A 124,171-nucleotide genomic window follows, 5' to 3' on the forward strand; every position below is an offset into this window, starting at 1 on the left:
AAAGAAACGCAAAAACAATTCTAAAAAGGAATAGAATGTTTTGTTTACGTGATGCCTTGAGAAGAGTGAAAGCTAAATACCAAGGCAGCGCATGCCTGCTTTGCTTCCGGATGCTCTGTCTGCAATCCTGGGTGTCGCAATTCTGTGTGCATGTGAGTGCAGAGCTCAGAAGGTCCACAGGAGGAGTTAGATCCCCTGGAACTGGAGTGGGGACACGAGCTGCACTGTCGGTGTTGGAAACTGATCCTGCAACAGGAGCCCCAAGGAATGAATTCTGAAGCCGTGCCTTGAGCCACGGCCTCCCCTGCCCCTTGGCCACGGGATCCTGAGACAAGCGGGATTGGGTGTATTTTCCATTGTTACTTTCCATTTAGGACAGGTCTATCAGAACAAGACCCCCACTGTAAGCCAGAGGACATCTGTTGTGTTAGCTTTTTGTCAACTTGACACAAGCTAGTCCTTTGGACAGAGGAACCTTGGTTAAGAAAATGCCTCGATCTGATTGGGCAGTAAGCATACCCATGGGCATTTTTTTAAAAAAAAGATTTATTTATTTATTTATTTATTTATTGTATATATATGCGTATCTTCAGACACACACAAAGACGGCATCAGATCCGATTACAGATGGTTAGGAGCCACCATACAGTTGCTGGGATTTGAACTCAGGACCTCTGGAAGAGAAATCAGTGCTCTTAACCACTGAGCCATCTCTCCAGCCCAGGCATTTTTTTAATTAGTGATTGATGGGGGAGGACACAGCCCACTATGGGTGGTGCCATCCCTGGGTGGGTGGTCCTGTGTTCTATAAGAAAGCAGGCTGAGGGGCTGGAGAGATGGCTCAGTGGTTAAGAGCATGAATTGCTCTTCCAGAGGTCCTGAGTTCAAATCCCAGCAACCACATGGTGGCTCATAACCACCTGTAATGGGATCTGATGTTCTCTTCTGGTGTGTCTGAAGATAGCTACAGTGTACTTATATATAATAAATAAAAAAGTCTTTAAAAAAAAAAAGAAAGCAGGCTGAGCAAGCCATGGGGAACAAGCCAGTAAGCAGCACCCCTCCATGGCCTCTGCATCAGCTCCTGCCTCAGGTTCCTGTTCTGAGCCCTTTAGTAATGAACCCTGAGCTGAAAGCCAAAGAAACCTTTTCCTCCTCAGATTGCTTTTGGTCATGATGTTTATCACAGCCAAAGAAGGAATAGTATAGAGTATACATAAAGGACTCCTGTGCCATACACAAGAGCTCAGGTGCCCACACCCAAGGGATCTAGGTGGGAACGCAGCAGCCACAGAAGAGATCGCCAACTTCATTCAGCATCCAGCCATGTGACTGACAAAATCAGCACTCTGAGGCATGTCCCAGGCATCCACTCAGGATGTGCACATGGTGGGGGACAGAGTGCAAGGGATGAATTGGGGACTTCAGAAACCCACAACCCCTTGAGTCCCCAGAGAGAAATGTTCAAGGGTCAGGAGCACATACCCCCCTCTTCATGCCTGAGGACCTGCAAAGCCCAGCCACAGGGTGGCTGTGACCTGGGGTGGGAGGGGAGCTGAGATCATAGCCCTATTGGCTTAGGTCACTGGGGCCTCTGGCCAAGGTTGACAAGGGAGGGTCTAGAGTTCCAGTCCAGCTTGGGCTACATAGTGGGTTGGTTCCAGGTCAGCCTGGGTGATGTGGGACAGCAGTGCGCAGGGACCCCAGCTGAGCACCTGGAGTGAGGACTTCTGCTTGGTCCCAGGTCCCGGCCCTGTGGAACACCTGCCCCTGTCCCTGCGCCATGGCCCAGTGCCCTGTTTCTTCCAGTACATGATGACAGAGCCAACCTCCCCCGGCTGCCCCAGGCGGTGTGATCTGGTGTGCCATCTGCAAATCGATACCAGCCTCCAGCCACCTGTGAAACCGGCTGCTACTGTTTCTGCCCATGAGAAAGTCCCCGGGCAGGCTGTATGGGGGAGTGGCAGATGTCACCACAGGAATAGCTCAGCTCTGTGCCTCAGTTTCTCCACCTGTGAACTCTCTGAAGCCCACACAAGTCCTCCCTGCTGCTCTCAGGGAGGCGACCCCACCTCACACACCTGCCTTGTGGTCATGCCTACAGGTCTCCCCAACACAGGGCACAGTCTCCTACCCTCCAGGGCCTCCCGCTCATCCAGCCTTCACCCAAAGTTGCCTCCTCCAGGAAGCCTTTGGCTCCTGACCCTCAGAACCCCTCACTGACTGATTGTGATGACACCAAATCATAGCTTGTTCTTCAGGCGCTCACTACTTAAATCCTAACTGTGTGCAGTCGCCAAATATGTCATAGGTGGAACGGCTTCCAATTCCGTATATTGGGGACGTGTGACTGAGAGGAGATTAGACCCAGAATGGGTAGGGGGCAGGGAGACACGAGACTGTTACAGAAATGAAAGATCCCAGGCAGAAACAAGACCCATGAGAAAGTCCTGAGGCAGGAGCATGCCTGAGTTGTTTGGGGAGTGTTAGCAGGCTGAGGAAGATGGGGGTGTGGAGCAAGACAGGCTCTGCACCTGATTGGTGTGACTCAGGTGGCTCAGGCCATCAGCCCTCCTCGAAGTGTGAAGGAGAAGCAGTAAGCTGGTGTGAACCGGGATCAGTTATCAGAGCTGGAAGGGAGCACAGTTTTGTGGTTCGATGGTGTGTAAGAAGCAACCAGGCCAAGGCTGAGAGAATCCGTCAACTGGCCTAGGCCCTCTCTGAGTTGTGTGTTGACTGACTGTGTGACCTCTTCCTTGAGGCTGCAGCTGGAAAGCGCTTGACACTGAGGAGGGAAGCCACTGTTTTGCTCTCACCAGAAGGGTTCAGCGCTGGGCCAGCCCAGGGCAGGGACAATGGCCAGAGCAGCCAAGACAGGGCTGAGCAGTGATCTCCATGGAAACCTAGGTGGGGAGCAGGCCAGCTGGCCTCCTCCCTCACTCCCTGTTTTATTCATTGCCTGGGCCACTACACACGGTGCTGGGGACAGTAGCTCTGGGAGACTGTGGGCCAGGTGAGGTTTCCTGAAGCTGTCATGGGTCAACTTTGATGATTCTGGGATGCTCTGAGGGCAGAGAGGCAAGCAAGGGTGGCCCAGAGAGCTACCTGTGTAGAGTTTGTCATCTCAGCTCCTGCCTAGAATCCCCCAGTGAGGGGCTGGGTGCTGTGACTCACGGGTGACTCCCTGTTTCAGGTGAAGCAAGTTCCAGCAAGAAAAGAAGGGAGAGAAGGGTTGGGGATTTAGCTTAGTGGTAGAGCGCTTGCCTAGCAAGCGCAAGGCCCTGGGTTTAGTCCCCAGCTCCGAAAAAAAAAAAAAAAAAAAAAAAAAGAAGAAGAAAAAGAAAAGAAAGAAAGAAAAAAAAAGAAGGGAGAGGAAAGAAAAGCAAATGCTGAAAGGAAAGGGCCACAGAAAGAGGAGCACAAAGGAGAGGAGGGAGGAGAGAGCAGAAACTTTCTTCCTACAACTGCAGCTCCCAGGCCGGTGCAGCAGGATCCACAGCACCAGGAATGCAGAGCCACCAGAACCCTCATTAGCACAGGAGCAGAGAAACAAAGTGTGTATCAGGCACACAGTGGAATAATACTCAGCTGTGAAAAGGAAAGAGGCCTTAACACGTGTTGAAAAATTCCAAAATACAATGCATGTGATTGACTCGGGCGAGTAATCCTTATGACCTGGTATCCTGATCAGGCTCAGGGGCTGTGGAAGTGTGCACAGGGGTTCAGAAGCAGCTCATGCAGAAAGACACTTTAGCGCTTGGCATGGAATGTTCTGGAATTAAAAGTGCATACTGAGTGAATCCAAATGACACCGAATTGTGCTTTTTAGATGGGCAAGGTAAAGAAAAATGAGGTTGGGAGGGGGCAACTCCTGTGGTGTGTGAGCACAGTGAGATTTAAAGTCAAACGGGCAGAGCCAGGTGGGCATTGCTGGCAGAGCGCTGGGCGCCTGCTTCAGGCGGTGATCCCAGGGGCTGCTCTGCTCGGTTCACCGACCGCACGCAGGACATGTTCCCTAGAACCCGTGACAATCCTCCCACCCTGGCTGGAGGCCACTGGAAACATATAGCATGCAGGTGCCTGGGGAAGGAAACTGAGGCAGTTCGTGTCCCTGATCCACACAAGTCCAATGACAGACAGAATCCAGTAAGCTGGATGAGAGGAGGGGCCAGGGACTGGGCCAGTTGGCCCTCAACAGTCATACCTGCACTCTGGAGGTTGAGGAAGGGGGATAGTGAACTCTGATTTAGCATGGGCTGCAGCTGGAGGTCCCTGAGCAGCTCCCAGGAAAGTCACAAGCTCTTTGGTCCAGGCCACCAAGCTAAACTAAAAGGTCCTGGCCCGCTGGCAGCAGTCCTGTCACTCAGAACCTTTTTTTTTTTTTTTTTCCGGAGCTGTGGACTGAACCCAGGGCCTTGCGCTTTCTAGGCAAGTGCTCTACCACTGAGCTAAATCCCCAACCCCCACTCAGAACTTTTATCTGGTCTCGTCAGGGCCTTTGAGTTGCCGGTTCTTGGCTGTCCTCACCATTTCGGCATATTGTAGCCTTCTCCAGGATCCCTCCGCCCTTCAGCCCTGTGTGCCTTTCAACCCCCTCACCATGGTTCGGTTTGTTAAAAGTGTGGGTGTGATGGTGGCTGGATCCCTGTTTGCCTGTCGCAGCCTGTGAGATGTCCCATGCCACGCAGGGTAAGCACGCGGGATATCTGGAACACAGTAAGGACTTTGTTTTGCACTGGTGATGGTCAAACCCAAGGCTTTTAGCATTTTGATGATCATCCGGCCCTCGAGCCAGGACACCAGTCCCTCAAGGGAATCCTAGGCTGTCACTCTGCCCCCTAGCCACGCCCCCAGCCCCTTATGGGGATCCTAAGCATCCTCTCTGACCCTGAGCCAAGGCCCCAGCTCCTCAGTGGGGGATCCTAGACTGTCACTGGGACCCTGAGCCACGCCTCCAGCTCCTCAAGGGGGATCCGAGACTGTCACTCAGACCCTGAGCCACGCCCCCAGCCACGGGGGAGGGGGAGGATCCTAGGCTGTCACACTCTGCCCCCCACCCATCCAGCTTTCCCTTGGCCAGAAGCCAAATGGAGACTGTTAGATACAAATATATTCCATGAAAAAAGGAGCTGAACGAAAAGTTTTGTCCATCACACCTGGCTGGATGCAGGTGACTGACTCTCCACCCCCAAGTCTGGTATTTCCTTCTCCCCCGAGTCCAGGCACTCTAGGGGTGTTGGCAAATTCTCCCAAGCGTAGCAGCGTCCTCTGCTTCAGCCTCTCGGGGTCCCCGGAGGAGCCCCAACATACCCCGGCACTGGAGACCAGGGCTACCATAACCGAGCTATCTGTGTAACCACTGTGTGGCTGAACTCGGAGACCACGGCTCCTTCCCCAGCTAGAAGCTTTCAGGGTAAAACAGGTCCTAGGTCTGGGAGGCCTGGCCCTACTAGTTTCGCATACTCTTGTTATTAAAGGGTTCTCAAACCTTGGTGGTTCAAACTGGAAAAGTCCGATTTGAGGCCCCTGTGCAGGGCGGACGGAAGCGACACGCGCCACTGCTGCCTTCTAGTGGCCAAAGTGAGACGTACGTTTAAGGCGCTGGGGCAGCAAAGAGGGGACCCAGGGTGATCCATGTGACCCAGGGCACATGGGAAGAGGGCTGGGGCCATTCAAGGACGCCGGGGCCTCTCGTCTCAACTATCTCTACTATACAGGTCTTATCTCGGAGTTCTGAGTGACTGTCCACACTGTCCTCCAGACCCGGTCTCATTTAGCCCAGGCTACCCTTGGATTTGCTGTGCAGTCCAAGCTCATCTTTATGCAGGTGCCTCCTGGGTGCTAGGACAACGACAAATGTGCACCACGACGGCCAGCTTGTTTGTCAGTCACTGGGAAGACCCATTTATTCAGTGCCCAGTGCTACAACAGGGAGACTGAGTCCAGATGTATAACCTCCCTGTGCATGTCTAGGCCCTGCTGTTTAGGTCACCTAAGTTATTACAATCTAGATTCATCCTGTCTGTTACTCCTGGAGTTGAACTCCAGCCCAGGACACTGGAGGCAAACTGAGCCTTTGACCATGTCCCTTCAGAATGGAAGGATGCCCCCCAACCCCAAACAGACCAGTGATAGGGACCAGCCTTGCCCTGAGGATACCAAGCAGGGCTGCATGAAGCACTTTCCCCTTCTTGGTGGTTTCTGTATTCTCCTCACAGACTGTGTGGCTATAGGCACGGGAGGGAGGGAGTGGGTGGGAGGGGACCTGGGTCTGTGTCCTGCTAATGCTGTGTGACCTCAGGTCAGACATTCATCTTCTCTGGGCCTCAAGAGTCACATCTATAAAATAGGACAGTCATTGTGACCAGCTGTTGCAGGTCAGGGGCTCCTAAGGAGGGAACAGGCTGGGAATGCAGCAGTCAGGCCTCTTGACCCAAAGTGGGTGGTCCTGGCTCCACGGTCTTATGGATCCACCAAAGATCACCAAGTACCGAGGCTCCCTGGGTCACATCTCCCAGGAGCAGCGGGAGTGTCACGTGGGCCAGGTCACCACGGGGACAGTCCTCTCTAGCCAGGTCCGGGAGCCTGGCCTCTGAGAGTCCTTGCACCTGCCCCTCAGTTCCCAAGGGCCACCTTGTGTCCAGGGCGCGCTCAGGGGTGGCCTGGGGCGACTCTGTCTCATCATCTCTGTCCCTGGGCATCTCCACCACCAGCGCGTCTCGTGGGTACAACACCTCGGGGAAGTCCTCAGGGTTGCGCCATTGCCAAGCCTATAAAGAGGGGGGACAGAGCCAGTGTATGCGAGGGGTCAGGGCTGAGTGAACTGCGAGCGGGGCAGGGCCAGGACTGAGTGAAGGGGCAGGATGGAGGCGGGGCCAGGACTGATTAAGGAAGGTTAGGGTTAGGGATGGAAGGAATGGTAGGACAAAGTAGGGGTGGGCGGGCCAGAACTGAGCGAAGGGGAAGGGCAGGACCAGGATTGACTGACGGGGCTGGACCAGGACCGAGTAAAGGGACGAGGGCAGGGCTAGGGCTGTGGGGAGGAGCTATGTAATTAGATGACTCCAGGACTGGGGAGGTGCCAGAATAATTGGAAGAGCGGTGTCATTGGATAGGACTAAGGCTGGGTGGGCGTGGCCAGGATACAGAGTAAACCCCTAAAATACCCCGCCAGTGGCCTGGAGGAACGCATTCATTCTCAGGAGGCCCTCTTCCAAGTCATCCACCGAAACAGCCAGAGGTGAGTCACACTGACCCCCTCTCCCCACCAGGAGAGCTACAGCACAGAAACGGATCCGGTGCCTTGCATCCAGCCATGCTGGAAGTCCTCAGCTTTGAGTTGTTTTTTAGGTTTTTTTTTCCACGTTCTCCTTCAGTTGAAGCCACGTTAAGTTCTGATTCTATGTTGACTTCCAGAATTCTCTGGCCTATTGGATCTTCCAGTCGCCCTTCAGTTTGGGCAAGCTGTGGAACATAGCCATTGCCCACAGCACATACCCAACAACAGTGGGAAGCCGAGAAGGAACATTTACCTGCTTGTCCTGGCTGCCAGGGAACTCCACAGCAGTGCTGCCACAGGGCGTAGGCAGAGGTGGGCACAAGTGCCAGGCAGCCCTGAGGAACAAAAGGTGGCAGATCACAGAGGGTGTTCCTGAGGCTTCCTGTTCCCGCTGTGTTGTGGAGAGTGTGATGTGAACCAGAGGAGAGTACCACACACTCAAGATCAGCAGCAGCTCTGCCCACAGCGCACATCCAGTTCCGGGCCTTCTGTGCCGCGGTTTCCTCGTCTAGACCAGGACAGATCTATACTTTGGGGTCGTGAGTGTTCTCTTTTTTTTTTTTTTTTTTTTTTTTTTTTTTGTTCTTTTTTTTCGGAGCTGGGGACCGAACCCAGGGCCATGCGCTTGCTAGGCAAGCGCTCTACCACTGAGCTAAATCCCCAACCCCGTGAGTGTTCTCAATACTGTTCTAGCAGGCAAAGCAGGAGGGGTAAGGCAGGAGTCACCTGTTTAAGCCAATGTATCCGAGACTGCCCACGAGGAGGACGCTGGCGAAGCTTCCCAGAGACGCGAAAACGATGGATAAACGGGAAATCTGCACCTCTGGGGACCGGACAATTCGGGTTGAAGGATGTGTGCCCTGATCCTACCCTGAGTGGGGAAGATGCAACTTGACCCACATTCAGCAACCCAAGGAGTCAAGAGACAGCAGAGGGGTGGGATGGTTACTCGTCACCGTGGGTCAGAGACAGCTGAGGACTGCTTCCTAGAGCCGGGGACTTTATAACTGGCCTTTGAAGGATAAATAGGAGTCTGGAAAATGGGGAGGAGTCAAATATTGCAGGTAGGGAGGTAAGCAAGAGAAGAGAAAATCTGACTGGTGCTTTTCCCAGAGACCTGTGAAAAGCCACAAAGGAAAAGTCGGCCAGTCGGGTGCTGTGGTGCCAGGTCTTACATGATCATGGGAGGGAGGTGGGACACAGTTCCTGCCCCTGAAACAGAGCCCAGAGGGTGTTGACTTTGCAGGAGTTGCTGGGTTTGAGGGGTGTGTGTGTGTGTGTGTGTGTGTGTGTGTGTGTGTGTAATGTTCCTCCTTTAGGAAATATTCTCCCTGCCAAGGTTAATGACTCCATAATAATTAGAAGCAGCATGAGTCCATGAAGCCAGATTTTGGCTAATGCTTCAACAAAATAGTAAGTGCTGAGACCTTCAGGACAGCCCTTAAGGCTGTGGGAAAGAACTCTGAAAACATGAGTTCGAGAATATATAATTTCTCAACTATGCAAAGATATAAGGATGCAATATAAATCAGGGCCTTCACAGATTTAAAAAAACAGGAGCAGCTAAACTATGAGCCAGCTTGTCAGAAAGATAGTGAAGAAAGAGATAAAAATATCTAGGGAATGGTAATCTCAGGACAGGATCCCACCCAGCTAAACGTATTCTCTGTGCTTACAAAGGCAGACAGATCTCTGAATTCATTTACAATGCTAAGAAAACGGGAAAAGGGGGGCTAAAGAGATGGCTCCGCAGTTAAGAGCACTGATTGCTCTTCCAGAGGTCCTGAGTTCAATTCCCAACAACCATATGGTGGCTCACAACCATCTGTAATGGGATCCAATGCCCTCTTCAGGTGTGTCTGAAGACAGCTACAGTGTACTCAAATACATAAAATAAATGAATCTTTTTTAAAAAAAACTTTTTTTATAAAAAGGAAAAAGAAAAAGAAAAGAACATACTTCTGCCCTTTTCAAAGGCTGGAGTCAGGGGATGGTGATTTGTGGAATGATGGGGGGGGGGGACCAGGGATGGATGAATGGATTGATATGTAAATAAAAGACTAGGCTTTGGCACTGGAAAGAGGGGAAAAAGGAAGGGGGGCAGAAAGAGAGAGTGGGGGAGGGAGACAGAGAGAGACACACAGAGAGAAAGATAGTGCCCAACCCAGAGAAGAAACTCAGAGAGCTAACATAGCTATTTAGAAATTTTTCTGGCTTTCAGATTTTGATCGGAAAACCCGATTTACTTTTAGAATTTGAATAACAGGATTTCTGACTTGATGGGAAAATCTAAGAATTTTTTCTGACTTTGGTCAGCAAGCCCATGAACTATCCAGAGAGCTTTTAGAATTTTTTTCTAGCAGAGAGCTGTCTCAAGCAGAGATCTATGTGGACAGTAAACTTGACCAAAGCCCAGAGATGTCATCTTGTACCCCACAATTGACTTCAAGCTGTTCTCTCACCGCTCCCTTACACCCCTTCCTTAGGACCCCCTTTCCAAGCCAAGGTTGGTACTTGGCACTGTGGGGTCATTAAGGAAAGAAAGAGCAGTCAGCTGTCCTTGATGTCTCCACTCACCAACGCTGAAGCGCTGGGGACGGCTCCAGGAGCCTGGGAGCATCGCAGTGTCAGCTCGCACCTGAACCTTGTACACCACGCGGCTGCGCAGACTGTTTAGTGTCACTTGGGTCTTCGTGGGTGGCACGAGCAACTCTGCTGGGGAAGGCAGCAGTGGGTTAGGGATCCCTTCATGACCCGTGGTATGAGCCTGTCACTCAGAGCAGCCCTGTGGGGTCCACACTCGCTGCGGGGTCACCGTGTCTTGTCTCAGGACACAGTAACAGGGCTCGCACCACCCCTACACCTCTCCGCACCTGACTCCCACGTGCCATCTTCAGCCTCGCAGCGCACGACGTATTGCGTCAGGACCCCTGGGCAGGTGCTCAGCTGTGACGCTGTCCACTCCACGGACACTGAGTCCTCGGTGTGGTTCCTCACCGACACGTGGCGTGGAGTTCCGACCCTTGAGACTGTGCAATGCCCCAGTTAGCAGCAGGGCAGCCAAAGTGAAGGCCCCGCCCGCCGCGACCCCGCCCGCGCAGACCACACCCCGTACCACGCCTCCGCCACGGTGGCCACGCCTACAATGCCTGCGGGCTCCACCCACAGCCCTAGATCCGCCCAGCGCCCTAACTCCACAGCTTAGGGCTCGATGTATAGCCTTGGCCACACCCACCAACATGTCTCCATCAATAGAAATAGCATCTGGAGAGCTCACATCCCTGGTTCTACCCACAGCCACCCCAAGGTGACCAATGGGCAGCAATGCACACCAAGTGATCGATCCACTCACCGTTACCCCCAAAGTAGTAACTGGACAGGACCGTGGCCCACATCATGGGATTCTTGGGGTTCTTGGAGGCGAAGACAGTGATGCGGTAACATTCCTCCTGGTCCAGGGTAGGCTTGGAGCTCCAGGTGTGCGTCACTAGAAGGGCCAGCGCAGCGAGCAGTCACTGATGGACTGTTCTGTAGCTGCTGGCTGGCTGTGCTGCCTTGTGTGGGAATGCCTAGAAAACTCTTACTCGTGCTTCAAAGCCTTTCTACCTCTTCCCCGGGATCCCTCATTCAACTACTTCATCCTTTACAGCATGCAGGGGAGACTGTTCAGCTCCACAGCCTTTGCTGGGGTTCTCTGAGAACTCCAAAAGTGTGTCTACCAGGACTCCGGCCCAAACCCAGAGCAGGACACCTTAAAACAAGACACCATAGGCACCACCCTGCTGCCTGGTTTTCTCCAGACCTCATTACTTTGCCAACAGCAACTGTGAACTGCCACCTTCCAAGGTGCGGGAAATGTTTAAAACACCATAATATGTGGGACTCATTAACTGTCACAGTGTGACCTGCCCAGGGCAAGACACGGGAGCCCTGAAAGGCTGCAGATGCAGGCCACAGCATTCTACTTCTGCCTGTGCCCTATGCTGTGTGACTCTGAGTAAGTGAAGAGAACTCTCTGGGCCTCAGACACCCTGTCTGTACAGGCTGGAGCCCGCCATGTGTTATCACAAAGGACATTTATGTGACAGTGTTACCCATCTTGGCTGGGTCCTCTTCTTCTGGTGCAATCAGAGTACAGTCCGTGTGGTTCCTGTCCTGGCCCCATGGCTGCCACTCAAGGCAGTAGGCAGTGCCTGGAGGCTGGGCTGCCCACTGCATGGATGTCACGTTGCCTTCCACGATGACATTCAGGGTTCTTGTCTCTAGAAGGAGACCGAGTGTCACATGGGAACAAGGGGTTACTAGCATGTCAGTGATAACCGCACAGACTCAGCTTCCCACTCCGACATCAACTCAGCATTTATTGAGCACCACCTGGATGTCAGGCTGACAGTGAACACTTTACAGGCACCATCTGGCTACCAAGTGGGACTCTGGCCTTTCGTTTTTTTGTTTTTTTGATTTTTCAAGACAGGATTTTTCCGTGTAGCCCTGGCTGTCCTGGAACTCACCCTGTAGAGTGAGCTAGCCTTGAACTCACAGAGATCCTTCTGGTTCTGCCTCTCGAGTGCTGGGATTAAAGGCATGTCTCACTAGGCCTGGCTGTCTGCCCTAATTTGCACAAAGAAAACCAGAGGCACAGAGAGGGAGAACCACCAGACTGAGTCTGCCCAGCAAAACCTTGAATCAACCAAGCCAGAGTCCATTGCTGTGCCTGTGAGGTGCATGGGCATAGGTTTAATGAGGGGCCAAGAGCTAGGAGGTGACAAGGGTCTTCTGTTGTAGTTTTCAGACAAGGTGTCAATGTGAGGTCTGGAATTTGGAATCCTCCTGTCTCAGCCCCTTGAGTGCCTCCCACCCAGCTGCTGTTCGAATGTGTCAAAGTCCTGCATCAGACTTTGTATGTCTAGGAAATTGCATTTTTGACCTTAACTTAATCTCGGTCTTCCGTGAGTGAGGCGTGGACCAGACCTCGCGCATGCTCAGCACAGAGTGGAACTAGCCTTCCCTCGTGCTCCTGTCCCGGAGATCCAGGCACCTGTGAGCTCTTGGGCAGGAAGGGGCCACTTCTGGATGATGCTGCGGCCGAAGCGAGTCTGGGCGAGTACATCCAGGTCGTAGGCGGCACCGGAGAGGTCCAGCGTCTTGCCCAGGGGCACGGTCTTCCAGGTCCGAGCCTGGCACCTGCAGGCCAGCATGTGCACCAGCACCAAGTGCTTCTTCACCTGCGCCCCAGGCCGGTCCCTGCAGCCCTCCGGGACTGCCAGCTGTGGTGTCTGCAGAGAGGAGACAGGGATACAGGACAGCCCTGCACTGCCGGGACACTGTGCTCCCCTGCCCCCATGTGCCCTAGCTCCCCATTAACAACAGAGATAGGGTCTAAACTCCTCATCTTACTTTGTCTACTCCCCTGTGCTGTATGATGGTTGCAAGCCATCGTGCCCAGCCAGTCAACTCTCAAAGTTCACCCCAGGATCTGTGACCCCTGCCTCCCCTGCCTCCCCAGCCTCCCCTGCCTCCCCAGCCTCCCCTGCCTCCCCCAACTCCGCTGCCTCCCCTGCCTCCCCTGTCTCCCCTGTCTCCCCAGCCTCCCCAGCCTCCCCTGCCTCCCCCAACTCCGCTGCCTCCCCTGCCTCCCCTGCCTCCCCAGCCTCCCCTGCCTCCCCTGCCTCCCGCACCTCCTGTGCCACCCCCAGCCCTGGCTAGCACAGTCACCTGCCCTTCCATAGTCAGACGCCTCCTTCCATCTTGGTTCAGGGGCTCCACCAGGAACTTAATCTCAGCCTGGGGGAGGAATTCTGTAAGAAGAGAAGAGCTGGTCCCAGATCTAAAGGACTGAGTGGCTGAGACAAATCCCTCCTGGTCTTGAAGCCTGATGTCTAACCCTCCCCAGCCTGATATCTAATCCCCCAACCTGATGTCTAACCCCCTAGCCTAATGTCCTACCCCCAGCCTGATGTCTAATCTCTCAGCCTGATGTCTGAAATTTGCTGCCATATCTTTTATTATTTTCTTTTGAGACAGGGTCTGGCTATGGAGATCAGGCTGACCTCAAAAACAGAATCCTCCTGCCTCAGCTTTCTCAGTGCTGGATGATTGGCATGCACTTCCACTGGTGACTTTGTTAACTCTTTCCTAGTACGTGTAACCCAGGCCCCTCTCACCAGGCGGGACACACACAGACATGCTCCAATTACTCCAGGGACCTCCAGGAGCTCCTGAGGAGAGGCGCCGCCGTCTCCGTATCTGGATTTCCTGGGCCATGTTCTCAGAAGGGCAGAGGCAGGACTCTGGGTAGAACATGGATCACCGTGTCAGTGTGCTGGGGCTGCCCAGGTGTAGATCCAGATCGTCCGACCAGCTCTTCGGGAACCCTGACTGCCCCTGGGTCCTTTGCCTGCTTCTGCTATTTTGCTGGACTGCAGCTCTGTTCCCTCCCTTGACAGTGACCTTGGCTGTGGCACACATCGCTCTGCCCCTTGCAGAATAGGAATAAACCAATCCTGACCAACAGGGCAAGGCCACAGTCCCTGCACAGTACAGAGGACTTCATTAATGCTTACCAGAACTGCTACCGTGAATGTCACCAATCACACCTAAGCCAGAGCTAACCTGAGGTCCGCAGTCACCCTAAAACAGAAGGTTGAGTGTGTGGCTGGTTTGCACTTCAGGCTCAGAAAGGAGCAGGTGGACTGTTTCTGTTTGCCAACCCCATACCCCAGCCACAACCTGGGTCTCATTGTGCAGCTGAGTCCTGAAACCTAAGAGCCTCCTTCCCTCCTCACCATCCCCCACAGCCTCCCTCCTGCAACTCCCAAGGTGGGTGCTGTCAGGTCAGGTTCCTCTGACTCACTGCCCGTTTATCTGAGAGGAAAATTGAGGCCTGGGTAGGATCATAGAATCAGGGAAAACCGGCAGACTCCAGTGGCTGGGGAGTGATTGGGTGAGGAAGGGTGAGGACGGATCTAAGAGTAAGAGGTGGCCCTCACACTGGGGGTGGGGTCGTGGAGATGATTGGGCTAGCCCTCACACAGAGTATAGAAGCCCCCAGAGGCTGGACCACAGAGACCCAGCAGAGAAAGACAGCCCAGAGCTTGTCAAAAAAGCAAGTTGCCGACAAGACATCCAGGGAAGGTAACCAACAAATATTAGGACTGTGGATTAAGCCACGGAGCAGAAAGGACAGCTCTGGGGATGAAGATTCCAGCGGAGGGTTATTGACGGTGCTATGGTGACCTTTGACCTGTAAAACAGACTCACCAAGGTCCAATTCGTTGTGGGCATCCGGCGCCTCAGTTGTACCTCAGCACCGGCCCCATCCGACACATTCCAGTCCATTCGCAACTCCCCGCGTGATCGTGACACTCTGATGTGTCCCAGAGGAGGGGTGAGCTTGGCTGTTGGGGGCGGGTGGATACACAATGTCCTGGGAGTCTGCCCAGCCCCACCTATGGGTCGCTGACTAGAAGCACCCCCCACACACACTCCTTGTGCGCATTCTGCACCAAGCGTTGGGGCAGGGGATTTGTATCCGCGGTTTTGTTTGTTTGTTTCTTCAGACAGGGTCTCTTGGTAAATTCCTGGTCCTCCTACCTCCCAGGAGGGGGGATGGTAGGCATGCACCCCCACATCTGATTTATTCTGTGCCAGGGATGAAACCTGGGGGCTCATTGTGTGCTAGGCTCATGTCTATCTACTGATCGTGTCCTCAATTCAATGATTTGGAGAAAAAAAAATAAAGACTGTATTAAGTCGCTGGAGAGATGCTCATGGGTTAGTAGTTAGGAGCATGGGTCAGAGGACCTGGCTTCAGTTCTCATCAACCACATGGCCTCCGTTCCAGGGGATCCGGCGCCCACTTTGGGCCTCCGTGGGCACCAGACATATTTGTAATGGCCAGACACACATAAGCCAAACAAAAATACCCATAAAATAAAAATAAACCTTAAAGAACAAAATGCTGGGGGCGTGGCTCGGGGCAGAGCCCTTGCCCAGAATCCCCCAGTCAGGGGGTTTGGGGCGTGGCTCTGGGCAGAGTGAAGAAAATCCTGGGCAGGATCCGTTCTTCTAAAACAACCCTTCTGCTCAAGAGTTTCCCACTGAGAAGTGAACTTTTCTCTGCAGTGGTTAATTTCCTGCCTCAGTGGAAGGGTGGGCACCCGCTTCACTAGCCTGCCCACATCCGTTCCTGAATCTTCCCACAATCCACATCCTCATGCACACTAAGGACAGCACTCTGTCAAGACGCGCTGAGTCATGAAAACACGGCTCCCCAGAGGATCAGGCTGAAGCCAGAAGAAACCTAAGAGCCCAGTGACAGGGGGTTCTGTGTGATAGGTCTGCTTTGTCGCACAGCAATGCCCAGCCCCTCACCCTGGACTTGGGATGTTCTCAGGCCAAGGACTGGGGGCAGCTGCGGTGACAGAGGGACAGGTAAAACGGACAACTCACTCCAGTTGTACAGGTACTGCGATATCTCCTGAGACTTCAAGGTCCTGTTCCCAAGCCGAGACTCGACCCAGAAGTTGACCTTGGACAACGTAGAGATACCATCCTGTTCCCAGAACTGCACAGTCCGAGACCGGCCCGAAGAGAAGTAGCAGCAGCATTCTTGGCCAAAGCTGGTGTGGGTAGGGTTTGGATGAGCAAAGCTACAGGGAGGAGAGGATTAGCAATGAGTTCTTGGTGGGCAGGGGAGGGGGATGGGGAGGGGGCAGGGAAGAATCATGAAGGTCAGTTTGAGAGTAAAGACTAGAAAGAGAGTCAGCCACTCAGATCAGGTAAGACACCCAGATCTTGGCTGTGAGGGATTATGGGGACAAGTGAGGTTGTGGGAATGGGTCCTCACCAGCACCACAGGAAGTGAGCAACATTGTCCTCAGGGCCATCATACTGCCAGGAGCACTCATAGTCTGTCCCGGAAACCCTGTAGCAGCTCAAGTCCCTGGGTCCTAAGGAGGGGCCTGTGGGAGATTGTGTTGGTCTGAGAAGTGGGACTCCACGGTGTACCATCCCCCCATCCCTGTGTCCCCATGCCCTTCCCTCCAAGCATGCCTTCCCCTCCACTGCCAGCACCCTTTTTGGACCTTATGGGTACAGGGCCAACTTCCCCTAGGTGTATTTGCCTGGGCCTGGGAGAGCAAGGCCACAACCCCCTGCGCAAGAAGATTTTTTTGTTTTCAACACTGGGGACCTTCGGCTTCCTACCTGCTCAGGAGGTTGCATCCCAGCACCTTGCAGATTTTGTTTTGTTTTTGAGTTTCATGTAGGACAGGCTGATGACCTTAATCACATTAGCTAAGGATGACTATGAACCCCTGATGCCCCCACCCCTACCCATCACTCCTACTCCCACCCCTGAGTCTTCCAAGGCTTGGGATAACAGTGAATTGGGAGCCTGTTTCTTTTTTCTTTTTTTTTTTTTCCGGAGCCGGGGACTGAACCCAGGGCCTTGCGCTTGTTAGGCAAGCGCTCTACCACTGAGCTAAATCCCCAACCCCTGGGGGCCTGTTTCTAGAAGTTCTTTTGTGATATTTGTTAATAAATATAACTATTCCCCTTAGGGACAGAGTGCAAATATGTTGCTGGTGATTGCCCCAAACACTGGTCTGCTTAAACCCTGAGGCTAGGCTGCAAAGGAGGAGCCCAGGGGACCCATGCTCAGGAGTGCCTGAAAGGGACAGGCAGGGTCCAGTGTGCAGCGGCTGGGAAGGAGGAACAAGGAACACACATGGAGGTGACATGAGGCAGAGCCTGGGAGGGCCTGTGCCAAACCTGAGGCTTCATCTGGGTATGATATCTTCTCAACGCAGCAGCTGTCACCTCGGCTGGAGGCTGAAAGACAAGAGAAAGCGACGGTACAGTGAGTCCTGTGAGCCAGGGAGAGCTCAGGAACAAGCGTTAGCTTGTCCAACCCCATTTCTGTCTGGGTCTGTTTGCCATCAACATGGCTGCCCGCACCCATTGTCCACCAGTCTGTCCTCTCTCAGCCGTCATCCCTCTCCCTACCCTACATCGTAAGCTCCCCCAGGTGGCTTAGTGGGTCCCTCTATGACTGCCAAGAGCACAGGAAGGGCAGTGGGAGAGGTAGAGAAGCAGAGCCCAGCACATTCGCCCTAGAAGAACATGCTTCTTGGGGAGGATGCTGGGGGGCGGGGAGGGTAACAGGCCCATGAGTGCATGTGGCTGGCAGTGAGGGCTAGTGACAGTCCCCAGAAGATGGTGATATCCTGTGGGCAGATTCCACTGTGGTGTTCCAGGCACCAGGGTCTCCCCAGAAGCCTATGTGAGAGTGTAGAGCACCCCAGTCACAGGGTTAACCTAACTGGGAGCATATCAGGGTGAAATTGGCCTTTTGGATTCTGAGGTGAGGGTTTTCCTTTCTTCCTCTGGTGACCCCAGCCCTGCAGCCTGCCACCATTGGGTTCTCAGATGAGAGCCCTCTGTAAGAATCTGGGTCCTTGGGGTTGGGGATTTGGCTCAGTGGTAGAGCGCTTGCCTAGCAAGCACAAGGCCCTGGGTTCGATCCCCAGCTCCGAAAAAAAAAAAAAAAAGGAAAGAATCTGGGTCCTTGCCACTCACTGTGAATTTTTTAGCACATGGCATCTCCCAAAGGCCTGCAACCCTTTGCTGTGTGCCAACCTGAAGCCAACAAGCTACAGATCCCTGGCTTACAGAAGAATATAGAGGCACAGAGAGGCATAGAATTTGCCCAGAGTCACACAGCAACCATGACTGAGGTGGATCCACGGGGGCCCAGCCCTTCTTAGCCTGGTCCATGCGGTGTCCTGAGAACCTGCCTGTGCATATCCTGTGTGTGGGAGTCTGTGGTAAGCTGTGTGCATGCGATCTTTGATGTCCCAGCCATCCTCTGAGCTTTTCTTGCTTAAGAAGATGGGAGATGGGAAGGGTTCAAATTCCTCTCAGAGGGGAAAATCAAACCTGGAGTTAAGTCAGATCTGTGGCCACGGGGGTCCCATGTAACAAAGAGCAAGACAACCTCAGAGACCACTGGGACCTGGAGCCTGCAGCCTGCCATGGACCCCTCCCGACTCAGGAGATGTGGGGACTCACCGCTTAGCTGGCAAAGCAGGAGGAAGATGATGTGCTTGCTGGTCCCTGGCAGCCCCGTCATGTCCATGAGGAGCCTTGAGGCCCCAGGAACTTCAGCACGGCTGAAGGGGCCCTGCCACCTTGTCAGCACTCGGAAACACACTGACACTGAAAGAGAAAGAAAGTGAAGAGAGGGGAAAGAAAAGAAAGAAAAATTCATTGCCTCCCAGGGCCAGTCAAAGTGAAAGCAAAAGCCAGCCGGAAAGTTAGCCCAGAGCTGAGGCCTCTGCACCTCTTATAAACCCACCTGGGTAAGTAAGCCTGGAAATCTTTTTTTTTTTTTTTTTTTTCCGGAGCTGGGGACTGAACCAAGGGCCTTGGGCTTGCTAGGCAAGCGCTCTACCTCTGAGCTAAATCTCTAACCTAAGCCTGGAAATCTTTTGGGGGACGACTTCTTCTTCTTCTTCTTCTTCTTCTTCTTCTTCTTCTTCTTCTTCTTCTTCTTCTTCTTCTTCTTCTTCTTCCTCTCCTCCTCCTCTTCCTCCTCCTCCTCCTCCCCCTCCTCTTCCTCCCCCTCCTCCTCCCCCTCCTTCTTCTGAACAAGGTTTCATGTAGCTCAGGATGGACTTTAATTTATGTAGCCAAGGCTGACCATGAACTCCTGCCTCCACCTCCCCAGTGCTGAGATGACAGGTGTGCACCACACCTCTCCTGATTCACCGGGGACTAGGGATGGAGTCCAGGGCTTTCCTCATGCTGAGCAGTTGCTCTAGAAACTGAACCCCAGCCTGTAGGTTACATTTTAAAGTCCTTTTTCCAGTATTGGGAGGTTGAGATAGGGGATGGCCATGATTTTGTGAGCAGTCTGTACTATATAGACTCAAGAAAGAAAGAAAGAAAGAAAGAAAGAAAGAAAGAAAGAGAAAGAGGGCTGAAGAGATGGCTCAGCGGTTAAGAGCACTGACCGCTCTTCCAGAGGTCCTGAGTTCAATTCCCAGCAACCACACGGTGGCTCACAACCATCTGTATTGAGATCTGATGCCTTCTTCTGGTGTGTCTGAAGATAGCTACAGTGTGCTTATATTAAATAAATAAATAAATAAATAAATAAATAAATCTTTAAAAAAAGAAGGAAGGAAAGGAAAGAAGGAAAGAAAGAGAAAGAGAAAGAAAAAATTTAAGTGGTATGACTGTCCTTTAAAGATGTTATCAGAGTGAGGTGGTGGCACACACCTTTAATCCCAGCAGCACTCAGGAGGCAGAGGCAGGCAGATCTCTGAGTTCGAAGCCAGCCTTGCCTACAAAGTGAGTTCCAGAACAGCTGGGGCTACACAGAGAAACCCTGTCTCAAATTAAAAGTTCCAGGGCTCACACAAGGGAAACAGATGGTAGTGTTTTGTGGGGCAGGCATAAGGCGAAACTGAGACCCATATGGATGGGTTCATGGTGCTTTGAGAGTGCACTTGGAGCAGGAGCCAAGTCCCCAGGACAGCTGGCTTGGCCTGGCCCAGGGTCAAGCGTCCTGAGGGCTATGAGATCAGCAGCTCTAGGACAATGAGGCTGTGTCTCTGCCCTGGCACACTCTACCCGTGACCCACACAGACTGACTCCCATGGTGCTCCCAGGGAGGGACTGGGGGCTGGGGGAGGGGCAGAGTCAGGGTGATGGAACAAACATACAGGGAAGGCCTGGGCAATAATGCAAATGCCATCCAAGCACTTACCTGGGAGGCTGAGGCGGGGCAATTGCCATGAATTCTAGGTTATCTAAAGAAAGGGGGAGGTCGTGGAAGACTGTAGCATGAGTTTAACGTGCACCCTCCCCGTGGTCTTAAAATGGCCTTGCTCTCAGAAAGGCCACTATGGCCTACCATATCACAGATGAAGAAACAGTCCAGAGGCCCCAGCTGGAGGCAAAGAGATGGCGTCATGCAGCTCCACTGGGGCAAAACCTGCTTCTCTGGGAGCTGTCCCCTGTCCTGCCAATGTTGCCTTCAACAAACACATATATCAGGCTCTGTTTCCCCCAACAAGCTGCATGTGAATGAGGCCTGGCTGGGTGAATGGCAGTCAGGCATCTAGAGTCAGTGCTTGGTGGTGGCAAGCCCACAGCCTCAAGCTTCTTCAAATGCCAGGCTGAGAGACCTGCCTGGCTGGAAGGGAACTAGGGAGCCATAGAGGATGTGTGAGGAGAGGAGATCCCACACACACTGCAGTGCTGGGTCTCCCCTTATTGAGGTCACAGTGTGGGGGCACCCACATGTGTCTTCCTCCCCTCCCATTGGCCCCTCTGAAGGCTCATTGTAGCTAAGTGCCCAGGGTGCCCCACTTTCAGGAACATTACACACATGGGGGCAGGAAGCAGGAAGAAATAGGTCACAAGGGCCCCAGAAACCATAGCAGAAGAAACCACTGAATGTCCTTACAGCCTCGGCTTCTGCTGCCTGCACGTGCCAGTCAAGGGAGTGACTTTTTTTTTCCTGTGCTCAAGAAACCCTGAAGTCCTGAAGGAGCATTCAGAGAGGGTGTTGAAGAATGAATAGGAATTTGCAAGGAACAAACTTTGTTCATTAACAAGTACATGGGCCATGTGGGCGCTGGGTCCCCTTTAAGAGCTGTGGATGCTCTAACTACTGAGCCATCTCTCCAACACCCATCAAAAGGTTTAGAAAATTGCTCCGCTACAGTGTTCAAAGGCGTTTATGTCTTTATTTTTAGGTTGTTGAGATAGGGTCTCATGTACCTCAGGCAGACCTTGAACACCTGATCCTGCTGCCTGGCCATAGCATGAGAATTGCTCATAAGAGGACAGGAGCCCTGGTCCTCGGAGCTGGCAGGACCCAGCTGACTGGCTCTGTTTCCTGGGGAGAGCAAATTACATGCAGTTTGAGTAGACTTTGCACATTCATTTTCAGTCAGACTCCAGCCTGCTGGTCCCGCAGAATTAGTCACTTTGTTGACTTTTTTTTGGCAGGCAGGTGCTTTGGGAAACCAACTGGCACTTCCTTGCCCTTGAAAACACATAGCTACCATATGGCTCTGGGAAGTCCACCTGCAGGTATACATCCAAGAAGATGGAAAACATATGCCAAGAAAGACATTCCTTTCTCTGGAACAGTCATTGCAGCCACCCCAGGGTAGCTACAAAATGAAGTGGCCAGTGGCCACCCGTGGGTAAGCCAGTGGGCAGAATACTACTCAGCCATTAAAAAGGAAGGCTCACCTGGCAACCCATAAGGTGTTTTGAGTTTGAAAAACTGAAAACCAACTATTCCAGAGACCCCTCCCCTCACAGAAATAGCTCAGTCAAATCCAAGGAGAAAAGAGCATGTCGGGACTGCCAGGGGTTGGAGCTGGGGCACAGGAGAGCTTGCTAGTGAGGATGGGGCTCTTAGGGTTAGGTGGTAGTGACAATGTACTAAAACCCCTTGTCTTGAGACAAGGTCTCACGGAGCCCAGGCTTGCCTGCAATTCTCTATGTAGCCAAGGATGACCTAAGGAGATCTGCTGCCGCCTCCTCTGGGATGAAGGGTGAATGCCAGCATGGCCAGCTCCACACATGGGATAGTTGGATTGGAGAGGGGCCTCAGTGGTAAGGGGTGACCTAGTGTGTATGAAGTGCTTTGTCCAGCAATTCAGGGACCATGACTTAGAGCTGCCAAGCCACTGGCCTGGCATGCATGGAGCCCTGCACCAGTTCGAGCCCAGCACCAGGTAAATTCGGTCGTGCAGCACTTGTCACTGCAGCACTTGGGAGGTGGAAGCAGGAAGATCAGAAGTTCAGAGTCATCTGCAGCTGGATCAGGGAGCTACATGAAATATTCCAAAAAATATTCTAAACATTAATGAAAGGTTTTAAAACCTAACTTTTTCTTAAAGATGGAGTCGGGGAATTTCTTCAGTTTTTTATGGAGATGAGCACCGCGACCGTCCTGCTGTGTGACCTCGCTCAGAACCTCTCCGCGGTCCACTAGCAGCCCCGCAAAAACGCTCCGCGCCTGCGGGGCGGGGCCGGCCGGGCGTCAGCTGACCGGCAGGACCAATGGTGCCCGGGGGCGGGGCCGAGGAAACTGGGGCGGGGCCGGGGGCGGGGCCGGTTGCGGGGGACACTCAGCGATGGACGAGCCGAGTCTCCTGCGGCGTCGCGGGCTCCAGGTGAGAAGGGGTGCGGGTGGGGGCGCGGACAGAACCTTCCGGGCCGGGAAACTGAGGCAGGGAGTGAGGAAGGCAGGAAGCGTCAGATTGCGCCCTCTGCCCACATGCTGTCCAGCCAGAACGGTTTGCGCACGATGGGAAGGGAGGTGATCTCTGTAAGACAGATGGGAAAACTGGAAACTGAGGCTGAGCTCTGGCATGGGGAGAAGTAACTCGAGGGTTCCCGTACCACACCGGCCAGAGGGCGCGAAGCTCCAATGTGTGCAGCCGCTGAGGTGGATACAACCCAGCCACCTGACAGGGTCGCCTTAGCAGCTAGTCCCCTGTCTCCGGTCCCGTCCAAAAAAAAAAGAAAGAAAAAGAAAGAAAACAGCCTAAGGAAACCACCACGGAGACTGTCAGGCTAAGATTCCATCTCTGCAGGAACACAGACCTGTGTGACCGCGAAAGACCTGCAGGGTGTGTGATAGTGGTGACTTCTCCGAGCCTCAGTTTCTGGATTTAGCGTTGAGCCTCAGAGAAGCAAGAAAGTGGGTGTAGGAAGATCAAAATGCAAGTCCAGGGCACTCCTGGGTTGTGGGACTCTGGAGGCTTCGCCTCTGGCTTCTCTGGATTTTAGTTTCCCCATCTGTAACATCTGCAAAACTCATATAGGTTTGCCTGCTTCGTTCCGAGAGTGGGACCGCACACCTAAGCGTCCAACAGCTTTGCTGTGGGGATTCTCATAGCTACCGTCTGCCCTGCATCTACAGTGTGCGAAACCTCAGCGGGCTTAGAGCTGACCGCGCAGGGTGGCACCGACTGCGGGAGGCCGGCACTGGGCAGAGGAAATTGGGGAAGTAAAGATTGAGTAAAGCTGTTTAGACAGGGGCAGTGGGGCGAGTCCCCCCTCCCCGAGGAAGCCGCGGATCGGAGACCCTGGCGGGAAGGCGGGAGTGGGGGCGGAGCTGGCGCGCGGCGGGTGTCGCCGGGGGCCCCAGTTAGATTCGAGCCCGCCCTCGGCCTCTTAAAATAGAGACACCGCCTCCGGGTGAGTGAATGGGGGCGCGGCTGACGTCAACAAGCGGGACCTGCTCCACATGGGTGGTAAATATTTTCAGATGACAGAGCCCACGTTACACACGGGGAAACTGAGTCCCGGAGAAGTATAGCGACCGTCGGTTGGCTGCAGGGAGTTGGACCGGTGCGCAGGGAGGACCGCAGGAGTGAGCTTAGTAGGCGCAAAGGCCCCGAGGCCATATCTGGGTGTCATTTGAAAGGGGAACTAAAGCCTGTAGCCGGAGGTGGAAGGAAGCACGCCTTTAATCCCAGCTGTCAGCGGCAGAGGCAGGAAGGTCTAGGAGTTCTATGGGAGTTCTAGGTTGGAGACTCGTCTTGAAAAACCTAAACAATAAAACCATCCAGAAAAAAAAACATTTCTCAGTTACCGCTGAGCGTGAAAGATAGTGGTGAGCTTTTGAAGAAGCTAAATGTTGGGAACTAGTGAGAAGGCTCCAAGGGTAAAGGCGGTCGCAGCTAAGTCTCACAACCCCAGTTTAATTTCCCCTCACCATGGTGGAGGAAGAGAGTTGATTTCCACAATTTGTCCTTTGAGATCCACACATGCGCTGAGGCACGTTGGCACACACATATAGTAAATAAACACACAAGTAAAGGAAAAAAGAAAAATAAGGTGGGTGGTGGTGGCGGCGGTGGTGGTGGTGGTGGTGGTGGTGGTGGTGGTGGCACACGCTCTCAATCTCGGCACTCGGAGGCAGAGACAAGTGAATCTCTTGAGTTCGAGGTCAGCCTGATCTGTAGAGTGAGTTCCAGGACAGTCTGGCCTATATAGAGAAACCCTGTCTCCTGGGGGGCAGGGTACGACAAAACAAAACAAATAAACAAACAAAACAAAGGAAAAAAAAAGAAAGCTAAACTTGGATGCCACGGTAATCAGTAATCCGGAGCCATGGTAGGTGCTGGGGCAGGGGGAGTCCTGTTAACAGGAGGCAAGAGGGCTTAGAGGACACTAGAATACAGGCCAGGGTAGGGTTACTTTAAAGTCCTAGTCTAGAGCCCTTGTCCATGTCTGTAACGGCATGTTCCTGCCTGGCCTACATACACAGCTCTGTGCTGGCTTGGACTGCAAGGCGACACCTTCTGTAAATAAATAAATAAACGTAAGAAAACAAGATGGCGGTGTCAGAGGTTCGGGGCCCCTTTCTGTTCTTAAAAGTTCACCCAAGTCATGTTATTTGAGCTATCTCTGACTCCCTTAATAGGTTAGAGGCTCAGCCAATCAAAGGCCAGGCTACCTGTGACAGCCAATTGGAGTGCTCAGAGGCTGATGATGGAGGTCTAGACTCCGAGACTCCTCAGTGCTGGAGGAAGCACCTCTGGTAGCCTATGTTGGCCTCGAACTCCTAGTCATCTTGTCTCCTCCTCCTGAGCAACATCAGGCCGGGATAATGGCTCAAGGGATGGGGCCCCAAGCTGTGTGCACCCACAGCTGCTACCAACTTGACATGGGACTCATGGTGTAGTCCAGGCTCCCCCGATTCAGCCTCTAGGATAGCTGGTAGGCAGACAATGCTCTCCCACGCAGCAGAATGGTCCATTTGGAAATGAGTGCCCCCCCCCACCTACGTCTATTTAGCCACGTCTTCCACGAAACCCTCCAGTTGGATTTTTGTTAATGGCGATGGTGCCTACCTATCATTACCGGAGTTGGGAAGCTGAGGCAGGAGGATTGTTTTAAGTTCTGAGGCCTGTTGGTGCTGCAGAGTGAGATTGTGTTTAGAAAACAAAAGCCAGATCCCTATTTGGCAGATAACTTCTGAGGGTGGACTCTGGGGTTCCTGTGGGCCCCAAGCCTTGCTCACAGCACAGCCGATGTCAGAACCATCCAGTCTTCTGCTATAAAATGGACGGCCCACCCCTGCCCTGGCATGCCACCCTGTACAGCTCCTGCCTCTGCACCTCAGGAGCCCTGGATCCTGTGCCTGGGTGCCATGAGTCCCTCCAGAGTGAGGCTCCACCATGATGTCCAGTTCCAACTAATTGGGTGATCTATAGGCTGGTGATGAATCCTGGGGGACAGTACCCAAGTCACAAAGAATCCCTAAACACAACATTTAAAGGGCAGCTGCAGTTGGCTCAGTGGGCAGAACACATGTGGCTCAATAGAGTACGTGTAGTTTAGTGCTTGCCTCGCATGCATGGAGCCCTTGGGCTCCATCCCCAGCACCGCATAAGCCTCCATCAATCTGGCATTCAGGAAGTGGAGACAGGAGGAGGATCAGGAGTCAGGAGTTCAAGGCTGGCCTAGGCGGGGGTGGGGGTGGCGTGGGGTGTGGGGGGGGGTGGCACAAATTCTGTTTCGACAACGACAATAATAAAATAGCAGTCTCAGAGGGGTCAAGGCCTATGATCCCAGCACTATGCAAGCTGAGACAGGAGGATGCTGAGGCCACCAGCTTGCGCTGCAGAGAGAAGCCCTAAGGAAAATAAATAACAGCCAGTAGCTGGGCGTCTGTGTGGGAGTTGCCACAGGAGCAGCTGTAGAGGAGGCCGCGGAAGCAGATGGCGCGGGGATGTCGCGGGCCCACTTCCGGGAGCTTTCCGGGCCTGGCATCCCACCCCCTACCCCACCCCCTACTCCTGCCGCCTGGAGTCCTTTTGTATCTAGGGAACGTGTTTAAACTTCTCGTTGTCGGCGCCAACGATGCCGGTGCTGGGCCCTATGGAATCTGCTGTTTGTTAACTCAGGCACAGAGAGGTTGGGCCAGTTGGCGGATGCCACACAGCGGCACTGCCAGATCCCAAGTAATCGGCCAGGATGGTGGGATCTCAGGCTAAACCCTCAAGTTCAAATTCTGTTTCTTTCTGGCATGGTAGTTGGGGAAGCTGGTGTAAAGACACCCCGTCATTCCTGAGTAGACGCGGGTGAGAGGAGACCCTAGGGGATCCGAGCAGAGCAGGGGTCCATCTCTCCCCCTTTGCCAGCCAAGTGGTCTGGTACCTGGCACTTCCGCCCCCCTCCAATTGGCTGCGGGGACGGATGACGCCACTGGTTTCCATGGCAAACACCCGCCTAAGGAACGTGGGTAGTCTGAAACCCACCATCATAAAAATAGTCCGTGTCCCCAAAGTGGCCGCCCCAATGAGTGTGTTTGTTGGGCTGGGAGAGTCGTGAGAGTCCATTTCCTAATTCTCCCTCTCTGTCTCTGTGCCTCAGTTTCCAAGCCTGTACAGTAGACGCTGAGTGGTCCCTTTCTGTTTAATTTGTTGCTGGGCTGAACAGTAGCTGGAGCCAAAGCAGCCAAAAGTAATGTGCCCTGGTCATTAACACAGCTTTCCTGATGCTAAATCCACATCGCAGGTGGGGAAACTGAGGCAGGGCATTTCTTTTGTTTTTAAGGTTTATTTATTATGTATACAGTGTTCTGCCTCTGTGTATGCCTGATCTTATTGTAGGTGGTTGTGAAGCGCCACGTGGTTACTGGGAATTGAACTGAGGACCTCTGGGAGAGCAATCAGTGCTCTTAACCACTGAGCCATCTCTCCAGCCCTCGAGGCAGGGGTTTTCCAAAGCAAGTGCAAAGCCTTCCCACGTCCCCTGGGAGTTAGATTCTCTCTCTCTCTCTCTCTCTCTCTCTCTCTCTCTCTCTCTCTCTCTCTCTCTCTTTTTCCGGAGCTGGGGACCGAACCCAGGGCCTTGTGCTTGCTAGGCAAGCGCTCTACCACTGAGCTAAATCCCCAACCCAGGAGTTAGATTCTAACACAGCTTTCTTTCTTTCTTTCTTTCTTTCTTTCTTTCTTTCTTTCTTTCTTTCTTTCTTTCTTTTTTTCTAAGATTTATTTATTTATTATATATAAGTCTCTGTCTTCAGACACATCAGAAGAGGACATCAGATCTCATCACAGATGGTTGTGAGCCACCATGAGGCTGCTGGGATTTGAACTCAGGACCTCTGGAAGGGCAGTCGGTACTCTTAACCACTGAGACAACTCTCCAGCCCCTAACACAGCTTTCTTAAAATTAAGGAAAAAAAAATCTCCCTGAAGCAGGTGGTGGTGCAAGCCTGTCATTAACAGCTGAGAAGCCGAGGCAGGAGAATCACCATGAGTTGCAAGCTGCCCAGGGGTATATAGAGAAAGCCTGTCTCTCTTCTTAGGGACATGGCCCAGCCAGTCAAGCTGCCTGCCAGGAAGCTGGTGCTGAGTCTCTTCCTGGGATCCACACCAATGCAGGTTGTCACATGTGCCATGACACAATGTGTGTGTGCACACAGGCAGAAACAACATGAGTTTTCCATAACCGCCGGCTCAGAGGGAAAGTGGCAGTGGAACCCAAGGAAAGGGCTTCTTTCTCCTTATATATAGGACAGGCAGTCAGAGTTGGTACAGACCAATTTTTCTTTTGAGTTTTCAAAGGGTAAATCTAAGAGTGTCCCCCACCCTAGACCAGAACCCACAACTTTATAGGCTCCAGGGATCTGGAAACTAAATTGGAGTATTAAGGTGACAGGTGTGTCCCACTAGTCCTAGCACAGAATGTATGTGTTTGCCGTATATTATTATTGCGACAAGTCTCCATCTATAGCCCAGGCTAGAATGAAGAGGACAGGTCTGAGCCACTGTACCTGCCTTCATTTCTTTTCCTTTCACTGTTTTTATTATATTTAGTCACTAATCTTGTGTGTGAGCATACACCCTCAAACACTTGCAGGAGTGGGTTCCCACCTTCCATCATGTGGGTCCCAGGGATAGAACTCAGGTGGTCAGGTTTAGCTGCAAGCCCCCTTTTTCACTGAGCCCCAATTATGTATGTATTCATACCCCCTCCCCACTAGCAGGCAGCTTGGGAGCTGGGTGGGAACACTGCAGGTGTGAGTATGGATTAAGCTACTGATCATCATGGAAGGCCACATGTGGTATGAGGGTAAGCAGGAAAGAGGCACTGACCGGGTCATGGGAGTCTGATGTTGGGGCGCAGTGGTTGGAACATTTTCAGGGTTGACCCTACTCTCTTTGTCTTGTTACAGAAGGAGCTGAGTCTTCCACGACGGGGTCGAGGGTGAGTAATTCATTCAATGATTAATATGACAACATTGCCTTTTCCTGTTTGTGCCATCCTTTGAGGCAGGGTATATCAATCAAACCCAGAACTCAGCAGCTTGCTCTGGAGATTCCCGTCTCTGCCTTCCGAGGCTTGTGTTACAGGTGGGCCGCTGTCATGGGTTCTATGAACCTGAACTCTGGTCCTCATCGTGAGCAGCAATCGCTTTAACCACTGAGCCTCACCCTAAATCTCCCTTCTTTCCCTCCCAGTCAAAGAATACTTCCCAGGGCTGCAGAAATGGCTCAGTGGCTAAGAGCACTGGCTGCTCTTCCAGAGGTTCTGAGTTCAACCCAGCAGCCACATGGTGGCTCACAACCATCTGTAATGGATCCGATGCCCTCTTCTGGTGTGTCTGAAGACAGCTACAGTGTACTCACATACATAAAATAAATAAACCTTTTTTTTTTTTAAGCCACTTCCCAGCTTGGGATCCAGGCAAAGCATAGTTTGGTATCTCATGCCTGTGTTTCCGGGAGCACCCAGGAAGCTGAGATAGGAAGATTGACAGTTCCAAGTCAGCCTGGGCTACATAAAGTCCTGCCTTTTTTTTTTTTTTTTTTTTTTTAAGGCTAATATCTAGGGGTGTGACTCCAGTGTAGAAGCCAGAGGTGGCTCACTGGGTAAAGGCAATTGCTCCGGATACACAGGCAGCCCCAAAAGTTGTCTTCAGACCTCCGGGTGTGTGCAGACACGGACCTCTTCCACTAAATAAATAAATGTAGAAAAAGATTTGATTCTCAGCACTGGGGCTGGGGGTTATAAAATATCAACTTCTAACCCAAGTACGTTGGAATGGGTTTGCATGACAGAGACTCGCTTCCTTTTGGCGTCCGCCAACAGAATCCGTGAGGCTGCCATCATCCGGACAGCTCTGGAGCTCAAAGAACATTTTGTTCGGTGCGTCCTGGGTATACAGATGGATAAACAAAGACTGGGGGAGGGGTTCACCTCCTGTTCGCTCCAGAGAGCAAACAACCTTGGACGCCCCATCTTTGAAAGTTGCGCATGCCTCAACTGGAGGCTGATAAGCTCTGTATTTTTTGAGCACCTACGAAGTGCTGGGCCCTGCCGGTTGGAGAAACAGGGGAAAGGGATGGTTCAAACCCTCTGGCGCCCCGGTTCTTAATGGGGACCCAAAACGTGAAGACTGTGTGCTCAGGGGAAATTAAACAGAAAGAGACAGGCGCCGGGGGAGTCATTTGGAGGTGAGGTTTGGTCTTGGAGAAGACTAGATGCCGGCAGGGCAGGAGGAGGCCTGCGAGGCGGTCAATGTAGGGACAATTCCAAACAGAGGGACCAGGAGTGGGACCGGCCTTGACTTTGGGGGGGGGGGCTGGGCGAGGTAGGAGAAAAAACGCAGGTGCTGAGAACGGGGTCTCAATCGCCCCAAAGTCGTGCACTGCGGCTGGGGCGGGACCGGACATTGTCCTGAGTGCGCTCTGAGGGACCTGGGGCGGGAGGAGCGCAGTGCACCGACCTCTAGGGTAAAGTCAGGATCAGAGTCCCCAGGGAGCTGCCAGCTCTGCCACCCTTGCTGTCCGTAACTCGATCCAGGGCTGTCAGGGACCAGATCTCTGGGGCACGACGTTGAGAGGGGACACAACAATGCGATTTCGGGTTGGAGGTCCCAGTCCACAGAGCCCAGGTCTCATTCCCTTCCGGCCCGTGATCGGGCGGCTGAGTGTCTCAAAAACTAGTCAAGGAAGGCCAGACTGCAGACCCCTAGGATTGCGTGCAGCTCTCTATTCCCAGCGCGCACGCTCTCCAGAGGTGGGTGGTCAGCCCCGCCCCATCGCGCGAGGCTCCGCCTCTGTCCCCGCCCTCCTCCGTAGTTCTTAAGTGGTGCCGCCCACAGACAAGCCCAAGAGCCAGTCCAGAAGCCACACACACACACACACACACACACACACACACACACACACACACACACACACACACACACACACACACACACACACACACACAGGCCCCGCCCACCACCCCACCCCCGCGCGACTGGGGGTCCTGCAAATTGCTTCCAAGAGCAAAGCCCGTGGTATACTTTGTGAGGCCCCACTCCACCAGCCACGTCGGGCTCTGTTGTATTAGGCCCGCCCTCTTCATAGTCTCTTTCCTCCCTCCCCCCACAAGCCTCGCCCTACCTCCCATAGCTCCGCCCCGCATTCTATAACCTAGTCTACACACCGGAATCCACGCCTACTTTCTTACTTAGGACCTCCCCAGAAGCCCGGCTCCTCACCTATAGCGCCTCTTGTAACTCCGCCCACACCTCATAGCTCCATCCCGCACCTTGTAGCCCCGCCCGGTTATCCTTTGGTCCTGCCCCGTATCATATAGTCCTGCCCCCTCCGTCCACCTTCTTGTCCCGCTCCTGGTCACGCCCCGTGACCCGTAGTCCCGCCCTGAGGCCACGCCCCCGCCTGCCGCCGGTGCGCGCGTCCCTCAGTCCATAGTCCCAGCGCGTCTGCTCGTGCCGGGTGCCACCGGGCGTCGGTTCCCGCGGTGCCGCCATGAAGTCCCGCAGGGAGAAATTACTGATCCCCGCGCTGACACTCGAGTGAGTACTGAGGCCCAAGCACCGCGGTTCGACCCCTGGGAACCCGCGGGGGTCACGCCGGGTCGCCGCGGGGTCACCGCCCGCCTCTGTCTTGCAGTCTGTCGCCGAGCAGCCAGAGCCCATGCCTGTTGAGCCCCGGCAGCCCGTGCAGCCCGTGCAGCCCATCGCTGGGCCTGCAGCAGCCCTGGAGGTGAGTGGCGCCGCCCTGCACGCGCACCCTCACCCGGGCCTTTCACACTCCTTAGACGCCCCAGGCCTCAGTGTCACCCCTTCCTTGGCTCTGCAATACTCGGGAACACCCAGCTGCAGGCTGGAGCTGGACAGGTGTCCCAGGCCAAGTCAGAACTTGAGCCCAAGGACTTCTTGAGACAGGTGCTGGATTCCCAGGGCCCTGCTGGGTGGTGACCTCCGGGACCTTCCAGAAACTCTCCCTGTGGTCACACACAAACTGAGTGGGCTTTACCAAACCGAAAATAGCTATTTCTGCTCTGATTTTATTTCTTACTGAGCGAACTGAGGCCCAGAGACAGGCCTGTTGCGATTCTCTTAAGTCTTGGGCCAGCTTGGCCGCCACACCCTACTGAGAGCCAGCATCACCCTCTGTGACTCTGGGGCAGGTTTCAGAGGCTTACTCATGTGAAAGTCGAGAGTCTTGACTTACCTGGGAGCCGTTTATACCTTAGTATGAATGAGATGCTTGGTATATTCCATGGGCTTTGAATGGGGAAGACAAAATACTGTGGAGTCCACACTGAATTCCAACTGGGTTACCTTCATTCGCTCAGCGAACGCTTACTAGGCACCTAACCAGTGTGCCAAGTAAAAAGTCCAAAGTTGTGAACAAGAATGACAGACATCTCCCTCCGAGGGTTCTCGGTTGACTGGAGGTGGCCAGTGAGCAAATGAGTGACTATGTTCAATGCTGACCCCTTGGGGAAGTTGATTGGAGCCATGGACAGAGCTTGGAACAGGTTGGCACCAAGCAGCTGGGACCTAGTGTGCAAAGGTCCTGAGGCAACCTTTTGAGGGGAATAAGGTCTTGTGGGACTAGGCCATCTGGAGGAAAGCTGGTCTATCTGGAACTGGTTGCCCAGTGGGAGGTAGGCACTGCTGTTGCCACATTTCCTCAGGAATGGGTGGAGGAGACCCAGGGGCACCCTAGGAGATAGTGTGAGGTCGGCTAGATTTCTGAGTCCTTGGTTACAACCCAGGGGAGGGCAGGCGAGGGGAAAGGGAGGGACCCAAAATCGGGGTTGCATGTGACTGAACGGGTTACACTTGGAGGAAATGGAGGCACTGTTGGAGACTGGAGCCCAGCCCACCAGGCAGCCACAGTCACCACCAGAGGGCGGCAGAGCAACCTCGCCTGCAGCCACCTCGCCTCACATTTACTCCCCAGCGCTGGAACAGTGACTGTGATTTGTCCAGCAACCATTTACACCTCAGTATGAAAAAGCCCCTCTGATCCGCATACTTTAGAAAAAGGTCCTTGTGTGTCCCATAATCCTTATGGCCCCAGGATCTTGTGCAATCCATCTTTGCCCGCACACATCCCTCCAAGGTGCATCCCAGAGAGGGCAAGAAAGAGTATGCCCCGTGGAGTAAGACCATCCTTCTGCACCATTGTGGACTTCTCATTTCCTTCACAACTTTGAGAGGCCCTAAAAAGCTTCGCCTGAATCTCTCTGTTCACAGTGTATGCTCAGGGCAGGGTCCAGTATGCAGCAGGTGCTTACTTGATGTTCTGGTGTGGATGGATAGAAAGCAGGTGAAGGGGTTCTGTTGTCCTTTAGGGTCAAAGGCCATCTTGACTTGGCCTTACAGGCCACAGACTGCCCAGGGCCGTGGAGGCCAGGCACAGAGGGAATGTCGATTTACCTGGGACGCGCAGGGTATGGGGCCTGGGGGCAGTGGTCCAGCAGCCATTTGGAATCTGGAAAAAGGTGACGGGATGAGTTGGCCAGATTAAGACACACTTAGGGCTTTGCCATTTAAGCAGCAGCAGAGAGGCAAAGCCAAGTCCCCAGAGCCAGTCGCAGGTGACTTTATGACCCCTGTCCCAGGACGGTTTCGCCCAGAACCCCTCAGCAAAGAGCCTGTGAGCCCCATGTACTCAGCCTTGCTGGCCGGGCATTCTGGATACTTAGCATAGCCCAGTTCTTTAGAGTGGGAAACAGTTCAGCTGGGCTTCCAGGGCATTGTTGGGGATAAGGGAACAGCTGTGTTGTGGAGGTGTGTTCCCAGGCACAATGGCGGCGGGTAGCTCTTCTGTAGGTGTATGAAGCCCAGTGCTCCATCACCATTTGGGTCACCAGAGTTAGGAGGCTTTGAGCCTTTATGTCAGTACTCAGACCTGAACAAGTAGCCATCATGGTCCTCTGTGTCACAGGTGGGCACTGCAGGGCCTGTCCTTGGGACTCAGAACATGGGCTCTAGCCCACGTTCTTTCTCAGGGTCTTACCATGATGTGGCCTTCACCTTTTGTTCCCGCATGCCACCAGCTCCTCGCTGGAGATTTAAACACCTACCCCAACTTCTCAAAGGTCTTTCTTTGCTTTCCAGGACAGTCATGGGGCTCGCTCTAACACCACTCATGGTTCCCCGTTTTACCATCCCAATCCTTACCGCAGCCTGTGTGGTTAGCTCTGAAGCACCCTCCTCTCCATCTGTGACACTCTTTCCCCATGCCCTGACTGGTTCTTTTTTCTCAGGGTCAAAGTCATGTTGCCTGCCTTCCTGCACTTTCCCATTTCTTGAGGGAGAAATAGTGTCCAGGCTGGCCTTAAGTTCCTAGCTGCCCTCCTCAAGTCCTGTGACAACAGGTGTGTCCAAGTGTGGTGAGGGCTAGGGTGAAGCCCTCCACGGTAGGCAAACATTCTGCCAGCTGAGCTGCGTCCCTTTCTTTGAGATTACTCTTTGAAATTCTTCATCTGTCTCCTTAACTGAGATCAAGGACTACTGCCCTTGAAGTCACCCCTAGATGTCCCAGAGGCAGGCAAACTGTAAGTGTTCAATAAATGTTTATCAAGTGAACAAATGACTGGATATGGGTTTGTGCTCCAGCCAGAAGCGTGGAGATGCCTGATGTGGCAAAGAGCATGGAGGAAACGTGTTAGAGTCTTGGGGTGACTTACGAAGGATGGGTTGGGGAAACCCTGGGTGCCTATGCCTTAGTTTTCTCGGCTGCCTTTTCGTACCAAATATGGGATCTGAGCTTCACATCCGAGCAAGGCTCATATCAAAGTGTCTAAAGGTCGTGGGAGTCAGGTGCTGTCAGAATGACTCCCACTGGCTACCTAGGACCTGGGGGAGAAGGACGTATTCCTTTGGTTTGTAGTGTATGTGACTTATATCGCCTTTGGTAATGGCTTTCGTGGCCATGCACGCCGCGTTCATCGCAGGCATTATACAGATGGGAAGGAAAGGGGCAACGCCAGGCAAGGCTGACACCTTAAGAGTCGAGTCCGTCACCGCCTGCACTAGCACCGCCGAAGCCCCACCTAGCTGCCTCGGCCCTAGCAACGCCCCGCCTCCGCTGATAAGGCCAAAGCAACTCCCTACCCACTTGACGTAGTCCTAGCGACGCCCCGCCCTCACCGCGCAGAGCCCTAGCAACGGCCAGGTAACCCGGCACCCCAAGGCTCAGAACCCTAGCGAAGCCCTGCCTGGTCGGCTGAGGTCCATAGCAACGCCCCGCCTTCGTCCCAGGGTGCCTCTCCCTGTGCTTAGAGCTCTAGCAACGTCCTGCCTGTATTGCTGAGGTCTATAGCAACGTCCCTCCCTCGCTACCCAGAGCCTTAGCAACGGCCAGGTAACTCCGCCCCCTATGAGCAGAACCTTCGCAAAGCCCTGTCTGTACTGCTAAGGGGCATAGCAACGCTCATGTTCGTCCCAGAGCCCTAGCAACGTTCATTAAGCCTCGTCCTGCTGCTCCGGGCCCTAGCAACGCCCCGCGCTGTCCCTCAAGGTCCTGGCAACACTGGTCACGGACAGGCAGGTTCTAACTGCGCTGCATCCCAGCGCTTCCGGCAGAGCGGTAGCAACAAAAGCTCCTTAGTTGGGGGCCCTAGCAACGCCCCGCCTAGCGCTGTAGCAACGCCTCGCCCCCCTCCTCCCTCACGACGCCACGCCCCCTCGGGCTCCGCCCAACGATTGGGCGGGGCTCCCAGCCGGGCTTCCTCCTTGCTACCCGCGCGCTCTTGTAGCCCGCGGCCCCTGGGCCGCTCCACCGGGCTCAGGCCGAATCCGGCCGATCTGGCCGTGGCCGGGCCAGGCGGAGGGCCACAGCATGTCGGACCCCAGCTACTGGACCGCGGTGGCGGCCCCCGGACACCGCAGCCGCCTGGCCAAGGGTGCGCTGCTACAACGTTCCAAAAGGTAGGGGTGGCTCCGGGCACAGGGTCTAGCTATAGACGCCCGGTATTCGAACTCGGGACTCAGGCCGCGCAAAGCGAGGAATTTGGGAAGAATAAAGCAGTCTGTCCTGGACACTCAGCGGAAACGTTGGCGCAGATGCAAATACTCATGGCCCAGGCTGATGAGTGGGTGGCAGGTCTACAGCCAAGGCATTGCCTGGCTTCTCCTCAGCCCAGGTCCTCCTCTTCAATGCACAGAGGCCAAGAGAGGTGGTTCCTCAACTGTCGACCCAGGTTCTAATTGGAATGTAGCTTTTACCGTGCTGTGTGACCCCGGGCAGTTCCTCAACCACTCTGTGCTTGGGTTATCTCTGTATTTAGGTTTGCATAGTTAGGCAAAGTCTGGGTTGCAAGGACCCTGAGTGCTCAGTCCAAAGCTTCGATTGGGCCTGATATAGTGCGGTGCGGGTCATGGCTTACCAGCCTTTTAGAGCAAGGAACTGTGTAAGCAGTAGGCATTTAATGTGTGCTCAAGTAGGATGATTCAGGTTCTCCGAGGTGGTTGTTTTCAAGGTTTTGCCTGTAAGCATAAAGGAGAGGAACCAACCAATTCATTGGCCACCGTTGCAGGATGATGGGGCAGCCCAGGCAGGGAGAGGATGTGGCTGCCAGTGTGTGTCATGTGCAGAGGGGGGCGACAGGAAGTCCTGCAAGGCCCTTTGGGTTCCGCTTCTGCACCCACACCTCAGCCTAAGGGGCAATTCTTCCCACTCTTGGTAGCTGCGCCCCCGATTTCCCTGCGTGGAGAGCCAGCACAATTGGTGGGTCCCCCAGGTCAAGGTTGGTTTGTACTGTGTCCACACCTGTCACTTACCTGACCCTGGGGGCGTGGCCTCCTGTAGGCAGGCTCTGAGAGCATAGGTTCCCCCCATGGACGGCTTCACAGAGGCACCTTCTGGGTGTCCTGATAGGGGAAAGGAGGCTCCTGCACCAGAAAACAGGCTGGGCCCAACTCCCTACCACCTTCTTGCCTATGCTTTTTGCTACCTGCGACGTCTCCTGTCTTGGCCTACAAACTGTGCCTCTGTGGCCCCAAACCCTCCCTGCCTCCTTAGGGCCCCGCCTGTCGCTCCCTCCCTGACACTTCTGCAGAGCTGCGTTGGTGGAGGGCTGTGTGGGCTGTTCTCCTTGTCTTCAGTCAGAGCTGCCGTTGCTGGGTGACTGTAGGGGGCTGGGGAGGAGGGCAGGATCCCAGTGACTTCAACTCTGCCAAGGTGGGGACGAAGCTCAGGGTCTGGTGGGCAGAAGGGGCCAGAGACCTTGCCTGGGGGCTTCAGGGCAAGTGGCCAAAAGAGACATGGGTTTGTATGTAGCCTGCGTTGGCCCCAATTCAGAGACTTTGGACTAAAGGGGTGTTACAGCACAGGCTGAAGCATTAGTTCTTTGGCAGGATCTTGGGAAGCTGGGGACTGCAGTTTCAGGGACAGGGAGGGAGAGTGGCTGGCTTCCCCCATGGCCTCTGGGCATCTCCTGTCTTCTCCACTGGACATCCGGGTGTGCCTGGCTGGCATCATGGTGTAAGAGCCAGGGGCTGGGAAGGAAGAAGTCAGTATGTCCTAGTCATCTGCCAGTGTCCCCATGAGGCTGGATGGTTTTTCTCCCACCATGTCATATGGCGGCAATGAGGATGGAAAGGGAACTTTGAAACAGGCTGTGTCCCATGTGTCATCCTAGGAGATCGGGCATTGAGAGTCACCTCTGAGCCTGTCCCAAGACCAGCCTGTGCAATATGAGACTCTGCCTCAAGAATAAGAAGATATGGGGTTGGGGATTTAGCTCAGTGGTAGAGCGCTTGCCTAGCAAGCGGAAGGCCCTGGGTTCGGTCCCCAGCTCCGGAAAAAAAAAAAAAGAATAAGAAGATATATTTGAGCTGAGTGTGGTGGCACAAACCTTCAATTCCAGCACTTGCAAGTCAGAGGCAGAGTCTGTGAATTCAAGGCTGGCCTGGTCTACAGAATGATTCCCAGGACAGCCAGAACTCCACAGAGAAACCCTGTCTCAAAAAAACAAAACAAAACAAAACAAAAAAGAAGGGATGTTTGCCCAGGGGTGACTCCCAGTGGGTCTCGGAAACTCCTAACAGGTCCCACCGCAGGGACATCGTGGTTGGTCTGGGCCAACTTACAACCATTCATAGCATGCTCCCAACTGGGCGCATGCGTCCCTGTTCCTCAGGTTTACCTTCTAACCCTGCTGTCCCCTCCACAGCTGCCGCAGTGGCAACCGTAAGAGCCTAGTCGTGGGGACGCCTTCACCCACTCTCTCCAGACCTTTGTCACCACTCTCTGTCCCAACTGGTGAGCAGGGGCAGATCCGGGTGGGGGGGCTGGGTCCCGCTGCCACCCGGATGTGACAGTTTTCTCATCTCCCCTCAGCAGGTAACAGCCCCTTGGACAGTCCTCGGAACTTCTCTGCCGCAGCGGCCATCAATTTCCCCTTTGCCCGGAGGTGAGTGTCCTGGCCATGGCACAGGGCTAGTGAACCTCACAGAGCTGGGCCTACCCCTCATTGATTTTTGTCCCCCTCCCTGGCCCCTTCCTTCCTGGGTGTCTGGTGGTGGTCTCTCCTGTGGCTTCTGTTCTCCACAGACAGCTCTCTCACAGTGACAGGTAATTCAGAGTTCTGGGAAGGAGGAGGGGGCCGCAGCCTGACTAAATTATTAACTGCTAACAGCTGCACTAGATCACTAACCAAGAACTGACACAGTGTGTCCAGGGCCTTCAGTTCCACCAAGCTAAGGCTGTGCAGTGGGGACGTAGCTGAACCGGCCCCCTTGGAGTATGCCTGGGTTGTTTGTGAGCTGGGATCTGGCCAAAGCTTGGGCTGCACCTTATCAGGGAGGGCTTCCAGGAAGAAATGCCCCCGGCTGCCTGGAGGGTCCTTGTTCCAGAGTAGGTATCAGCCAACACAGCTTGCTGCCAGTCCCCATCAGCACAGTGCCAAGCTGTCTTTTCATCTGTTCCTGTCCTTCTCCAGGGCTGACGGCAGAAGATGGTCACTTGCTTCCCTCCCGTCATCAGGCTATGGGACCAACACTCCCAGCTCCACTGTGTCGGTACTGACAGCTGCCTCGGCAGGTGGAATGGGGTGGGGTGGACTGGAGCAGACACACGCCCGGCTGTGGTTTCTGGGACTCCCACTCTAGGCTGGGAAGGCTTGCAGTGGGCCTCAGCAGGCCTGTAGGATGCTGGGGTGCTGGGTCCGCGACGTGACCCGGACCTTCTCCTTGCCCCAGTCAAGCTCATCCTCCCGGGAGCGTCTACACCAGCTCCCTTTCCAACCCACTGCGGACGAACTGCGCTTCCTGTCCAAGCACTTCCGCAGCTCAGAGAGTGTGGTGGATGAGGATGGAGGCCGTTCTCCGCGCCTGCGCCCACGCTCACGAAGCCTCAGGTAGACTTGGGCTGGGACCTCTCCACCCAACCAAGGCCTCCTCTGTGACCCTCACCCTCCTCTGTCACCCTTTCAGCCCTGGACGAACATCAGGAACCTTCGACAACGAGATAGTGATGATGAATCATGTATACCGGGAGCGCTTCCCCAAGGTGTGCTCCAGATCCCTCCGCCCTGCAGTGGCCACTCTCTTCTAGCGTGGTCGACTACCCAGGCCCTGCCCCCCTGTCACTCACGGAACCCCGCCCACCAATAACGCTCTGTTCCCTGCCAGTCACCAGAATCAGACCCTCGCTGAGGTCCCCCAGCCCTTATCACTACTGTCAATCATTTTGAACCGGTCCCTGATCAGCTCCACCTCTGTGTCAGTTACCCCTGTCCCTTTCTCACCCCCTCTGCCTGTCTGACCATAACCCCGACTCCAACTGAACAGCTTTCTCTCAGACTCCTGGCCTGTCCTCTGATCCACTTCTGTCATTACTCCCCCCCCCCCTCCCGCCTTCCCGCAGGCCACAGCGCAGATGGAGGGCCGGCTGCAGGACTTCCTGGCAGCATTTGCTCCTGGAGACCGCCTGGCACTGGCAGACGGTGTCCTGGGCTTCATCCACCACCAGATCGTGGAGTTGGCGAGGGACTGCCTGGCCAAGTCGGGCGAGGCTCTAGTCACCTCCCGCTATTTCCTGGAGATGCAAGACAAGCTGGAGCGACTACTGCAGGATGTATGTGGGGGGAGCCTGCCAAATGGTCACGCCCAGGGGGGTGGAGTGTGTTAGGGAACACCTTTTTGGGGTGGGATCTGCAGAGCCCTGGAGGTCTCTATCAGGGTGTGGGCGGGGCCTCTTCTGTGGGCGGTCCTCGTCAGATTCACCTGCCTATAGGCTCATGAGAGGTCAGATAGCGCCGAAGTGGGCTTCATCGTGCAGTTGGTCCGCAAGCTGCTCATCATCATCTCCAGGCCAGCGCGGCTGCTCGAGTGCTTGGTAAGCTGCAGACAGGGACTTCTGGGGACCAGGCGAGGGCTCCGGGCTCACAGCCTCTCCTGTGCAGGAGTTCGACCCCGAAGAATTCTACCATCTGCTGGAGGCTGCAGAGGGCCAGGCCCGCGAGGACCAGGGCGTGAAGACTGATCTGCCCCGCTACATCATCCGCCAGCTGGGCCTTGCCAAGGACCCTCTAGAAGGTGAGAGGCACCCAGAACAGGGAAGATCTGGATTGGAACCCAGGGCTCCCTCTACCTCTTAGTCCCAACCTCATTCTGACGCTTTAAGACAGTGACCCTTACCATCATGAGTAATGCTCAGAGACTCACTGCAGTCTGTGGTCTGCCAATCCCTGGGGCAGAACACTTGGAGAGCTAGGGCTCTGAGGCATGGCTTTCCTAGAAGATTCTGTAGTCCTTGCTGCTGGGCCACATAGTGAATCCTGTCCAAAAGAAAAGAACCAAAAACAACTACAAAAATCTCAACTTACTTTCTTTGACAGAGATTCAGCCCCTGAATGACCTTGATGAAGGCCAGCCACCAGCTCCTGGATCCCCTGAGGTAAGTTGCAAGCTGAGGTAGTCCTATGTTGCCCTTTCCTGGGTGGCTGGATTAGGGAGTGAGTTTGCTGAAGTATATGCTTAATAAACACGCGTGGTTTTGAATTGTGGCTGCATTGGGATTGCCGCATTATAGAAATAGCTCAGGTCTGGACTGGGCTGTAATGGGCACTGAAAAGGTGGGCCTTGAAGGATGTGTTGAAGTTTTCTGGGAAGCAGACTCTGCATACTGGTTTAACAAGTTCGGGCCCAGAGGAAGTAAGTAGCAGCACCAGTGAGGCAGAAGCTTAGACATAGGGACAGTTTTGCAGTGGACGAGAACCTGAGCTGTCCCCTTGCAGAGCCGAGGCCTGGGCGGTCCGTCTCGGAGGCAGCCATGTGAGAGCGACTTTGAGACCATCAAGCTTATTAGCAATGGAGCCTATGGGTGAGTCCTGGGTCCCTGCTGGGTCCCACTTTGGGCTTGGACCAATGACTGCTCAGCGGCCCCCTTCTTGTGTGCAGGGCTGTCTACCTGGTGCGCCACAGGGACACACGACAGCGCTTCGCCATCAAGAAGATCAACAAGCAGAATTTGATTCTGCGCAACCAGATCCAACAGGTGTTTGTGGAGCGAGACATCCTCACCTTCGCCGAGAACCCCTTTGTGGTCGGCATGTTCTGCTCTTTTGAAACCCGTCGCCACCTCTGCATGGTGATGGAGTATGTGGAAGGTGCGGCCCCTGGGCTGCCATGCCCTCCCCTCCCACCCCTGGGCACAGCTGGGGAGGTCCAGAGAGGGATAGGTGTGGGCCCCGAAGGCTTGGGATATCGGTGAGGCTTCAGCAGGTAAGATGGCACCCGTCGCCTTGCAAGGGAAAGACCGTGCACTGAGGCAGTAGCTGTGTGCAGAGCTCCGACTTAGAACTGGACCCTGCTGGGCAGAACCTGAGACTCTTGCTGACCTCAGCAACACGAGCAGGACCCAGACCTGACCCATGTCCCGGTGTAGGGGGTGACTGCGCCACGCTGCTGAAAAACATGGGCCCACTGCCTGTGGACATGGCCCGCATGTACTTCGCGGAGACGGTACTGGCTCTGGAGTATCTGCACAACTATGGCATCGTGCACCGAGACCTCAAACCTGACAAGTGAGCAGCCAGGGTGTGGCTGGGACGCGGGGCCGGGGCTGTGGGCGGGGTCAAGGCAGAGCTCTGGTGTTAGGGGTCGGGTAGGATCTTATCTGATTGGCAGGACAGCATCCGCAGAGCTCGCACACCACAAGTGCACCTACTCTGCATAAATAGGTGGAACTCATCTAGTCCCACCTGTCTCCGAAGCAGGGTTCGCTGGTTTCCTAGCCATGTGCCTTTGGAGATGTGAGCGCAAGTGTTCAGAGCTGGTGCTGTTTGCACTCTGCATTTCACTTCCGTGTAGATGAAATGGCTACACACAGTAGTCACAAACATGTGCTTCTTTGTGTAGTCCAGGCATAAAATAGGAGGGGCCAATGGGTGAATAACAGTGGATACAGAAAGTGAGCTTGGGGGCTGGAGAGATGGCTCAGCGGTTAAGAGCACCGACTGCTCTTCCTGAGGTTCTGAGTTCAATTCCCAGGAACCACATGGTGGCTCACAACCATCTGTAATGGGGTTGGGTGTGTCTGAAGACAGCTACAGTATACTTATATACATTAAGTAAATAAATCTTTAAAAAAAAAAAAAGAAAGTGAGCTTGGGGGATGTATTTGCAAGGTGCATGAAAAAGGTCACAGCGGGACACGATGGAGCACACCTGTCATCCTAGGATTCAAGAGACTGAGGCAGGGATCCAGGAGTTCAAGGCCAGCCTGGGGGGTTACTTAGAGAGTGTGAGGCCACCCTGGGCCACATGAGCAAAAAGGTTTTTTTGTTTTGTTTTGTTTTTGTTTTTGTTTTTGTTTTTTTAAAAAAGCATGCACATACTGACATGGGTTACCTAGGGAGGCTGGGTCTCAAAACAAAATCAGTATATACAGGGGGCCTTGAGCCAATCCTGGCAACTCTGCTGGCCCTGGCCTTCCCACCCAGCCTGAGGGTCCTGGCCTCACCCACAGCCTGCTCATCACCTCCCTCGGCCACATCAAGCTGACGGACTTCGGCCTGTCCAAGATCGGCCTCATGAGCATGGCCACCAACCTGTATGAAGGTCACATCGAGAAGGATGCTCGAGAGTTTGTGGACAAGCAGGTGTGACCCAACCCAAGGGCAAGACTGGGCCACCCACTCTCACTCCATGCAGACCGGGCCAGCCTCACCTCCCCACTTGCTATAACCTTTGTGCAGGTGTGCGGGACGCCTGAATACATCGCGCCAGAGGTGATCTTCCGCCAGGGCTATGGGAAGCCAGTAGACTGGTGGGCCATGGGCGTCATCCTGTATGAGTTCCTGGTGGGCTGCGTGCCTTTCTTTGGGGACACACCTGAGGAGCTGTTCGGACAGGTTGTCAGTGGTGCGTCTAACAGGGTCTGAGACTGGGAGGTGGGCTGACCACAATGCTACCAGGTGGTGGGTGTGAGGGAAGGTGCTAGAAAGGGCATCCTGTCTCCTCCCACCTTGAACTTCAGATGAGATCATGTGGCCAGAGGGAGATGAGGCCCTTCCCCCCGACGCCCAGGATCTCATTACTAGGCTTCTGCGTCAGAGCCCAATGGACAGGCTGGGGACTGGTAAGTCTATGGGGCAGCTTCTCGCAGGATCCTGTTTACCAGGGTGTGTGAAGGAGGGGGCTGGGAGCTGGGGTCTTGGAGGGCCTGTAGGAGCTAATGTGCATAACCTTGAAGGAAGTAGTTGAGTCTGGTGCTCTCCAGTTTTTGACCACATTTCTGGGTCTCTCCTGGCACCATTCAGTGGGAAGGGAGGCTTGCGGGGTGTGGTGTGTCGTGCAGAGCTGAGCCAGACTGTCTGTAGGAGGCACCCACGAGGTGAAACAGCACCCCTTCTTCCTGGCCCTGGACTGGGCAGGGCTCCTGAGACACAAGGCAGAGTTTGTCCCACAGCTTGAAGCTGAGGACGACACCAGCTACTTTGACAGTAAGTGGCACTCCTGCATGTTCGGGGTCCTCCCTGTCTGTTCCGCACGGATGTAAAGCGGGAGAGTAGCTCAGCCTTGAGATACCTCCTTGTAGGTACGTCAATTCCTGCTATGACTGACCACACAGTTTTTGGGCACACTGGGGACCAGAGTTTGGGTCTGCAGTGCAAGAGTCTGTACCCAGATGCCCAGCAGATTCCAGCTCAGGTTCCTGTGCTGGCTGGGCCACTCTCCTGTACCTGAGCAGCACAGCCCTGGGCCTCTTGGTGTCCCTGGCTGCCCCAGCCTCCCCTTCCCTCCCACAGCTCGCTCTGAGCGGTACCGCCACTTGGGCTCCGAGGGTGACGAGACGAATGACGAGGAATCCTCCACAGAGATCCCCCAGTTCTCTTCCTGTTCCCACCGCTTCAGCAAGGTGGGCTGGCCAGCGGCTCCCGAGTCTGCCTGCCTGTGCTTTGTTTACCCTTGTGTTCTGAGACAGGGTCTCCTGTTGCAGCCTCCTAGGTGCTGGGGTGACCTTCGTCACCATTCCCCCATTACTGACATTAAACCAAAAAATCTCACAGGTCTACAGCAGTTCCGAGTTCCTGGCTGTCCAGCCCAACCCCACCTTTGCTGAAAGAAGCTTCAGTGAGGACCGAGAGGAAGGTTGGGAGCAAAGCGGTGAAGGGGACGGTGGCCGCCGGCTGAGCACTGACCTCCGGTAGGTGGGCTGAGGAGTTAAGGAAAACCAGATAACAAAATCTGATGTAGAAGGAGCTTCCTAGTGGCCCAGTAGAGAAGAGTGAAAGGTAGGAGGTCTCTGAGAGTCTTGCTCCTGTGTATGGCTTTGTACTCCTAAAACAATGACTGCTGTGATCCATAACAGTGCTTGACTTTGGCTCCTTGGTCCTTTTCTACACAAAATGCACTTGGCTGGTAAACTCCAGTCCTGCTCCGAGTTCCAGACTCCATAGAAACAATGTTGACTAGAGAGTGAGAGCTGGAAACTGGGCTTTTAGGGTTGAATAGTAAATGTAACTTTTATTCACTAGATGTAGTTGTTGTGTCTGAGGCTTTTGCCTCCCTCTACTAAGCTGGGCGTAGTCCTAGAAGCTTCTAGCCTCGGTACAATCTAATCTAGGCCTGGAATGTTTTCAGTCTCTGAGGCTTACTGCTGAATAAGCTCACCCTTTCTAGTTCTTTCTGAACTCTGGCTGGCTGGTTCAACTCAGCTGTTCCTACTCTAATTCCTCTCCAAGCTGACTGATTCAAACTACCCCGCCCCCCACCCCTCCCCTTTCTCCTGATTTGCTCTGCTTGGCCTCATACGAATTCTGGCAATCTGTTCTAATCTTCTGACTCGTTCTGTCTTCACCTGTGTCTAGTTGCTCTCTCTCTACAACCTGCCTCTGTTCAACTGTCCCAGTAAAACTGCCTCCTTCCCTCTGCTCTGCCCCTCAAGTAGCTTCCCTTTCCTCTTTGCCTGAGAGTTGGGCATGTGCTAGTCTGTCAAATCTTTCTCTGATTCGTCACTTTGTCTGCCACTCAATTTGGTATCACTTTCAAACAATGGGTGCTTCCTTCTACAAACCAACTTTACCTTCACTGTTTGGGATTAAAGCTATGTACTAAGGGTGCGGCGTCTGTATTCCAGCCAGAGGGAGTATAGGGGCTTCTAAGGCATGTTGGTATTCCAGTGAAAGTAGCTAGATTAAAATCTCTCTCCACTGAATAGTTCTGCAAGCCCGTGTGGCTGAGTAACAGTCTCCTCCCTCAAACAGGCTGAGGTCCTGGACACCTGCTTCCTCCTGTCAGCCGTCTTCCTGTCAGAGCGACCGGGGTCCCAGCCCGTCTCTCCTAAGCACCATCAGCTTGGACATGCCTAAATTTGCCTTCTCCTCTGAAGATGAGGGAGCAGGCTCAGGGCCTGCTGACACCAGAAAGCCCGTCTTCATCTTGGGGGAGCCTGACCCCCCACCCCCGACCACCCCAGTGACACCTAAGCCCTGCAACCTTTCTGGTAAGTGGGCCTCAAGGTGAGTGTGGGGTGCTGAGACAGGAATAGACGTTTCTCACCAATTGAGAGCAGACCAGCCTTACCTGCCCTGAACACAGCTTCATACAGCTGGGGTCCAGGGGCGTGGCTGGCATGAAATAGACAGGTGTCAAGCTCACCCCGCTTGTCCCCTCAGCCGACACAGCTGTTCTCAGCCATGCCCGCCTTCGAAGTAACAGTACAGGCGCCCGGCACTCAACTCCTCGGCCCCTGGATGCCGGCAGAGGCCGCCGCCTAGGAAGCTCAAGAGACCCCGGCCCAGAGAAGCCCAGGGCCTCCCCTGGTGGCAGCGGGGGTCGAGTGCCCAAGTCAGCCTCTGTGTCTGCCCTGTCCCTCATCATCACGGCAGGTGATGTGTTGCTTCTCCCTGTGGTGGGTGGTGGGGTGTTCTAGACTGGTTATGAGAGGGAACTCCAGGGTGGGCGCCATGTGGCCACGTGGGAGAAGGATATGGACCCACATTCAGTGTCCCACCACCCTCCACAGACGACGGCAGTGGGGGCCCCCTCATGAGTCCCTTGTCGCCCCGCTCGCTGTCCTCCAACCCCTCCTCCCGAGACTCCTCACCTAGCCGGGACCCATCACCAGTGTGTGGTAGCCTGCGGCCCCCCATCGTCATCCACAGCTCGGGCAAGAAGTACGGCTTCAGCCTTCGCGCCATTCGTGTCTACATGGGAGACAGCGACGTGTACACGGTGCACCATGTGGTCTGGGTGAGTCCCTGTGGTACCTGGCTGTGGGAATCAGTGTGCTCTCCATCCTTGAGTGGGCCCTACCTTGCTCCATAGCTGAGGAAACTGATGCAGTGGCTTGCTTGGATTACACACCGGCCTGTGGGGGTGTGGCCTGCCCCACCTGACAGCTGTGTTGCGCCTGCCCGCAGAGCGTGGAGGAGGGGAGCCCTGCGCAGGAGGCGGGACTGCGTGCTGGGGACCTCATCACACACATCAACGGGGAATCTGTCCTGGGCCTGGTGCACATGGATGTGGTGGAGCTGCTGCTGAAGGTGCGACCTGCGGACCCCTGGCCTGAACATGTCCCCACTGCCTATCCTAGGCAGCTGTCCCTGACACCATGAGGCTTTTACAGCTGCACCCCCCCCCACCCTAGGATCCAGGGCTGAGGGGAGCCGAGTGTCAGGTTCTGGACAGGTGTCTTGTCCCCCAGAAAGCTCTCAGGTGACTGGTTTCCCTTCTGCAGAGTGGCAACAAGATCTCCCTGCGCACCACGGCCCTGGAGAACACCTCCATCAAGGTGGGGCCTGCCCGGAAGAACGTGGCCAAGGGCCGCATGGCCCGAAGAAGCAAGCGCAGCCGCCGGCGCGAGACCCAGGACCGGTGAGCAGGGAGGCAGTGAGGCCCCAGCACCCCTAGCCTTCCCAGCATTCCTCACTGTTACCATGCCTATCCCTAGGCGGAAGTCCTTGTTTAAGAGGATCTCGAAGCCATCTTCTGTGCTCCACACCAGCCGTAGTTTCTCCTCGGGCCTCCAGCACTCTCTGTCCTCCAGCGAGAGCCTCCCTGGATCACCCACTCACAGCCTGTCCCCTAGCCCCACCACGCCCTGCCGCAGCCCTGCCCCCGACGTCCCCACAGGTGGGTGGGTTCTCAGTCTGGGCCACAGGTTAGAGGACAGAGGAAACTGCTGCCGGGTAGTCAGTGCCCTTCATCCCGGCACTTAAGAGATGAGGCAGAAAAACAAGGGTTCATGGAACTCCACCTCGAATATGAATATATATGCATATCTGTGACAATAATCAGTAAGGAGCCTTAGTGTGTGCTTGAGCTGAGTGGATGACTTGGTAGCCTTGTGTGTTCATTTAGTATGTAAGGGTCAGACACAGGTGTGGGGAAGGGTCAGTCTAGGCAAGGAGGCAGAGGTTTCTGGGAGGAGCGGTAAATGAGGCCTGGCTTTGATGGATAAGTAAGAATTCACTAAAGCAAGGCCAAGGGGACTCCCTATGTGGGTGGGTGGCAACACTGGATGGCATGGGTTCTGCCAGTTTGGTCAGTCCAGGCCCTACCTCTAGAAGGGGGGGTCACTGACCAGTTTCTGTTGCCCACAGACACAGCATCCCCACCCAGTGTATCCCCAAGTTCCAGCAGTCCCGCTTCTCCAGCAACTGGCCACACCCGTCCCAGCTCACTTCATGGCCTGGCAGCCAAGCTCGGGCCACCTCGACACAAGAGCGGCCGCCGCAAGTCCACAAGCAGTATCCCTCCGTCACCACTGGCTTGCCCGCCAGTGCCCACACCCCCACCACGCTCGCCGTCTCCCCTTCCTGGGCACATTCCCATACCAGCACGGTCCCCTAGGCTGCGTAGGGGCCAGTCTGCCGATAAGCTGGGCCTAGGCACCAGTGAGAGGCTGGATGGGGACGGAGGCCGGCGTGGCAGAGGGGCCGAGACTGAGCTGGTCGTCATGAGGAGGCTGCATCTGTCAGAGCGCCGGGACTCCTTCAAGAAGCAGGAGGCCGTGCAGGAAGTGAGCTTCGATGAGGAGCCTGGGCCGACTGGTGCGGTGCCGAAGATCGCTGTGCAGGGTGCAGAGGCCACGCCTGGAAGCCCAGGACCAGCCAGGGAAGACTGAGCCCCGTCTCTGGCCACTTCCTCACGGAGCTCTCATCTTTACCAAGTCACACCTAGATGGGGTGCAGCCATCGGCTTGGGACTTGGCTGGAGGGTGCCCCCTCCCAGGAAGGGCTGGGGTGGGGTGCCAGTGACTTGTAAATAGCAAGCCCTCGCGACTAATTTATTACTTTTTATAAGCAATAGCCAGGCTGATCCCCCTGGTGGACTTAGCTGTCTGTCTTGTCCTCGGCCCCGGAATGCAGCCTACAGACCCTATTCTCTGGGCCAAGGCGAAGCACTTTGGGCAACTTCTGTGTTTCCTAGTTTGTCCCATGTCCTTTCCAAGTGTATGTGTGCTGTGTGTGTGTTTGTCCATCCCATTCCCAACCCAAGACCCACCTCAAGGCACACAAAAGCTGGTCCCTGCTAAGTTTGGACAGGATTTGGAAGCTGTGCCCTGAAGCAGGAGGATCACCAGTTCAGTGGTGGGCTGCACCCTGAAGACTACCTTCTGTGTCTGAATAGCTCTCTTCAGACTGTCTTTACTCCACTCTGCCTGTGATCCTGCATGTTTCAGTTTAGGGGAAGTGTGGGAACACGGGGCTTGGGGGATAAGGAATGCTCTGGTTTAAGGCAGAATAGCCCATACACCTTGCAGGAAGTAACTGACAAACCTAAGGGCCATCAAGGTAGGGAAGGTATCCACTGCAGGGATAGGACAAAGACTTGTCTAGCCAAGTGAGGACCATGCCTGACCACCAACCCCCACACTACAAAATCAATGCACACGTGCAGAGTCCCATGTGTGTGAGGCCCAGCATGGTGAGCCTGGGACCATAATGTGATCTCCCTTGAGTGCTAGAGGACCGAGTGGACCCCAGCTATGCTGTGTAATTCTGGAGGCGTGTCTTTCCCATTCTGTGCCTGTGTTGCTGTGTTTACAGGACTAACCCCAGTGACTTGCACACTTCATGTGCACTGAGCACGCCTGAAGTCCCCCAGCTTTGTGTGATCCAAGCAGCTGAGGTCCCCCAAGGCCAGAGGCTTGTCCCACAATGCCCCAGTAAGATTCCTGGCTCAGGACAGGATCTCCCGGCCCTACTGTGAGCATGGCCATGGGGGAGCCCAGGCTGTCCCCATAATGCTGTGTGATCCAGCAGCCATCTAGAAGGTTGTCAGTGATGGCGGCTCTCCACACTTCATGAGGGGAATTTGCAGGCACTCAAACCCTCTCTGCACCCTCCCTGACGCCCAGCCAGTATCGTCTGCTGGAAGAGACCAAGGCTGTGCATGAGTAGCCCTCCACTCATCTTGGAGCTGGCATCAAATAAAGTCCCATGACGACATCTGATCCTGGTTGTGCATTTATGAGTGGCTAGGGGTAGGGAACAACTGTTGGCTCAGTATCATCTGAGGTGAGTTTTGTAGGTTGTATAGGGGTTTGCTTAAACACTTCATCTAGGCCAGGCTGCACCCCAGCTACCTAGCAGGCTGGGATCCTGACTAGACAGCAATGGGGCAAAAAGTGTTTCCAGGCATGGCAGTGTACACCTGTAATACTAACACTGGGGTGGGGGGTGGGGAACTGACGCAGAAGGATCATGAGTTCAAATCCAGCCTGGGCTCATAACAAGACCCTGTCTCAAAAAATAAAGCCAAGGGATGAATCGATTAAAAGCACTGGCTGCTCTTCTAGAAGACTCAGGTTCTAGTGCCAGTACCCACATGGCAGCTAACAGTCATCTGTAATTCAAATTCCAGTGCATCCGGTGTCTCCTCTAACTTCTACAGACACTAGGTACACACAAGACACACGGAAGAAAAACAAACAAAAATAAACCTTAAAAAGCCCCCAAACCCATAAGGCTGGGAGTTGTAGCACTTGCTTTTAATTCCAGCACAGAGCCTTTGCCTCAAAAAAAAATTAATCCTTCAATTAGCCCATCTTTTTATGTTTTCCCTTAAAGAATATTTAATGTGTATGTTTACCACTTGCCTGCAAGTCCCAGAGACACCAGAAGAGGGCGTCGGGTTAAAAGCGGCTGTAATTTACTGAACCTGTACAAAAGCGGCGAGCACTCTTACCTGCCGAACTCTAGCTGCAACCCCTCTGTCCCAATTTTCTACCCCGGTCTTTGCGCTGAGCTAAAATAAATCCCTCCGAAATCAGCCGAACAGGCTCGGTTACTTCCGGTTCTCAAACTCTCTCTCTGGTTCTTTCTGTCTCTGCCGCCCCACGGCTCCAATTGCCAGCGTCGGTCGATATTTCCGGAAACAATCTCGCTTCCGGACTCAGATGAGCAGCATTCTCGCGCGTGTTGGGCCGGAGACACTTCGGCTGTTTCCGGACGCCTAGGGTTGCCATGGCAGCGCCTTCGCCTTCCATTCCTTGCACGAGCAGCTCTCTACTGAGAGTGCAGTTGCCAAACTGGACGTGCTTCGGCTATTTCCGGAAGCCGTCGGCGGCCTCCGAGTCAACTGCCAAGAGCTATATTTGAGGTCGTTAGGTTCCTTCCAGACACGCTCCGCGGTCTTGCAGGTTCACGACTTCGTTAAGAAAACAAAACACACACAAAAAAAACCAACCCTGCTGTAGCACGTTCAGCTATTTCCGGAATGGCTCAGGTATCTCAGAGTCCCGAGTCCTACCGAGTCCAGCCTCGGACCGAATGCGTTTCCGACCTTTCCCTTTCCAGTGTTTTCGTAAACCATCAACCGCCTCTTAGCCTGGCCAGCAGCCCCACGAGCGCTCTCTCGAATCGGTTATGCTCGGCTGTTTCCGGCCAGCCTCGGCTGTCTCGTGGCAAACAACAGCCCACCATTCCCGCGGGAGTACATTCGGCAGTTTCCGGAAGCGTACCCGCGTGCCTCATTCTTCGGGCTCCGCCTCGTATGGGGTGAAAGGACCGCCCTCCCGACCCGAGTACGCTCGGCTATTTCCGCCTGGGGGCGGGCCCGAAGGCTTGGAACCGCGGCGACGGCGGCTGACGCAGGGATCCCGCGGCTGCGGCGACGGTGGCGGCGGTCGTGGTGGCGACGACGGCGGCCGGAGTGGGTGAGTTGATGGTGGCGGCGGGGACCTGAGGAGCGTGGGTGCCGCGCAGAACCGGGTTCCGAGCCAAGCGTGGGGCTGTGCAGCCTGAGGGATAGATACGGGGTCTCTAAGGCCGGGAGGTCCCCGCCCGCTACGGGGCTAAGAGCTTTCGGGGCACGACCCCGGATCTGGCCACTTCCGTCGTCCGGGGGGTCTTCGGGGTGCACGAGGGACTAGGGGCCCGTCTGTGTGAGCACGGCACACTATGCGTGCACCCTGGGCCCCTCCTTTTGCATTGGGGGTTCTGCGATACCCTCCCCCCCACCATGGTGTGCAGACGTGCACTGCACGGGGGCGGGTAGACGGGTAGCTTTCTGAGGAGAGGCCTTTCCGACCCTCAGTTTCCCTACCTATAACATACAGGCCACAAGAGGCCGGACAGTGAGTCACGCCGGTTACCCTGGATCATGGAACCCTAAGTCCCTCTAGGACACCTGCACCGGGTCCCCGAGATCTGGGGATGAATCCCAGACCCTCCCCTTGGCACGCTAAATGCCTATTTGAGGGCTCCTTTCTGAAAGCCACTGTGCATCCTAGGCAGGCGTCTTCCACCATCAGGCCTTTGCAGGGATCAGTCTATGCATTGTCCTGTTCCCGTCCGAGGACCTGTCACCCTCGGTCCCTAGGAGGACGCAGAGAGGACCGAACAGCAGGCTGGAATGGGGACCCAGGCTAGGACCCGATGTAGTGGTGTCCAGCTCCTGTCCCCATCCTACTGTGACACTAAGGTGACCATGGTCCTTCTTGACACCTCCCCTCTCTCGCATCACCAGAGGAGAACCCCAGACTCAGGCAAGCTGGGGACACCCTGCACCCTGTCTATTCCTCTCCTGCAGGAACCAAGGCCTCTGTTTCCTTGGATGCCCACCCAGGCCATAGCTCTTGCTGGGCCATGTCCACTGCTCAGGTGCTCAACCTCTTCTTGGGGTCCCCTGTTAGCCCCAAGTCTAACTGGCCATGTGATCACTGCCTTTGTTCCTACTTGAACTTGGGTGCGTCTGTGGTTGGCTTCTTCCTGATGAGTGGGGTCCTTCAGAGAGCTCCCAGCCATCCCAAAGAAAGGCTGTTAGTGTGGGCTCTACAGATGGGGAGGTTGATAAGGGTCCAGCTTCAGGGCCACGGGGGGGATTCTGGCCTGGCTCACTCTGCCTTGTCCGTGTCCTCTAGGCTGGTATCCCCCTGCTGAGCATGGTAGCAGCCTGTGGTCTCAGTTATCCCATCTGGTGTCAGGCACACCTTGAAGAGCCAGCAAGCTTGGGCACCTACAGCCCAGCTAATGACGGAGTGACCCACCTACCCCAGCTTGGCCATCTGATGGGGGACACAAGCCAAATGATTTGAGAAAACACCAGGGACATCATCATCGCACAGGTGACTAAATGGTGGACTCTGTGACAAGTGGCTTTCAGTAATGGCCAGCTAGGCATGTGCGGCCCCTGAGGTCGCCTTTGACTTCTGGAAGTAGAGGTCTGCAAGCCTACCACACAGGCCACACCAGCCCATGGGGCCCCTGGAGCCCCCGGGAGCCACCTGACTGTCCAGACCCCCCCACCCCCCGGGCCCAGCCATGGCAGGTGCTGAAGGCTTCCAGTACAGGGCTGTATACCCATTCCGCCGGGAGCGGCCTGAGGACCTGGAGCTTCTTCCTGGTGACCTCCTGGTGGTGAGCCGGGTGGCTCTGCAGGCACTAGGTGTGGCTGATGGAGGAGAGCGCTGCCCACACAACGTGGGCTGGATGCCTGGCTTCAATGAGCGCACCCGACAGCGAGGGGACTTCCCTGGAACATATGTGGAGTTCCTAGGACCTGTGGCTCTGGCTCGACCAGGCCCTCGCCCACGGGGGCCCCGTCCGTTGCCTGCCAGGCCCTTGGATGGACCTTCTGAGTCAGGTGAGCAGACACTTTGGAAAAGGCACCTGTCCCCTCAGACCTTCAGTCTGTTCTGTGGTCTCTTCTCTCTGGTGAATATGGAGTAGTTGTATTGGGACGCTGCTGTAGTTAGTGAGTTCACCCCTGGAGCCAGGTCCTGGTTAGATTTCTTGTTCAGGAAGTGAGACTGTCACTCTGGTTACAAGAGTGGTGAGGAGCTGAGGGTGGAGCCCTCCAGGCACAGAGCACAGCTCCTGCAAAGGCCCAGAGTCAGGTTCAGGAAGCAGCCAGCAGGGAGTGAAAACCCAGCTTGGGAAGTAGTCCATAGGCTGCGGAGGCCTCCTGCAAGCTGCAGACAGATTCTCTGTGCGAGCCTCTAACCCTGTCCCTACTGAGCTATAGTCCCAGAAAAGGTGGATGTCTGGCCATGGTATGCAGCAGAGTGGAAGGCAAGGACCCCACAAACCTGTTGAAGAGAATCAGGCAGCCAGACATGGTACATGCCACTTATCCCAGCATTGGGAAGGCTGAGGCAGGAGGATCACAGAGAGTTCTAAGGCTAGCTATGCGACTTTGATGCCCAGTGCAAACAGTTACATGGCTGGAGCCCCTCACTTGGGGTGGATCTGCAGCACAGCTGAGGCCTGGGAGGTTGGCTCAGGCCACGCAGCATCTGGCGTCCCCAGAGCCCAGGCCTGGCCCTGAGAACTGCAGGGCCCCAGCCCATCCGGGCTCACAGCCAGAGCTGTGGCTGCCCCAGTAACAGCGGCCTCCCTCCCCAGGCTGGCCAGGGTCCAGCCATCTCACGCCCCGCCCGCCTGCCTCACACTCAAACCTTCAGGACTGAGGGCGGCCCTCTGTAAGCTCAGTTTCCCCACCAGCAAAGGCCGCACCTCCAGGTCCTGAAGAACCACCTGGAACCACTCAGCCAACTCCTCACTCAGTACTCCCCTGCGTCTCTCAAAGAGGGTGAGGCTCTTACCTGTGGGGCCTCCGTTTGGCATTGGGGTCCCTGGCTGTTGTGTCCTCTCTCCCCTGCTGGCAGGGTGCTGCTCACCTCCTCTCCCCTCCTTCAGGTTTGGGGGAGTTGTTTCTTTTTCTTCCTTTCTTTCTTTTTTTTCTTTTCCATACAGCTAGGCCAGCTCCACTCAGAGAGGCCCTGCAGGCCCTGGCTTGCCTCTGCCGCATGCCAGGACATCCCTGCCGAGGGCCGGAGCCAACCCAGATGGTAGGGGCAGGCAGAGCCTCGCCAGGGCCAGGCAGACACCTGTGCATAAAAGGCCCTGCATGAGAACCAGGCACTGCTGGGATGGGGTTGGGCCTGGAGGCCGGGGTGGGGGAGGGAAGCCAGGTGTGGGGATGCCTGCAGTCCCAGCCAGAGAACTGATGTGGGTTTACAGGACTACATAGTAGGACTCTGTTTCAAAGCCAAACAAAAAGAGCATCAGACTTGGTGGCCCAGGCCTTTCAGCCCAGCACTCTAGGAGGCAGAGGCAGGAGGATATTTGTGAGTTCCAGGCCAGCCTGATCGATATACTGAGACCCTGTCTCAAAATAAAATCTAAAACAAAAAGGTAACTACAATCTGGTGATTTTCTTTGAAGCCAGAGAGGGTGATCCCAGAGGTCAGGGCTGCACAGCTGATCATAGTAGAGCCAACACCTGTATGAACTTCCCTTGCTGCCACACAAAATCTTTGCAAAGCCACATAGGTGCAACTGTGTATATTTGTAGAGGCCTGACATTTGACGTGAAGAGGACGGTGTTTGCTTCTCTGCTGCTTCCAGCCTAATACAGAAACTGTCTGCACTGCCACCTCTTGATTTTGGAGACAGGTTCTGTGTAACCCAGGCAAGCCTGGAACCGGCCATCCTCCTGCCTTCAACCCCAGAGTGCAGAGTGATGGATGTCCACTCCTGCACCTTGACTCCGCTTTTACCGTCCTTCGTGTCCCCCGCGCGGTCCCTGGGCTTGCAGCTTCCTTGTGATAAACCAGAAATAACTTGCCACTGACAGCCCTCCCTGTGGCCCGGGGTTCTCCAGCCAGAGACTTGCAGGCATGGAGCATGAGAGTTCACACCCTGTCCCTCCCTTCCAGGTCACACACTGGCAAGCCTGGCAGAGCAGTTCTCCCCACCTGAGCCTGCGCCCCCGATTCTGGTGAAGCTGATAGAAGCCATTGAGCAAGCAGGTGAGGTCCAGCCTGACAGTGGTCCTCACACTCTTGCTTGTTTGGGCTGGGGGCTCTGTTCTGGTCTTTTCATGGACAGAGGCAGAGCTGGGATGCTGTGGGTTTCCTTGGTGGTGGGGGGAAGGTGACACCTAATGGGGAGGTGTCCTGGGCCCCATGTGATGTATGCTGGTCAGTCATGTGAGTCCCCTTTTCCCAGAGCTGGACAGTGAATGCTACAGTAGGCCGGAGCTGCCCGCACCACGGACAGGTCAGGGATTCTGCTCACTTTCCCCTGGTGATGGGCAGGGCAGGCACATTTACCAGGCTGGACTGTGACACTTTGCCATACCTGCAGACTGGTCCCTGAGTGACTTGGAGCAGTGGGACCGCACCACCTTGTACGATGCTGTTAAGGGCTTCCTGCTGGCATTGCCTGCAGCTGTGGTGACTCCTGAGGCTGCATCGGAGGCTTATCGGGCGATGCGGGGTAAAGCCTAGGAGAGCAGGGTGGGCAAGGGACCAAGGGGTGGATACCTGGGTGGTCACTGGCCTGGCTGACTGCCTCTGGCTGTCTTGTCTCTGCCTGCAGAGGTTACGGGGCCTGTGGGGCTGGTGCTGGAACCCCCAACGCTGCCGTTGCACCAGGCCCTCACTCTGCAGTTCCTGCTGCAGCACCTGGGCCGCGTGGCCCGCAGAGCACCCTCACCAGCTACAGCTGTCCACGCACTGGCCAGTGCCTTCGGGCCGCTGCTGCTGCGTGCGCCTCCGCCAGGGGGCGAGGGTGATGGGTGAGTGGGTGGGGCTGTGAAGAGGCGTGGTTTGGTGGGCGTGGTCGTCACTGTAGGCTGGGTCCCAGAAATGATGGAAGGAGAAAAAGTAGTTTTCCTGGATGGGAGGAACTAGGCAGGACCAAAAGTTTTGGGGTCTTTAAGAGCAGTGGGGCCAAGGAAGGCCTCTTTATAGAGTACAAACAACAGGGTCTAAGCCAAGGGCAGCAGGGGTGGCAGCACATGGACAAGGCTTTCACTGTGGAGTGGAACCCTGCTGGGGGCGGTCTGAGGGGGGAGAAAGCCAGGATCTGGGTCCATCAAGCCTGCGATGGGCACGATTTTACTTTCTGTTTTCCTCCCGGGGCTCCTATTGCACATGCCTTGCTGCACCTGTCTTCCCATACTGCCAATTGTGTTCCACACCTGCTGTCCCAAGTCCTCACACATGGCGCAGCTGTCATTCCCAGGCCTTGACACCCCTACTTGCCCCTAGGAGTGAGCCTGCACCTGACTTCCCTGTGCTGCTTCTAGAGAGGCTGGTGCAGGAGCATGTGGATGAGCAAGACACCGCCCCGCCAGGTGACTCCCTTTCTCATTGATGGGCAAGTCTACAGACAGCGTCGTATTCAGTTAGCACCTGACATGTGCATGCTTCTGCAGCAGCAGCAGCATACACATAGTGTGTAATGCATACGTGTTTTTCTGTCCCCCAGCACTGCCACCCAAACCCTCTAAGGTAAAGCCGGCACCCACAGCCCTGGCCAATGGAGGGAGTACACCCTCGCTTCAGGATGCAGAGTGGTACTGGGGGGACATTTCCAGGTAGTTCTGCTGCAGCAAAAGATGAGTTGTGTGTGTGTCTGTGCGTGTGTGTGTGTGTGTGTGTATGTAGTGGGTTGGGCGGACAGTCCACGTCAGTGGCTCCGTACCCCTGTTCTCCAGGGAAGAGGTGAATGAGAGGCTCCGAGACACACCTGATGGTACCTTCTTAGTCCGAGATGCATCCAGCAAGATCCAAGGAGAGTACACGCTCACCCTCAGGTAGGCAGGTGCCCAGGCAGTGGGGTTGGGGGGCTGAGGCTGGGGAGGCCTCCCAGGATAATGACTCCACCCCTGTATACAGGAAAGGCGGGAACAACAAGCTAATCAAAGTCTTCCACCGGGACGGTCACTATGGCTTCTCAGAGCCCCTTACCTTCTGCTCCGTGGTAGAGCTCATCTCCCACTACCGACATGAGTCACTGGCCCAGTACAACGCCAAGCTGGACACGCGCCTTCTCTACCCTGTGTCCAAGTACCAGCAAGTGTGTTCTGTGCTGGGGTTACATGGGCCTTGGCTGGGCCTGGGTTTGGGAGGGAAAGCACTAATGGTGTGTTGTGGGTCCAGGACCAGGTGGTGAAGGAGGACAGTGTAGAGGCTGTGGGTGCCCAGCTCAAGGTCTACCACCAGCAGTACCAGGACAAGAGCCGCGAGTATGACCAGCTCTATGAGGAATACACACGAACCTCCCAGGTACCTGGGCTCTGCACATGGGGGATGAGGGAGGGTTGAGGTACAGAGGGGTGGCCCAAGCCAGTGTGCACCCCTCCCCCCCCAGCACTCAGTTCCTCCCAGTGGTTCTTAGAGGTCCAGGTTTTGGATTCCCAAAAATGAATATGAAGGCAGGATGGGTTTGTAGGCCAAGTCAGAGTTTGCTGCGTGCAGCCAGCACTTATTGGAACATTGTTCTCAGTGAAGGAGTCAGAGCAGGATCATCCTTCACTCCTAATGACAGATTTAGGGATTTGTGGGTGTTACTGAGATCCACCCCATCCTCAGGAGCTTCAGATGAAGCGCACAGCCATAGAGGCCTTCAACGAGACCATCAAGATCTTCGAAGAACAGGGCCAGACACAGGAAAAGTGCAGCAAGGAGTATTTGGAGCGCTTCCGGCGAGAGGGCAATGAGAAGGAGATGCAGAGGTGCGTGGGGTCCTCCTGTCATCCTCTCTGGTGGGCACAGGGCAAGAAAGAAGGAAGGCGGCTTTCGCCTAGGAGGCTGGTGGTCAGTGGGAAATGGAATTTGGAGGGTGTGTAGGAGTTCACCCTGCCCGTTTACTCAGGATCCTGCTGAACTCGGAGCGACTCAAGTCTCGAATCGCGGAGATACATGAAAGCCGCACGAAGCTGGAGCAGGATCTGCGGGCGCAGGCCTCGGACAATCGAGAGATTGACAAGCGCATGAACAGCCTCAAGCCTGATCTCATGCAGCTGCGCAAGATCAGGGACCAGTACCTCGTGTGAGTCGCACCCTCTCCTGCTCACCAGGGGGCGCTCGTGCCCATCACTGCAGTGCTGGGTAAACCACCAGGTTCTGGGCGCCCCTTTGGGCTGCCAGAGATACTGCAATTGGAACCTGCCCTGGTTTACCTCAGTTTCCCCTGCACGTGCTCACTTACCTCTCCCCTGTCAGGTGGCTCACCCAGAAAGGTGCCCGACAGAGGAAGATCAACGAGTGGCTGGGAATCAAGAATGAGACTGAGGAGTGAGTGATGTGCTGCAAGGGGCAAAAGACTTCATAAAAGGGACGGGCGCTTGCATTGGTGGTGGAGAATGAGAGTTCGCCCAGCAGTGGCTTCTTTCACCCACAGCCAGTATTCACTGATGGAGGATGAGGACGCCCTCCCCCACCATGAGGAGCGCACGTGGTACGTGGGCAAGATCAACCGCACACAGGCGGAGGAGATGCTGAGTGGCAAACGAGACGGGACCTTCCTCATCCGGGAGAGCAGCCAGCGGGGCTGTTACGCATGCTCTGTGGTGTGAGTGCTGGGCTGTTGACGGGGTTGAGTCACTTGTGTTTCGAACCCATTGTGTGCTGGGCCCTGTTGAGCTTGGCAGGGAGGGGCAGGAGCAGGTTGTGTGGAGAGGCAGGCATGGTTTCTCTGAACTGCTCTTTTGGCCACGCAGGGTGGATGGCGACACGAAGCACTGTGTCATCTACCGCACAGCCACTGGCTTTGGCTTCGCAGAGCCCTATAACCTGTACGGATCCCTGAAGGAGCTGGTATTGCACTACCAGCACGCATCACTTGTGCAGCACAATGACGCGCTCACCGTCACCCTCGCACACCCTGTGCGTGCCCCCGGGCCTGGCCCGCCCCCTGCAGCACGCTGAGCGCCCCACCTCACCTGCCTCCCTGTCCATGTCTGTCTTCTAATCCCTTCCCCTGGTGAACACACGCAGGATGCCATCCTCCCGCTGCGTCTGCCATGTTTACAGAGGCTGCGGGGCCACTGGCCTGGGCCCCCCGAGTTCTTCAAGCCATATCTCCGATTTAGAAAGGAACTGTGCTAGGTGGTTTCCAGGAACTCAGCCCTGGACACTTGGGGCTGGGCGGGACCCGCCCCGTGGACCCCAACTTCCCCTCTTAAGGTCGAAGTGAAACCAGTCACGGGGTTACCCCGCAGCTGCCGAGAAGCTCCCCCTCTGGAGGGCAAAATACAAACTAGCCCTCGTCCAGGCCCTGCGCTGTTCTCCTGACTGTGCAATGCCTCCCCTTTGGGACAAGGGCCCTGAGTGTGTCCCTGCTCCCTGAACCCCATACCTGCCCAGGGTTGATGGGCAGCAGGTTTTGTACGGTACGTTTATTGATACGAATATGAAACATTGTACCTGTTGGCTGAGTGTCTTTGGGGACTGGAATTCCTAACCCATGTTGTGAACGACATAGACTTTAGCATGCCCGTGGTCTTGCAGCACAGCGGTGCAACTTGGCCCTGCCCCATACTCATATCCTGGAAGAACCCCAAACCCATGAACAGCCCCTCCTCTGGTGTCCCAGTTCCAGGGTGCTCAGGCAGGCACCAGCTGTGTCTGTCCTCAAGTGACGTCCATGTGGTCCCTAACTTCCTCATCGGGAAGAGAGGTGGCAACAACCTCTCAGCCACTCAGGCAGGTGTCTCCTGTCCCTAGTCTCCCTGAGTTGTGAGGGGAGGCCAAGGTCTGGCCCCTCTGCACACCTGCTGAAAGAGCCCAGGGCCTGTGCTCATTAGCAAAATTGGGAAACCTAATAGTCCTGCTAGGAACACATCAAGACTTGTGCCTGTGACTACTTCCCTGAGTACTTCCCCCTCCCCCATCTGCACCAGTCAGTGTGTCACTATCTTCTGAGAGCACCTTTGGACTCAGCTAGGCCAGGAATGGACAGAGCCCATCCCTGACCTACTACCCTATGGGGTTCAGTTGGCCTTGGTCTTTGCTGCATCCTGCGACTGACCTAAGACAAACAGTACCTTGTGGTCCCAGATCCTGGGAAGCTGAGGCAGAACCACAAGCTTGTTAGTTGGAGAGACACGAATCAACATTAAGGAAAACAAATGTTACCTGTGCTTGGGGGCATGTCTCGGCAGAACCCCTCCCTCAGAATCTCCCAATGAGGGGCTGGGGGCATGGCTCAGGGGAGATCTTTGCCGAGCTTGCAGAGGGGTCGGGGTGGGAATACCAAGTCTTGGTTAGAACAGAGCCTCTCAGCCTGTAGCTGTCCCTATCAGCTTCTGAACGCTGGAAATCGCCATCCTCTCTAGCTTGCTGTCTCCTGAACAAAAAACCAGGGTTTCTCACACTTGGAACTGGAACTTTTCCTGCTGGTGCTGCTGTTCTGTGGCTTGTCACTGCTCCAGGGACCCAGTGTTCAGCTTTCAATCTGACTTGGTGCAGAGGCTCCAGTCCCAGCCTAGGTCACCTCTGATTTTTTTTTTTCGTGGTGACTATCCACAGTCATTGTGTCACTCGTGCCCCATTTCAGAGGCCGGGAAACCGCAGCTGATGGAAAGAGGCAGAGTCCTGGAGTCCAGGCACATCTCCGCCTACACACTCTGTTGCTGGAAGCAAGTACCCCAGCTCTGTCCTCAACCCAAGCCAGGGCCCAGGACCTCAGAGATGGGGAGTTGCCCTGGCTGAGCTAGCTTCTGTGCTAGGGCCATAATCAGCAGAGGTCGGGGGATGTGCCCGACGGGGCTGGCTTGCTCTGACCTGGAGTGGTGGGGGTAAGAATTAGTGAGGAGTCTGTATCACTCCCCGACCTCCACTGAGCTCAAAGGAAGGACATGAGGACTCTGCCTTATGTCCCTCGGTCGGTTATTGTCTGGAGTCCTCCTTCCCGTCCCTTGATCCAAAAGCCTCACGTGACCGGACATACTGGCTGCGGAGAACACAAGGCTAGACAGAGTCCTGTGGCCTCGTGATTTGGGGCTAGCACCTGGCTGGAGCGGAGCCTTGAGGAAAGGGGGCCCAGAGTTAGGAGGAACCTGTGTGGGCGTGGTCTCAGTGGGTGGAGCATCCACTTGCTTAAAGTCTCCCGCCTCCCCGGCCTGGCCAAGCTTTTTTCTCCTCAGCCATGTCCTGTTCTCCGCTCGTACCATTCTTGTCCCTTTTGCTTCTGCTGTTCCTACCCGAGGTTCCCAGAGCAGCCACTGCGTCCCTGCCGCAAGGATCCTCCGAGGGCGCAGCCACCTGCAAGGTAGGAACCACGACGCAGGAAGGGGCCCGCCAGTCTGTCAGCATAGGGACTTCTCTGCACTTATTCCGTGAACTCATTCGGGGAATTCCAAAGTCTCCAGGGAAAGTTGTCAGGTTCAGGGCCACCACCCCTAATCCAGTCCCCGGACACTGAGCACCGTGTCCACGTCCTTCGTTTCCCCTCTTAGGTCTGAAAAGCGCAGCTATCCCCTGCCCGCCTTGCCTGAGCATTTATCAACCACCTACGGTATATGTTTGAGTCAAGAGCTGAGGGATGGGCACGCGCGCGGCATGTAGGGGAGTGTTCTGCTCCAGACCTGTTGAGCTACTGTCTGGTCTCCACTCTCACGCAATTCTTGTCGCTTACCGCGTGCGTTCCAGCCAAAGAAGAGAGGGCTAACGAGCTTCTGACATGGAGCAAACACATGCCCCGTGCACCTAGAGCGGTGCTCAGATTCTGGCCCGCCCTCCCTGGGGACCGGAAGTCTGTACGCATCAGTCACCTCCTGTGTCTAGTCGGGCGTCAGACTGGGTGAAGTTCCCCTGGGTCCCTGGAGAGGAAGAATAAATAGAGTGAGGGGGCACGGGGGAGAGAGGGAGGAAGGGGGAGAAAGGGGGGAAGGGAGGAGGGCGCGAGCGCTTGTATTTGGCTTCAGAGTGTGCATCTCCAAACAGACAAGGCTGAGAGAGAGCGGCAACTAGAAATATGTATATCTTATTTTTCTTTTACTTTAGTTCTCTTGTTTTGTTATTGTTTTGATTAGGTTTGGTTTTCTGTTTTGTTTGTTGACGGGACAGAGTCTCAGTGTAGCGCTGACTGTCCTGGAACTCACTATGTAGTAGACCATGCTGGCCTTGAGCTCTTCCACTGCCTCCCAAGTGCTAGAAATATGCATGTCTTAGCACTTCCTGAATATAGTTAAAGATTGTGCATTCACTGACCACCTACTGTTTGAGAGCCTGTCAGGTTCCGTTTTTTGTAGATAAACTGTGATTGCGGAACACGATCTAGAGACTAGAAAACCTCAGAGGGGCCGGGGCGTGGCTCATCAGGAGACCGCTCACCCCACATGCGCAGAGACCTCTAGTCCCAGTGCCACAAGGCTGAACGGAACTATAAGCAACTTGTCATAGGACTGCCCTCTGCAGGGGTGACCGGGCTCGGAAGCCTGGGGATGACCCGGGCTGCACCTCACCAGATGCCTCTCTTCCTTTCAGGCCCACGACCTGTGCCTCTTCGGGCCACGCCGGTTGCTCTCTGCACCACCTGTCAATGTCAGCCTCTATTATGAGTCCCTGTGTGGAGCTTGTCGCTACTTCCTCGTCCGAAATTTGTTCCCAACCTGGCTGATGGTTATGGAAATCATGAACATCACTCTGGTGCCCTACGGGAACGCACAGGTGCTGGAGGGGGGCGGGAAGCGACTGAAGCTGGGAGGGATGCCTTGGGACAGGAACGCCTGGTCACCTGCGCTCACCAAGATCTATCCTTATCTTGCAGGAGAGAAATGTCAGCGGTACATGGGAGTTCACGTGCCAGCACGGGGAGCTGGAGTGTAAACTGAACAAGGTGGAGGTAAGCTGGAGTGCAGATCCGCCATGGAGGGAGGCAGGGTTGGCCACTTTCTCCCCATAACACTTGCCTGCTTCTCCAGGCCTGTCTGCTGGACAAGCTGGAAAAGGAGGCGGCATTCCTAACCATCGTCTGTATGGAGGAGATGGAGGACATGGAGAAGAAACTGGGCCCGGTGAGTTAGTGCGTGGGAGGCTGCGCAGCCAGGTCTCCAGTATCTGCGCAGGGGTTCCACCCCAGAGCCACGCCCCCAGGCCCTCACTTGGGGGTTCCAGGCAGCGGCTCTGCCCCACATCACACTACCCTAGCCCTGGGCGTGACTTTGCCCATATAGTTTTTATACGGGAAAACCTTTAGATCTATGAGCAGAGCCTGGGATCTTCACTCTCTGTAGACACAAGATAGGTGACAGGAGATAAGCCAGGGCATTGTGGGAAATAACGTCCAAGTCCAAAGATTGATTCACAACTCTCCAATCGCTACTGTGGCCGCCCAGCCTCCTCGAACCTGAGGGACATTTCCAGCGCTGCCCCTTTGATATGACTGGAGAATGAAGGAGGACGAGCACCTAGGAGACACCAAGGAAGGAGCAGGGTGTTGCCAGCAGAGGGATCTTGTAAGAAGGCCCTGAGATAATGAGATACCAGGGGGCAGAGGCTGCAAATCCGGTGTTACTGGGAGGCAAGAGCACCCAAAGACTCAGTTTCAAGGAACCTCCACCCAGGCAGACAGTGAGAGGGGAGAGGCTTATCTGGGGCCACCTGGGGACTGATGGCGAAATAACGAGTGAACTAAGCAATGTGTCCTCCTCTTCTCACAGTGCCTGCAGCTGTATGTTCCAGAGGTGTCACCAGAAAGCATCATGGAGTGTGCCACCGGAAAACGAGGCACAGAGCTGATGCATGAGAACGCCCAGCTCACAGATGCCCTACAGCCACCCCATGAGTATGTGCCCTGGGTCCTGGTCAACGAGGTAAGAACTCTCTAGCTGACCGGGCAGCACAGTCTGAATTCAAGGCTCCAGAGCCATGTAAAAAGGTAGACATGGTGGCATCTTCCCCAGCAGTGAGTGTCGCTACATCAGTGACTCCAGGCTCCGTGGTTAAGAGCACTAGCTGTTCTTGCAGATGACCTGGGTTCGAGTCCCAGTACCCATGTGGCAGCTTGCTGCAGACACTCCGGGGATCTACCACACTCTTGTGACTTCCATGAGTACTACATAAACATAGTGTTCAGACATACTTGCTGGCAAAACACCCCTTTATACATGAAATAAGATAACAAATCTGTGGCTGGAGACATGGCTCAGCGGTTAAGAGCACTGACTACTCTTCCAGAGGTCCTGAGTTCAATTCCCAGCAACCATATGGTGGCTCACAAGCATCTGTAATGAGATCTGATGCCCTCTTCTGGTGTGTCTGAAGACAGCTACAGTGTACTCACATATAATAAATAAATAAATAAATAAATAAATAAATAAATAAATAAATAAATAAATCTTTAAAAAAAGATAACAAATCTAAAACTAATATTTTAATTAGAAAAAAGACACCAAAACAGAAATAACAAAAGATAGCCTATTTTGAGCTCTGGCTTCACACAAGTTTTTGTACTCGGAGGACCCATTTCAGAGTGACAGATCAGCCAGCCTGCCTAGGTCAGTACAAGTGAGATTGTTCTGGACTATCTACCAGTGACCCTCCTACAGCAGCTCCCAGGCACATGCATCCTACCCAGCTGCACTTAACTATGTCTCCTGTGATTTGTAGAAACCGTTGACGGACCCCAGCCAGCTCCTGAGCTCCGTTTGTGAGCTGTACCAGGTAAGCTGGGCACAAATCGTGAGGTTCATGTGGGGGGATTGAGTCTCCACGTAGGTCCGTCACTCCTAGCCTGTCATCCCCCTCCAGGGGACAGAGAAGCCAGACATCTGCTCCTCCATGGCTGATGCCCCCAGGGAGGTCTGCTATAAGTGAAGGTCATTGTCCCAAGAAAAACTACTCAGCTTGAAGTGGAGGAGTCTGCCAGAGCTGCTGACCAGCCATGGAGTCCTGCACGTGTCCCACAAAACCCAGATGCAAAACTCGGAGTCAAGAATCTTGCCTTATTTTCAAATGGTGCTAAATTCAAATCCACACAATACATCATCCACATTGCTGTGATTCCCTTTTCCTGAGGTTGGAGTTTGTGTTTTTATCTTTAATGTGGAGCTGTAACTCAGGGTTTTGCTCATGCTCAGCACACAATGCCCCACACCCTGGAGTTCAAGCCTCATCAGAAAAGCCAAAAGGTGGGGTTGGGGATTTAGCTCAGTGGTAGAGCCCTGGTGTAAGGCCCTGGGTTCAGTCCCCAGCTCCGAAAAAAAGAAAAAAAAAAAAAAGCCAAAAGATGCTGTCTCTAACAGTCACTTTTTCATGTGTATGACAAAATACAAACTACTTAAGGAATCGTGTGTGTGTGTGTGTGTGTGTCTGTCTGTCTGTCTGTCTGTATATCTGTGTGACAGTGTGTGTCTGTGTGTCTATGTGTGTCTGTCTGTCTATGTGTGTCTGTCTATGTGTGTGTGTGTGTGTGTGTGTGTGTGCCTGTGTGTCTGTCTATGTGTGTGTGTGTGCCTGTGGGGGTGGGGTGGGGGGTGTGTGTATGTGTAATCCAGGCAAGAGTTTGAAACCACATTGTACGCGCAGTCAGGAAGCAGGCAGGCAATTGCTGATGCTTCACCCACTTTCTCTTATTTGGGGGAGTGGGGGCGGGTGGAAACATTTCTCTCTGTAGCCCTGGCTGTCCTGGAACTTGCTCTGTAGAGCAGGCTAACCTCAAACTCAGGGATAGACCTGCCCCTGCCTCCTGAGTGCTAGGACTAAAGGCATGGACCACCACACACAGACACTTTCGACTTTTTAATTCATCCAGGACTCCAGCACGTGGGATACTGCCACCCACACTAGGGGTGGGAGGGATCTTGTCACCCCAGCTAACACAGTCTAGACCTACTGCTCTCACCCTGTGGGTCTAGACCCCTTGGGGGGCTGGGTGTCAAACAACCTTTTCACAGGGGTCACATATCAGATATTTACAATCTGTAACAGTAGCAAAATTACCTAACAACAAAAGGTCATGGTTGGGGTCACCACAACATGAGGAACTGTATTAAAGGGTCGCAGCATCAGGAAGGTTGAGAACTGCAGCTCTAGGCCAACCATCTTATGCTCCTGGGACTTGTCTTTCAGGTGACTCTAGATCCTGTCTGATTGACAGTATTGACCATCTGACCATCACACCTTAAGATGCCAAGGACCAGTTACAGATGGGTCACCTGTCGTGGAAATGCAGAACCAAGCTTGTCTCTAGTTTAATGAAGCCAGGATGAACCAGGGGGAGGAATGAGGGCTGGAAGGATGGGATGTGTGCTTCAAGAGTATATAAGTAAGGGAGGCATTTTAGAATTGGGTTTTGAAGAATGAGTAGGAGTCCCTTAGGCAGCACAGAAATTCATGGATAAACCCGTAGCTATAAAACCCAGGATGGGGCAGAGACTCAATGGGGGTCGGGGGTTTGTGTTCACTGTAGGAAGAGATAAGGCTTTTCTGGAAAGGGCAGGTGATATAATCGGGAACCTGGGCATCAGAGAACAGTTTGGTGGCTTGTGTACCGTTAAAGAATAAAGGAAGTAAGAGTGGGGGTTGGGGATTTAGCTCAGTGGTAGAGCACTTGCCTCGCAAGCGCAAGGCCCTGCGTTCGGTCCCCAGCTCCGAAAAAAAAAAAAAAACAAAACCGCTAAAAGGAAGTAAGAGTGTTTATTTTTGCAGCGACACAAAGTTGCTATGAGGCGATCAATACATGAATTTTGCATAATGAACTCCTCCTATTTAGTCTTCGAAACGCAGACTTGTGTCATGGCGGTGGAGGCAGCAGTAGTTCAAGGCCAGCCTTGGCTATAAGTGAACAAGTCTCAAACAGCTGAGGTTAGACCGGTGTACATGTACTTGCCTGAGCAGCTTCGCTGACACAGGATAGGTCACGCCAAGGTCAAGTCCGAGCAGCAGCACCCGCCCATTCCCAGAAAGCTTTGTGGGAGAGGCAGGTCAACCGGAAGCAACGACCCACGATTGGCCAGCTCGGCTCAGTGGGCGGGACGCCGCGGGGGAGGCCCGCGAGACTGATGTGCACTTGCCCATTGGTTTGCTGAGAGCAGGAAAAGGGCGTGTAAAACGAAACAAGACTTCCGTGTTCGGCTTGAGCGGCGTGCTGCAACGCTTGAGGACAATTGGTCATTTCCTTCAAGAGGCGGAGCTTTGGAATTTTCGATTGGGCCGTTCTGAATAGGGCGGTCCTTCGGCGCGGCATGTGATTGGCGCGCGGCCCGCTCTCCGGTTGCCGCGGCTTCCTAGTGTCTGTCGCGGCGATGGCTGCAGGCGGCTGGCGCTGGGCTCGCAAGGCGCTGGCTGCGGGGCGCCCGCTGTTCCAGGGTCGCGCGCTGCTCGTCACCAACACACTGGGCTGCGGCGTGCTCATGGCCACGGGCGATGGCGCGCGACAGGCCTGGGAAGTACGCGCGCGGCCTGAGCAGAGATTCAGCGCGCGGCGCTCAGGTGAGCGGGACCGGTCCGCGAACGAGACGGACCCCCAGAGAGACCTATCGGTCATCCTGGACCGGGCATCCACTTTCATGGGGGCTGTCAATCACCCTTGGACGGGGTACCCACTCTCATGGGTCCTGTCAGTCTCCCCGGAAGGTTCCCTGCCCCTCCCCAGGAGGTTCTGCCCTGACTCTCCTTGTCCGCAGCCAGCATGTTCGCGGTGGGCTGCAGCATGGGCCCCTTCCTACACTTCTGGTACCTGTGGTTGGATCGCCTCCTCCCCGCCTCGGGCCTACGAAGCCTCCCGAGTGTGATGAAGAAGGTGCTAGTGGATCAAACGGTGGCATCTCCCATACTAGGCGTCTGGTACTTCCTGGGTAAGGAGCAGCAGGACTCTGGCTTCAGAGGCGGTGATGGGCAGAACCTGGTTTGTGCTTTAGGAGAGTGCTGATGGGGCTTCTCTAATCTTCTTTGTATCCTCCCCCACTCCCCACCCACGGAACAGGGTTTCTCTGTGTAGAACTTGCTGTCCTGGAACTTGGCGCTAAAGGCCAGGATGGTCTCAGACAGAGATCCAGCTGCCTCTGCCTCCAGAGTACTGGAATTACAGGCGTGTGCCACCAAGCCCCGTGGGGCCTTTCATTATTTTGGGCTTTGTTTTGCTTTGTTCTAGGAGGCATCGTATACCCAGGTTGTCTCGAGTTTGCTACCAACTGGCAGTAGCCCAGTTCCCTGCTTCCCATTTTGAGACAGGCACTCACCATGTAGTCCCAGCTGGCCTGAACATCTCTATGTAAACCAGGCTGGCTCTGCAGCTAAAGAGATGTGCCTGCCTCTGCCTCCCTGAATGCTGGGATTAAGGTGGGCCACCACTCCCGACTTTTTAAAATCTGACCAAAAGGAGTCTGAGGCAGAAAGAGTTTTCTAGCTATAGTTGTGCGGAAATCAAGGCAGGAACTGAACACACACAGCTAGTCACATCTCAGCCAGAGAGAGAATTGCATGGTCTCTTGCTTTACCCGGATTATTTTCCACTCGTGACCAGTCCAGATCCTGGGTCTTCCCACATCAATTAATTTAATTACATAAGCCTATACAAGCTGCCACAGGCCAATGCATGTAGACAGCCCCCGGAGACTCTCCGGTGATTCTAGGCTAAGCCAAATTGACAAAGGTGAACACAGCGATGGGCTCATGATCTCCTAAAGCACGTGTTCATGTTGTCATAAGTAGCTCAGGTTCCCTATCACCAGCCTCTCATTTCCCTGGACCCGCCCTGGTGCTCTGCTTCTGCCTTGCAGCCACCTCAGCCTCATTCACTTTTTGGTCTTCTTCCCAGGCCTTGGCAGCCTGGAGGGCCAGACACTGGAGGAGAGCTGCCAGGAGCTGCGGGCCAAATTCTGGGACTTCTACAAGGTGGGCTTGCCCATGGGAGCCCTCTCAACATGGCTCCACCCCCCACCCCCACTCTACCAGACCCACCCCAAAGCCTTGGCCCTACCCACTGCCCAAGTCCCGCCCATCATAGCCGCCCTGCCCTCATGGTGGCCCCACCTTCCCGCAGGCCGACTGGTGCGTGTGGCCAGCTGCCCAGCTGGTGAACTTCCTCTTCATCCCTTCTCATTTCCGAGTCACCTATATCAATGGGCTGACACTGGGCTGGGACACATACCTGTCCTATCTGAAGTACTGGGTGAGCTCAACCCCGTGGAGTAGGGGAGGGCGTGGGTTCCACCCTGTGCCAGTGTGACCGTCCTTCTGCTGTATGCAGGCCCCTGAACCCCTTCAGACTCCGGGCTGCGCAGACTGAACCTGAGGCCCAGCAGCTGAGTTGGTCGATGGACATGCTCAAGGAGGAGGTTTTGAAGCAGGTCAAAGGCTCTGGGCCATGTCCAAAACCCAGGCTGATAGTGCCTGGACCAGCAGTTACTTCTGAGCCCACCAGAGACTGTTCCCATTTGGATCAGCCACCAGCAAGGGCTGTCCCGGTTTTCTACTGGGACCATGAAGTCCTCGGTCTGCCTGGACAAAAGCAAGGACATGCTCTACGGCCTTGAAGTGAGGTCTGGGTTGGCCTCAGAAAACTTGATGCAAGGCTGGGTGGCCCCGGTGGCCGTGCGGAAATTTCATTAAATTCTCTCTTTAATGTCAAGGACTGCCTTGTGGGGTGGGTGCAGGGGCTGGGCCGGCTGGGTCTCAGCAAGTTCCATTCGCTTTATTGACTGTGTATAGTGTTCATAACTTCTAGGGAGGTGGGGGGACACATTTGACACTCATGACGTAAGAACAGTTTGGGGGGTATTACAAAGTAGTTGACTATATCCCCCTTTACCCCATCTATCCCAAAGTATAGGGCAGAAGGCCCAGGCAAGCAGGAAGCCAGTCTGTCAACCAAGTGGTCCACGTGGCACATCCCCCAGCCTGAGGGCTGGCAGGCCCGCCATCTCCCATCAGCCTGCTGCAGAGTGACATCTGGTCCCCTCTTCACAACTGACAACTGTGGATGGGACGGTTTACAAAAACAAAAGTGGGAAGGGGGGGGGGTGTTTCTAAAAGGAGAGGAAGCAGCACTGACCACAATATACCACGGCAGAGCTGGGTGGGGGTATGTACAGGGCGGGAAGGGGGTGCGCTCGCGGCGCATCCTCAATAAATAAATAAATAGCTACAATAATAAATAGGGTGACAGGGATGGGGGACGCGCCCCTGGCGGTGGGGAAGGGAAGTGTGGTTCAGCAGGCGCAATCCTGATGAGGTGGTGCCTGCTGGTCGGTGAGCTGTGGGCCCTGCTTGGCACCCGTGACTGCAGGGTCTGCAGTATCTAGGGACTCCGACATCTTCTCACAGATCACGTCCACCAGACGTTCAAAGGTCTGCTTGACATTAATGTTGTCCTTGGCGCTGGCCTCAAAGAACTCAAAGCCTGCGACGGAATGGAGGAATGAATGACAATGGAGCTGCAGTCTCCAATGCACTCCCTCTCCAAGGGTCACTCCCATGCCTTTAAAGGCACAAGGGTGCGGAGGGAGGCCACACTGGCCTGGGTGAGCCGTCCATTACCCCTCCCTCCCACTTCTGCCTGGCTCCCAGCCAGCCTCCACAGTCCCTTTCCAGAGACAACTTCCACGACCTGGTTCTTGGTAGCTCTGCATGCAGTGACAGGCACAGTTCCTCTAGGGGGCGATCACGCACTACTGTCACTGCTCTGCCTCTACCACCCACCCTTCCTTCCCACACAGGCCTGCTGTGCCTGCTCCAGGAAGCCAGGCTTGGCTTCTTCCAAGGTCCAGCCCCTTGAAGGTAGCCCATGGCTGACAGCCAACTTGGCAAACACCTGGATTCAAGCCCAGCAAGACCCATGGCCAAAGCCTCCTGGGCAAGGCCTAGTTTTCTCAAGTGTGAACCATCTAGATTCAAGCCCATGCCCCGACCTGTGAAATACTGGGTGGGTAGCTGTCAGGTGAGCGGGTCCCTGGTCCAGTCTGGTGATGGCCACCGTCCTTGGTACTCACCCAGGTGGTCGGCCAGCTGCCGGCCTCGTTCTGAGGACACCACTCGCTCGTCCTCCATGTCGCACTTGTTCCCCACCAGCAGCACCTGGGCATTGTCCCATGAGTAAGTTTTGATCTGAGTGGACCTGCAGAGGCAGCCAAAGGCTGAAGAGGAAGCCGGAGGACCCAGCCCCATCCCTGAGTGCCTGTGTCTAGCCCTTGGGTGAGAGACCACCTGCCCTTTGGTAACTGAGATAGGCTTTCCCCATGAGCCCGGGTTACCCTGATCTCTCCGTCCTCTTGCCTCCCACATGCTGAGAAGATGGCTGGTGTTCCAGTGCACCGAATGTTTAGACTTAAGGGGATTAGCTTGTGGCACTACGGCTGGAATCCAGGTTCTCACATATGCTAGGCGAACGCTTGGCCAATCACCTGATCTCAGACAAGTGAGCTCAAGTGGTTCTCCTGCCTGGGCTTCCTAAGTCTCTGGGACCACAGACCTGACCTACATCGCCTAGATCAGTGGGAGACCCTGTCTAGCTTACTGGTTACCTTGTGTCTCTTCCACAACCCCAAGCCTTGGGAACAGCCCACGTAGTTTGTCCCACCTGAGTCCTATTCTTTGTTGTCTTTTGGACATACTGGGGATGAGCTCAAGGCTTTGTCCTAGCTGGGCAGGCACTGGAGCAACTAAGCCATAGCTCCAGTTGCCTCCAATCCCATTCTTCTGAGAGCCTTCTAGTTTCTGAGTGGGTGGGCGGCTCACCAGTCCTGCACTGCATTGAAGGACTCCTCATTGGTGATGTCATACATTAGAATGAAGCCCATGGCGCCCCGGTAGTAGGCTGTGGTGATGGTTCGGTACCGCTCTTGTCCTGCTGTGTCCTGGGGGAAAGAGTGAGAGGTTACAAGGGACCTCACAGCAGCCCCTCTGAGAGGAAATACACTCTGAGGTTGTCCAGGCAACCACTTTGAAGCCCAGGGACAGTGAGTCAGAAAAAGCTTTAAGACCACACCACTTGGGGTTGGGGATTTAGCTCAGTGGTAGAGCGCTTGCCTAGCAAGCGCAAGGTCCTGGGTTCAGTCCCCAGCTCCGAAAAAAAGGAAAAAAAAAAAAAAGGACCACACCACTTAGTCACTGGACAAACATACTGGGTGCTGCCTGAACGCCCTATGCCACACTATGCCAGAAGTGAAGTGGGGACTCACAGGACTTAAGAAAACGAGAGACTCACAGTAGGAGGCAGAGCAGACCTTAAATCCCAGCACCAGTTGGGGGTTAGCCCCAGCTTCCTTTTCTTAAGGCCCACAGTGAGCATGCCTAAGCTGCACTGAGGATGGACTTCTCCCCTCCAGCCCTACACACCCAGATCTGCAGCTTGATCCTCTTGTCATTGCGGTAGATGGTTTTGACCTTGAAGTCTATGCCCACAGTGCTGACAAAGGCTGGAGTAAAAGAGTCGTCTGCGTAGCGGAAAAGGAATGAGGTTTTGCCCACACTGCTGTTACCAATGATCAGGATCTTGAACATATAGTCGAAGTTCTGGTCTGAGGACTCCTTCTGCCCATATCGAGAGTCTGTGGCTGAGGCCATCTGTAAGAGGTAGGGCACAGAGGGCCTCAGGGGAGTAGCAGGACCACACACAGGGTGGGCACTGCACAAGGATAAGTGAGGACCCCCCATGTCACATGCCCGCTCCCCCCCAACATAAGCCAAGCTGTGACCTTGACAGGCTCAAGGTTTTAAAAAGGCTGTGAACCTCAGATTCCTCTGCACCCTGAGGGGAGGCTTCATCTGCCTTCCCATCAGTCTCTCATTACCCTAAAGAGGCCCACAAGGGGGCATGAGTACAGGAGGATCCCCAGTTCTCTCTCATCCTTATTCCTCTCCTGGAAGAACTGGGGCCCTGAGATAGCCGCATCACGTGATAAGAGACAGGATGAACACAGGCTCACATGCACAAAATCGTAAGGGCGCGCCTGTGCTCGCTCGCGTTTCTCTTCTCTTCTCTCTCTCTCTCTCTCTCTCTCTCTCTCTCTCTCTCTCTCTCTCTTTTCCTCCCCCTTCCTCCATCCCTCCCCCCCCCCCCCGCTCAATGAAGCATCTAGAACAGGTAAACCCAAACCCCTGCCCTGCATGATGCTAACAGAAGAAACAAGCAGACATGTATAGTGTATGCAAGTCGATGTGTGAGTCCAGCTCCCTGCACCCATGCACGATTGCACCTGGCCATCGGTGAGGACACATCACACACGCTCATGGCTCCACACGCGTGTGAGCTTATACTTGAACTGGGATCCACGCACACCATGCACGCACAAGGTTTCACAAGTGTGCACGCTGCGCGTCCTGAGGTCACGCGAGCTTCTCCATGCCCAGCGGGCGCGCACACGCGTGTTCACCCCACGAGCACGAGCACGCACAAGACTCCCGCAAGGCCTGGCCTTCCCCTCCCCCTCTGTCGCAGAGCCCAGGCCCCAGGTGCTAGGTTAGGGGTGAGGCGTGCGGGATGCGAGGTGCAGAAAGCCAAATGCGAGACCCATAGCCACTACACCCGAGTCGCGCTCCCCCCTTGACTCCCAGGCTGTCAGTGCAACGCGGGCTCCGCAGTGTGTGGTCCTGGGTTGCTCTCACCTTGCCCTCTCTAAACTGAGACAACGCTGGCGACAGCGACCGAGGCGACTGCGCTGGCGACCGGGCCCCAGAAGAAGATGCGGGGGCTGCAGGCGGCGGTGGAGGCTCAGGCCCCTGCAGTCCTCGCTGGCGTCCTGCAAAGCCAGGGGCGGGGCTTTCTATGCAAACGAATCTGTGACGTTAGGGGAGGGGCCACATCGACAGCCGCGGGGCCCCACTGGCCTGCGCAGGCCCGAGAGGGGCGGGGCATGGTAAGCCACTGGAGAACAGGGCTTTAGTGAAGCATGAAATCCTCATTGGCTGATGCTCTCGAGCGACGGACTAGATATCGAATCAACACTCTCCTACGTCTTCAGCAGCCCAATGGTGACTGCCAGGTGTTTAAAGGGCGGAGAGCCTGAGGCCAGGACCCAGCTCTGGTTGGAAACTAGTGGTTAGAAGTCCTTGGCCCTTGGTTATGAGATATGCAGCAGTCAGAAGTTTAGGTTTTGTTTTGAGAAATGGTCTCATGTAGCAGGCTGGCCTCGAACTGGCCAAGTAGCAGAGGCTGACTCGAACTCTTGATCCTCCCGCCTGCACCTCCCAAGTGTTAGGATGGCAAGTATACATCTTGCTTACAACATTTTAGGGCTCAAAAGACCCATTAAAGAAAAGACAGAGTTTTTAATCCCAGCACTCAGAAGGCAGATGGAGGCAGATCTCTGTGAGTGTGAGGCCAGCCCGGTCTACAGCGTGAGTCCCAGGACAGCAGAACTATGAAGAGAAGCTTTGTCTCAAAAACAAAACAAACCAAACAAATAATAAAAAAAGAAAAAAGAAGGAACTGTTTTTTAATGGGCTGAGGATATTTTCCACTTTGGTGGGGAGCCTGCATTGCAACACAAAGGCCTGGATTGATCCAGGGCCCCTGTTCTCCGAACTGGGAGAAGGAGGGAATGAGGTGGGGAACAGAAATCTAAGATCATCCTCAGTTACGTAGTGCCTTGAAGCCAGCTTGATCCACATAAAACCCTGTCGCAAAGAAATAAGGGAGAAAATCCGGTTCTGTGCAAAGAGAAAAGGATCTAAGGAGTACCCAGAGAATGCCTTGCTTCTTTGCTCACTTAGAGATCAGAAGTATCCTGACCTGCAAGTATTCCAAAATTGTAATAAATAAATAATAATAAAGAAGCAGAGAAGGTTCGAGAGCAGCCACCCCATACCCTTTACGATATGGATATTGGGACCCAGGCAACTCTGTGTCTCAGGAATCTGGGCGCAGACATGCAGACTTCCAGACCATGATGCCACAGGACTCATTCCTGCAAATCTGCCTGCTAAGGTGGGAATCTGGGTCTATCCTGTTCTCCCTCCCAGTGAGGCCGGGCAGGGTCCTCATCGCTCCCATCCCCACAGGAAGCAGAACTGGGAACGTGGCCCGGCCCCATTTATAGACTGCCCCGCCAGCTGCGGAGGCGCCAAGGGACCAGAATAACTTGTCGTCGTCGTCGCCTGGATGCTTGTCCACCCCCGCGAGGAGCCTGGAGCTCCACCTAATCCGGGGCCTCCGAGGAAGCTCATTATTTTCTCCTTCCCTACACTTCGTGCAGAGACACAAAGTGACCATCAGAGCTCCCTGGCCACGCAGAGGCTATGGTAGGGACCGGGACCAGGTTTGAGGACAGAGGTTGCAGGAGCAGCCTGGGGCACCCTGAGCCTGGCTTGGATTTATTCCCAAGTGATAAGGCCAGGGGAGGAATCCAGCCACCTCCACCATCAAGCAAGGGCTCTGCTTGGAAGGCAAGGCTCCACTTGGAAGGCTGAGGCAGGATGATTGTGAGCTCATCATCGTCCTGAATCACAAAGTGAGACTCTCTCATACTAGAAACGTGTAAAACTGCTGGCATGGAGGCAGATACCTTTAATCACACAGCACTTGGGGATCTCTAAGTTGGAGGCTACACACTGAGGACACCGCAGCTGTCTGGAAGAATGAAATGTGTGTGTTAAAGGCCTGGGAAAACGAAAGCACAGGCAGAAGAGCAGGAACAGAGGGAAACAGGATTTGTCAAATCTTTATAAGTTATACTCATTTGCGTTGGAAAGAGGGGAGTGTCAGAGGACAACCTAGGGAGTCCTTTCCTTCCACCAGAAGTCCTAGGGGTGGAATTCATGTCATTAGACTTGGTGGCAAGTGCCTTAGCTAGCTGAGCCATCTCACTGGCCCAATAGTTTAATTTTTGTTATAAGTTTGTGTGACTTCGAAATTCTCCCACAGTGAACACACATTACTTTGTTTAACAAGAAATCTCTAAGGGTTGCCTCTTAAAACATCTGGAAGGAAGAAGGAAATGTTCCAGTGTGTGACCCGAGATGGCCTTTTGTGCCTCTGGGGGATGAATAGCCAGAGTCATAATATTTACAGAGGAAGTCGCCTGCCACTCTGGCTCCTTGGAGGCCTTGGTCAGGTGCAGGATTACAGGCCCAGAGGGAAAAGGGAAAGGGAGAGAACCCACCCTGTGACGCACGCCTGTCACCCTAGCCAAGCACTTGGAAGGTGGAGGAAAGAAAATCACTTTAGTGTCATTGTCCATGGCAAACACATTTGACATCAGAACTTAAGACCATGAGACCTTGTCTCAAAATGTCCAAAGAATGGTATGCAAAACAGGGAATCAGTCACACAGCCAGGGGGTACCAGAACCCAGTGCCCACTTTCTGGAAGAGCTTTGAGAGACAAGTTATGACTCCGTTTCCCCACAAGTGAATGAGCATGACAAGGTTTACTCTGTTTTTTCAGTGATAGAAATGGAACTCAGGACTTCCCATGAGCTAAAGCTGTTACATGAGCCACGCCCCCTGCCCCTCTTTGGGGGATTCTAGGCAGAAGCCCCACCCCTAAGCCCCACCCCAGCCCCTCTTTTTATGGTCAGATGGTGAGTGAACAGAGGCGCTCTGACACACTGGTTTGAGAAGCCTGATCTTGTCGGTGAAGGTGATCCTCATTCATCCACCCCCAGTTTCGTGAAATATATGAGCAGCTCATGGGAAGTGGCCAGCAAGGGTTTTCTAGTAGGGTCACTGGCCCCCCAGCATCTAAGAAGAGTCTATGCAGCCTCTGGTATCAGGAAACACCATACCTCCATGGGAGGTGGTCTCTGCCTGCATTTTACAACGAAAGGGATCCTCCCTGAAGAACTCAGTAAAGGCTTGCGGCTGGACTGTTGAAGGCAGGACATCCACAGGCGATGTTGGGGTTGGGGTCACAATGCTCACAGAGCCCATGGGAATCCCGGCTTCCATCTTCGGCACCAAAAAGAAACCAACTAAGCTATGACAGAGAGTCCTGTGAGTACTGTAGCCTACGTGCAGACTGAAGTTGAGTCCATCTTCTGAGATGCAGGAGGCGGCACTGCCCAGGCCCTGGTGCCATTCCAGCCAAGCCTGGGGTCAGAGTTGACCCCCAGCTACAGGCTTTCAAGTGGACCTCAAGGCTTGACTCTGTGTAAATCTTGACTGTCCTCTTTGACTGGTGGAAAGAGAAGTCACCACACCCATAGGTGCCCAGATGGCCTGACCAGGACTTCCTGGTCCGCATTAGGCTAATCCAACTCTTGCTGGACAAAGCAGACCCTAGGCTCTGGGCTGGCCTTGGAGGACAGGAGTTAAGTCCTGTTCAGTGCCTTTCATCCTCTTCCTCCTCTTCCTCTGTCTCCTCCAGGGTCAGCTCAAACTTGAACCTGTCAGGGCCAATGGCGTGTGGAGGGCTGCAGGGAACCCTACTCTGATACCACTCTCTGTTGTCTTCCAAGGTATCCAGCAGCTCCTGGGCATCGGGGTGCACCAGGTCGGCCCAAGTTTCCCACAATGGGTGAGCGATGTAGTCAATGAATCCCACCTTAGGGTGACCACAGAAGGAGCAGTGAGTCCTAGTGAAACCTACAGTTGGCCCTGTCTCACAGTTGGCTGCATGGTGTTCTCAGCCTGGAATGCCTCATTTACCAACTCCCATTCAGCCTTCAAAATCCTTTAAAACTCATCCTGACACAACACGCAGGAAACCGAGGCAGGCTGCTCTCGAGCCAGTGAGTTCTAGGCCAGCCAGGGTGACAAAATGAGATGTCTTCAAAACAACAAATCAAAAATCTGCCCTAGCCGGATCATAGTGCACACCTTTTATCCCTGTAATTGGGAGGCAGAGGCAGGTGGATCTCTGAGACAGAGGCCAGCCTGGTCTACAGAGGGATTTCCAGGACAACCAGGGCTACACAGAAAAGCTCTGTCTCAAGAAAGACTCTACCCTGAAATGGGGCACAGCTCCCTCCCCGCACCTGGGATTTCTCCACCGAGGCTGTGTGCTTGTCGCACATGGGGCTGATGTCCAAGCCCGACTCACGTTCCCGGTCACCCTGCTGGAAGAACTCAGCCATGATGCGCTCCGTCCACTGGCGGTAGAGGGGTAGTGGCTTGGCAGGGTTGCTGAGGTCGGCGCAGTGCACCAGGCTCTGGAGGACCTGTTGGGTATGGAGGACTCAGAGGGCCCAGTCACACCCCACTTCACCCAACACATCCCAAAGCTGATCTCAGTGTGGTGGTGTGCCCCCAAGGTAGGAGAACGTTGACTACTCAAGCAGTCTAGGCTACACAGCGAGACTTTCTCAGGCAGCAAAGGGGGAAAGGAGGATCTGGGCCCAGCGTTGCAAACCTGGATGCGGTCAGAGTAGTTGTCCAAGAGCAGGACGCCAAGGCTAGTCACTTTCTTGGTCTCCACCATGGTCTTGAGGTCAGCCAGGAGGCTCATGTGCTTGGACATGTCTGTGGCCAGTACCTGGGAGGACATGACGTTAAGGATGCTGCGCTTCTGAGACCTTCTGTGCCTCAGTATCCCCACCCATGAGGGCGAGGATGGAAACGGTAGGCGGCACAGTTGACAACTGAAGCTGCCTGCCTGTGGGCGCAGAAGTGGTAACAGGGGCAGGAATTTCAAAAACGCAAAGAACAAACCAAAGAATACCCAAAGGGCACAGGGGAAGTCAGTACACAACAGGCGCTTAATAAAGTGTTGAATTTATAGATGAAATATGTGACCCTGAACCCCCGACAACCCACTGACTAGGATCAATCAAACGGGCCGCTGGAACCCCCATGCCTGTTGCCAAGCATGCAAAGCATGCGTGGAAAGCCTAACCCTCATAGGGCGTCACTGCCCCGCGCCATGACGTCACCATGTCTATGACCATCCTGCGCAGACTCAGTTTCTGCTTGGTGCTGAGGTTCTGGAAGATGTCGCAGTTTTCCCCCTGCAGGAGCTTGAAGCCTACCGCGAGGTGATGGTTCTCTAGCACCGATGAGTCATTGTACATCAGTGCCAGCTCCGAGTCTGTGGGGATAGCCATGGTCTGGAGATCCAACTCCACCCAAACACAGTTTAGAAGGGAACGTCACGGGCCAACTCCCACATACGCAGTGAAGCCCAAACTCTAGTGCCCCTCCAGCAGAAAGCCATCCAATCCGCGGACACCCATCTGAGTCCGCAAGAGAGGGCAATTCAGAACATACTGGGCAGCTCCGGCTGTGGTCACCTCACTTACTGGTGTTGATGAGAAACTGGTTGGAGACACCTGGGTGGTCTACATCGTGTATAGCGCACGCAAAGATGGCGGCCAAGACTTCTAGGTCCGTGAACACAGCCTGGGTAGAGCCTGGGTGTCAGGGCAGAAGGTGACCACTCTGCCCTGCCCACCCCATGACCTTGGTTGGGAGTGGTACCTCCAGGGCTGGGGTGCCCAGCAACACGTGCGCGGATTGCACCACGTCGGCAGCATGTATGCTGTTGTGGTACGCCACGTTGGAGTGGTAGTGCCCTTCGAGGGTCAGCAGGTACCTCAGCAGCGTGTCCGCCGGGATCTGGAACGTCTTGAGCAGGTCCCGTTCCTGGTGCACCACAGACCTGGCTCAGGGCCTCGGCTTTGGGACTCTAGCTCCCCTCACCCCACTCCTCTTTTCTGCCTCCAACGCCCCTTCCTTCAGGATGTCCTGGTGCTGCTGTAATCCTTTTGTCTTTGTCCCCTTTTCTACTCAACCCACCAGTTCCGGTCAGTGCCCCACCATTTGGGAAGAGAAGGCAGCCCAAAACAAAGGCAGGGGCGGTACCTGGAGAACGCTGAAGATAACAGCAGTGAGGGGCCGGTTCCCACTCAGCTCAGCCACTTTAAACACATCGAATCCCCATTTGTTGGTGTCTTCAAGCTCCTACAGGTGACAGTGGTGCCACATTTGTCCCTCAAGCCTGTGTACAGGTTGAGAAACTGAGGCCCGTGGTTCTGGGGAGACCCACCTTAGCCAGCTGCTCCTCCTGGTCTGTCTGGACCCCAAAGCGCGGGATGGCAGCTGTAGGAAGGCTGGTGTGGCAAGACTTCCGCAGCCCAGTGATCTGGGCCATGGGCCATGGGTGGTCTTCCGTGGGCGGAGCCGGCAGCTCCACCTCAGCCTGCTGGTCTGCAGGGGTACAGTGGCTCAGACTTCAGCCCACTGAGCAGGTCTGACTCAGGACCCCAGGCCTAGCTATCCTGTTTATCACTGAGGTCCCCTCCTGTCACGAGCATCTATCTGTAGGCTTTGCTGAGTCTAGGGTCACATGTGTTCCCCTTGTCTTCTTTGGCAAACTCCTACTTCTGCTTCAAAACCCTACCTGTTATACCCTCTCCTCCTCCAGCCCTCACTAACTGTGTCATGGCCAAGTGTCCATGTCACCCCTCTCCTCCAGCCCTGGCCAACTGTACTGGCTGAGACTTTGCTAGTTCTCCACAGAGGGCTGCAATCTGCCCGTGAAACCTCCTATGACCCCAGGAGGTTATCAGGCATCTCACCCAGGAAAGTCTGCGAGATGTACTCTGACACTTGGTTCCCTGAGCGGCTGGTTTCCGACAGGTGGGTCAACTCACGGTTGAGCATGCGCTTGAACTGTAGGGCCGGGAGGAGAATGAGCAGGAAGAGCAGCGGGCAGGGAGGATGTTGAGCAGGGGCACTATGTCCTCACCTTGTTAGAAGCCATCTCGCCCACCGAGCGACGAGTCTGCAGTGTCTCCAGCTGCTCCAGGCACCAGTCCAGCTCCTCCAGTGTCTCCTGCGCCAGCTGCAGCCCAGATTCCTCTGGGAGCCAGGTGGGTCAGGGCAGGGGCCCCGTTGGGAACCTGTACCTCCCGCATCTCCGCAAGTCAATCCCAGGAGCCCAGGGTCACAGCTCCACAGCCTCCTGGGAGTGGCTGTGTCAAGCCAGACAGGCCCATGACCCTCTCTGGTCTGTAATGTGGGCGGGGATTGGGGGCTCTGAATGCCAATGTGGGTTTGGGGGTGGATCTTGTTTACAGTGAGCCACAGTTCTAGGGCAGGATGGGAAGACTTTCACAGCTGCCCTGGGGTGGGGGTGGGGTGATACCTGCTGGGGCGGCCTGTTGGCTGCTCTGCGGAGGGGTCCCCAGGAGCGCCTGCCTGTGAACAGGGACCTCAGAGGGGTTCACCTCAACAGGTCCTCCCAGACTGGTCCTCACCTCCCAACACCCCCCAAAACCCACACACACCGTCAAACCCCGCCCTTCCTGAAACTCTCCATACCTAGTGGCACTGCCCGCGCCATGTGCAAGGGCAGCCACGTTGCTACGGACCGTCCTGAGACTGGCCAGGACCTGTGGTGAGAGCGGTGCTCAGCGGTAGGAAGAGGCACAGCTCTCTCCGTGGGTTCACAGCCTGAGGTCAGCGGGGACACCCACCTGGGCGAAGGGTGTGACAATCATGTCTTCTCCATGTCTGCAGGACAAGACCATCACTGAGGGCATCTGCCGGCTTCAGCGAGCCCTGCCCCCAGGACTCCTACCCAGATCTTTCCAGCGTCTCCCACCAATCCCCTACGTTATCCATATCTAAAATGGGGAAACTGAGTTCTACGGACAGAAGGGGGTCTTAGCGGAATAGGACAGAAATAATTGTTTCCCTTTTCATCACAGCTACTAGGGAGCTCTAATAAAGTATTTGTTGAATTGCTATTAATGTGCCTTAATGTTCCCGAATTAATATGCCACTCTGTCCCCAACCTGACCTAAGGCCAAGCAAGCACAGACCACTGGTGTTTGCTACATGCCGGCATCTACAAACTAACGCTCTGGGAAATTGCTACTTCAACTCCAAAACCAGACTAATCCGAGGAAGGGGCCTCACAGGTCGCTGGCCGCCGAGGAGGTCCGGGACACAGCCTTGGGTGAAGGCTCATGGTCACTGTCCGAGCGGTACAGGAAGGACTCGCGCCGCTGGCCGTGATGCACAGGGGGTTGGAGGGCGCGGCCGAGACTCGACCCGGACTGAGCATCCAGGGGACCCCTGCCGCTCGGGAGCCCATTTTCCAGGTCAAAGCTGGGGGCAGGAACAGAAAAGCCACCTCAGGGCAGGGTCCTTCCATCGGTCCGTTAAACGCAGCCTCCCCGAACCCACCCCCTCCCACCTCCATCTCGCAAGCCCCGCTTGAGAGAACCTACCAATGCCTTGAGCCAATCAGTCACGCCCCAAACACAAAGTCCCGCCCCATTACAGGCACCGCCCCTCCCCGTCGACCACGCCCCCTGCTGCAAGTCTTCCTAGGTTTGGCTGTTTCTGAGCGGGCAGGAGTGGATCTACACTCCTCTCCTCTAAGTTAGAAAGGTTTGGGGAGCTGCAGAGCTGGGGTTTGCTTCCCACGTAACGGCCCGCAACTGTGACTCAGTACTCAGTACCCTCTTCCGGCTTCCATGGCACCAGGCACGTGGTGCCCACAGGTTCAGACAAAACACCCACACAATGATGCATACATTTCTAAAAAGAAGTGTGTGGGGCAGGAACTGGGTGCAGGAGGACGGTGGCAACCTAGGGAAGCGCTGCCCGCTGGCCAGAAACGTGGTCACGTGATTTTCCGCTGTACCCTAGAGGTCATTCCATCCTGATCCTCGCCAGTAGAGCCGGATAAGCTCGGCTCGATTAGGCTGTTTCCGGCAGGATTGGGTTCGAATGGGTTCGTGCACCCTCGGCCCAGTCCCGCCTAACTCGGGTGATCTCGGCTGTGCTCATCCTCTGCCAGATTCCCTCTTTGTTTTGGAGGGCGCGGCGCAGATACTTCATGACGTCACGTGGAACGGGGCTTCCTCTGCCTTTACTGTCACCATGCCCAGGGGCTCCCTGGTGTCCCCGCGAGCGCCCCAGACTCGCCATCCCATGGACTTCAGGTGGTGGTCCCCTTCCCCGTCCCACCTGGGGACGATTAGAAAAACTTGAGGCAGGGGCAACTTCAGGATACTAGGTTCTAATCCCTCCCTCGGGCGCAGAGAGTTCAGGGCTGGCTGGCAATTCGAGGGGCCTGGAAGGCTGCTTTTCTTTCTGCTCTAAACTTAGCCGGGGTTGGCGGGTCAGGCAACCGTTCCATGACGAGAACAGCACTGGGTGAGGGCTCTGTCCTGGCTATGGGAACGCGCGTGGGCCAGACGGGTAGACTGAGGCACCGAACCACAGAGGAACCTCAGACCTGCTTTCATTCCCAATCTGCTAAGAACCTGTCCTCCTCCCTCAGGCTCACTTTGGGTAACAGGTGGCACACTCCTTTCACACCTAGAGAGGGGCCGCTCTTGGCTGATGGCTGTGGTCCTGCTGAGGCTCTCCAGAGCAGGACCGCCACTCCCATGGATCACCCCGTCCCCAGCTATCACTAAATGGCTATATGACATGGGTGACAGCCCGTCTCGGGGTGCTAACACTCAGCCCGCACGCAATCCCAGCAAAATGACTGCATGAGGCTGGTCACAGTGCGCCTACAAGTCTCCGCTTTGACTCTGCATAAACTTATAGTCTAAGGGGTTGGGGATTTAGCTCAGTGGTAGAGCACTTGCCTAGCAAGCGCAAGGCCCTGGGTTCGGTCCCCAGCTCCGGAAAAAAACAAAAACAAAAACAAAAACAACAACAACAAAAAACTTATAGTCTATGAGGCCACAGCTCCTTAGCACAGGTTAGGATTTGAACCCGGAATGGACCTGGGAACTCTACCTCTGCTTCCGAAGCCCTCCCCTCAACCCCCACCTGACCGCGCCGTCCCTTGTGAGGACCAGGGGTGGGACATCGGAGGGAAACTCCCCCCGCCCCCGCGCCCGCCCTAGGCCAGCCGGGTCAGAACAAGATGTGCCAAGGCCACACAGCTGCACAGGGACCGTGGGGACAATGTGCTGGTCCCCTCAGCGTGCATCGAAGCGGTGAATGGAGGGTACAGGCGGACAGAGACAGTCACCAACTGTGAGAGAGAAAGGGCAGAGAGGAGGAAGAGGCTGGCGGACAGACGGACGCCTGACTCTAGCGTGGCTGTGACTGCTCCTGCGTGTCACCCCAAATCCCTGTCTCTGACCCTGCTCCCCTCACCACAGCGGATGGGCCACCGTGAAGCGGCGCTGCAGGCGGATGCTCTGATTCACCAGCAGCTTCCTGAAGAGCGCGGGGGAGCCGCGCGGGGACCCCCGGGGGGAGCCAGGCGCTGTGGAGCCCTGCATGGCCCGGCCGGGTCAGGGCTCAGGAAGCTGGACCTTTTTAGATGCTCCGGGGCGGAGCAAGAGGACCAGGCCCCGCCCCGCCCATCGCTATGCATCTCCCACCCTGGGGGACACTGCAGGGCACTGAGGCTCACCATACCCACGGCTCTATTCTCCATTATTTATTCACTTTTTTTTTTTTTTTTTTTAAGACCGGGCCTCAGGTAGCCCGCGTTGGCTTTGAACTCACTATGTAGCCCAGGCTGACTGCAAATTCACGGTAATCCTACTTCAGCCTCCAAACAGCCGGGGCAGAGAGAAGGGTAAGCCACCAAGCACAGGCTTAAGGGTTGATATGGGTGTCTGGGCTGGGAACTGCCTTAGAGTGAGATGAGGTGTGGTCGGGTACATCTGCCTTTCCATCTGGAGAGGCTGAGGCAGGAGAATTACCACTAATTCAAGGGCACCTCAGAGTTCAGGATGAGACTGTCTCAGAGACCTGTGAGAGATTGGAGAAGGATATTCCCTCATAGAGATCCCTGAGGTACAAGGTCACCGCAGCCCTCAGTAATTTAGATCCATTCCTAGGTGAGGACATCCCCAGAGTGACAAACCCTGTAGCTGTTTTCCCATGGGGGAAACTGAGGCATTGTGTGATCACAGGACTTCCCTGGAGCGCTGCAGCACAGCTCCAGCCCCCAGGTCCCCGTGTGACCCCGTTGCTCTGACATTCCCCAGGCCCCGCATCTGGACCATTTCAATGGTGAGGCAGCATCTCCCACACAAACATCCGCCCACAGAGCCTTCCGCCTGGGCTGCTCCAGATGTCACGGGATCTACGCCAGGTGCCCTGCAGGAATGCTGGGGTACACAATCACATTGGACAAAAAGGAGAAACCGAGGCTCATGCAGGTCACAGACAAAGGAAAGACATGGACTGTGCAGTGGCCAGGCTGAGGCCAGGTGACCTGGAGCTGAGGCTGTACAGAGAGGACACACACACACACACACACACACACACACACACACACACACGCCCAGGCCCAAAAAGTGACTCTCAGGATTCCCAACACCCTGAGGATGGCTATGGTGCAGTGTTTTGGTGGGGACCTAAGTGATGGGGGTATAACTGGAACTGAGTTATGTCCATTGTTCAGACAAGAACACTGAGGTTCAGAGGGTTCCAGATAACCCCACCCCTCCCTAGCCAGGAAGCCCCTCCAACCCACTAGTTGCCATCCTGACACCTGGTGGGAAAAAATTCACTGAGCCCAAAATGAAAATACCATGTGTGACCGCTGGGCTGCAGCTAATTATAGCCATTCCCAGGGGGTTGGGAGAGCAGAGGCCGCCAGCTAGGGTCCAAGGACTCTTGACATCACTCCAGGCCTGAGGGAAGATCATTATGCCCAGGTCCCCAAGAGTCCCAGAGAGAATGAGTTCCACCCTTAAAATCACAGAAAACAGAAAAGTGAAGGCAACATGTGATTGGTGCAATGCCAACATGCTGACAGGAACAGAGAGGTTGGGCCTCTTGCCTGAGGTCACACAGCTATGAATGGGAGAGTGAGTGCACAGGATCCCAAGTCAGTGAGCTCCACTGTGTGGGCATTTTGCATTTAATTCATTAATTAATTATCCACCCCTCTGCCGTCTAGCATTAACGTCTAACAACGGCTGTCCTACAACTGTTTCATTCACAAATTCACATTTCATTTATGGCTCCCACAGTCATTTTTTATAGTAGCTTTTAATTAGAGAAGTGACCACAGCCTGAACTGCACATTCAAAGCCCCCTGGAACTTCAAGGGCTGCAGTCCTGCTAGGTGACTGGCCACTAGGAGGAGGTGGTGCAGACAGCCCTATCTGACCTGCCCTACAGTGTTGTGTGACTTCATGGAAAGCCCAGAAGTCTCCAGTGCCCTGCACCCTACAGCCTCTACCCCAGGAGAGCACTTTTCTCCTCTGTAATCAGAAGGACTGAGACAGGGAAACCAAACACTGTCTATTTTGCTGAGGTCCTGGGAAGAGAAATGATTTGCCTAAGTCCCCTGGGAAGGCTGGAGCCGAGGGGGGTGGGGTGGAGTAGAGGTGGTGACTACGGATGCTCCCAGATGTTCCCAGGAGACAGAGCAGAGTGGCCCCTCCCCCGCCTCTCCCAAGGCTCTCACCCTCACCCTCAGAATTCACACCTATGCAGGCTGCCTCCGTCAGTTCTCTCAGTCCATTGAGCTGCAGGGGCCCACAAGTCGGTCAAGGGCAGGGCAGGTCCACCTTGTTTCAGCAGTACCCTCAGCATGCAGCAGGCACCCAGTAGGTGCTTGCTCAATGCATGTGACACCCTGAGTCTCCTCTCCCACTCTCCAGCCGCACCCTTCAGTCTGAGACTCTGTAGCCTCCGTTCTTCCTACTGATCGTTCGTCTGTCCACTCAGCCTGGTTCTCTCCTGCCTCTCTGGACCAAGCTCACAGCTTTCTGCTGCCTGACTCTCACCCTGAACCTCCCAGAGCCTCCCACCAGCCAATCTTCCAGCCCCTCTCTGTAGGGGCTGATACACATCTGGTAAACAGTAGGTGCTTTATAAATACTTTCTGAACAACATATTTGGACCTTCCTACACCCAGGCCATCCACTGCCAGGGGAGGGGAGGCTTAAGCTAGGGGCCAGAACACCACCCCCCCAACCCCCCCAACCCCCTCCCGCTGTGAACTTGACTCCCGGAGCTGAGCCCCTCCCCTATATGGTCTAGAGAAGCACACTCCATGCCTGGACCACGTGGGGTCTCCCCTCCCCTCACCAGAGAGGCCCAAAGGAAATGTGTTTGTTCTTTCTTGAAAATGGAAAAATCCTGAGTCACTAGGAAGGGTGGGGCAGGCCCTGCTAGGTCACCTGGGATGGCAGACCTGGTCCCCTGGGCTGAGGGACTCATCTGTTCCTGAGACTTTCCCAGTGAGGCAGACTGATGGGTGCCCCAAGTGTACAACCGAGCTAAGAGAGGGAAGTGATGTGGTCTTGGTCCCCTAGGCTACACTTCAACTTGGGAGGGTCTTCCCTGATCCACCCAAGGCCTCCTCTATCTCCTGGATGACTGTGCCTGTTCCTAGGGACAGAGCCACAGCTGGAGATGCCCTCCCCTGCACAGGCACACACACCATGCCCAGGGACTTCAGTGGAGTCTCTTTGGTCCCTGTCTCTCCCACAGTATGAGAAGCAGAGGCCAAGAACCCCACACCTTTCTTTTTCCTTCTTAGACAGTTTCAGGTAGCCCGGGCTGGCTTCAAACTTGCTCTGCTGCTGCGGATGACCTTGCACACCTGATTCTCCTACCTCCAGCTCCCAAGTGCTGGGATGACCTGCCTATGGAACCCAGGGCTTCAGGCATGGTGGGTGAGCAGTCCACCAATCACCGCAGCCGTAGCTTCAGTTCCCCTCCTTTCTTCTTTATAATTTATTCTTTGGTTCTTTTTTTTTTTCGGAGCTGGGAACCGAACCCAGGGCCTTGCGCTTCCTAGGCAAGCGCTCTACCATTGAGCTAAATCCCCAACCCCTTTATAATTTATTCTTAATACTTTTTAATTAGATGTGTGGAGCAGAGTATCAGGTTGTTAGGAGCTCAGATCCTCTGCAAGAGCACATCTCTCCAGACCCTCGCGATGTGGGAAGTCAGTTATGTCAAATGACGGTTGGGGGGGGGGCGCACAGAAGAAAGGATATTTTCCTGAAGCAGACACAGGAGAAAGTGTGTCTTGCTGTAGCACACAGGGGAAAGGACACGTTTGAAGGAGTATAAATCTGACCCCACAGACAGTGGAGCTGGAGCATTGGTTTGCTTTGCTCTGCCTGGCTACCCTTCGCTAACAGTGTGCAGGTATCGGTTCGCCTTACACTGTGTTGCTAAGCTCCGCTTGTGGTGACGCCATGGAGAAACTCACCAAAGAACTTCTCCTGAGGCTCCTGCAGCCTCTTTCTGCTTCCAAGGCCTCAGGCTGGTTGTGGAGCCTTGCCGTTTCTTCAGGATTGACGTGTAGCCGCTGGTTGGTGTGTGGTGTCTGCCTACTAAGAGGACTGGACTGCAGCTGCTGACTTGAATTTGGTGTTTGCTGAGGGACTGAACTGCTGATATCCTGACAACGAAGACTGAGCTCGCCCCCCAAAGGAATATTTCTAAACAGGTCCACTTCCCCTGTGTCCTAGTAACTTTTCTCTTCTGCTACCTTGGGTGGGTGGTGGGCTAGAAGAGAGGTTGAGGCTTATTAAAATAGACTGAAGATTTTATGCCCACACCTTTGCCCTCCTCTTCCTTCTTGTCTAACGCAAGGTCTTTCTATTTAGATCAGGTTGCCCTGGAACTTTGTATGTAGACTAGATTGACCTCCAGAGTCCTGAGCCACCATTGGCCTCCCCAAGTCTCCTTAACTGCAAGAACTGACCTGTGTTCCGGCCCTCAAGCTGGGCCAAGCAGCAGACCATGGGCAAACTGCTCCGCAGTACCATGGCTGTGAGCCATGTCCTGCAGCCCAAGGCCCATTTAGATGCTAGGAGGGATCTGTAAGGCCTCCCGGACATCTCAGAACATTCTAGAGCAGCTCTCCTCACTGAAGCCCAGCAGAGAACAGGCAAGGGCAGCCCTACCCAGCTGCCGACAATTCTTTGGCCACCCAAAGGGAACTCATGCCTTACACACTGCTTATGACACACTGGAGTGGGGACCCACAGAGACACATGGCTGGAGACTGGCACCAGGCCTCTCAGCCTGTGGCTGAGGCATTGTTCAGACTGTTGCTTGAAGATGCCACACACACCAGGAGCCCATGACACTGAGCACCCTAAGTCACTCAAATCCACAGGAAACAATCCACCACCACCAACTACCAAGGCCCCTTCGCCTGCACATAACTCTACCTCCAAGGTGCACTCCAAATGCCAAAGGCTCCCCACACAGTCCTCAGGGGTAGTCCTGACCCTTCCACACGCACCCACCATTCCAGCCCCAGGGTGCCCAGCTCAGTCTAGCCTATGATAGTCCCTGTCTCCACAGAAACCCCAGCCCCCACAGCCCACTATGCACTAACGCCTCTAGGCCATGCCCTGCCCCACCTGCAGAAGAGCCGGGACACTCTGCCCAACGTGCGCTGCACATCACTAGCCCCTTTCACAAACCTCAGGCTCTGCCCCTATCACGACACCCCAGAAATCAGGATGCTTCTGCATCCAATCCATGTACCCTTCTCCAAGCGACCACTGCCCTCTGCAGACCATGCCCAATTATGCTGGGTCTCACCACTTCCATGCTCCCCTACCCACCCTGCCCTCTTAAGGACCAGAAGCTTTCCATCCCCAATGTGCCCGTCCCTCATGTGACATCTTGTCCCACCCACCACAGACCACACCCTCTCCAGACAGGCCTCGCCCATTTCCTTCAAGATCCGCCCACTTTCTGCATGCAGCTAGACTGCTTCCCTCACCAGGAAAACGGTGACCTTTACCATTTGTGTAAGTGTTCCCTCTCAATACAGGTCAACTCCTCAAACAGGCCCCGCCTTTTCGGCCAGGCCCCGCCCCATCACCTACCGGCGGTGAAAGGAGCTGGGCCATGAGCGCCGGGACTTTACCGGTGCAGGCCGATCGGGGCGCTCCGGGTCCGAGTGGAAGCGCCGCTGGATGCGGATGGGACGCTGTGGCTGACCCCACAGGTGCTTCGGGGGTGGGGGAACCCCTGTGTGGCCAACAAGCCGCGTCTCCATGAGCTGTCCCCCGACCACAAAAAGTAAAGAGAGACAGTGGGTGGCTCTCTGTGCACAGGGCGGGGTAGGGGAAGGGTTCTCCACCCCACCCCACCGAGCCCGTCTCTCTCTGAAGTGCAGAAGCCAGGTGGAAATATCACAAGACTTACTCAGATCTGAGGCTGCGCCCACCAGTCACCAACGCTCCGGGCACCTGAGCTAGAAGCCTAGATCCAGGCTCTGGACCCAGAAGACACCGGGACAGGCAGGCACACCCAGAGAGGCCCCAGTGGTCAGAAGAGGGGTTCCCAGAAAGACACCGAAATTGAGAGTCTCACTGGCCTAGACACGTGCACACAAAGTCACAGGTCAGGAATCTCAAGAGCTGGTGACAGAAGGAAAGGCATCCCTGTAGTGCCAAGAATATCCCCACACCATGGGCTTAAAGAGCTAGAGTGAAGACCCACCTTGCCTGTGAGCTCAGGGTGGCCCTCAGGACACTGCAGACAGCCTCAGGTCTTTATAGCCTCCTGGATGTTCAGACCCTCCTCACGGTGCATGATATCATTGGCCCCAGAACACCCCAGAGCTCCACCCTGCAACCACGAATCCTGTCCAAACCTCCAGCTGGTCTCTTCCCTCCCGGTTCTAGAAAACTGAGGCTCCCACTCACCACCACTCCTAGTCTCAGGGGGAATTTCCCGGAGAGTGTCAGAGAACTGTGAGGACATTTTCCATCTTAATTAGTAGAAGCACTAAGTGTGTGGACAGCCTCTGTAGGCCGGAGGGTGGGGTGGAGGGAGTAGATGGCTATGGCAGTGCCATGCCTCAGGCCTGGTGAAAGTCCCCTGAGCGCACTGTGGTGCTGGGAAGGAAGTGTTATGAGGGTGTGAGACATGGAAGCTATCCCAGCCCTGTCCTATCCCCCAGCTGAAGACAAGACAGCTTAGTCTGTGCGGACACCTGCCAGCAAGAGTGACAACCTGAGTTTGGTCCCTGGACCCCACACAAGGAAAGAAGGGGAGAGAAGGGGAACCTCTCTGCTCATGTGCTTGCTCCAGGTGCTCCCCACCCCTTCCTCTGCCTCTCCCCTTGGGCTGGGTTTTGGTTTTGAGACAGGGTCTATGGTGGTGTGGATGGGAACAGCCCCTACGGGCTCATACTCTTGATCAAGCGCTCCGTCCCCAGTTGATGGAACTGCTTGGGAAAGATTAGGAGGTGTGGCAATTAGGAAATGTCACCATGTAGGAGGAGCCACTGTGGTGGCTTTGAAGTCTCAAAAGCCCAGGCCACAGGTCCAGTCCTTTTCATCTCTCTGCTTCCTGCTCAAAGATCAGATCTAAGCTCTCAGCTTCTGCTCCAGCGCCATGCCTGCCTGCCTGCCTGCCTGCCTGCCTGCCTGCCTGCCTGCCTGCCTGCCACATTCCCCACTGAGATGGCCATGGACTCACCCTCTGGACTGGAAGCGCCACATTAATGGCTTTCTTTTCTACGTTGCCTTAATCATGGTGTCTTGCCACGGTGACAGAACAGTGACTAACACAGTGTCTCACCTTGTAAGTCAGGCTGGCCTGGACTGGAACTCACTACATAGGCTATATTGGCCTCAAACTTGCAACCATTCCCCTGCCTCTGCTTCCCCAGTGCTGGAATTACACAGGCACACAGCACCACCCCATTCTCCTAAAGGTTTCAATCGTCACTTTGTCTGTCAGTCCCAGACCATTCTCTTCTAGCTTGGGGGGGGTGGTGGTGGTGGTGAATGGTCCCTCTGCAAAGATCAGCTACTCCATGTGACCCACAGAGCCATGAAATCACCCTGACACCTCCACCCTCCTTGCTGTCCACCACGATAGATGAGCTCCCATCTTGGTTCACACATCAGCGACCTCCCAACTCTGCTGAGCCTCCTCCTCCCTGGTCTGTTTCCACCTTGACTTGACTGTCACTTGTAGCCCACAGCCCCTGAAGTGAGGCTGGCCTTGAACTCCTGCCCCTGCACCCCCAAGTATCCCCCAAGTATCAGCACCTCTGTTTTTATGGTGCTGGGGACAGGACCCAAGGCTTCATACATGTTAAACAAGAACTTTATCAATGGAACTCCAACCCCAGCCCTCTAGTGGTCTGTCCTAGCTAGTCTATGTCAACTTGACACACAAACTAAAGTTACTTGATATGAGGGGACCTCACTTAAGTGAATGCCTCCCTAAGACTGGGGTGTAGGGTAGCCTGTGGGCCTGCTTCTCAATTAGTGATTGAGGGGTCAGGCCCAGACCATTGTGGGTGGAGCCAACCATGGGCTAGCAGTTCTGGCTTCTATAAGAAAGCAGGCCTAGTAAGCCATGGGGAGCAAACCAGTAAGCAGGACTCCTTCATGGCCTCTACATCAGAGCTCCTGCCTCCAGGTTCCTGCCCTGTGTGAGTTCCTGTCCCGACCACCTTCAGTGATGAATGGCAATGGGGAAATAAAAGCCAAATAAATCCTTTCCTCCCTAACTCACTTTTGGTCTCGCTTGTTTTTTTTTTTTTTTTTTTTTTTGGTTCTTTTTTTCGGAGCTGGGGACCGAACCCAGGGCCTTGCGCTTCCTAGGTAAGCGCTCTACCACTGTGCTAAATCCCCAGCCCCGGTCTCGCTTGTTTTGCCACAACAATATAAGCCCTAACTAAGATGAGTTTTTAATTTTTAAGTGAAGAAATACCATTTATTTATTTATATGTGCATGGGGCAGGGCACATGTGCATGCTGTAGTGCATATGAGTAAGGCAGAGGGACAACTTATGAGAGTTGGTTCTCCCTTCTACCATGTGGGGTCTGGGGATTGAACTCAGATTGTCAGGTTCGGTGGCAAACACCTTTACCCACTGAGCCATCTTGCTGGCCCAGAGCTTTTTTTTTTTTAATATTTTTATTTATTTATTTATTTATTTATTTATTTATTTATTTATTTATTTTAAAGACTGTTTTGTAGGCCAAACTGGAACTCATTATTTTCCGGCCTCAGTCTCCTAAGTGCTGAGAATATAGATCGAAGCAACCACCATCTGGCTTGGAGATTTAAAAAGGTGCCGATATGGTCAAATTGTTGCCCTAAAATACCCCAAATGTGCTCCAAATGTCTTATAAAATCCGTCCCCTGCCTACGTCCCTGGGCCTTCCAGCCAAACTACTCTGGCATACGCTGTTCCACCTGCTAGGCACTTGATTCTCTGTCACACCCCGTGTGACTTCCTTGGTCAGCCTGAGTGAGGCTGACTCTTCTTCCTCAACACAGGGTCACCCGCTACCCAGGAGCAGTTACCTACTACCTCCTTTCCAGAATGCAGAGACTGGCGGCATAGGCATTCCGCAGGTACATCTGCTCCCTGTCCTCACCTGCTCTGAGCTGAGCCATGGCTTCTCTCTGTCCCTCGGGATCCGATGGTGAAAACCACGGGGGCAGCAGACTCCGCCTCCCCAGAGGACCCGAGTCGGCTGGACAGCGGAGGCAGCAGCAGGGTCCCTGAGAACCGTCTCAGGATCACACCCCCACCTAGGTGGCTGACAGGGGCCACTCCAGAATCCACTGGCTCTCGGACTCGCTGGGGAGACAGAAGGAAGTCATGGGCAAGCTCCCTGTGCTCAGATGTCACCAGGGAGATGTCACGCCGAGCCTCCCAGATTTCTTCCCTACAGTCGAGGCCTCAGTTCACGTGTGTGGGATGGGGGTTTGCATGGTGTTATGAATTTGTTCCATTTTTTAAAGAGTCAGTTTATTTCTGTGGGAGCATACACATGCTACAGTCCACAGAGGTCAGAGGACAACTATGGAAGTCCTCTCCCGCCCCTCCCCCCGTGTTAAGACTAGCACTTGCTGAGCCATCTCATCAAACCCACACGTTTTTCAACTCTTTTTCCTTTATTACTTTTCAATCCTTCCCTCCATCCCCTCCCTTTCTCTCTGAGCAGGTGAAGGCCCCCTGGGTATCACCCCACCCTGACACATCAAGTCTCTGCAGAGATTCCCTCCTCCCCCATCGTTTGTGGTACCAGGACTACAACCTGTTCCTCGCCCATGGTTACTAGGTGCTAAGATTTGAACACAGAGCCCTGGGAGCCAGGAGCCACACCCCAGCTTCCTCTGAGCTGTTGACTGGAAGGGAATCGGGGAGCTGTCCAGTGCTGACCGTCGCGGGCTGCACAAATAGGAACCTTCTGGGCGGAGTGCTGTCGGTGGGGATCAGAGGGCGTCTCAGCTTTCCTAAACTTCGTAAAGGTCTAACCTAAAGGTCTCCAGTATCAGAAGAGTAAGTAGGGAAACGGAGGCCCGAAGCCATAGCCTCAGGACCAGAGCATATCAAGAGGTGGGAAAGGGGGTCGGGGATTTAGCTCAGTGGTAGAGCACTTGCCTACTAAGCGCAAGGCCCTGGGTTCGGGCCCCAGCTCTGAAAAAAAAAAAAAAAAAAGAAGTGGGAAAGGGCTAGAGAACATAGAGGCTAACTAAGCCTGTGAAAACAGATCCTCTGACTCTGGTTTGATTCCTGTAAGACTCCCTTTAGTCTCAGCGGAGGGCCTGGGGGCGGGGTCAGAGAAAAGTATGGGGCGGGGCCAGGGGAAAGCCTGGGGCATGCCTCGGGTACGGGGGTGGGGAGGGAGTGGGAGGGTATGAAAAGCCTGGAGTGGGCTGCGGCGGGCTCAGGACTCATTTTCAGTATTTTATTCTGGGAATAAATTCTGAATGAATTCTGAAGACAGCAACAGTATACTCGCATATATTAAATAAATAAATAAATCTTTAAAATTACTTTCGATTTTTTAAATATTTATTGATCATGTATACATCATACAGCTTTCTGCCTGCAGGCTAGAAGAGGGCATCGGATCCCATTACAGATGGTTGTGAGCCACCATGTGGTTGCTGGGAATTGAACTCAGGACTTCTGGAAGAGCAGACAGTGCTCTTAACCTCTGAGCCATCTCCCCAGCCCTAAAATTACTTTTTTTTTTTTTGGTTCTTTTTTTCGGAGCTGGGGACCGAACCCAGGGCCTTGTGCTTCCTAGGTAAGCACTCTACCACTGAGCTAAATCCCCAGCCCCCTAAAATTACTTTTTTAAAAAAATGTATTTATTATATATAAGTACACTGTAGCCATTTTCAGACACACACCAGAAGAGGGCATTGGATCCCATTACAGATGGTTGTGAACCACGATGTGGTTGCTGGGATTTAAACTCAGGGTCTCTGGAAGAATGCAGTCAGCGCTCTTTTTTTTTTTTTTTTAAGATTTATTTATTTCATGTATATGAGTACACTGCTGTCCTTGACACACCAGACGAGGGCATCGAATCTCATTGCAGATGGTTGTGAGCCACCATGTGGTTGCTGGGAATTGAACTCATGACCTTTGGAAGAGCAGCCAGCGCTCTTAACCACTGAGCCATCTCTCCATCCCCTAAAATTACTTTTAAAATGAATGAAAACTATCTTGCACTCTAGCCCTGGGCTCAGGGAGCCTCGCTGTCCCTGAGTTTCCCCTGTGAGCTCCCGTAGGACATCTCTGGCCTTTTCAGAACAGGGACTTCAGGCCCCAGGTCCCAGGCTACTCACCTCAGTCAACAGGAAGGACAGGGTCGTGCCACTCCGCCTCATGGTGCAGGCTTCTGTGATGACAGAGGGGTCAGTGAGACAGGGTCCCAGCCAGTTGCTGGAACACACCACACACACACACACACACACACACACACACACACACACACACCACACACACACACACACACACACACATACACACACACACACTCCCAGAGCCTAGAGCCACAACAGCAAGGCAGTGAAGCCACAGCTGCCTGGAGAGGTTGCTGCAGATACCTAGACCCTGTCCTAGCTCCTTACCCTGGCCAACCCTAGGGACTAGCACCCTGGGTCCAGGTAACCTGGGAGAGCCGTTTAGCTCCCGTGGGATTCTAGTGCTTTGCAGGGTTTCTGAGACCCCAGTTCCCCAGAGGTAGAACCTTCTCATACTGACACAGATGTGGTACTCACCTGAAGCTCCTCTTGTGGGGACCTATACTGTGAGTGTGCCCTGTGACCTCCTCGGGAGCAGAGGACAGACGGTCCTGTCCCACTCCCAGCTGGGTCCTTTCACTGAGCACCAGACCAGACCTGAGCTAGGAGGCACCCTCAGGATTGGAGGAGGGGGCAAGGGCAGGGTGATCACAAGGGCAGGGAGGTGTGTGTGCTCCAGTGTGTGACCAAAACAGGGCAGAGTGGGAGGGGACGGCAGGGGAGGGGTAAGTGGCCAGGCAGAAGGTTTAATTGTTAATGTGTTTACACCTGACAGAGGACAGAAATAGCCTGAGACTGAGAAGTCACCTTAGTATTTTAGGGTACCAATCAAGGCACCTCAAGGTTTTAGGAAAGCTACTTAAGTAGGCTGTGCTACTCCAGGCAGTGGAAGAACTTCTCTGGTCAAACCTTACCCACAAGTTAGAGCTGCAGTCAGAAGTAGGAAAGTCAGGGAGCTGGGACTAGAAGACAGAATGTGGCTTGGGACAAGTGGATCTTGAGGCCACTCCAATCTGTAGCTGTGAGTTAAGTTAATGTTTCACCCTACAACCCCACCCCCACCCCCACAGACTGGCCAGGAGACCTCTCACCACCTACTCCAGTGGTCATCAGAGCGTGGCCTGCCATGGGGGAGGTCACTTCAATCTGCTGTCAAACATCACAGCAGCTAAGGAGACACCCCACCCGCACTGAAGAGTGGGTCATGTCTCACTCTCTGCTGGAGACACTAGTAGCATCTTGGAAAAGCCAGCTGTCCGGGGGGGGGGGTGTCTGGAGCCTGAGCCACTGAGGGAGGGTGGAGAGCAGGGTGTGGGGAGAGGAGCTGAGGCAGCCTGCTTCTTCTTCCCCTGACCTCTGCACAGAACACTTGGTACCTTCTGGCCCAAGGTTTTGAAGCTTGCCGGAGAAGTCCATCTCCTTCCAGCAGCCCTCTCCCCTTCATAGTTAGGCCTCGATGTGGGAAACAAGTCCATGCCTCTCCTACACTGGCTGGGCTGCTTAAGTGATGTAGGTTTGTGGCTTTCCCCAGGATACCTGCCTCCCGTTAGGTTAGGTATCCCCTTAGAGAGCAGCCTCTGTCCTGCCAGGACCCTGGGTCACACAGGTCCTTGGGGGTGAGGACGGCAGCCCCATCCTCTGATCGTTATCCCCCCTGAAAGCAGACGGAGTCGACAGAGCGATTCCGGCTTCGGGAGTAGAGGTGAACAACATACGACGCAGGAAGCAGCTGTGAATGGAAAGGACTTTACTTAGTTTGTGTTTATTTAGTTTTATTTTTTAATGTGTTTTGTCTGCATGTATGTCTGTATATCAGCTGGGAGCCTGGTGACAGCAGAGGCCAAAAGAGGCCACTGGATCCCCTAGGACTGGAATTATTGATGGTTGTGAGTTTACACGAGGGTGCTGGAAACAGAGCCCTGGTCCTCTGGAAAGCAGCCAGTGTTCTTAACCATTGAACCATGCTGCCCCTCCCCCTCCAAAAAAAAAAAAAACAATTATTTTAAAGACAGAGTCTCATGCAGCCCAGGCTGACCTCAAACCCCTTATGTAGTTCAGGGTGGACTTGAACACCTGATCCTCCTGTCTCTACTTCCCAAGTGCAGGGATGACAGGTGTGCTCCATCACTCCTGGATTGATGTAATAACTGAGTGGGGTACTAGATGTGTGGGCCTGAAACCCCTGGGCTCCAGCCGTCCTCCTGACCCTTATCCCCAGGTCAGGATAGCGGGGGAGGGGAGTTTCCAGAAACTCTTCTTTCCAGGTGTCACCCACACCATCTCTCTAGGTCTCTGAGAGTCACGACTGTAGGCGGTCAGCGAATGGCAGCCTCTGACTCACACTGCCCTAGAAGAGGAAGACGCATTAAGTACCACAGGATTCTACTGCAGGGGGATTCTACTGGGAAGTCAGCAGCCCCAGCCCTGCCTGTACCCATCTCACCATGGATACCGTATCCAGATTGCGAAAAGCTGGCACATCTCGATTAAAATGTCTCACAGCGATGAACACAGAGCCAATGAGTAAGACAGACACAAGCAGACACACAGCAATCACCACACCGGGGTTCCTGTGTGATGTGGGGATCCAGAGGCTGCCTGCATCTGGGAAGAAGAAGGGGTCAGCCCTGGCCACAACCATGCCCCAGCCCCTCACTGGGGGATTCTAGGCAGGAGCTCTAGCCCTAAATGCACTCCAGGGCCTATGTTGTTGATAAACAAGTATATAATTTCATGAGGATTTTCTTCTCTCTCTCTTTTCCGTTTGTTTTTGTCCTTCCTTTTCCTCTTCTCCTTCTCTTCTTCTTACCCTCTTCCTCCTCCCCTTCTCCTCTTTTTTCCTCCTTCTCGTCCTCCTCTTCCTCTTCTTACTCTCCTCCTCCTCCTTCCTCCTGTCCCCCCTCTTCTTTTTTCGAGACAGGGTTTCTGGACCTGGCTGTCCTGGAACTCTCAGAAATTCTCCTTCCTCTGCCTGAACGTTGAGCCCCCATCACCCTGTATCTTCCCACCTCCTCCTCACAGTGTTAGGAGCACAGCTCTGGGCCACCACACAGGGCAACAAGTAGACAATGGCACTGTTTTCTTGCACATAGCTGTATCCTCAGGAGTCAGCACACACTAGCAAGTTAATGCCACTGAGCAGTAAGGTAACAACTGGCTTTTAGATGGCTGATGGCTTGTGGCTCAGGCTGGCCCGCACACTTCCAGGTCTGGGTTGCCCCCTGTTGACTGGTTCCAGAACTGCTGTCAGGTTTCAGCCAGCTAGCCCCAGCCCTTACACTCACCCTGGCCTGGACTGGACGAAGTGGGTGACCCTTGTGGAGCCAAGTTCGTGAACTGGGGTGTGGTGGTTGGCTCAGAACTGGGGAACACAGAGCTGGGGAAAGAAGCTGTCTCTGGTTCTGGGGAGGCTGAGCCTGATGTGGGGTAGGAGCTGGAGTGTGGAGAGGATATGGTTTCCAGACTTGTGGGGTTGGAGCTGGAGTGTGGAGAGGATGTGGTTTCCAGACTTGTGGGGTTGGAGCTGGAGTGTGGAGAGGATGTGGTTTCCAGAATTGTGGGGTGGAGACTTGGAGAGGTGGACGCAGGGGTTGTCTCTGTACTTTGGGAGGTGGGATTGGAGGTTGTCTGTATTGATTCTGTAGTTGGGGAGGTGTTTGTTATTACGCTCTCCCAGAGTAGTGTAAAAGCAACACCTGGAAAAAACAAACAAACAAACAAACAAACAAACAAACAAACAAACAGGATGTAGATGTGGATCCATGAAGCTTTAGAATGGGCAGCCTGGGCTCAAGATTCACTCTCAGCCCCTGGCCGCCTAATGCAACCCTGCCTGACTCCTGAGAGCTGGGCTCTGGAGCGCCACCTGTTACGCCTCAGTCACTGACTACCTGTGACTGCCGCTTTACAGAAGGGGAAACAGTCGCGGAAAGTTGAAGCATGACTCAACTCTGTCCCTCAGGTGCAGGCACCACCTTCCCATCCAGAGCTTTCTAGAACCCTGAGAACTGGGAAGCCCTGACCTAAACTAGGACTTGAACTCTGCCCCCAAATGCTGGCCACACCCTCGACCACTGAGCCGCGCCCCACCTGGTTCAGAAGCACGGAGGGACCCTCCGACTGTGCTTTTCCTTCCACCGCACCCTTTCCCCATTCGGGAGAGGGTCAGAGGTGGTGGAAATAGTTCCTGCTCTCCCTCCTACCGTGACTTCCTTCCAGATCCAGGTGGCTCCACCCAGGCGTGCAGGGCACAAACCGCAGCAGCTGCTTTGCCCAGCCCATGCCTCACCCACACAGCAGATATGAGGAAACAGCATTTAGGTGCTGGAAAGGGGTGCTGAGCGGACCCCTCCCACATCCCAGTCTTCCAGAGCCTGCCGCAAAGGAATCTAAGGATGTGAGTGCACAGGATGAGAAATCCTGGCGGAAGTGAAATTGAGTCCGATGCCACAGTGGACCCCAAGCCAGACCAGGACTTTATTTAACCAGGAGTTAAGGTTTTAAGTGATGAAAGAGGAGGTGGTGGCAATCTCCAGTCCTACTAAGTACCTAGCACGAAATAGGTCCTCATGATTTTCTGGAAAGTTAAACAGAAAGGAGAGTGGACCCTGGCTCACGCCTTTAGTCCTGCGCACAGGAAGCAGAGGCAGGCTTATCTCTGAGTTCAAGGCCAGCCTGATCTACAGAGCAAATTCCAGGACAGCCAGAGTTACACAGAGAAACCCTGTCTTGAAACACACACACACACACACACACACACACACACACACACACACACCCCAAAAAAAAAAAGAAAAGAAAAGAAAAGAAAAAGAAAGAAAGAAAGAAAGAAAGAAAGAAAGAAAAAGAAAGAAAGGAAGGAAAGGAAAGGAAAGTAGAGGTGTTTTTGGCAATGTGCCTGGCATTGGACTTTCCCCCAGTCTCCGGCAGGTACGGGGCTGTGTTAGTTGTCCCTAATAGTAGCGTCCGCAGACTGGAGCCTGTGTGGGCTTCCAGGGATAACTGTGGGACTTTCGGAATAAAACCGTCATCTATAATCAATCCAGCTGTCTAAAGAAGTAGCTGGAGGGAATTAAGTCCCGCACCATGAACTCCTAAAGGAAACTGGGAGAGTGAATGAACAGAAAGTGAGACCCGGTTCCTGGCCCTTCGCAAAGCTGGAGGAGTGTGTAGGTCCTCACCACTTTCGGATGGGGCGGGACTGTGCTAGAAGCCCCTGAAGTGTCCCGGAAGCCACTGGCTTCTGCCTCAGCTCAGATGACCCTAAGGGGTTGGTACCAACCCTACTGTGCCGAAAGGAAAGGGAGAGAAGGGCGTGAGTTGTCCCCCGAAGCCATTTCCTTTCCCTCCACTAGTCTACCTGTACATGTAAGGACGACGGAGGAGTCTCCGATTCTCGCGAGCAGCAGCAAAGACAGCGTCAGGGGCAGCAGCCGGGATCCCGCCATTCTTGCGGTCCGCCCAGGCTACAGGTGCGCGCCCAGGTTGGCAGCGCCTCGCCCACGCGCGGCCCCTGCTGGCGGACCGTAGGAATGGCGAGCTGCGCGGGGTTCTGGGGCTCCAGTCCCGCCCTTCCTCAGTGGCACCCTCCTCGGCACGGAGCTGGACTGTGTTCCTGAAGCTTCTAACGCTGCCTCAAGACACTTGCCCTCTGTCCCCAGATACCCCGGAATACCCCTTCTGTAACTGCCCCAAACCTGACTTGAATACTCGGTGTTGCTCGGGCCTCCAGGCTCCTCTAAGTGGGGATTGAGGATGCCCTCCTGTCTCTTCCTCTGGCTCACCTAGGTGGAGATGCCTTCTCAGGTAGGTCTAGCACCTCACTGCACCGAGGATGCAGCTAGAACCTTCTAGCATTTTCTAAAGGAGGTACTCTCATGTACAAGCAAGCTAAGGAAGGCAAAGTAGTCTGGTCCCTGCCAGGTAGGTTCTCACGTTTTGTCGTTAAATTTTGTTTTTGAGATAAGGTCTCGGGGGTTGGGGATTTAGCTCAGTGGTAGAGCACTTGCCTAGCAAGCGCAAGGCCCTGGGTTCGGTCCCCAGCTCCGAAAAAAAGAAAAAAGAAAAGAGAGAGAGAGAGAGAGAGAGAGAGAGAGAGAGAGAGAGAGAGAGATAAGGTCTCACTGTGTAGCCCAGGCAGACCAAAACCAAATCTCCTGGTGATTCTGCCTCAGCCACCCATGCTGAAATGACTGGTGTGTGCCTGTCACAGGTTAATTTATTTATGTACAGTGTGTGTGTGTGTGTGTGTGTGTGTGTGTGTGTGTGTGTGTGTGTGTGTGTTCAGGGAGGTCAGGTAAGTCAGCTCTGCCCATCATGTGAGTCCCAGTGATCAAATACACAGGCTTAGTAGCATCTTTACCAATGGTGTCATCTCAGTGGCCCCAGATGGGACATTCTAGAAGTCATTAGCCATGTGACACACAGGATTTCATGCTAGCACCCTGTGGCCCCTGAAAAATAATTGGGCTGGAGACACTGGAACTCCTTGCTGCTGGCACGATATAGAATTCCCCTTGTCCCTCCCTAACTCAAGACATATGACCAAAATCAGGCTGTAGCATGCTTTATTCACAAGACTCATGGGGCCACGTGGCCATGATGGTGTCTCTTGCCCACAGCCAGGGAGGGGCCTAGACGCCAGGCCAATGCAAAGAGTAAGCCCTTGAGGTACGGCGTGAAATGTCCCTGGAGATGCTCCACGGGCCTCCTGTTCCCAGGAGTGCATCCGTGGTGAGGCAGCTTCGAGTATAATGTCCCCTCCACATGGCCTGAACCATCTTGGCTGCAGACTGCTGCTGACGGAGCTGCCGGCGGGTCCTGTAGCCCTTCCAGGCTGCCTGGATGATGGTGCACGCTCTGTGCTGCTGGCTAAGAGTGCTCTGCTGGGATGCTGAGGTCCATCGAGAGACGGAGTGGACTGAGGCGCCCTGGCCAAAGCCCTGCACCACGCGCGTGGACAGCGTGTGGCCACACACGTGACAAGTGCGTGGCTGGGACCCCACAAGCATCACAACGCTGGGTGGACTCTCTACTGGGGGACCCAGGGATTGGCAGACACTGCAGACATCTGGCTGACAGGATAGGAAGCATCGGTGCTCTGAGCTGCTTCTGCTGTCCAAGTTTCCCTGGGTTCTGCCACCGTGCTCTGGCCACGCAGTAGGAAGCAGGATATGGCGAGTCCGGGCCCGGCGAATGGAATAGCCACGCCAGGCAGCCTGGATGATGGTGGTGGCTCTGAACAGCCTTTCCAGATTCCGACGTACACGGTAACCACGCCACGTAGCTTGGATGATGGTGGCCCATTGATGCCACACTTTCACAGTACGGCGCACCAGGTAGCCACGAGTGCAAGCTTGGATGGTGACAACGGCCTGGACGACAACTTTCTCCATAGCTTGTACTGACATCAGCAGCTCAGCTGAAGGCTTGCGGTCCAGCGCTGCCTCTGCACCAGAGGGGTCCCATGGCTTGTGGCCCCTGCTGGGCCATATGCCTGGAGGTGCCCCAGCATGTGCTGTGGCTCTGACCGATACGTTGGGGACTTTGGAATTCCATGACTGGCCAGCAGCCAGGCCGGCATCCACAGGGCCCTGGGGTACAGTGGGGGGTGGGGACATCGTATTATGGCCAGTTTTAGGGTATGTAACGAGATGGGGTCTGTGGTTCAGGGGCATGGTTCTGGGGCCCTGGGAACTCCCATCAAGGGTGGTTTTGCGCACTGTGATATGGTGAAGTCTGTGGCCATAGTGCGTGGTGGTGACTTTTCGAGAGCCCTCATCAAAACTAGTTTTAGGGACTCTGACCTCTTCATGTTTTTGGCTGGGAGGTGCAGCCACACCTCCCATCATTTGTGATCTCCCATCATAGCCAGTGACAGAACTGTTGATGGACTCAATATTTTGGCCATGGGACATGGTTGGGACCAGGGAACCCTTATCATAGCTAACTCTGGGGCCTCTGGCAGAAGGGGGCCTTTGATCGAGGTGTGTGGTCAGGCTTAGCACTGTTCTTGGCTGGCCAGCCTGCCTGGCATCCTTAGCAGACTCATCAAGAAGGGGTCTCTGGGGGTCATCTGATGATGGCTCATGGACCAGAGACACCCTCCGGCCTCCTGAGGATGTCTTCTGTCCCCTCACAACCCCCACGTGGATGATGGGCATGACACCCACTGTGGAAGCCCCTGAGGGCTCCCTGTGACTGTCCGATGAGGCCCGAGACACTGGCTTGAGTGGATAACTAAAGGGGAGCAATCTGTCCATGGAACCTTCTAGAAGTTCTGAGACAAAGTTGCCTTGACTGGATTGGTAGAACTTTCTAGCAGTGAGGGACTCTTGGTGGTCCCTCTTCGTGTGGCTCTGAGGTTCTCCAATCTGGGAGGCACTTGATGCCCCGATTTTAGGCGGGGGTGCTGAGTTTGTCCCTTCTGAGCTCTGGACAGCCCTGGGGTTTCCAGGCTTGGCCCCCTCTAGCCCTAGAGGCAGCTCGGCTGTCCCAGCTCTGCCTGTACTCAGCTGTGGTGCCACTGAGACATTATAAGCCAGAGGTTGGCTCGAATTGTCCACAGGGGTCTCCTGCCGGCTCGGGATCCTGGGACCAGAGTGGAGGCTGGGGAGATCACTCTTGCTTTCTGAGGCTAAGGGCTGAACAGTATTGCTACTGACTGTGGGGTGCTTACCTAAACTCTGGACTTGTTTAGGAACCTCCTTGTTAGACAGGGTCTTTGAGAATGTTTGGTCTTTGGGAACATTTTCTGCTGCCAGAGGTATATGCCCACGTCTCTCTCTTCCTGTGGCACCAAGGCCTGTCTGTGATGCCCCCAGTTTTGACTCAGTCTGAATGCCCTCAGGTTTGACAGAGTCTGTGCTAGGTGTCACGGTTGAGGACGTGGTTTTAGCCATTTGTCCTGGCTTTGGCAAGGTCAGGTCACCAACACCTACAAGCTTTGTCTGCCCAGGGTCTTGGCTAATCTGTGAGGGTGGGTGTTGTGGGTCTTCAGCCAATTTCTGAGTTGCTGGTGTGCAATCATTGGCCAGCTTGGTGACAGAAGGTGTCAGGAAGGAGACCTGGGAAGCTTCCTTGTACTGTGTCACCTGAAAAGGACGTGGACAGATCCCTACCAGCATGGACCCCCCTGGGACCAGGTTACTTGGCCTGCTGGCCACAAAACTCGACCACGGGCTTGGACAATGGGAGTTTGGTGAGGGTTCGATAGCTGGGCTCAACTTCTCCCTACTGCCATCAATCTTTTGAGGGTGACTAGGGGCCTTATTGCTAGCCACAGGACATGGAGGTTGGCCAAGGGCCACATCACTGGCCCCAGCATCTCCATGGGAGCTCTGACCCTCACCACTAATCACTGATTTTGTCAGTAGGTTCTGGGTCCTGATACCTACAGTGGACTCTGGGGAAACATTCTGGGCCACACCCTCTGCCTTGGACTCAGGAGGTACACTCTGAACCAAGCCATCCACCATGGACTCCGGGGGCACTTTCTGGGTTACGCCATCTGCCATGAACTCAGCAGGGACACTCCTGCCTACACCCCTGGTCATAGACACTTGAGGAAGGTTCGGAGTTTTGCTTTCAAACACAGGCTTGGGGGCCGGGGCTGAAGACACCTTTCCATCTACAGAAGCCTGGGGCAAAGTCCCGCCCACAGCACCTGCTGCATCTGCAATGATCATACCTACGTATTGGTAACTGGGTGGAACCATAGTGGCCATCGAGAAGAGCTGGGGGTCTAATGCAATAGGGAGAGTGGCACAGGGCTGAGGGATGCTGGTGGCCAGCTGGTTTGGGAAGAGCTCAGGTGGGACCTGCATCGTGGGCACCGTGGCTGGGCATGGGCTCTGGCCCACACCTGCGGCCATGGCCGCCTGATTCTGAGTCCAGTGGATATCTGCAGGCGAGGCCCAGGCAGCCATGGGGGGTGGGTTGGCCCCCTGACACACACTTAAGAACAGTCCAGTAGTCAGAGGCCCCTGGGGAATCCCTGGGGCTATGCCCCTGAACAAAGCCTGGCATGGAACACTGGTCCCTATGGCCAGGCCATTGTCCTCGACAGGAGCCACAGAAGGGTGGCCATGCATGGTCTGAACCATAGGACTTGGGGGCCCCTTGTTGGCCTGGGTCGGCTCAGAGTGAACTGTGGAGCCCTGAGGGAGGTTTCCACCTGAGCTGCTGCAGATGCCCAAAGATGGCTGGCCTGGTGTACTCTTCACACATGGCTGCAGCCCCCCTTGGTTGGGCATGGAGGGCTGGCTTTGAGTTGTGCTGCTGTCCAGCAGTGTGTGCTGCTGTGGGCTGAAAGCTGGTTTGCTCACCCCACGACCCACACCGCATACCACAGTGGGCGGCAACAGGCTCAGGGTTCCCAAGGTGGCCGCAGGTGCATTTGAGAGATCAGGGTACATTCTGGGAGCCAGAAACGGGGAGTTGAGGTTGGGGGGTACCCTGTTGGACAGAGGCACCTTGAGCACCCCAGGGACCACAGTGCTGGCTGTGGTTGGCTGACTGTGGTTTGGAGATGCCCTGTTGGCCACAGACACATGGGCCAGCGTTGGGGACCTAACACTGACCACGAAAGCCTGGGCTAGGCCTGGTGACATGCCGTGGGACACACATGGCTGCACATAGTTGGGGGTTACAACCGTGGCCATATAAGGTTGAGTGAAATGTGAAGGCACGCTGTAGGCCGGGAATGGTTGGAAAAAGCCTGGAAACATCCCGGGGGCTACAGATGTCTGGACTGAGTCTGGATGCCCTGCAACCTGTGTGGGCATGGAGGAGCCGCCGGGTGGTGGCCAGCTACTCAGAGGTGACTGAGTGGGCCGGGGGGCTCCGTGGATAGCGGCAGATGGCTGGGCCTGGCCTGAAGTTGCCCCAATGCTTACTGACTGGCTGTTTAAGGTCACCACACCAGTAGCAGATGTCTGCGTAAAGTTCGATGGTGCACTAGAGGCCACATGTTTCTGGGTATAGATTGGGGACCCTCCAGCATACACAAATGGTTGACTAAAATTTGTAGGTGACCCATAATATATCAACGGTTCTGTAAGGCCTGGAAACAACCCAGTGTCTATGGATGGCTGGGCTAAAGCTGGGGACACCCTGGTAGCCACAGATGGATGGGCCAGGCTTGGGGCCACCCCAGGGCTGGTGGATGGCTGAGCCAGGCTTGAGGCCACCCCAGGGCCTGTGGATGGCTGAGCCAGCCTTGGGGTCACCCCACAGCCCGGGGATGGCTGAGCCAGGCTTGGGGCCACCCCAGGGCCTGTGGATGGTTGAGCCAGGCTTGAGGCCACCCCAGGGCCTGTGGATGGCTGAGCCAGCCTTGGGGTCACCCCACGGCCCGGGGATGGCTGAGCCAGGCTCAGGGTCACCCCACGGCCCGGGGATGACTGAGCCAGGCCTGGAGACACACTCTTGGACCCTGCAGGGTGAGGTGAGCTTGGAGACAGCCCCTTGGCCTCTAATGGTTGGCTCAGGCGCTGAGATCCCTCGCTGGCCTTGCGTGCCTGGCCAGGGCTTGGGGCTCCCCTCTGAGTCCGCGTGTCCTTGGGTAAGACAGGATCCAGACAGGTGACCCCACTTGGCTTCCGGTCTCTGGCACGAACCTGATCCTTCTTATGCCAGGGTGTAGCTGTGTTCTGGCAGAGCGCCTCAGTCAGGTCCCCAGTACTATAGTCAGACGCACTGTCAGAGTCCCAGTGGACATTTGAGGCCAGGCTGCTGCTAGAGAGGAAGGGCCCAAGTCCCAGAGGGGGACGTTGGGACTTGGGGAGTGTGTGCTGAAGACTGGGTGGACATGTTCTCTCCAGCTGCCCCTGGAGCCTGTACCTCGCCTCTCTGATCTCATTCGCCATTGGCTGGGAGTCCTGCATATCACCCTCCTTGCTGCATTCCAGAACTCCTGAAGGTGGTAAGCTAGATGGTACGGAGGGCTTGTCTGAGGGGCTGCTCTTCAGGGAGCTCTGAGAGTCACAGCTGTCTTGGCAGTGGGTCCTGGGATAGCTCTTGGCTAACACGATCTGTGGGTGCTGTGGGATCTTGGCCAGTAACTCATCCAGAAGGGACTTGTGCTGGCCAGTGGTCTGGGCATGAAATGGGGGGGTTAAAGGCACTTGAGGGCGCTTCTCCAGTTTGGGGGTGGACCTGTTGGAGGCGGTTTGCGACTTAGGATTGAGGAGTACAGGTGATGGCTGATCACTACCCTGTTCGTCTGCCACGTTCCTGACAATAGTGGCCATTTCCTTACTGCCCGGTGGTGACAATACTCGATTGTGACCCGACAGCAGAATCTGCTTACAAGTCTCCTTGGGCAATGAGCTGTGACTCCTGATTAGGGAAGAGCAATAGCTACAGGGAGACTTCTTGTGTATCCCCTGGGTTGGACACTGACACACATTGCTCTGACAAGTGGTAGAGGGCCACAGGGACGTGGGGGAGTTCCCGTCACCCATGCGACCTGAGGGCTTGCTGGCTACCACGTTGCCCTCTCGGTACGACGACCCTGGGTAGGGTACCCTGCTGGCCACAGATGGCTGGTGGGAGCTTGGGACTGGGCTATTACTGGTCACGGATGGTTGGTTACTGCTTGGACCTACACCGTTGGCAACAAGTGGCTGCCATAGACCAGGGGGTGGTGGCTGGGAAGGTCGTTTGGGAACATGGGGACCCTCACCACATGCCATGGAGTCAAGATCCAACGACCTCAGGTATAGACCAGAATAAAGGACTGAACCTACCTCCCTCGACAGTGTGGGCATTTTGAGTAGGGGACAGCAGTAAGTGCTGGTGACCGTCCCTCCGGAAAAGGAGCCTATGAGGGACTGCGGCGAGCAGGGTGACCCTTCCAATGTGATCCCAACACTTTTGTCCCACGGGATCCCATCAGGTTGTTCCCAGGGCAAGCCCTCCCATGGTGGCCTGACCTTGCTACACCGTGCTCCTACAGGACCCATCGTAGGTCCCCACGCCACCGACAGACTCCCGCTGCAAGTCACCTCCATTGGGGCAGGCGCTGTGGTCATCCGACTCCCCACTGTTTTTGAGGAGGCCTTAGGGAGGAAGGCACCTGTCCTCTGGGCCATTTGGGCCAAGGACTGAGTGAAGACAGCACCCAGCTCACCCTGGCACAGTGCCTGGCTGAGTGTGGCCCTCTCGTCTTCTGTCAAGGCTTTGCACAGGACCTCGGCCAGCTTTCCCTGTGTGGCCTTGCTGAGTTCTGGACGCAGCTCACCACGAGACAGGGCCCGGGACAGGGAGATGCCCAATTCACCCCATGACAGTGCCTTCATCAGTGCCATTCCCAGCATGCCTTGAGGCATGGCCTTGACCACAGATGGTCCCAGGACCTCCCGGGACAGGGCCTGGCTCAATGCTGTCCTTACTTCCCCCTGAGAAAGTGTCTTGACCAGGAGTGCCCGCAGGTCCTCAGGGGAGCCCAGCATGGCCACCAAGTCTGCACATAGAGATGCGATGGATGCTGCCAGGTCTTCGTGGCATGACACTGCCTGGTTGGGCATAGGGGATGGAGGTGGGGTCCGTGGCCGTCCACTGTCACCCCAGGATTCTGCATTGCACACAGGGTGTCCACTGGGTGTCATCAGAGGTACCAGCATGCCTTGGGGATCTGTGGCCACTGAACGAGAGTTCTGCACGGTCTTGTTTGGTGCATGGCTATGGGGCTGGGGCTGGGCTACACTCCTGTCATCTGGCTTGGCACGGGGTCCGGTGCTAAGTGTCCCCAAATGTTGCCACAACTGGACAGATGCCTTGGAAGTGCTCAGGAATGTCTGCGACTGGGTCTTGCTACTAAGGTCAGTGGGAGGGTGGGCAGTCAAGAGGCACTTGGCTGTTTCCGTGGCTATCTGGGCCTGGGATGGAACCTTAGCCAGACACGTAATGAGCTGGGCCAGGGACGGGGCCTTGTTAAGCTTAGCGGATGGACAGACCTGGCATGCTGCCTTGGCGGTTTTAGCGTTCATGGTCTTGACATGCTCAGCAGGTGGACGCAGCTGAGAGGAGTTTTTTGTCAGGATAGAGGCCATGGGGTGCTGGGGAGCAGAGATGTGTGAATATGTGTGTGGGTATACCTCAGGAGGGACTGAGGTCATCCCAGAGGAGCGTGACTGCGGGCAAGCCGAGGTTGGACGTGACGTGGTCGGATGATCTCGAGACACAGATCTGGCCTGTTCACCGGCAGGTTGGAGCTGGGCTGTGAGGGACATCAGGTGTGCAGCCAGTGGCGAGGAGGATAGAGAGGCAGAGAGACCTACAGGTGGACGCCGTCCTTCAGGTGTGCCTGGGGCCAGCCTGGATGGTGTGCAAGACTGGGACAGAGCTTTACAGCAGGGTGAGGCCAACAGAGTTCGGGCATGGCAGGGGGATGGCCGGGTTTGGGGGCAGGTCTTGGTCAGGGGCACAGCCAGCTGGGCCTGGGACAGGGTCACAGTTATCTCCTCGGGCATGTACACCCTGAAGTGAACCTTAACAATCTCTGCCCTCTGCTCGATCTGAGTCAGGGCCTTACTCCTGTCTTCCATCACTTTTGTCCAAGACAGAGCCCTGGTTGCAATGGTTGTGTTGGTCTTGAGAGCTGCTTCCTTCTTGGAGGCCCTTGCAGGACAAGGCTTCATCTTTTCTACTTCCAGTGGCGACTTGGCTGGAGGAGGCTTAGGAATAATGTCTAGATTTCCCTGGGGCCCGCACCTGCCCTTCCCCTCGGCCAAGTACGACTGAGAGGCCACCTTGACAACGGCGGGGGTCTGCTTGGTGCTCACGGTGACCTTGGCCTTTGGGTTAGTTAAGTGGACCTGGGATGCAGTGTTACCGGCAATCACCGGACTTTGAGATGAACTCTTGGGACTTGAGGGTACCGCCGCCTCAGTTGAGCCACCACACAGGGTCCGGAAGACAGCAGCTACGGATCGTAATTGAGCTGGGGTCTTGGTTATCATGGCTGCCAGGCGTGTCTGGGGTGAAGGCTTGACCGTGGGGCTTGACTGGCAGGTTTTGGATGGAGTGGACACTGCGCATGTCTGAGCTTGGCTTCTGGTCACCGGGCGTGTCTGAATTAAGTTCTTTGTCACTGCGAACCCAGGGCCAGTTTGCAGTGGGGCCTTGGTGACAAAAGTTCCTAAGCGTGGTAAGGCCTTGATTGTAGGGGACACAGCAGACACTGGGGGCTGTGCCCTGACCCCAGGGACCATGGAACGAACCTGCATCTGCGGTGTAGTACTAGAGAGTGAAGAGTTGGGTGGCACAGGAACCAAGGGCCTGATCATCGGAGAGGTTGGGCTGGTTGGAGCTGGCATCTTCGTGACTGTCGTGACTGTCGTGACTGTTGCTGGGGATGAGGGGCGTGTCTGTGGTGCACTCTTTGGTGCTGTAGACATTGTGGCTGGGGATTTGGGGGCAGCAGCAGCCGCTGGACACACCTTGGTAGGGACCTTGTTGATTTGATATATATGCAGTGGGACCTTGGGAACATCTGTTTCTGTGTGGGTCTGGGTCTGGGTCTTCAGGGATCCATGAATGGCCTGGCCATATCTCCCTGTTGCTGCTGGCTCTAGGGTCCCCACTTTGATGGTCTTGGAAGCCACATGCCTGATCTTCACACTGTCCCCCTCCAAGTGTCTCATGAGACAAGAGCTCTGAAAAGTCTTGGTCAACATGCAGGGCTGATGCTTGGGACCTGTGTGTCTGTCGAGGCCACCTCTGGGGACTCTGCTAGCACAGGGGCCTGCTGTGGCTTGTGAGGAGACCAGGTTGTCAGATGATGGGAACTGAGTCTCTTTAGTCACCATGAGTGGTGACTGGTCCTCTGGGGCATGAAAGCGCACCTGCTGTGGCTGGTGGTAAGGGATGTCCCCATCATCCTCCCTCTTAGCTTTCTTAGCCGTCAGCTTGTTGGAGTGCATCAGCCTGCGGGTGCTGAAGCGTCGCCAGGCCTCCTGGATGGCCTTGGCTGCTGTCATCTGGGAGATGAGTTTCTGCCGCAGCCGGTAGCCCTTCCAGTTGGCTTGGATGACAGTGGCTGCCCGTGAGACCATCATGTCCATCTCATCTACCAGGATGTTCCTGAAGGCCTGGCTCTCCACCACCGCCCGCAGGCGGGGCACTTCCTGTGACGCTAACACTGTCAGCTCCTTGGGCGGATAGGAGTCATTCTGGATCTGAGGACGTAGCTTGGCCACTTTCTCTTGGTGAATGGGGGTAGGCTGAGGGAGACATGGCCTGCTTGGTGACATGAGGTTCTGGAACTGGAGCTGAGCTGCAGGCTGCATTGCTGCCATTCCTGAGCCGGCCAGAGAAGTCTGGGGGGGAGGGGTGAAGGATGAGGTTTGGTAGGTGTATGGGGAGGGGAGAGAGATGGGAAGGTAGGGACTCGCACAGATGGGCAGTGGGTGGAGATGGGTAAGGAGACAGTGGGTGCATGGATGGTTGGATATATGTGGAGAGGTGGGAGAGGAGTTGGCGAAGAGCAGAGAGGTGGTGAGTGGGAGAGAGGGATGAGGGAGTAGTACCAGGCCCGTGGCAGTCCATACACTGTGAATGGATGAGGTACTGTGCATGAAGAACATGGAATCCAGGGATACCTGTGGTTTCTGTGTGACAGCAGGTGCAGAGAGCAGGGACACAACCACCCAGCAGCCCGCAGCCCGGTAACCTGGGCAGGACCTATATGCATGGCAGAAGTGCTCCTCAAGGCAGGCCCAGTCAAGCCCTGACCCAGCGATCTCCTTACCTTGGAGGGTCATAGAGTTGGAAAAGGAGCAGAAGAAGGTGTAATCTTGGAAGCCAGCCTGTAAGGGGAGGCTGTCTTCAGTTCTTCATTCCAAGAAATGTACACAGCAGCGCTCTGGGCTGGTTCTGTTAGAAATACCAACAGGAGTGGGACTGTGGACTAGGCCGGGGGAGGACAGAGCTGAGAGGGCACAGGGAGGATGAAGCAAGGGAGAGCAGAGGGAAGAGTCAGGACAGGGGAAGGAGGAGGCAGGATAGAGGACACCCGACAGGAGGGGCCTGGGAAAATGAGTGTAAGGGGAGGGCCCCAGGATGCATGTAGGATTGGAGAGCAGAGGGTGTCTATGTCTGCATTGTCTAGAAGGGTAAGAGCCAGAAAGAACACACCCAGGGCGCATCCACTCAGCACCCTATTCAGCGAGACTCAGGGAGCTCCAAGGAGGCTCTGTGTGAGGAGTGACTGGGGCCAAGGCGGATGGTACAGGTTGTCCCCTGAGCCCAGCCAGTGGGAGCAGTGAACCAACTGCTGCTGTTACCTTCTGCCTCTGCATGGACACCTAGTGCATCCACCCTCCACACACAAACTTACATGTCGATTAAAAGAGTTAGGCCAGGGCTAGGGTGGCCCCATGGTTAACAGCACTTGTAGCTCTTGCAAAGGACCCGGATTCGGTTCACACAATTCACAACAGTCCCTGACTCAGCAGATCTGACCCCTTAGCTGGCCTCAGCAGGCACACTCATGGTGCTCAGGCACACATGCAGCAGGTAAAGCACCCACATATGTAAAAACAAAACAACGACGACAAAATCTAGACCAGTCCTGGTAGCACCCACTTAACCCCAGCACTCAGGAGGCAGAGGCAGATGGATCTGTGAATTCAAGGCCAGCCTGGTCTATGGAATAAGACCCTGTCCACATAGATAAATGTCAGACAAATGATCCTAACTTAATTTTACTGCCAGACACACTTTAAACACGAAGATCTGGTTGTGTTGGACGTAACTGAGTAGAGACAAGAATTGTAGGCCACTGTCATGGGACTGTCATGGCTATGTTCCAGTCTCAGGGACTTACGCCTTGTATCCACAGAAGATACACTTGGACAACCACAAACGCATCCGAACCTAATAACACAACTACCAAACACGTAAGGCAAAAACTGGCAGTATTAAAGAGACAGAGTGGGGTTGGGGATTTAGCTCAGTGGTAGAGCGCTTGCCTAGGAAGCGCAAGGCCCTGGGTTCAGTCCCCAGCTCCGAAAAAAAGAATAAAAAAAAAAAAAAAAAAGAGAGACAGAGTAATCCACAGTCAGAATTGGACTGCTTTAATTTTTTTTTTTTTTTTTAGACAGCCTGTCTCTATGTAGACCAGGCTGGCCTGGAACTCACCAAGATCCACCTGCCTCTCTCTCCTTAGCGCTGGAATTAAAGGTGTGAGTCACCACGTCTGCCTATACCTTTTAGAAAATATTGTTTTCTGTGTGCATTGGTAGGTGTATATGTGTGCGATGTGAGTGCACGCTATGGTCACAGGTGTGGACAATCTCTCAGGTCGTTTTGTGGGTGCTGGGATCCGAGCTGGTCTTCCTGACTGAGAGCATCCTGTCACCCTGCCTTGGTTGTTACTTTAGCTTTTACAATTCATTTCACCTGTTTGAGTATTTTTTCCTGTGTGCATGTCTGTGCACTGGGTGTGGTACAGTGCCTGTGGAAGCCAGAAGAATGAGTGGGTGCTAATTCTAAGCCACCTCATGTGGGTGCTGGGAACTGAACCTCTGGAAGAGCAGTTGGTGCTCTTAATTGCTGAGCCTTCTCTCCAGCCCATTTTATCATTGGGTTTCATTAAACATTATTTTTTAAAAAGGTTTATTTATTATATACAGTACAGTGTAGCTGTCTTCAGACACACAAGAGGAGGGCATCAGATCCCATTACAGATGGTTGTGAGCCACCATGTGGTTGCTGGAATTTGAACTTAGGACCTCTGGAAGAGCAGCCAGTGTTCTTGACCGCTGAGCCATCTCTCCAGACCTAAACATTATTTTTAGTGTTATTTATATGTCTCTTCTGGCTAGTTTTATGTCAACTTGACACAGGCTAGTCATCAGACAGTAGGGAAACTCAATTAAGAAAATGCCTTCATATGATTAGCCTGTAAGCCAAGTGGTGGAGGCCAGCCTGGTCTACAGTTAGTTCCAGGACAACTAAGGCACACAGAGACCCTGTCTCAAAAAACAAGAAAATAAGGCTGAGCAAACTATGGGGAGCAGCCATTAGTAGCACCCTCCTCTGCATCAGCTCCTGCCTCCAGGTTCCCGCCCTGCGTGAGTTTCTGTCCTGCTGTCCTGACGTCCGTGGATGGGTGTGGAAGTATAAGCCAGACAGATCCTTCCCTTCCCAGATGCTTTCATGCATGGGATCCAATAGAGCACAGTGAGGAGAGCACTGCTGTGTGCATGCAGGAGGAAACACTACTGTGTGCAGGCAGGAGGAGACACTGCTGTGTGCAGGCAGGAGGAGACACTGCTGTGTGCATGCAGGAGGAGGACACTGCTGTGTGCATGCAGGAGGAGACACTGCTGTGTGCATGCAGGAGGAGACACTGCTGTGTGCATGCAGGAGGAGACACTGCTGTGTGCATGCAGGAGGAGACACTGCTGTGTGCATGCAGGAGGAGACACTGCTGTGTGCAGGAGGAGACACTGCTGTGTGCACACAAGAGGAAGACACTACTGTGTGTCCCCAGAAGACTGAGGATGGCTCCTAGAGATGTGATTACAGATGCAGTGAGCCTGTGGATGCTGGAAACCATTCAGATCCTCCTTTTTTTTTTTTTTTCCGGTTCTTTTTTTCGGAGCTGGGGACCGAACCCAGGGCCTTGCGCTTCCTAGGTAAGCGCTCTACCACTGAGCTAAATCCCCAGCCTCCATTCAGATCCTCCTTAAGAACAGCCCTGAGCCCTCCCTCAAGCCCCATGTTCACCAGCATGCCAGCAGTACAAGGAACTCTAAAAGGTCTCTCGGTGACTAAGAGAGCAAACAGGCAGAGCTTGGGAAGAGCTCGGAACTACAGTGCCATGTTGGCGGCACTAGCCTGAGAACACAGAAATGTTGCAATGTCTCTGTGAGTCTGAGGCTACATAGTAACTTCCAAGAAAGCCAGGGATATACATTGAGACCCTGCTTAAACAACCACCACCACCAGCAGAAACCTCCTGTTTATAAGCCAGTGCTGCCGAGGTAAAATCAAGGTCCCTGGGACTGGCTGCTCACTCTGTCTTAATGAATCCTGAGCCATTAGCCAGTGAGACCCTGTCTCAAAAAATAACATGATGTCAGGCATGTGCTGACACATGCCTTTGATCCCCAAACTTGGGAGGCAGAGGCAGGTAGATTTCTGTGAATTCAAGGCTAGCCTGATCTACATAGTGGCACCCCATCTAATGAAAATAAAAAAAGAGAAATTGAGTCCCAGAAGTGTGGTTACCTGTCCACGGTCACTATAGGGTCCACAGCAGAACCTGGCTCGCTGACTCCAGTCAACCAGGGTGACCACCAGCCCTCTCCTTCAGGACAGGTCCCAGGGGTGTCCTCAGTCCTGGAGTGGTCACCGTGTCCCCCAGGCACTCAAGACACCCCTGGCTTCAACACTGAGCCAGTGTAGGGTCAGCAACTGAGCCCCCATTCTGTGAGCTCTGCAACCCCAACTATCTTTATCTAAATCCCAGAACATTCATGTGTACAGGGTACTTGTTAGACAACCCCAGTATGCTGGGAGGAGCTGTCAGCAGGCTCACAATCAGTGATTGTCATCATACCAGATGATGTCCATGTCACAGAGAAAGTGGGGCTCGGACCCTGGGACCTGGGGAGCAGAAACTGGCATGTGAGCACAGCTAGAGCTCACGTTGCAGGGCCTTGATGAGTGTGTGAAGGATTGTGAGCTCCATCTCTAGCACCCCATAAAATGAGGCAAGTTGGCATCTGAGGCAGGAGGATTGTTGTGAGTTCCAGGACGGCTTGGGCTACAAAGCTGGATGTGGTGGTGATGAATACCTGTCAGCCCAGCACACAGGAGGTGGAAGCAGGAGGATCAGAAATTCATGGTCATCCCCATCTATATATAGTGAGTTCAAGGGTAGCCTGGGCTACGTGAGACCCTTTTTAAAGAAAAAAAGAAAGGGGGCTGGGGATTTAGCTCAGTGGTAGAGCGCTTACCTAGGAAGCGCAAGGCCCTGGGTTCGGTCCCCAGCTCCGGAAAAAAAGAACCAAAAAAAAAAAAAAAAAAAAAGAAAAAAAGAAAGAAAAGCCACCAGGTTATGTAAACCCTGTTGAGAGTACAGAGTGGGGAGAAACAAGGTTGTAGGGTGGGAAGAGGTTATGGAGGGTACCAGGGCAGTTGTCTAGGGACAGCTGTGAGCACAGGGCTCCCTCTTAGTCATGCAGAGCAAGCCCACCCTACCTTGGTGCTGGAGAAGGGAAAACAGGCTCACAGGGTTGATGCCCAAGGGATAGTACCATCAAGGCTTGGGGGACCCCAAATACTATCTCTAAGGGCCTAGCTACCTACCACAGCCAGAGGACGCAGACATTCTTAGCAAGAGCTGAGTGTGGTCCCCCACCAGCCCACTCACCTATCCCCAGAGCTGAAGCCACCAGCCCTGATAGCCCAGCCTTGGGACCGGGGCGCCCAAATGTCTTTATGACTTCAGCTGAGTTCTGACCACTCCCTAGCAGTATGTAGGGTTCTAGAACTCGGAACTGGGGCCCTGATGGGACAAGAGGATCTGAGCTGTCCTGATGGTCCAACATGGAAGGAAAATTAGGGCTCTGAGTATAGAGATGGCTCTCCAACCCCTCCCCCTTGTGTCTGGAGGGAGGCCTGTCACCACCTGGGATAACTGCTGAGCCTCCAAGATATCCTGGGCACATTCCCTGGTGGGGCATACAAAGACATGTGCAGCAGTCACGCACCAAGGAGTTTATGGCTGTTGGTGAGTTCCAGGCTAGCCTGGGCTACATATGGAGAGAGATCCTGTGTAGAAACAGAAAAAAAAACAAAAAAAAAAAAACGGGCATGCACTGTGAGCCATGGCCATAGGAGGGGTAGATGGGGTGAAGCCAATGTTCTGGGCCACCTCCCCATGCTGGGCTCATACCCAACATGAGTCACAGATGCTCCAGCCAAGACTGACACACACCTTGGCCTAGGCACAGCAGGCTCAAGCCAGAACCACTTTGCCTGGCCAAGGGGCTACTAGAACAAGGCCTCTATGCAAGGAGAGCAGACCACACAACCCTGTGGCTTTCCCCTGCCTATCTCCTCTGTCCTTTTGCTGTTTTGAGCACTTCTGGTGAGCCTATTATGTCTCCTTGGGAGCCTGGATATGGTGGTCTTAGCCCGTGTGCCAGATGAGGCTCAGGGAAAGAACTACACTTGAATTGCAGAGCCAGCCTTTCAATGCTGGGGAACAGAACTCTGAGCCCAGGCACCCTGGGCACATGATATGCTCTGTCAGAGTCCTTGGTGTTTTGAGATAAGACTCCCTATGTACCCAAGGCTGGACTGAAACTCATGAACCTTCTGCCTCTGCATTGCAAGCACTTGAGTCACAGGCTTTCAGGGCCCAGCCTGGCTCTGATCAGCTGACTGGGAACACTCCCAGCATCAACAAAACTTAATTTGGACCGGTGTGGCAGCACATGCCTTTAGTCCAACTGAGTTTGTGGCCAGCCTGGGCTACACAGTGAGACACCTTTTTTTTTTCTTTTTTTTGGAGCGGGGACCGAACCCAGGGCCTTGCACTTGCTAGGCAAGCGCTCTACCACTGAGCTAAATCCCCAACCCCGAGACACCATTTCAAACAACACAAATCTTTAGAAAAACCCAGATTCCATCCAACACTACAAAGAACAGTGAAGACACTGGTGTATGTGGTATCCCAGCATTCCAAGGGCCAAAGGAGAGGTCAGAGTTCAAATTTCTACTGTGCTGTTTACAGCCTGTGGAACAGGTCTCCAATACTCCCTGGGCTGCTACTGTATAATAGGGGTACAATAATTTTGGCCCTATCTAAGAAGGATAGGGAAGAGTAGAACCAAGACCAGGACACCCCCATTTCATAGCACACAAGATGGAGGCCCACAAAAGAAGAGAGTATAGCTTGTGTAGCTGTTGCAAAGCTCCACCGTGTACCCAAGCTGGGACTCGAAATGCCTGAAGCTCAGGAGAGTGCCTGCCTGGGACAGGCTCAACCCTGGGCTCCATTCGCACACTGTGTAGATTGTCATCCCAGCACCTAGAAGACCTGTGTTCAAGCCTGTCTGTTACTAGTCTTTGTCTTACTAGACAGGGTCTGTAGCCCAGGGTTGGTCCAGGACAGAGGAGCCTCCTGCCTCAGCCTCCCAAATGTTGGGATGATGCCAGAACCGCCCAGCTGGACTCACAAGACAGTTCTGTTCAGGGTGGGCAGGCAGGTACCCAGTGGGTTACAGGGCTGCCTCCAACTGGGACTTACCATGTGACCTTATCCCCACGGTGACACCCTGAGCCCAGTCAGAACCCCAAGACCCAGGGTCTCAGCAGCAGCAGCCAGGGATGACAGGGGGCGGTGGGCGGGGTGGAGACCTAGGGCCAAATGTTCTCACTGGGGCTGAGCTGGATGACCTGAGCACTGAAAATAGAGATGCAACAGACGGGTGTGTATAGCACATGCCTTTAACCTTAACACTCAGGAAACAGGCAGGGGGATCTCTGAGTTCCGGGTCAGCCTGGTCTTTATAGCAAGTTCCAGAACAGTCAAGACTACATGGGGTAACCCTGTCTCTAGAATAAAATAAAGATGCTGTGTGACTCAAAATAATTGCTTTACTTCGCTGAACATTGTTTCCTCAAAATAGAAGAGTGGGTGTGGCGAGAAGGGGGCGTGCCGTGGAGATATTTAAATACACCTACATAGCTAACACTTCATAGTTTTGCAGAGAAGGCTCTGGGTTTGAGGCACCCCTTGAAACTAACAAAGAGTAAAATCTACTGAGCAGCCTGCAAGCCCAGCTCTATTCTGTATGGATGAATCCCGGAGAACCGAGGCCCCAAGGGTTATGAAACCTTGTGAGCACTTCGCTCTACTCCTTCCCCTGTAGCCACCTTTCTTCTCAAAGAATATACCTGCTAAGTTGCACAGGCCTTGAGTCCCGGTGTCACCTGGACCTGGGCCGACTGCATGCACCTAGGTGGCGCTCGCTGCGCAGCAGATGTGCAGACAGGGCCCGCGCCCACGCCGCGCTCCCGCCTCGCTGCGGGGGGGGGGGTAGAGGAGGAGGGAGGGGGATGGGAGCGGGCCAGACCCGCCCACCCTCAGCCCCGGCGGGGGAAGGAGGAGGCGGACAGCCAAGCTGGCGTAACGAAGACTTTACTGAAAACACAAAACCGGCGAACCAAGGATTACGGAACAGGAATGTGGACTCGTAGCAAAACAAAACCAAACAAAAAGAGAGGGGATGGTGTCGGGAGGAGGAGAGAGCGCGGGGGATAAGGGGGGAGGATTTTTTTTTTCTTCTTCCCGTTTCTTTAAAAAACCAACACAAGGAAACACACACGCAACACGCAACCAACGTTTGTTCCCGAGTAGAAACATAAATAGGGCGAAATCGGACACTCCCGTTCTCTCTTCCAAAAGGCAAAAAAAAAAAAAAAAAAAAGAAATAAAGGCAGAGCGTGAGGCTGCGCGCCCCTTAGAGCCCCTACTCGGAGGTACAAAGGGGCAGCCACGCGTAGGACTGGGGGTACAGAGGCGGCGCGAGGGCGGGGATCGTGCGCTCGGGGTCCCCATCCAGAGTAAAGGGGGGTCCAGCTTGTCGAGTCCGGGGGCACCGAGTCTCGAAAGAGTCCGGGGCGCCCCCCCCACCGCATCTAGTCCGCGCATGCGTCCCGCGCTCGGGCTCAATACGCGGGGACCTGGTGCTGGGGCAGCAGCTGGCAGCCGCTGTTGACGTGGCTGAGGACTTTCTGTTTGAGCTGCGCCACCTGCTCGCGCAGCAGGCTCGCGGTGGACGCCAGCTCGGTGTTCTGGCTTTTGAGGGTCTTGACTTTCTCCTCCAGGCGCGAGATACGCTCCAGCTTGCGCTTGCGGCATTTGGAAGCGGCGATGCGGTTGCGCAGCCTCTTGCGCTCCGCCTTGATGCGTTCCTGCGTGTCCATGTCGATGGGCGACAGTGGAGGGCTGTCGCCGAAGCTCGGCACGTCCGGCACGGTCTGCGGCTCGTCCTTGAGCGCGGCCAGACGCGGTGGATGCGGAGGTGGCGGCGGCCCCAGCGCGCCCGGGGGCGGCGGGAAGGGCACTGGCTCCGCGGCGAAGGCCACTGTGGCCGCGCCCCCAGGGGGCCCGGCGCCACCCGCGAAACTGCTCAGGTTGGCGTAGACCGGGGTCTCCGTGGCCCCGGGGGTGGCTGCCAGGTCCGCGGGCGCGGGGGGCGCGGGAGCCCCTGAGGTGGCCGCGGTGGCCGCACCCAGCTGGCTCTGCTTGTGCAGGTCCTCCAGCGCCTTGACGAAGCCTTCGGCGAACTCCTGCTCCTCGCTGGCCGCCACCTTAGGGTAGAGGAACTGCGTACTGGTCGGGGTGGTGGTCACCAGCCCGTTGGACTGGATGATCAGCCTTTCCAGCTCCGGCGACGCGAGTTTGAGCAGCCCAAGATCCGGCGAAGCCAGCAGCCCGTCGGGGGCGCCGTCGGGGCGCAATGCAGAAGGTGCAGTGGCCGACCCTGGTTTCAATCCCGCCGCTCCCTGCTCCGCCAGGCTGAGCGTCAGCGCGTCTTTCTTCAGCATGCTGCTCGTTGGGGGCGCCCCGGGGAAAGCGCGGCCCGGGGGCGCGAAGCCACCACCGCCGGGGGCCCCAGCAGCACCAGCGACGCTCGACGCACCCGCAGCCAGGCCGCTCAGCGCCTCCTCGCCATAGAAGGGCGTTTCCATCCCCGCCTCCCCCGCCGCGCTCGGCCCCGGGGCGGGGGGAGTGGCCGCGGCCTCCCCGGGGGGCCCCGTATGCCCCCCAGTCCGCTGCCCGTACAGACCGGCTCCGATGCCGGCCGCTCTGCCCCGCGCCGCCCGCGCGCACTCTTATAGCCTCGGCCCCCGCGATGAGCTCACCGCCCACGCTCGCCATTGGCTCGAGGTGACGTCGTGGATTTGCATAAAGGGGCGGGAGCGGGACGCCCTCGCCTGATGGCTGCTGCGGCCGCTGTTGCCAAGAGCGACGCTCGCTACATGGCACAACAACGCGCTGCATTGTGGGTTGACGTCATGGGGGTGGGGCTGAACGCGGTTTGGCCGGGTCACCACGCCCAGCTTGGATTGCCGGGCAGTTTCTGTCCCTCCCCTGCTGTTTCTTGTCTCTCTCTCTCTCTCTCTCTACCCTCTCTCTTCCTCCCCTCTTTACATCTCTCTATTATCTTTTTTCTTCGTTTCCCTCACACTGGATCTCATCTGTGTATTTATGTCTCCACTCGTCTCTGGCACTTCTGTGGCGTGCTGGGCCGGGCCTCATAAACTAAGGCCCTCTGAGAAGCCACGCCCCGCGTCACGCCCACCATAGGCACGCCCCTCGGGGGCTGGGCGCCAACCAGGGTTCCTCTGGCTTGGAGCTGGCAGGTGTTGGCAGGAAGGGGGAGGGCAGAGGAGGGTCCCTTGGAGAGTCCCCAAAACTACTTAGCGCCCTGTCAGTTTCACGGGGTGGAGTCAGACGCCTAAAAGCTGACCTCCTGCCTTTTCCGAGGGGAAACTGAGGATAGGCTATGTGGAGTCCAACCGCGGTCAGGGCAGCCGCCAATTGTGGAGGTTTTTCTTGATCTCTGTAAAAAAATTTTTTTCTTTTAATCTTTGTTTTGGGTTATTTTAAGACAAGATCTCATCCTCTAGCCTCCGATAATCATGAACTTAACTTCAGTCCCCCTGTTTTCATCTCCCCAAGTGTGGCAATAACAGGCCTGAGCCACAAAACCTGGGCCTACAAATCCCGGTTTTTATTTTACATGTTAGTGTGTGTGTGTGTGTGTGTGTGTGTGTGTGTGTGTGTGTGTGTGTGTGTGTGTGTGAGAGAGAGAGAGAGAGAGAGAGAGAGAGAGAGAGAGAGCGAGCACGTGCGTGTGTTCCATGGGCATGCACGTTTGTGTCTGGGAAGGTCAAAAATATCTGGGAGTCCGTTCTCCCTGGTGTGGCACTAAGGCTGTCCGGCTTGAGTGCAGGCACCTTTACTCTCTGAGCCAACCCCATGGCCCTGGATTGGGATGTTTTGAGACAGATTCTCACTCTGTAGCCCAGACTGATCTCTTGAACTCCCCTGCAATCCTACCTCACGCTCCTGGATGACTGATATATGCCATTGTGCCTTACTTCGAAGGATGTGTATTGATTTCAATTGTTAGGACACCCTGTACCCTAGCTGACAAAGAACTTAGGGCAATTACACTGCCTCAGCTTGAAAGACAGGCCAATCACCTCATCTTAGCATGAGATTTGAATCTGGGGTTCTTTGAGTTTTATTTTGTGTTTTGAGCTGGGGCTGACTGGGAATTTACAGATGTGGACCTGCTAAGTGCTGGAGTTAAAGGTCACCATGCAAAAGATGTAACCCACGTTGACCCGAAAGGTCCGGGGTGAGCTTGTGGGGTTTTTGTTTTCTTTCTGCCTGTGTTGTTTTGAGACAGGATTTTACTATAGCTCAGGCTAGACTTCAGAAGTGATCCTTCTGCCTTCCACTGTCTAAGTGCTGGGAGGACAGGCATGTAGTGCACACCTGTCCCCCCCCCCAGGACAGAACTGGGCTTCAGGCCATGGGGCAGCCATGGCAGTACACATTCTTACTCTTAACTCTGCTAGGGCCTGAGGCAGGACCTAAAGTGGAGCCTGCAAATAAGAATCCCGCCTGGTGGGGTTGGGGATTTAGCTCAGTGGTAGAGCGCTTGCCTAGCAAGCGCAAGGCCCTGGGTTCGGTCCCCAGCTCCGAAAAAAAAAAAGAAAAAAAAAAAAAAAAAGAATCCCGCCTGGTAATTACCCTCTTAATTAGTACATTATGCCACCAGGCCTTAAGCAGGGTTTTCAGCACGCTGGGAAAGGAGGTAGAGGAAGCGGGGGCAACAGGTCCCAGCACACTCAACACAACAGCCCCTTAGAGGACCAGAGAGAAGTCTCATCCCTCCTCTGTGAGCCCTGTCTGACCAGTCACCCATCAGAGCTCCTTTGCCCAGGCCTCTGGAGGGTCCCGCCCTCACCCCACGCCCGAGCCTGGCACAGTTGTAGCCTCAGGGAGCTCCACACCCAGGGTTTATTCCCTTTTGTAGCCCAGGGATTATCCAGAAAGATAGGATGAACTCTTCCCTCACCACACACATGGGGTTTGCGCTTCGCCGGCCAGATCCCAGCCTGGGCCCCTGAGAGTACTGAGCCAGCTAGTGCTGGCCCGCAGCCAGCCAGCCCCGGGCGCCAGGCCCGCCTCTCCCCCGGGCCGGTACGGAGCTGGCGGAGCGCGCGCGAGGCTCCGCCCTGACCTTGGGTCTTGGCCTTGGCGGGTGGGGGATGGTCTGGCGCTCTGGAGGCGGTGGTTTGAGCTGTCTGGGGACCTTTCTCTAGGCAGGCATACATACCAAATTGAGTTTTACCTCTGTTGAGACTCAGTTTCCCTATCAGGCACGGAGAGCATTTTGAAGTGGCATGGAGAATGTAAAGGAATAAGACCTGAATGTTTTTTGGTTGTTTTTCGAGACAGTGTTTCTCTGTGTAGCCCTGACTGTCCTGGAACTCACTTAGTAAACCA

The 124,171-nt window shown here is 54.7% G+C and overlaps 10 protein-coding genes and 1 long non-coding RNA gene across 47 annotated transcripts; 4 read left to right on the top strand and 7 right to left on the bottom strand.

Moving 5' to 3' along the window:
- Positions 1-5,877: 5,877 nt before the first annotated feature.
- Positions 5,878-20,558, bottom strand: Il12rb1 (interleukin 12 receptor subunit beta 1). Of its 3 annotated transcripts, XM_006252821.5 has the most exons (17): positions 18,639-20,557; positions 18,353-18,499; positions 17,054-17,113; positions 16,128-16,242; positions 15,731-15,930; positions 14,540-14,676; positions 13,843-13,909; positions 13,444-13,569; positions 12,995-13,077; positions 12,318-12,555; positions 11,374-11,541; positions 10,632-10,766; positions 10,153-10,308; positions 9,857-9,991; positions 8,006-8,102; positions 7,533-7,614; positions 5,878-6,770 (listed from the first exon to the last, which is right to left on the bottom strand). In XM_006252821.5, the coding sequence occupies exons 2-17, from the start codon at positions 18,417-18,419 to the stop codon at positions 6,420-6,422; spliced, it is 2,217 nt and encodes a 738-aa protein (XP_006252883.1). In that variant the 5' UTR covers positions 18,420-18,499; positions 18,639-20,557; the 3' UTR covers positions 5,878-6,419. The 3 variants fall into 3 exon arrangements, 2 of the variants coding, with proteins under 2 accessions (XP_006252883.1, NP_001164075.1); NM_001170604.2 differs by lacking the exon at positions 18,639-20,557 and having other exon boundaries at positions 18,353-18,495; XR_010058275.1 differs by lacking the exon at positions 5,878-6,770 and having other exon boundaries at positions 7,565-7,614; positions 8,006-8,150; positions 18,353-20,558.
- A 1,854-nt stretch (positions 20,559-22,412) lies between these two features.
- On the top strand, positions 22,413-50,923 carry Mast3 (microtubule associated serine/threonine kinase 3). 17 transcript variants are annotated; one of them, XM_063275734.1, is made up of 30 exons: positions 22,419-22,485; positions 28,512-28,543; positions 29,398-31,145; positions 31,243-31,335; positions 37,769-37,857; positions 37,936-38,008; positions 38,149-38,169; positions 38,537-38,615; positions 38,796-38,953; positions 39,030-39,105; positions 39,463-39,672; positions 39,832-39,933; positions 40,001-40,133; positions 40,436-40,494; positions 40,835-40,920; positions 40,998-41,206; positions 41,485-41,623; positions 42,568-42,700; positions 42,797-42,962; positions 43,078-43,179; positions 43,421-43,543; positions 43,850-43,959; positions 44,111-44,247; positions 45,308-45,546; positions 45,719-45,931; positions 46,069-46,295; positions 46,466-46,588; positions 46,783-46,919; positions 46,996-47,177; positions 47,648-50,923. In XM_063275734.1, exons 3-30 carry the CDS (start codon positions 31,099-31,101, stop codon positions 48,169-48,171), a joined length of 3,990 nt encoding a protein of 1,329 aa, XP_063131804.1. In that variant the 5' UTR covers positions 22,419-22,485; positions 28,512-28,543; positions 29,398-31,098; the 3' UTR covers positions 48,172-50,923. The 17 variants fall into 17 exon arrangements, with proteins under 17 accessions (XP_006253007.1, XP_063131804.1, XP_038950759.1 ...); XM_039094831.2 differs by lacking the exon at positions 29,398-31,145 and having other exon boundaries at positions 22,420-22,485; XM_039094832.2 differs by lacking the exon at positions 29,398-31,145 and having other exon boundaries at positions 22,420-22,485; positions 37,939-38,008.
- Positions 50,924-51,059: 136 nt separating this feature from the next.
- Pik3r2 (phosphoinositide-3-kinase regulatory subunit 2) lies at positions 51,060-59,716 on the top strand. Of its 3 annotated transcripts, XM_063275283.1 has the most exons (17): positions 51,071-51,207; positions 52,083-52,153; positions 52,414-53,135; positions 55,213-55,305; positions 55,505-55,555; positions 55,643-55,774; positions 55,877-56,075; positions 56,551-56,636; positions 56,771-56,879; positions 57,000-57,098; positions 57,181-57,361; positions 57,445-57,570; positions 57,877-58,019; positions 58,160-58,336; positions 58,510-58,581; positions 58,688-58,858; positions 59,007-59,716. In XM_063275283.1, exons 3-17 carry the CDS (start codon positions 52,814-52,816, stop codon positions 59,212-59,214), a joined length of 2,169 nt encoding a protein of 722 aa, XP_063131353.1. In that variant the 5' UTR covers positions 51,071-51,207; positions 52,083-52,153; positions 52,414-52,813; the 3' UTR covers positions 59,215-59,716. The 3 variants fall into 3 exon arrangements, with proteins under 3 accessions (XP_038950364.1, XP_063131353.1, NP_071521.2); XM_039094436.2 differs by lacking the exon at positions 52,083-52,153 and having other exon boundaries at positions 51,060-51,207; positions 56,494-56,636; NM_022185.2 differs by lacking the exon at positions 52,083-52,153 and having other exon boundaries at positions 51,168-51,207.
- Positions 52,632-55,646, bottom strand: LOC134482470 (uncharacterized). Its single transcript, XR_010058644.1, has 2 exons — positions 54,097-55,646; positions 52,632-53,580 (listed from the first exon to the last, which is right to left on the bottom strand). It is a non-coding gene; the product is annotated as an uncharacterized LOC134482470 (long non-coding RNA).
- A 1,524-nt stretch (positions 59,717-61,240) lies between the features above and the next one.
- Ifi30 (IFI30, lysosomal thiol reductase) lies at positions 61,241-65,306 on the top strand. Its single transcript, NM_001030026.2, has 7 exons — positions 61,241-61,558; positions 62,776-62,958; positions 63,059-63,133; positions 63,213-63,305; positions 63,951-64,103; positions 64,900-64,953; positions 65,041-65,306. Exons 1-7 carry the CDS (start codon positions 61,436-61,438, stop codon positions 65,104-65,106), a joined length of 747 nt encoding a protein of 248 aa, NP_001025197.1. The 5' UTR covers positions 61,241-61,435; the 3' UTR covers positions 65,107-65,306.
- Positions 65,307-65,360: 54 nt separating this feature from the next.
- Mpv17l2 (MPV17 mitochondrial inner membrane protein like 2) lies at positions 65,361-69,862 on the top strand. 5 transcript variants are annotated; one of them, XR_005494566.2, is made up of 5 exons: positions 65,361-67,722; positions 67,917-68,087; positions 68,384-68,571; positions 69,050-69,126; positions 69,275-69,330. XR_005494566.2 is itself a non-coding variant. In NM_001106072.3 (5 exons), the coding sequence occupies exons 1-5, from the start codon at positions 67,536-67,538 to the stop codon at positions 69,518-69,520; spliced, it is 603 nt and encodes a 200-aa protein (NP_001099542.1). In that variant the 5' UTR covers positions 67,507-67,535; the 3' UTR covers positions 69,521-69,862. The 5 variants fall into 5 exon arrangements, 4 of the variants coding, with proteins under 4 accessions (NP_001099542.1, NP_001386370.1, NP_001386369.1 ...); NM_001106072.3 differs by lacking the exon at positions 68,384-68,571 and adding an exon at positions 69,482-69,862 and having other exon boundaries at positions 67,507-67,722; positions 69,275-69,403; NM_001399441.1 differs by lacking the exon at positions 68,384-68,571 and adding an exon at positions 69,482-69,862 and having other exon boundaries at positions 67,507-67,722; positions 67,921-68,087; positions 69,275-69,403.
- On the bottom strand, positions 69,835-73,944 carry Rab3a (RAB3A, member RAS oncogene family). The gene is made up of 5 exons (NM_013018.2): positions 73,837-73,944; positions 72,568-72,795; positions 71,968-72,086; positions 71,223-71,347; positions 69,835-70,633 (listed from the first exon to the last, which is right to left on the bottom strand). The coding sequence occupies exons 2-5, from the start codon at positions 72,793-72,795 to the stop codon at positions 70,443-70,445; spliced, it is 663 nt and encodes a 220-aa protein (NP_037150.2). The 5' UTR covers positions 73,837-73,944; the 3' UTR covers positions 69,835-70,442.
- Positions 73,945-76,373: 2,429 nt separating this feature from the next.
- On the bottom strand, positions 76,374-97,199 carry Pde4c (phosphodiesterase 4C). 4 transcript variants are annotated; one of them, XM_006252868.4, is made up of 17 exons: positions 96,091-97,199; positions 95,656-95,708; positions 93,444-93,649; positions 82,030-82,221; positions 81,585-81,621; positions 81,430-81,500; positions 81,254-81,306; positions 80,855-80,967; positions 80,685-80,778; positions 80,153-80,313; positions 79,969-80,067; positions 79,585-79,749; positions 79,407-79,506; positions 79,041-79,195; positions 78,521-78,643; positions 78,147-78,329; positions 76,374-77,713 (listed from the first exon to the last, which is right to left on the bottom strand). In XM_006252868.4, the coding sequence occupies exons 2-17, from the start codon at positions 95,695-95,697 to the stop codon at positions 77,492-77,494; spliced, it is 2,016 nt and encodes a 671-aa protein (XP_006252930.1). In that variant the 5' UTR covers positions 95,698-95,708; positions 96,091-97,199; the 3' UTR covers positions 76,374-77,491. The 4 variants fall into 4 exon arrangements, with proteins under 4 accessions (XP_006252930.1, XP_006252931.1, XP_063131227.1 ...); NM_001276765.1 differs by lacking the exon at positions 96,091-97,199 and having other exon boundaries at positions 77,347-77,713; positions 95,656-95,697; XM_006252869.5 differs by lacking the exons at positions 93,444-93,649; positions 95,656-95,708; positions 96,091-97,199 and adding an exon at positions 84,241-89,661.
- A 148-nt stretch (positions 97,200-97,347) lies between these two features.
- Positions 97,348-102,023, bottom strand: Cist1 (colon, intestine and stomach enriched 1). Its single transcript, XM_006252971.4, has 4 exons — positions 100,973-102,023; positions 98,898-99,308; positions 98,057-98,217; positions 97,348-97,960 (listed from the first exon to the last, which is right to left on the bottom strand). The coding sequence occupies exons 1-4, from the start codon at positions 101,058-101,060 to the stop codon at positions 97,913-97,915; spliced, it is 708 nt and encodes a 235-aa protein (XP_006253033.1). The 5' UTR covers positions 101,061-102,023; the 3' UTR covers positions 97,348-97,912.
- A 139-nt stretch (positions 102,024-102,162) lies between these two features.
- On the bottom strand, positions 102,163-117,855 carry Iqcn (IQ motif containing N). Of its 9 annotated transcripts, none has more exons than XM_063274975.1 (4): positions 117,002-117,855; positions 112,367-112,491; positions 109,713-111,935; positions 102,163-103,205 (listed from the first exon to the last, which is right to left on the bottom strand). In XM_063274975.1, exons 3-4 carry the CDS (start codon positions 111,912-111,914, stop codon positions 102,246-102,248), a joined length of 3,162 nt encoding a protein of 1,053 aa, XP_063131045.1. In that variant the 5' UTR covers positions 111,915-111,935; positions 112,367-112,491; positions 117,002-117,855; the 3' UTR covers positions 102,163-102,245. The 9 variants fall into 9 exon arrangements, with proteins under 9 accessions (XP_063131045.1, XP_063131044.1, XP_017455823.1 ...); XM_063274974.1 differs by having other exon boundaries at positions 108,549-111,935; XM_017600334.3 differs by having other exon boundaries at positions 116,938-117,855.
- A 1,908-nt stretch (positions 117,856-119,763) lies between these two features.
- Positions 119,764-121,442, bottom strand: Jund (JunD proto-oncogene, AP-1 transcription factor subunit). Of its 2 annotated transcripts, none has more exons than NM_001286966.2 (1): positions 119,764-121,442. In NM_001286966.2, the coding sequence occupies exon 1, from the start codon at positions 121,189-121,191 to the stop codon at positions 120,310-120,312; it is 882 nt and encodes a 293-aa protein (NP_001273895.1). In that variant the 5' UTR covers positions 121,192-121,442; the 3' UTR covers positions 119,764-120,309. Both variants share the same exon structure in this region, with proteins under 2 accessions (NP_001273895.1, NP_620230.1).
- Between the last annotated feature and the right edge of the window lie 2,729 nt (positions 121,443-124,171).

The sequence above is a fragment of the Rattus norvegicus genome, chromosome 16 (genome assembly GCF_036323735.1).
Source record: "Rattus norvegicus strain BN/NHsdMcwi chromosome 16, GRCr8, whole genome shotgun sequence".
Classification (NCBI taxonomy): domain Eukaryota; kingdom Metazoa; phylum Chordata; class Mammalia; order Rodentia; family Muridae; genus Rattus; species Rattus norvegicus.

Coding starts and splice junctions, on each gene's coding strand:
- Cist1 (XM_006252971.4), bottom strand. CDS start 101,060: ATGGCGGGATCCCGGCTGCTGCCCCTGACGCTGTCTTTGCTGCTGCTC. Junction 98,218..98,897: donor TTCGTCCAGTCCAGGCCAGG/GTGAGTGTAAGG, acceptor TCTTCTTCCCAG/ATGCAGGCAGCCTCTGGATC. Junction 97,961..98,056: donor ATCTGGATACGGTATCCATG/GTGAGATGGGTA, acceptor TTCCTCTTCTAG/GGCAGTGTGAGTCAGAGGCT.
- Pde4c (XM_006252868.4), bottom strand. CDS start 95,697: ATGAGGCGGAGTGGCACGACCCTGTCCTTCCTGTTGACTGAG. Junction 82,222..93,443: donor CATGGCTCAGCTCAGAGCAG/GTGAGGACAGGG, acceptor TCCTGCCCCCAG/CTTTGACCTGGAAAATGGGC. Junction 79,196..79,406: donor CCAGTTTCTCATCAACACCA/GTAAGTGAGGTG, acceptor CTATCCCCACAG/ACTCGGAGCTGGCACTGATG.
- Rab3a (NM_013018.2), bottom strand. CDS start 72,795: ATGGCCTCAGCCACAGACTCTCGATATGGGCAGAAGGAGTCCTCAGAC. Junction 71,348..71,967: donor TTCAATGCAGTGCAGGACTG/GTGAGCCGCCCA, acceptor CTGCCTCTGCAG/GTCCACTCAGATCAAAACTT. Junction 70,634..71,222: donor GCAGCTGGCCGACCACCTGG/GTGAGTACCAAG, acceptor ATTCCGTCGCAG/GCTTTGAGTTCTTTGAGGCC.
- Mast3 (XM_039094831.2), top strand. CDS start 22,447: ATGGACGAGCCGAGTCTCCTGCGGCGTCGCGGGCTCCAG. Junction 38,009..38,148: donor AATTTCCCCTTTGCCCGGAG/GTGAGTGTCCTG, acceptor TGTTCTCCACAG/ACAGCTCTCTCACAGTGACA. Junction 45,932..46,068: donor GTCCCTCATCATCACGGCAG/GTGATGTGTTGC, acceptor CACCCTCCACAG/ACGACGGCAGTGGGGGCCCC.
- Ifi30 (NM_001030026.2), top strand. CDS start 61,436: ATGTCCTGTTCTCCGCTCGTACCATTCTTGTCCCTTTTGCTTCTGCTG. Junction 62,959..63,058: donor TGCCCTACGGGAACGCACAG/GTGCTGGAGGGG, acceptor CTTATCTTGCAG/GAGAGAAATGTCAGCGGTAC. Junction 64,954..65,040: donor CCGTTTGTGAGCTGTACCAG/GTAAGCTGGGCA, acceptor ATCCCCCTCCAG/GGGACAGAGAAGCCAGACAT.
- Il12rb1 (XM_006252821.5), bottom strand. CDS start 18,419: ATGGACATGACGGGGCTGCCAGGGACCAGCAAGCACATCATCTTCCTC. Junction 17,114..18,352: donor CCTGCTTTGCCAGCTAAGCG/GTGAGTCCCCAC, acceptor CTTGTCTTTCAG/CCTCCAGCCGAGGTGACAGC. Junction 8,103..9,856: donor TCCCCAGCGCTTCAGCGTTG/GTGAGTGGAGAC, acceptor TCCGGTCCCCAG/AGGTGCAGATTTCCCGTTTA.
- Pik3r2 (XM_039094436.2), top strand. CDS start 52,814: ATGGCAGGTGCTGAAGGCTTCCAGTACAGGGCTGTATACCCATTCCGC. Junction 56,637..56,770: donor GCAAGACACCGCCCCGCCAG/GTGACTCCCTTT, acceptor TCTGTCCCCCAG/CACTGCCACCCAAACCCTCT. Junction 56,880..56,999: donor TACTGGGGGGACATTTCCAG/GTAGTTCTGCTG, acceptor CCTGTTCTCCAG/GGAAGAGGTGAATGAGAGGC.
- Jund (NM_138875.5), bottom strand. CDS start 121,335: ATGGAAACGCCCTTCTATGGCGAGGAGGCGCTGAGCGGCCTGGCTGCG.
- Iqcn (XM_006252973.5), bottom strand. CDS start 111,914: ATGGCAGCAATGCAGCCTGCAGCTCAGCTCCAGTTCCAGAACCTCATG.
- Mpv17l2 (NM_001399440.1), top strand. CDS start 67,536: ATGGCTGCAGGCGGCTGGCGCTGGGCTCGCAAGGCGCTGGCTGCGGGG. Junction 68,088..69,049: donor AGGCGTCTGGTACTTCCTGG/GTAAGGAGCAGC, acceptor TCTTCTTCCCAG/GCCTTGGCAGCCTGGAGGGC. Junction 69,127..69,274: donor AATTCTGGGACTTCTACAAG/GTGGGCTTGCCC, acceptor ACCTTCCCGCAG/GCCGACTGGTGCGTGTGGCC.